Source organism: Chiloscyllium plagiosum, unplaced genomic scaffold, assembly GCF_037043375.1.
Source record: "Chiloscyllium plagiosum isolate Xiang-an unplaced genomic scaffold, Cpla_swu_hap1 HiC_scaffold_28, whole genome shotgun sequence".
In the NCBI taxonomy this organism is placed as follows: domain Eukaryota; kingdom Metazoa; phylum Chordata; class Chondrichthyes; order Orectolobiformes; family Hemiscylliidae; genus Chiloscyllium; species Chiloscyllium plagiosum.
This window is the reverse complement of record NW_028270166.1, coordinates 9,887,612-10,031,790: the sequence shown is the minus strand read 5'-3', so window position 1 is coordinate 10,031,790 and position 144,179 is coordinate 9,887,612. Positions and strand designations below refer to the sequence as shown.

General features: G+C 40.6%; 3 protein-coding genes across 6 annotated transcripts in view; 2 read left to right on the top strand and 1 right to left on the bottom strand.

Moving 5' to 3' along the window:
* Positions 1–23,531, bottom strand: part of thop1 (thimet oligopeptidase 1) — a 25,438-nt gene extending 1,907 nt beyond the window's left edge. Inside the window, exons 1-12 of the mRNA XM_087975991.1 lie at positions 23,206–23,531; positions 16,354–16,502; positions 13,402–13,503; positions 12,603–12,705; positions 10,987–11,147; positions 9,367–9,502; positions 8,217–8,583; positions 5,282–5,483; positions 4,426–4,612; positions 4,090–4,218; positions 3,617–3,753; positions 1–1,579 (exon numbers count right to left, since the gene is read on the bottom strand). The exon at positions 1–1,579 is cut by the window's left edge and continues 1,907 nt beyond it. Coding sequence (XP_087832117.1) covers positions 1,415–1,579; positions 3,617–3,753; positions 4,090–4,218; positions 4,426–4,612; positions 5,282–5,483; positions 8,217–8,583; positions 9,367–9,502; positions 10,987–11,147; positions 12,603–12,705; positions 13,402–13,503; positions 16,354–16,502; positions 23,206–23,431 — 2,064 coding nt within the window. The 5' untranslated portion in view covers positions 23,432–23,531 and the 3' untranslated portion in view covers positions 1–1,414. The remainder of the gene's footprint in view (positions 1,580–3,616; positions 3,754–4,089; positions 4,219–4,425; positions 4,613–5,281; positions 5,484–8,216; positions 8,584–9,366; positions 9,503–10,986; positions 11,148–12,602; positions 12,706–13,401; positions 13,504–16,353; positions 16,503–23,205) is intronic.
* A 3,242-nt stretch (positions 23,532–26,773) lies between these two features.
* LOC122565057 (small glutamine-rich tetratricopeptide repeat-containing protein alpha-like) lies at positions 26,774–81,884 on the top strand. Of its 3 annotated transcripts, none has more exons than XM_087975988.1 (12): positions 26,775–26,911; positions 42,495–42,634; positions 43,259–43,362; positions 46,675–46,759; positions 48,086–48,185; positions 53,292–53,396; positions 65,504–65,642; positions 72,545–72,607; positions 73,414–73,451; positions 73,559–73,654; positions 75,337–75,459; positions 78,032–81,884. In XM_087975988.1, exons 2-11 carry the CDS (start codon positions 42,535–42,537, stop codon positions 75,446–75,448), a joined length of 942 nt encoding a protein of 313 aa, XP_087832114.1. In that variant the 5' UTR covers positions 26,775–26,911; positions 42,495–42,534; the 3' UTR covers positions 75,449–75,459; positions 78,032–81,884. The 3 variants fall into 3 exon arrangements, with proteins under 3 accessions (XP_087832116.1, XP_087832114.1, XP_087832115.1); XM_087975989.1 differs by lacking the exon at positions 26,775–26,911 and adding an exon at positions 27,410–27,428; XM_087975990.1 differs by lacking the exon at positions 72,545–72,607 and having other exon boundaries at positions 26,774–26,911.
* Positions 81,885–101,170: 19,286 nt separating this feature from the next.
* LOC122565421 (zinc transporter ZIP3-like) lies at positions 101,171–140,308 on the top strand. Of its 2 annotated transcripts, XM_087975987.1 has the most exons (4): positions 101,171–101,382; positions 111,342–111,723; positions 116,192–116,798; positions 139,823–140,308. In XM_087975987.1, the coding sequence occupies exons 2-4, from the start codon at positions 111,517–111,519 to the stop codon at positions 139,825–139,827; spliced, it is 819 nt and encodes a 272-aa protein (XP_087832113.1). In that variant the 5' UTR covers positions 101,171–101,382; positions 111,342–111,516; the 3' UTR covers positions 139,828–140,308. The 2 variants fall into 2 exon arrangements, with proteins under 2 accessions (XP_087832113.1, XP_043577309.1); XM_043721374.2 differs by lacking the exon at positions 139,823–140,308 and having other exon boundaries at positions 116,192–122,702.
* The last annotated feature ends 3,871 nt before the right edge of the window (positions 140,309–144,179 follow it).

The window sequence follows — 144,179 nt, the reverse complement described above, 5'->3', positions numbered from 1 at the left end:
ATGGGAAGACAGTTTACAGACCTTCACACCACATAATTAAATAGGAGCGGAGGAGCAAGTTGGAGGGGATGACCACCCACCACACTCCGGTCTGATTAAATGCCCCAACCGAAGTCACCCAGAGAAGGTCATTTACAGCCAGTACACTGGAAGACTTGCAAGTTATACTCCAAAAAACCATTACTTAGGACTGCAAACTTGGGCAAAAAGTGAGGGAATATTCTCCCAAATAAAATACCATTACCTCTGATTATGCAAATAAACTTTCCTATGCTCAAAGTATAAATATTGCAAACCACATCACATATAGTTAGCTAGTCCACACCCATTTTGCCAAAAACTGTTCTGGGACCAAAGTAATAAGAATATACTGCATTATTAAATTCAATTCCATTTCTTCACTATTTGTTGTCTTTATTTTTATGCTCAGATGCAATTCCACAGACAGCAGAAGCTTTCCTCCCATCACCAGGCATCAGATTTTCTAATAAGGTTATTGAATAACATTCAGGAGTTAGGATGCAAATAAATTTTCCTAAACTTCTCCAACTCCTTTTAAACCAGGTGTGAAAGCTAAACACAATGTTTCCAGTTGTGATCAACTATTTAGATAGAGACTGGGCATGTTCCTGGTTTTTGTGGCCATGTACTACATGGGACAAACCATTTGGAAACTTTATCCATAATTTCAAATTATCAGGGTCATATAATTAAATCACATTCCATGAACATTCACTGCATTTTTAAAAAAAATTATGGAGTAACGCTTAGAGAATAGTGTATTAAACAAAGAGGTTTGCCCTGTTTATTCTTAGTAATGACAATGTTTACATTCTAATATTAACCTAATAATTTGTTCAAATTACAATTAATGCTCCTATCTTTTGTTAAAAGTTTTGTAAAGGAAAATACTTATTACTAACAAAGTGTGGAAATTCTTTCAGTTATCTCTTTTAAATTTTGCAGTTTCTCATGAGAATGAATTTTGGTGCCTTTCGCTTAACAAGTGAAGCACAGCCATTTAGTTTAGATGTTACTATTCTGGAAGGCATCACAAGCCTAAGATTGTCCACATGCAATTCTCTCTCACACAGATGTCCAGCAGAAGGAAATACTTCCAACTCCAGTTGTTACAGTAAATGGTTGACTTGTGTGAAAAAGAGTTCGGTTCTCACACCTTTGTTCCTCTACAATTACCCAAAGATTACAATTTTAAAAAATCTGAATTTATCTTTTTTTTTATTTAAAGCAAGGTTTTTGCTACAGTATGGGAGCTCTAGTAACCCCTTTCAGTTATTGAACAAATTATGATTTGGAAATAATCCTTTTGGAAAGCAGGTGATGAAAGGAGAGATTCCTGTGCCACAGTGGAAAGACAGCAGCATTCAAATAGTGCACATTGAAATAAACTATCTCAACAGGCAGAAGGGGCGGAGTGTCTGTCCTGATCCACACTCAACCCTTTGCTCAGAAGGAAAGCCTCCTGCTTTGGTTCACGCCCCAAGAAACTTTTCAGCATATCTTCGGCATCTAAAGAACCACCTGGTTTAAGAATAAAGTTCCGGTAATCCAAGCCAACCTAGAGGAAAAGAAGCGCAAAATGAGCAGATTCTGTGGTTCTTTTCAAAGTGAACAGGATCTACTTTCATTTGAGTTACAGTAGATTATAATTATTAACAATGATTATATTATAGTTTTATTCCCAACGAGCAAGCTTATAACTGGAATGAACAAAGGATAATTTTATGTTGTATCAGGCTGTAAATTGTGAGGAACACTAGCAAATTCCTGTTATGCCACTGCCTCAGGCTGCCAGTAGATCTCTGAGCGCAAAGGGAGTAGTTGAGCAAAATAACATAGATGCACTTAGGGGGAAGGTAGAAAAATATTTGGGAAAAATTATTGGGAGAATATGCTGATAAGGTTAGATGAATTAAAATGAGAGAAGGTGGTATGGAGCATAACCACCAGTAAGAACCTACTGGGACGAATATATATTTCCTTTGCTAAGCATTCTTTGTTGTGTATTAATTTATACTGTTGGGAATACCTTTCTCGTAACATTAAAAATAATTATAGTGGTTTACAAGATCCGACAGGCTATAAGTACATAACAAGTAAGCACAGGCCAGTTAATAACCGATTTTCTCCCTCACTTACACTTTCTTGTACCATCCCCAAACATTTGTGCCTTTTTAACATGTCTTGATGATACAATTGTGTTGTATTTCATATGATGCAAACCACAATTGTGTAAAGCAACTTCCTGATAGGGGCAGGGTGGGGGAGGAAAGCCTTGCAACACTTTAGTTTCCTTGTGTTCAGATTGGAACCTGGCAGTGATACTGTACGTTGGCATGGAAATGGAAACCAAACTGTTTGGCTTTGATATGTAACCGTACTCATGAACTGCAATCAGTCCACAATGTAGGTCGCAACAGGACATAGGAACGAGAAAATTAGAATAACGTTCAAATTTCTGAGCAGAGAAGAGTATCAGCCTTTTTCTAAACTTAGAAGTGTGCGTAGGTAAACATTCAAACAGGGACTCAGTAATGAAAATAATTAATTTAAAATGGTCACCAGAAGTAAGAGAGATTGAGAAATATTTCTTCAGTTAGAGAACTGTTGAAACATGAACTGCTCCTTTATCACAGAAAGCAATTCCACTGGAATCCACTATATTTTTTCCAAGGGAAAGCTGTTAAAATATTTGAGGTAAAGAAAAATAGAGGGCTATGGGGAGAGATATGGTAGGGAGATTGTTTTGGATTGCTCCTGCAAGAGGCCAGTACAATTAGGAGAGCTGAGTAATTTTCTTCTATGCTGCAAGCCTGTACAGTCCTACACCCCCTTTCCCAAAGTAAGTCACTTCAGACTCTCAGAATTAAGGGGAGATCTAACAGAAACTTATAAGATAATACATGGCTTGGAGAGGGTGGACCCTAGGAAATTGTTTCCGTTAGGCAAGGAGACTAGGACCCGTGGACACAGCCTTAGAATTAGAAGGGGTAAATTCAGAACAGAAATGCGGAGACATTTCTTCAGCCAGAGTGTGGTGGGCCTGTGGAATTCATTGCCACAGAGTGCATGGAGGCTGGGACGCTAAATGTCTTCAAGGCAGAGATTGATAAATTCTTGATGTCACAAGGAATTAAGGGCTACGGGGAGAATGCGGGTAAGTGGAGTTGAAATGCCCATCAGCCATGATTGAATGGTGGAGTGGACTCGATGGGCCGAATGGCTTTACATCTGCTCCTATGTCTTATGGTCTTAATTCATACAGACCAGAAGAAGGACATTTGGGCTGTCGTGCCTCCACCAAGCTATCTGGAGAATCTAGAGTTAGCACCAAACTTCTGCATATTGAACAATTATTTACATAGAAACAAGATTCTCCTTCATGCTTCAAATGAACCCTGCCTCCACCACACTTCCAGACAGTGCATGGAATCAATCTAATCTGCCTCAAAAGAAACAACAAAAAGGGTCAGGTTTATTGTTTCTGATCAGCATTTAGTAACCAATTTTGTAAACCTGGAAGGAACAATTCAGTTACAGGTTTAGATACTGGTAAATTTACAACCTCGATTCAGAGTTAAAAATCCATCAGTACCTTTGAGCTCATGACCCCTTCTTGGCGAAATCGGGTGTAGAACATGTCCATTGAATAAACCTCACTCCAGAGATAACCATAATACTGGGCATCATAGCCCCCTGCCAGATGCCCAAATGTGGCTGGCATATTAGTTCCTGAAAAATATAAACAGTTACAATATTATTTCATATACCCAAATTCTTTTTAAAAAGTGAATTAACTGCCTTGTTTTTGTGTTATATTTCCATTAGATTTGGACAGATGTGCATTACGTTACAGAATGGGTACACCCAAGTATTGCTTCATGATGTTCTTTATTTCATTGTTAAATTGGGAGGCTCAATAATAAGAAATAGCAGCTCACTTGATAGATGGGTTAAAAATGCCAGCACCTACACAATACAGATAAGCAGGGTTCTGGTTTTGCCAAGGTCTATGCCAAGGTACCGCATTTCAAAGCAGCAGCAGCCAAAGTGAAAAGGTTTGGTTACCTGGTGATGCTGGAACTCCCATTATCTCTTTACATAACCTGGCATACTCTTCCTTAGCATCCACATTTGTGCTCATGTGCAGCGACTGGTCAACTTTTGCCAAAACTATCTGTCGCAAATTAAAGAGCCCTATTCAACAAGGATAGGGAGAAAAATTATTTGTTTTTTAACAACAGCATCATTACAAATATTGGTAAGTCTGTTAGCAATATCTGCAAAGATTAAAAGTAACTTAATATGGATAAAAAGAAACAAAGTCTGTGAGCTCTTAAATTTTCCTCACTAATTACTTTGCTGTAAGGTTATACAGATGTGAAAAACAGTGTCAATATTTACCGGTATTAGCCAGCCTTGATTTAAGGAGTTTGTCCAGCAGATCTTGTGGAATCATCTTCCCATCTTTGTAGTGTTTGGACATTCGGAGTAATGGTTCCTTCTCCCAAACCCAGTTCTCCAACATCTGAGATGGAGCCTCCACAAAATCTCGCTCAACATGTGTTCCACTGAACATGGCAAACTCAGCCTGTCAGACAATAATACGATTACTGCCTGAACTCACTTCAAGGAACACAGGATGTTGCTTAATTGTACAGAGAACAATTTATCATGCAATCTGCTAAATATAATCAAGGTGCTGAATTCAAACATAAGGCACAACCAAAGGCCGAACATCTCAACTAAGTCCTCCTCAGCTAAGATACAAAACGATGTAGAATATTAAAATAAATATGTTCAAGATCCACAAGAGCTAGTTATTACTTGATCTTGTCTACAGCGAAGTCTGGCAATTCAAGAAGCAAAATAAAAGGATACGTTATTTGCACATTCAAGCTTTAAGAAGAACAATGAAGGCAAGCTGGTAAAACTGTGTAAATGAAGAATATCAGTCAGCATTCCCAGTCCAAAATGGTCTACCACTGACCATTGCTAAAAAGTGAACTAATGGTCATTGTTTAGAAAATCAGATTCAAATATGGCTGCGTGTTCCAAAATTAAATAGCCTGGTGATATTGTCGAGCTCACATGAGGAATGACAACTTGTCCAATGGATTTGAGGACTGCAGCACACCAAGAAATGGAACTTTGAGAAGAGACGGCAGAGGTGGCAGGGAAAGAAAACCCTTAAGGTTTCACATCATTGATACCAACAATAGAAATGATAATGACAGAGTTAAAGGTAGTAATTTCTTACTTGAGAGCAGATCTGATGCATCACATGACCAAACTCATGGAAATAGGTTTCAACCTCATCATGTTGAAGTAATGATGGAGCACTGGGAGTTGGCTTGGTGAAGTTTGCAACCATAGCAGCCACCGTGATCTGCCTGGTGTTATCAGGTAGTAAACATCCTGGCTGAAGCCCAAAACAAGCAGCATGTCCATACTTCCCCTCCCTGTAAAACAAAATATTGTGCAATGATCATACTTTAATTTTGTTTTCAACAGTGGGTGTGAATCGAATTTTATTTTTGTATCACATTCACCTTTCTGATGAACTAAAGCTTGAAAGATTTACTGTCACATCTCAAACCTCTCCACTCTCTACTTTTTAAGAAAATGATAAAAGAGAGAGGAGTTGTACATCTTTCACAAACTCTTGCCTTTGAGCCCCATGAACATTTTCTCTCCCCCTGTCCCACCAATCTTCTACCTTGATACAATTATTTGGCCATGATAACACTTACTCCTTTTCAGCTCTCTTTCCACATTTTTCTTGTAATTCTTAATGTGTTCCAAGCTAAGCTTATGCACCATTTCCTATTCTGATTCATAATGATAAGTTCCTGGTTCTAAATAAAACTCTTCACTTTTCTTCATCTTGTAATTTTGCAACAGTTGATAACTTGTAAGCTTAATATCCTACACCTTCCAATCTTGTGATCTGCTCAGACATGTTTATCTCTAGATATCTTAATTCAAAAAACAAATTTACTTGTATTCTATGGTTTTAACAAACAAATTTTGTAAAGTGTCGATTTTCTACCTTTCTGAATAACAGTGTTGCAGGTTTTGAAAAAAAAAGCTCAGCTCAATTAGCACTGGAGTACAATATCCAGCTATTGAGGTTCAATTTACATTTGCAAAAATCCTTGACAGTGCATAAAAATTGGACAGGATACCCTGAGATAACCATTTTATAAATAATTACTAGACAATTTTATCAGTTACATAAAAAATACTTTCTCTTTCCTGTTACAACACAACTTAGCAAGCCACTGTATCACAGCCATATATATCCATATGTACCCATACAGATTTTCACACATTATAGTTGAGTTTTTACTTTAGGGCCTATTCCACCCAAAATATATTGTCGCTGAGTCTTGAGAAGATTTATAGCTCAGGTTGAGGTATGTAGGTTTGCTCACTGAGCTGGAAGGTTCGTTTTCAGATGTTTCATCACCATACTGGGTAACATCATCAGTGAGCCTTCAGATGAAGTACTGGTGGTATGGCCCGCTTTCTATTTATGTGTTTAGATTTCATTCCTGTGGTGATGTAATGTCCTGTTCTTTTTCTCAGGGGTGGTAAATGGGATCCAAGTCAATGTGTTTGTTGATACAGTTCCAGTTGGAATGCCATGCTTCTAGGAATTTTTGTGTTTGCCTCTGTTTGGCATGTCCTCGGATGGATGTGTTGTCCCAGTCGAAGTGGTGTCTACATGAACATCAGCTAGCCACAAAAAGACATGACCCACTCTCACAAGTATCCTTACATATAGATGAGGAAGGACACCACTTCGACTGAGACAACACAGCCAAACAGAGACACACACGTAATGCCATGTTTCTAGGAATTCACAACTGGAACTGTATCAACAAACACATTGATTTGGATCCCATTTACCATCCCCGGAGAAAAAGAACAGGAAATGGCATTCCAACCTAAGGAAACCTAAACACATAAATAGAAAGCCGACCACGCCACCAGTGCTTCATCCGGAGGTTCAGATGATGTTACCTAACATGGTGAGGAAATGTCTGAAAACGAATTTTCCAGCTCAGCGAGCAAACCTCCAAGTATTGTTGCTAAGTTTAAAAAAAAAAAATCATCTTAGAATCATAAACCTCAGAGAAAGCTATTCGGCCCAATATACTCTACTTTTTTTTTGAAAGAGATATCTAATTAGTTCTACCTCCTGTTCTTTCTCTACAGCCACGCAATTCTCTTATTTGTCACATGAAATCAGCAGCACACACACCCTGCCCCCTACTTTACTCAAGTGGCCATGTCTTTCATCCATAGAACTAGAGTGTGTTGCCTGCCCCTCTTCCACAGCTACATTCGAGCCCGTGTGTCTCTGGAAAATGAGCATGCGGTATCTACCAACTCCCTAGAGTTGTTCAGGGAGAGATGGACACTGCATGGAGTGGAGTGCTTTATTTCCTCCGCCAACTCTTTTAATTTAATCCCTGCCCTCCCCTTCTCTTTTTTGATCACACAGCATTGCTCTTTGAAAAGGGTATTGCTAGTCACTGGCCACTTGGTGTTTCCTTTGTTCCTGGTGGTGGAAATTGAATAAAGATCTGTACACCTGTTCACTGTCTCACACCTGCACACACACAACATGGGTGCTAAGAGAAAGAAAAAAAAGTGGAATATAAGCACTACCACTCTTAAGCGGTAGTGTGGGGGAAAATTAAAAAAGAAAAAAAGAACTCGAGTATGTACTGGCTGGTTATTTCACAGTTTGTTCACAGCACAATCTGATCTACAGCTCACCCAATCCAGGCTGATATTTTAGCACTACATTGCGAGAATGGTCTTTGTACAGACATGGCTTAAACATCCCTTCTGTTTCAGTGGTTCAGTTGAATGTTAGAGATCTCCAAGCACTACACAGAAGTTCTCCAGACTTCCACTGACATCTACACAAAAACATTCTAATAAAAATTACTGGATACTAGCCAGGAACCCAACTTATTTTTTTCTCTTCCCTAATCTAAGAGAGACACTAATTGTGCCATTTCACCTACTGACCTGGATGATATCAACCAGAACAGGAGCAGAGATCAAATTGTATTGATCAATTTCAAAATGGACAATGCCTTTCACCTGAGCAAGATATTTTAACATTGTAGAACTAGTTTTTGAACAATTCTATCCCTCGAAGATTAAGAAATCACCTTGGATATAAATCTAAATAAAATTGTCCCATCAACTCTCCAGTTGTAGTGTCTTTCACGGAATACAGTTTTACATCCTCATGCCACACAGGCATGTTCTCAATTAGTTGAAACGTTAATCCCAGTAGATCTTGGTAGATTCCCAGCAGGCCAGAAGTTACAACATCCATCGGAAAATATTCCTTCAGCAGATTCTGATCCACAGAGTACTTCAACTCCTCCACTTGGTTCATGTAGTAGCGCAGATCCCAAGCATTTATAATATTATCAAATTCCAGCCCTCGCTTCTCACACTCTTCCTTCTTCAGATCTAATATCACCTCCCTCTCCTCGTCACCAAGTGGTTTCAACTTCTGTGCTAATTCATCTGTAAAATTAATTTGAAAACGTTTACATGTAATGATATTGTTCTCAACTAGATGTAGATCTTCTCTGAATGAGGCTCCCTCATTCAGAGACTGTTACATTGGACACCAGTCAGGAATGTTGGTGTGGAGCAGATGGAGGTGATGCTTCAGAAGGTCCTGCTGGAAAAGAAATGAAAAAGAAAACCAAATAAACTGAAGTTGAAAAACCACATCCTTTCAGACGCAGCTTGCAGTGGCCCCACGAAGGACAGCTGGAAAGCCAGTTACCTCAGATTATGATGGACTAAACTCAACCAAAATGGCAGCAAATGCAAAGGGGAAGTAAATAAATCCCTATGATTTTTTGGGACTAACCTGTTTTTATCAGATAAATGGATACTTTTCTTTCCAAGTTCAAATTAGAATCTAAAACAGTACAGATTATATGCACATGATTTAATTTCGGGACAAAGCACAATCTAACTTAATTCGATCATTACCTCATATGTGCCTACACATAATCTCAATTTCTAAGAGCATCAATCTACATCCTTTTTTACACCATAGCAAGTTTGTTTTAAAAAATATCAAGGCTGCCAATTTGTGGGCAGTTTTATGGCACTGTTTTGGATTAATTAAAAATGGAACCAGACTGTGTATATTAATTTGATGAAGAGACCTAGCAGAATGCAAAAGGGTTCGATACATTTGACATCAGTCCTGTCTGATGTTAAATGTAAAGGATGGTGGTTTAACAAGCTTTACTGAAAATAAGCATATGTTCGTAAACTGAAATTCATTACCTAGAAAGATATTGACACTTTTGCTATTCTTAGCCATGTTCATTTCAAGTACAAAATCCGAATGGGTCTTAAAGTCCAGGATACCAGCCTTCTTTGTACGAAGTTCCACCAATTCTTTAAGGATTTTTGTATTCTCCTAGTCAAGCAAGAGAAAATTAGTTTAACTTTGTTTCCAACAATAAGAAATATTTCTAAACTGCCTAATAGTCTTCCATGGACTAACAGAGATATCTGCACAGTTGAAGTACTACCTCATATATTGAAACCACTTGCAGAATTTCCACAGTGAATAACTGCATCACATAATGTGAAGACAGTAAAATCCCACACTCCATCCCTCTCTCTCATTTGAAGCAATCAAGGTAACCTTAGTTGGAGCTACGAAGAGGACAAAACAAAATCAGCCCAGTTTTCTGCTTCTAATCACAGTCCAATGATTCATACTGGAAAAGTACACTATATGTTGAGGAGCAGGCTTAGCTGCAATGTTCAAACATGAGTTATAATGTTTATCTTATGAGGAGGTCAATAAATGATCTGAACTAGTTCATAACATCCAGGAAAGAAGTTTGTCTAAACATGGAACATATTATTGCAATACATCACTTACTTATCGTAGTTGTGGGTATGTTCACCGAGCTGCAAAGTTGAATTGCAGGCGTTTTGTCCCCTGTTAAGGTGACATCTTCAGTGCTTTGGAGCCTCCTGTGAAGCGTTGCTGTATTGTGTCTTCTGGAATTTATTTGGCTCCATTCCTGCTGCTCCCGGTTGCCAGTTCTGGTTGATCATTGTAGTGGCCGGTATATTGGATGTTGGTCTATATGCTTGTCGGTGGAGTCTGTATAGGAGTGCCATGCTTCTAGAAATTCTTCGGCTGTCCTCTGTTTGGCTTGTTCTATGATCATTTGTATTGTCCCTGTTGAATTTGTGGTTCTTGTCATCTAGAAGCATGACACTCATCCACAGAGTCCATCAACAAGCACATAGACGTAGACCCAATATACCAGGCACTACAGTGAATATCTGGAAGCAGCAGGACTGGAACCAAATAAATCCCAGAAAACACAGTACAGGAGCACTTCACAGGAGGCTCCAAAGCATTGGAGATGTCATCTCGACAGGGGATGAAACATCTGCAAATCAACTTCCCAGATCAGCAAACATACCCACAAATACAACGACCGGCATCTGAGCTACAAATCTTTAAGCAAACCTTGACCACTTAATTATTTAAAAGAAAGAGAGATGTGTATTTACTTGGTAAACAATGGATATAAAGAATAATATGGAAATACAATGAATTTGAAGTAAAAAATAAAGCAAAAAAAGACAAAGTAAATCTGGTAAACATCTTTATTAAAAGAATAGTGACAGTGACAGAGTGGAACTTGCTACTGTGCAGATTGGTTGAGCAGACTAGCACAGATGCATTTAAAGGAGAGAGCTGGACAAGTTCAAAGTGGAGAAGGGATCAAAAAGATATACTGACAGAGTGAGATTATTTAAATAGAATGGTAGGAGCCTTGTGTGGGTCATAAACACCACCAGAGACAGTTGGATCAAACAGAATTTACAGTAATGTAAATGGCATGTAAAAGACAAATGACCAGCTTAACTCACCTCCATACAGCGGGAATTAAAGGCATGCTCCATCTTCTTCCTGGTTTCTGGGACATAACATTTCTTCATCAAGGGAAAATAGTGGGGATATTTTAGAGTCACCTTTAGCTTCCCAGTGTCTGTTTTCTCCAGGCTATTGATAAAGTCATCAGGGAGACCGCCTAGTGGTGCAATATATTAACATAATCAACAACAATTAACAGCAAACATTCAGATTACTCATATCACATTTACTTTCACCGAATACAAACTGAGGTGCATCCATTTGCTAGCAAATGCAGCTAGTAATTCACTAATTGAAGCTATAAATGTTTCTAGCTCAATTCCCTGCATGCTCTGAGTCATCTGAACTCAACCATGCCTGCAATTGGTCTCAATATCCCCATAGGAAAACAATGGGATTAAAAAAAACCATGAAAATAACCAAGATCCATACAATTCTGCTTCGAAGAATGCGGTTAGCCGAATGAGGACAGAAAGGTTAGATTAGATTAGATTAGATTAGATTACAGTGTGGAAACAGGCCACACAAGTCCACACCGACCCACCGAAGCGAAACCCACCCATACCCCTTACCTAACACTACGGGCAATTTAGTATGGCCAATTCACCTGACCCTGCATATCTTTGGACTGTGGGAGGAAACCGGAGCACCCGGAGGAAACCCACGCAGACACGGGGAGAACGTGCAAACTCCACACAGTCAGTCGCCTGAGGCGGGAATTGAACCCGGGTCTCTGGCGCTGTGAGGCAGCAGTGCTAACCACTGTGCCACCGTCCTGCTGTTATTCCCATATTAAGACAGTCTGCCAAAACGCTTCCTTTCTCTCACCCACGCAGAGGTGGCTAAAACCTTCAAGAATCCAAAGTACCATCATATCATTAAAGCACAATTCCTTCAAGCTTGAAGGGGAAAAAAAATCAGAATAAAGAAATGGAATAACAAACAGTTTGGAAGTACAAATTGACATGCAGACCCAAGGATACTTTGGGTTTTTAAGGAAGATACAAACACACACATTTTTGATGCCTTTCTAGGTAACGATAAGATTTAAGTGTTTGAGAAAACCTTTGTTGTGAAATCTTTTCCAATGGTTAGAATCACCAGGGAGTGTAATTCTACAATGTCATTGTGTTCAAATTGTATCTGCAGAGTACATTGAACTATATGGTACCAGCATGTAATAAGCAATAAAAGAAAAGCTTGCATTTAGATAGCACCTTATACATCCACAAAGTCCCAAACCACATCAATCAACTTAATACTTTTTATGGCTGAGGGATAAATGTTTAAATGAACACCTCAAAAACCTCAGTTCTTTGAATAATTCCATGCTTTTTTTTTTAAAATATCTGCCATCTGGTCTTCAGATTAAAAGTTTATCCAAAAATGAGTAAAATGGGACCTTGGAGTCACTACCAGGTTGGACTCCAAGCTAAGTCTGCCTAAGGGACAATGAAACCTTTATGGTGATAGGTTGTACTTCACAGCAAATAAACAAACTAAAGGGCAATAATCCATACTTAAAAGTATTTGATGGCACAAATGAACAGTTTCATTTCAATATGTGGGGCTCAAATCGTACTTTTCATTGATAAAGTAACTTATTTCTTACCCAATTCATCCTGTGTGAACTCCAGAAAGGTTGTATTCTCATTCAGGTTCTTGCTGAAGTCGATACATAAAGTGCTGATTCTCTTCTTAATGGCTTTGATCTCCTAAAGCATAGAATAAATGAGTAGTGAGCCCTTCAATAACTCCCAATGTACTGAATGGAGAAAGGGGATAATTATGTATTTCCAGTATAATGAGTTTCTTTGGATAGATTGTTAGATACCATAGAAATATCAATAGCAACCTAACTAATCATTTATACATTAGGATAAAAAATTGAAAAGTGTGGATTTTTATAAAAGATATAGTGGATAAATCCATTTGGTGATACTTGGGACACATGATCCAGAAGGTCCCAAATCCCATATTTTCCATGTTTTGTACTCAGTCAAATTGTCTTGGCTGGTACTGGACATTATATTACTGTAATAAGGAGGATTGATTGATTGAGAGATACTCACCTGATCCTCCTTGCCCACAAGACATCCTCCAAAAAGCACTCAGCCATCATAGCCACCTGCTCCCATACCCATTTCACTGTCATTTTCCCAAGCCCTGAGAAACTCAGACAGCAGGTGCCCAGTTTAAATCAGGCTCTGAACTCCATTCATTTAATATTAAAATGAGGGATCCAGTCATTTCAAGGCATGAGACATGCACACTATTGTGGATTGTGATGTTTTAAGTTTTAACATCCCACATGGTAGACATGAGGAGCTTAATATCAAATCCATTGTGTATTGTAAGCATTCTGCTTTGGTTGGGTTTCACCTACAAATGTGATTTTTATCATTACTTACATCTTGCTTTTCTCTCAGCAGGTGGAGTCCATTTCTTTTCCCTAGTTTCAGTAATCTTTCCATGTAGCGTATGGCCTCTGGATGTAGACCTTCAACTTGACCCTGAAAGTACAAGCCCTCAGATTGAAGTAGAAGCAAGACTTCTCTCAAATAGATTTCCTTTCCTTCTAATTAAAATATAGAAGAGACGTTCTTGTGTAAAAAAAATTCTTATGCCATGCAAAACATTTTTAGTTCCTACTTTTGATTTGTCAACAAGAAAAGTTGTTAAAAAGTTTAAATATTCAATTCAATGTGCAGACAGGATCTCCATTTACTGTCTCATCTAAAGAATGCCATCTCCAATATTCAGCATTCCTTCTGTGCCACAGAGAAATACCAGTTTAAGACTTAATGTTGCAGCAAATCCCAGAACCTGCTAATGTAAAAGCAAATTGTGTTTATAATTCTTTAAAGAAAATAAGAACTAGGAGCAGGAGCAGGCAATTGAGCCCCTCAAGCCTGTTCTGCCAATTAGTATGATCATGGCTCAGCCTCAATTCCATTTTCTTGACAGCTCTCCATAAACCTTCCACTTATCACTAATTCATAAGATTTTAATTTTGTGAAACAACCTCCTGGTTGGGGGGGGGTGGTCCTTATCAAAAGCCTTCTGAAAATCCAAGTTAACTACATTCATTAGCTCCCCTTTATCAATTAAATTGAATTGAATTGAATTGAATTGATTGTCATGTGTACCGAGGCACAATGAAAAGCTTTGTCTTGCGAGCAATACAGGCAGATCACATAGTTAAGTAGCAAAGATAAGTAAATAATAGGTAAACAGCAGCAAAAACAAAAACACCAGGTATGGCGAATGTTAAGAGTTTGAGTCCATTCAGTATTCTAACAACAGTAGGGTAGGAACTGTTTTGAAATTGGCTAGTGTGTTTTTTCAGGCTTCTGTAAAGATGGTAGAAAAACCATTAGCAGGGTGGGATGGATCTTTGAGAATGCTGGCGACCTTTCCTTGACAGCAGGCCTGGTAGATGGATTCTATAGATGGGAGATTGGCCTTTGTGATTGTCCAGGCTGTTCACCATTCTCTGTAACCACCTCCGATCTTGAATGGTACAGTTGCCATACCAGGTAGTGATACACCCAGACAGAATGCTCTCGATGGTGCACGTATAAAAGTTGGCAAGAGTATTCGCCGTCATGCCAAATTTCCTCAGCTGCCTGAGGAAGAAACGTTGCTGGGCCTTTGTAACCAGTGTGTCCACACAAAGACTCCAAGAAAGCTTATTGTAGATGACCACTTCTAGGAGCTTGACATTCTCCAGTCGTTCCACCTCTATACTGTTGATGTGTAAGGGGGGGCATGAGTAACATCCCGTCAAAAATCAATAATGAGTTCCTTGGTTTTGCCGGCATTGAGAGTTAGGTTGTCCTCAGTGCACCATTTTTCCAGATCATCCACCTCCCGTCTGCAGTCTGTTTTATCGCCATCTGAGATTAGCCCAACTATCATAGCGTCATCAGTGAACTTGAAAATGGCATTAATCTGATATTTGGTGACTCAGTAATGAGTACAGTAGGGGGCTGAGTACACATCCCTGTGGGGCTCCAGCATTGAGTGTTAATGAAATATTGTCCCCATTCTTCACTGATTGTGGCCTGTGGGTCAGGAAACTGAGAATCCAGTTGCAGAGAATGGGGCTTAGACCAAGATCACTAAGTTTAGTAATCGGTCTCAAAGGGAGTGTATGTTCATAAGTATGTACGTTTATAAGTATGTGTGTAAAGTGTGTTCATAACTAACTCAAAAATAAACTCTAACAGTTTTGTCAAACATTCACAGACTCATGCAAGACTGACTAGTCTAAGCTTCCCTGTTTTCTCTTCCTAAACCACTGCAACCATGGTAACCACCCTAAAGCTGTTAGGAAGAGAGTTCCAGGATTTTGACCCAGTAACACTGAAGGAACAGTGGTATACAGTGGAACCTTAATTATCCGAATACCAATTAGCCGAAAATTGGATTATCCAAAGGAGATCTCGAGGTTCCAACAGAAAGATTACATCAAAGATGTGTGTCTAACACTGATCGCGTCTTTTGTTTACAGTGATTAAACTTGCTGCCAGGAACAGTCCTGGACTGATGGGAGCGCAGGCACTGTCTCTAAATGACTGACCTCCCAACCTCTCTTCCCACACTTTCCCTGGAGTTCTACAAGGAAGTGTACTCTAAACCACCCTCTTCCCCAGATAATTTCTCTAACAATGTCCTGTACAGGGCAAAGGTGGAACCTGTCAAAACACGCGCGTGCGCGCTATTTGGAGACTCACCCCCAAAAGGCAGTAGCAGCAGCAGTCTTGTTGTTGGTGTCCAGTCTGGCTGCCCCAGCGAGGAGGCGGGGGTAGAAGCGGGTGGGAGTGGGCAGCGTTGGACAGGCGGTGGGCAGTGTTGAGGGCTAGCGATGGCCCTCTCGCGCTATGTTGCTGCTAATCTCCTGAACGAGGAGCACACTTAATAGAAAACTCTGAGCCCCAGAGGAAAGGCATTGAATCGATTAACCAAATAATCAATTATCCGAACGAAATAGTGCCCGTCCATCTCGTTCGGATAATCGAGGTTCCCCTGTAGTTCCAAGTTAGGGTGGTCTGTTGCTTGGTGTGTAACAAAAGTGGTGCTTATCCCATATACCCCATGCCCTTTCCTTCGAAGGCAGAGATTCTGCATTTGGTAGGTGCTTTTGAAGACGCATCAGATATCAGGATTGTCTTTTTTCTCTTTAGCCAGAGAAGCTGAGATTAAATCAAAGCAATGCCATTGCAAGTGGTGTTTTGCCCTAAACTTTAAAACTAATACTCAAGACTGCATCAGAAGGAATCCTGAAAGATAAAAATGATGTAAAGAATGTTACTGCTTCCCACAGCAGCTGTTTCCTCTTTGTTCAATTGAATTCTCACCTGAAGAGCAACAATCCTCTTGTAAACATCTTCTCTCATACTCATCTCTACATCAAATTCTGATAGCTGTTTGTCTGCCTCTGTGCTTGCAGCCCGAACTTCTTTGCAAGGAGAGACATGCTGAGGGAAATCTAGAATATTCCGTTGCACTGAAATATCAAAACAAGAAGTCTCAGTATCTAAAGTAACATGTTTAGCATATCAACGTCATGATTTGACAAGGGTGATAGGTTATTGGTAGTAGTTATATATGAAAATGTGCTTTACTTATGAGAATCAAGAATGCTTAGTTGTGTACAAGAACAATTCTGATTATTAAAACAAAAAAGGGGTAATATAAGAATGATACTGCACAGCATGAAGGACACTTTGACTTTGCTTGCTCTTGTATTTCAGGTTTCTGCTCTGATTTGAAGTAGCCAATTAATATTGTGGTGAAAGCTTATCAATTTGTAACAATGCCCAACTTTGTTTGCTCAGGTTATCTGCTGAAAACCTCTCCTTTGCTTTGCTGCCTTTAGAGGACGCCTCTCAGATTACTTCAATTCACTTCAGAAAGGTTTTCCACATTTAACCTCTGCAAGGTTGAGGTCAATTCAAAGCTCTCTGTCCATCTCCTAAAGATCACCAAGTCCTGCTCCAACATCATTCCATGACTTTAGCTCCTTCCGGTCTCTGTAATCTCCTTTATCGTCTATAATCCTCAGATTCTGGTCTCTTAAGCATTCCCGATTTAAAACATTCCACCATCGGCAGATGTGCAATTCCTTCTCTCTACCTCTATTTCTTCCTTTACGACAATCCTTATAACATACCTCTTTAACCAACCATTGCACACCTGACTTAATATCCTGTTATGCAGCTCTAAATGAAATTTAGTTGCTTTACACCCCTGCAAAAACCTTATTTTTTTTAATGATAAAGACACAATATAAATAATAGTTGTTGTTATATGTTCCATGGCTTATCTTGTTTTTATATGTTCTTCAACACTGTGAAAGGCATCATAATGTAATATAACATTAAAGTCAAACATCTTTGATGAATCTAATGGTTCCTACATCTTATGGTCTAATTCATATACACACCTTCCAGCAGGCCTTACTGAATGCCAACTGGAAATCTTTCTTACAAACGTAGTTCATCACATAATTTTATAAAAGAGGATAAACATGGAAAGGAATTTATGGTAAAAAAGAAATAGTATGTCAATTTACAACACACATTGCTAATACGTGAAATATTATTTCCTAAATAACTGTGCATGTTCACAAAATGTTCACAATGTATTTAGTTGACTAGTTCATAATTTTTCTATGACCTCTAAGTTCCACTGTGCCATTGTGAAAATTAACATAGCCTCAGAATTATTAGTTGAACAAAGCCATGGAGAAAGCAAGGTAAAGCCTACTGTCAGCAGCTATCCCCACAGAATACTGCTGAATGTTTGGACTATTGTTCACAAATGCTTTTCCACAATATGTAACTCTCCAGCCAGTGCTTTCTGGATACTATGTTAGTCAATTTGAAGGGACCACCACAGAAACTCCTTTATGTTTCATTGTCACGTGATATTAAAGAGTTAATTTGCTCTGCTGACTTGCAAGAAATTGAATAGGGTGGTGTTGCCTTTTTCCTATAGGTGGAGTGTGGAAGGTTTATATTCCCATTCCTTGTCATTCAGAGATTACTTACATTTGATTTCTGAATAGGGGATGAAAAACAAAGGAACATTACAGCTGGAATTTGACTATTCCCCTATAGTTAGAAAAAAAATGATTTGCAATGGATTTGACCATTAGGGGATGATTCACATTACATTGTTTCTGGAGATGAGGTGGTCACTGCATTGTATCCTGAGTGGCATGTGACTATGAGTGAGTGACTGGGGGTTGTCTTGTTGGCATTACTAAATGTGATGTAAAGATTTTGTATAAAGGAAGGACTGTTTCCTTTGTCCAGACAGAGCTTTTAGCACAACCCCGTAAGCCCTGCAAGGTGTGTTAAAGGTTCTTCCAGAGAGACAGAGAAAGAGAGAGAGAAACCTGGACATGACTCACAACCATGGCAAAGAGTGTTCAGGGTTGTTCCAATGCTTGCATTGTACCATGTTTAATAAAATTTGGTTGTTGCTCACAGACGTTGGTGTTTGCAGTTGCATCAAGTGTGTAAAAACCTCAGGGAAAAAAAAACTTAACAGTCAGTTCAGAAAAAAATGTGACAATTTCATCATTCCTCCATTCAATGTTTTTGAATTTTATTCAGGCCTTCAGAAAAGTAAAGATTTCCATTCACAATGTTCATGGATCAGTCTCTACAATTAGAACAAAATGACAGGTTGAAAATAAAGAGGGATTAACTGTGGTCAATTAACATTGGACAGATTGAACACCAATACCATTGCCCAAATGGTGTCACAGTGGTTGAATTCGTTTAACTGCCAACAAGTGTGAGAAAACTATGAAACATTAGGAACAATTGCAGATAGGGCTAATCCTATCAGAACAAAAGTCCTTAATACAGGGGCACTGATTTCAACTGCTGTTTCAATTCGACTCATGCCTTTGTTCCTATTGACAACTATTCTAATAAATTCAAATACTGCCTCTTTTAATTTAGCCTCTATAAACTTGAGGTCATCCAAAGTTCTGTTGGCCATGTCTTGATGACTTTATGCTTTTAATTAGCAGTGGCTCTTAAATAAGCATTGCCTCAATTTTAAAATTCCCATCCTTGATTTAAAATCCCTCTATGGTGTTGCCATTCCCAATTTCAGTGAGTTCCTCAAGCTGCACAATCCTCCGAGATCCTCTAATTCCAGCCTCTTACACATCTTGGAGAAAGCAAGGACTGCAGATGGTGGAGATCAGAGTTGAAGAGTGTGGTGCTGGAAAAGCACAGCCGGTAAGGCAGCATCCGAACAGCAGGAGAGTCGATGTTCCTTCATTAGGAGTTCTGACAAAGGGTTTATGCTCAAAATGGTGATTCTCCTGCTGCTTGAATGCTGCCTGACCAGCTATGCTTTTCCAGCAACACACTCATCGACTCTTACACATCTCCAAATTTAATAGCTGCATCATTAGTAGCCATATTTTCAGTTGCCTTGGCTCTAAGATCTGGAATACCCGCCTCAATTCCTCCACCTCTTACCCATTTTAAAGTGCTCCTTAAAAACTACCTTTGTGACGAAGTGTTTGGTCACCTGCCCTAATCTCTCCTTATCTGGTTCAGTGTCAAATATTGGTTTATGACTTGCATTTTGGGTAGATTTTGTAAGTTAGAAATGCTGTATAGATAGAAATAGTTGCCACTGGTTGTAATCAGAAGCTAGCAATTTATCCATTCAAGAAGATTCCAGAGGAGAGAGACTAACCTTTCAAAACAAGGGAGATGGGTATAAAGTATGGCCTAGTTGACCTAAAGTGGGTGGTAGGATAACCAGGAAAAATATAATTGTCACTTGGAAGAGGAGGTTTTAAATATATTACGGTCACTGGGGATCAGAGTCAAGTGTGGCACTGGGAAAGCACAGCCAGTCAGGCAGCATCCAAGGAGCAGGAGAGTTGACATTTCAAGCATAAGCTCTTCATCAGGAGTGTATGTATGCGTGCGTGTGGGGAAGGTAACTAGGAATATGATTGGTAGATGAAGGTCGGGGGTGATGGTGATAGTTTGGAGTGAAGGGTGGAGCAGATGGGGGGGGGTGGGGAAGGAAGATGGATAGGTAAGACAATTCAAGAGGGTGGTGCCGAATTGAAGGGTTGGGTCTGGGATAAGGCAGGGAGATGAAGAAACTGTGAAATTGACATTGATTCCTTGTGGTTGAATGGTCCATACAGTACAATTTGTGCCTTACATATAGGATTGATTTATCAATGAAGACAGTTGATGAGGGACTGAAGTTGACACAATGGAGATTTTTTTTTTAAAAATCAACCTGGTTAGACATGTTATGACACACCTCTGGAGCAGGGGAACCAGAACCCAGGTGTTCTGCCTCCGGCATAGGGACTCCAACCCCGAGCCACAAGAGTACTCAATGATATTGAGTACTGCATATGGACTTACCAAATGCATTTTAAATGTTTCACATAATAGACTTAAGTTTTGCTAGCCAGGCTATCCAATTTGAAGGGGCACTTACAGATTGAATGCAAAAATTACCTAAAAAGCAGAAAATAATGAACAACTGTTTTTTCTGATTTAATGGAATTATACTGTGGTAAATCCCAACTATCTTAAATGCACCAGTTCTTTGTAAGATAATAATGGTCTTTTTTGGGTATAAGCTGCACAATTTCAAAATGTGCAGGTGGTAAACAGTGAGGAACAGTAACAGACTTCAGGAGGACAAGCAGACTCGTGAAATGGGATAAAGGCTTACAAATCACTTGCTTAGACGTCAGGTGGAGTATAGATCAATTCTGGACACAACGCAAATAGTAATGTGAAGAACTTGTAGTTGCAGCAGCAAGGACTTACTCAAGCAGCAAAAAGGATGAGACGCTTCAAGATTGGGAAACAGGATTTGTTCTCAAAGTAGCAATTCGGGGGAAATGTATAAGAAATGTTCAAAATGATAAAGGATTTTGACACAGTAGATATGGAGTAGTCTTTCTAGCGGCAGTTAAGGTTCCATATAACCAGGATTTAAAATAATTAGCATTACAATCAGGGGACAAAAGGAGAATTATTTTCAACCGTATGATGTTCTGTTTTAATGAATTCTGGAAGGGTGGTGGAAGCATATTCAACAGTAGTTTTTAAAAGAGAACTTGTAAAAGAAAAATATTACAGTTCAGTTGGAGAAGAGCAGAAGGTTATACCCTTTTCCATGCAGTGAAATTCTATTAATTCAAACATTCAAATCGCTGTCCCAGCTGAATTTGTTAACTCAATAGGAAAGGTTTATTTTTATTGACAATGGAATTTGATATCACTTTATGAGATGTATCAGTCATGGTTGACATCAATACAAACTTAGGAGTCTTTTGAGAATTTTTTTTCCCAAGCATTATCTGAAAAGAAAACTTCATTATCTGAGAAAAATATTCAAGATCACAGGGAAAAGGCAGGAGTGACACTAGGTAGAACCGTACCTTTAGAGCGAGTACAAATATGACAATGTGAATGGATATCGCACAGAAGGAGGCCATTCTATATTTCAAGAGTATGAACTGAGATAAATTTAAAAATAACATTTGCAATATATATTTAACTTTGATTTTTATCAAGAGAAACCAGTTCAATCTATTTTGAACTTTAACTTTGTAAAGTCCTTAGATGCTTTTCACAAAAGGGCAGACTTAGATGACCTTGTGAACCAAAGTACAATGCAGTAAGCTGGAAATGTGGGTAAACGTAATGAAGGCATAGCCATCAGATTCTTAAAACTAGAGATATTTAAAGCACAGATCTAAGTCTGTACTGGTCTTCAACAAAACAATCTAAAGCTAATCAAATTACTGGACTCATTATCTTGAAAGCTGTGCATCTTTCTCAGCTTCAAATACTTAAGAGTCAGAGATGTACAGCACAGGAACTGACCCTTCAGTCCAACCCGTCCATGCAGACCAGGTATCCTAAATGAATCTAGTCCCGTTTGCCAGCACTTGGCCTATATCCCCCTAAACCCTTCTTATTCATGTACCCACACATATGCCGTTTAAATGTTGTAAATGTACCAGCCTCCACCATTTCTTCTGGTAGCTCATTCCATTAATGCACCACCCTTTGCATGAAAATGTTGCCCCTGAGGTCCCTTTTAAATCTTTTTCCTCACACCCTAAACCTATGATGTCTATTTCTGGAAGAAGAAAGTGAGGACTGCAGATGCTGGAGATCAGAGCTTAAAAATGTGTTGCTGGAAAAGCGCAGCAGGTCAGGCAGCATCAAAGGAACAGGAGAATCGACATTTCGGGCATAAGCCCTTCTTCAGCTTATGTTTATTTCTGAACTCCACCAACCCAGGGAAAAGACCTGGTCCATTTACCCTATCCATGCCCTTCATGATTTAAAAAACCTCTATAAGTTCATCCCTTAGCACTTGGGAAGAATTATCTACTCAGTTCCAATCCGCTGCAATCTCCCATTTGTTTTGGCTTGTTTCATTTTGAAAATTTATCACATTTCCAACAGGGAAATGCCACTCCATTCACCTACACAGTTCTCAAGGAGTTTAGACAGCATCCTCCCCAACCACGTTCTCCCTCTTCGTGCAACAAATTCCAGACAACACCTCACAGATCAGGGGAGGGATGGCTTATCCCTGGCCTCTTTCTGCCCACGGAGGCGGGATGGGTTCTAAATAATGCCATGCAGCATCCAATGAGAAAAAGCAAGCTAACGTTTCCAATTTAGATTTCTCTTCAGCTTTGATGAAAGAGTCACCTGGACTCGACAAGTTAGCCATGGATACTGCCTAATCTCCAGCAACTTCTGTTTTCAGTACAGATTCCCGCATCTGCAGTAATTTACTTCTAACTAATGCCTAACTTTGGGAACGCCCTGCTGACAGCGATCTCCAATAATAGACTCTGCCCATGGAGCAGGAGTCTCCCTGGACCTACTATGGTAATGGAAGGAGCATTTCCCTTAACCCACGCTGCCCGGTGGAGAACTGAACTGAATTGAATTGAATTGATTATCACATGTACCGAGAGGAGCCTCTGCTACTTTTATTCTGCCCATCGGAAGCGGTGTCCCCCCATCCTTATAGGGATTGTTTGTCACTGTCCCCAGGGACGGGGTGGGGGTGGGGGAAGGTGAGGAGGTGAGGGTGTTGCACACATGGCCATGTTCCACAAACACCAGGCTGCGCCCACAAGGTTCCCCGCCGGCCCCCATCATTACCCGTATATTCGACCTCGATGTCCGCCAGCTCCTTCAGCGTGTTCTCGTAGTTCACCTCGGCCAGATCCAGCGAGCCGACTCGGTCATACACTTGCTTGGTTCGTCGGATCAGGGCCTGGACCTCCTGCTCGATTTGCTCCTTGCTCAGGTTCCAGCGGAGGTGATTGGGGGCCGTGGGCTCCCCTTTGCCGGTGCCGCCGATCAGAGACGTGCCCGTAGGAGACATGACGCGTTACTTTCCGCGTATTTGTGTGCCCGGGGATGTGGACCCGCTCGATGAGTTCCCCGGAGGGTCGCCTTCTCCTCTCACGCTCGACACTGACACGCCACCGGCCTCCGCGATTCAAACTAACGTAAACTGTGACGTTTCGACTTCCCTGCGGTTTCATTGGGCCCCGCGCCGCGCGCCCTCCATATTATCCATTCCGATTGGCTGCAGCGGCGATCCATCAGCCAAAAGGGCGGGATCGATGCTGCCAGAGGTCCCGCCACTTTTCACTGCCTTTAAACTTACATAGAGACCAAAAAAAACAGCAGATGCTGGAATCCAAAATAGACAGACAGGAGGCTGGAAGAACACAGTAGGCCAGGCAGCATCAGGAGGTGGAGAAGTCGACGTTTCGGTGTAACCCTTCTTCAGGAACCTTTTGATTGACATAGCCTACTTTTCACCCATTGGCTACCTCGGCTGTTCGTCACACATGATTGACATGTAGTGACAGGCGCCGAAGAGGCCTTTTGGCCCATCAAGTCTGTACCAGCAAGTTTGTACTAAATCTACACTCGTCCCACTTTCCAGCACTAGGTGTGACCTGACCCAAGATTGAATGTTTTTTCTATATCGAGGAGTGATTTTACACACAGCTGAATTTTTTTTTCACATCGCCAAATCATCAGTGGGTTTTTTTACTTATTAAGCACCACCAGTAAACCATTCCCTGGGGTGGGGTAGTCCTGAACTAGAAGGCATAGGCTTAGGGGAAGAGGGGAAATATTTAAAACGGATCTAAGGGGAAACTTTTTCAAACAAAGGGTCGTGCGTGTATAGAATGAGCTGCCAGAGGAAACCTTTTCATGCAAAGGGTAGTGCATGTATGGAATGAGCTACCAGAGGAAGTGGTGGGGGCTGGTACAATTACAGCATTTAAAAGGCATATGGATGGGTACATGAAGAGGAAGGGTTGAGAGGGATATTGGCCAAATTCTGGCAAATTAGAGTAGATTAATTTAGGATATCTAGTTGGCATGGAAGAGTTGGTCTGAAAGACCTGTTTCTGTGCTGTACATCTCTATGATTTTATGACTCTATGTTTCAGGATTCAAATCTCTAAATAAAAACAAGTGGCCTTCTCCTGCTCCTATTTCTTATCTGGAAATAACTTGCACTTATTCAGCTCCTTTGTTACTCCCAGAAAATTCCTCAGATGGCAGAACTTACTAATGAAGAGAGACTGGATCAGTCACGATGACAAACTCTGGCATTCAGAAGATCAAAAGAGGAATCTCATAGAAACCTGTGAAATTCTAAATTCTAAGTAGCCAGGCAGGAGACTGGAAGAACACAGCAAGCCAGGAAGCATCAAGAGCTGTAGAAGTTGACGTTTCAGGACAGGATTCCAGCATCTGCAGTTTTTTTGTCTCTATTCAAATTCTAAATTTTAGACAGAGTAAATGCAGGAAGAGTGTCCCCAATGGATAGGGAGTTCAGAACCAAGGTTCAGAGTATAAGGATACTGGATATTCCATTTAGATCTGAGGTGAGGAGAAATTTCTTCACCCAAGAGAGTGCTAAGCCTGTGCAATTCTTTGTCATAGAAAGTGGTTGAGGCCAAAATATTGAATGTTTTCAAGAACATATAGAAGATATAGTTCTTGAGGCTAAAGGGTTCAATTGTTATGGGGAGAATGTGGGAACAGGGTTAATGAGTTGGATAATTAGCCATGATCATATTAAATGTCAGAACAGAAGGGCTAAATGGCCTGCTCCTAGTTTCTATGTTTTTAATGCAGTAAAATGTTCCAAGGCAATCCAGGCAAAGAAAAAGTAGGACCTAGCCACATATTGGGTATAGACTAAAGGTTTGGGCAGAGAGGTATATTTTAACAAGCATAGTCAACATTAAATCCAGGAGAAACTTCTTCACACAGAATATGTTTTGAGGATGGAACCCAGAAGAGGGAGGCAACACATAAAGAACAAAACAAATAAAATATTATGTTGATGGGGTTAGATAGAGGTGAAAAGACTAAAATAGTTTATTGATAAAGTTAGATGAAGGACACAAGGAGGCTCCTGTGGTTCATAAACATTGCATCAGTCTATTATACTGAATGAGTTGAGAGTGTGGTGTTGGAAAAACACAGCCGGTCAAGCAGCATCCGAGGAGCAGGATAATCAACATTTCAAGCATCAGCCCTTCATCAGGAATGAGGCTTGTGGGCTGAGAGATAAATGAGGGGTTGTGGAGCGGGGGGTGGGGAGGCGTAGATAGCTGGGAATGTGATAGGTAGATGAGGTTTGGCTGGAAGTGATAGGTTGGAGGGGAGGGTCAAGTGGATGTGTGGGAGGGAAGGAAGATGGACAAGTAGGACCAGTCAAAGAGGCGGTGTCGAGTTGGAGGCTGAGGACTGGGAAAAGGTGGGGGGAGGGGAAACGAGAAAACTGGTGAAATCCATATTCATACCATGTGGTTGCAAGGTCCCAAGGCGGAAGATGACTGGCTTGTTTCTGTGGGGAGAAAGTGAGGACTGCAGATGCTGGAGATCAGAGCTGAAAATATGTTGCTGGAAAAGCGCAGCAGGTCAGGCAGCATCCAAGGAATCGGAGAATTGACGTTTCAGGCATAAGCCCTTCTTCAGGAATGAGGAAAGTGTGTCCAGCAGGCTAAGATAAAAGGTAGGGAGGAGGGACTTGGGGGAGGGGCGTTGGAAATGCGATAGGTGGAAGGAGGTCCTTGTAGAGGGAGGAAGAGAGCTTCTTCAAGGAAGGCATCCTTGTAAGAGGATTCGCAGTAGGTTAAAATCTTCGAGGAGAAAGTGAGGACCTATCCACCTATCGTCTTTCCAACGCCCCTCCCCCAAGTCCCTCCTCCCTACCTTTTATCTTAGCCTGCTGGATACACTTTCCTCATTCCTGAAGAAGGGCTTATGCCCGAAACGTCGATTCTCCTATTCCTTGGATGCTGCCTGACCTGCTGTGCTTTTCCAGCAACACATTTTCAGCTCTGGCTTGTTTCTGTGCCTTAGTTCTGATTTCACAATTTGACTCCTATACAGAATTACAAAACCTAACAATGTTTATTTATCCTTAAAAATACATCTTTGTGCCATAGTAAATTTTACTGTTTAATATATTTACTATTTAATATAAACAAGAAAATATCAAATATACCAATATCTATATTATTATCAACAGCATATCAAACATCAGCCCTGCAGCCACCACGTGGAGCAATAGCAAAATAAGTCTCATCCCCAACACAGGAGCATGCGCAAAATGATCGTCATTTGACAGCTGAAGTCAACATGAGGTGGTAGCACATGCCCATTCGTCTCCGACTGCCAATTGGGGATGACGCATGCGTTCTGCGAGTTGACCGTCAACCCGAATTGCATATGCGCTCTAGGATCTGACCGTCGTATTGGACGGAGCATGTGCAGAGAGTGCTGTGTTGGTGCTGGTGTCTGTATTTAGTATCAGAAAACGGTGAGTTTGAAGGAAATATTTCTCAGTGGCTTTTGTGTTAGTGATGTTTAAATGTTAGCGTGCAATTCCAGGTTTTTTATTTGATTGCAGGGAGTTGGTACAATAAGTTGGGTTGTTTTTCTGAAGGCAATGTAAGTTAAGTGTGAGTGGGGAGGCCTCTGGGATATTAGGCCCAAGCTGGAATGTTCTGTCCTTGTGTCACTCTGACTTGGGACCATTTCGTGTCGTGATCTTTGGCATATTGCTTGCACAGGTCAATGTACACGTCTTCTTCAGCATTGATGTTCCTCCCAGGATTTGGGGGAAAATTTTGGTTCAGTAGGTACTAATATAGTAAAAGAACACTTAATTTTCAATTATATATTAAGTGCTTGTTTGCTGTTTTGCTATTCTCAAATTACATTTGCTGTCTAGAATAGACCATCAGCGCTTCAGCATGTAATGTTCCCTTCATGTACAATCCAACAGAAAAAGGACTGAGCTGGGCTGTTAAGCCTTTCTAATTCAAGTGGATAAGGTATGAGTATTTTGCAAGCTCACTTACAAACAGCACTGCATCTTGTGTATTCTCCCATGTTTTGGTATAATAATTTGGTATAATTTTATAGATTCAATTGTAATGGATAAAGTCTCTTTCCTTTTTAACTAACTTGTTTGTATTCTGCACTGTAGGTGTTTCTATGATAACAAAATTTATTCCTGCTTTGGTGCAGGATTTTAATGTATTGGATACAAATCCATTGTACATGCATATTTGCTGTTTTGTTTTGTGATTTTTTTTTTCCCATGTTGGCTTTCCCAAGCCCCCTTGCAGCATTCCACAGACTGGTTTTCCATTCTCTACTTTGTCACATTTATTTTCCACTTTATTATTTAAATGATTACTGGTTTTCCATTCAAGTTATGCCATTAGCCTTACTGAATAGCAGCTGATTTATGTCTTTCTCACTTTACTGTTTTCTCCCCAATGCTCCGGTTTCCTCCCACAGTCCAAAGATGTGCAGGTCAGGTGAATTGGCTGTGGAGAATTACCCATAGTGTTAGGTGCATTAGTCAGAGGGAAATGGGTCCGGGTGGTTCCTGTTCGGAGGGTCGGTGTGGACTGGTTGGGCTGAAGGGCCTGTTTCCACACTGTAGGGTATCTAAGTTAATATATCCTGGGACACAGTTATAAAGAATTTCATAGAGAATCCTTTCAGTGTGGAAACAGGTCCTTCAGCCCAACAAGTCCACATCAGCCTTCTGAAGAGTATCTCACACAGACCCATTCCTCCAATTTACTCTATATTTACCCCTGACTAATGCACCTAACCTACACATCCCTGAACACTATGGGCAATTTAACACGGCCAGTTCATCTAACCTACACATGTTTGGACTGTAGGAAGAAACTGGAGCACCCGGAGGAAGCCCACGCAGACACGGAGAATGTGCAAACTCCACACACAGTCGCCTGACGCTGGAATCTAACCTGGGTCCCAGGCACTGTGAGGCAACAGTGCTAACCATTGAGCCACTGTGCTTCCCCATGGCTCATTTGAATTAGCCTTTGTTAGTTGCACTCTAATAAATCCAGTGAAATGTTTGTAATGTCGCTGTTTTGGTGCAGGATACCTAGGTACAGAATACTTAGGTGATTGTTACAGGCTTGAAAGACATAAATAAAAGTTCAGCATAAGAATAAAGACACTTTCTTTTTAAAAAGTACTCTAATTTTAGTCTTTTCACCAAGTCCACGATAGCACTGAGTCCTCAAACTGTCTGGGCAAAGTCTCTAGGTCTTGCTTCTGGCACTCAAAGGTCTTGCTGCCCCCACGCCAGGCTGGCCTGGGACTTGCCCTGGCACTCTCCCTGGGAGTCACCACTGGGACTTGCTGCCCTCATGCTAGTCTGGCCTGGGACTTGCCTCCAGGACTCAACTGAGTTATTATCATGGAATGGAGAAAGGGTTAACCCGATCTCCCAGAATGGTGTCCTGTTTCTTCAGTTCAGGAAGAAGAAGAAAAAATAATAGGTGATCATTGCTACTTCATGCAGTTGTATGGTCTCAGTGCAAGCTATGATTTTTTTCATTTTAGAACTCAACAGATACACAGCTTTTAGTAGCTGTGTTTGCATCTGCACTTGAAAGGCAGGTGTAGCTGCTATAATTATTCAAGCTTTATTTTTGTTTTTCTGTTTGTGTAACAACTTATTCAGAATTGGAAGTGTATTCTGGTGCAGAAGGAGGCCATTCAGCTTATCGTGACTGCACCAGCTAGTCACTGAGCTTTATGACTTAGTGCCGTTCTTCTGCTTTTCTCTTGTACGTTTGCACAGTTTTATTTTCAAATAATCATCTAATTTAATCTTAAATGCCTCAATGAATCTGCTTCAACCACATTTCCAGGGAGCCCAAAATACTGTGTAAAAGATTTGCTTCTTCTCCTCACATTTGCCATATTTGCAAGTTACTTTTAAATCTCTGCATTCTTGTTTTGGATTATTTTGAGTAGGGACAGCTTCCTGTATATTCTATCCAGATCTCCTTGTGATTTTTGGATCTACTCTTGGCTGCCTTCAGTCCCAATATTTTTGAAATCGATGCTCTTAATTGAAGTTTCTTGTCTTTGGAAGCATTTTTGCAAATCTCTTCTACACTCCCTCCAATGCATTCACACACTTCCAATAGTGTGATGCCCAGAACTGTATACAATAGTCCAGCTGAGGTCTAACAGGTGTGTTGAATAAGTTCAGCTTTCCCTCCTTGCTCTTGTATTCTATGTCCCTATTAAAAAATGCACAAGAAACTGTTTAACTGCTCCCATCATTTATTTCTATTGCCTTCAGTGATCTAGTCACCTACACTTCCCAGATTCCTCTGCTCCTACACTGTTTATTTTATGTCGGTCCATGTTCTTCCTGCACAAATGCATAAGCTCTCACCTCTCTGTATTGTACCACATCTACCATCTATCTCCTCACTCTCCAAATTGCCTTTGGCCTTTTGGAATTCTGCACTGTACTCTTACAAAATTTAAAAGCTGTAAACTGTATCGTCTGTAAACTTTGGATTAACCCCTGCATGCCAAGCTATAGACCACTAGTGCATATCAGGAAAAGCAAGAATCCCCATACCAACCCATTCCACTCAAGACCTGCCTGTAGCCAAAAAGTATCTATTGTCTAAACTGCTTCCAACTTTCAGCCAATTTTGTATATACATTGTCCCTTTTATTCTATGACACTTAACTTTCTTTGCAACTGAGTAGAACTGTATTAAATATTATTTGAATGTCATGTACATCACAACCCAGCATTACCCTAATCAGCCTTTTCTGTTTCATCTTTCAAACAACTCCATATTAGTTAAATATAATTTTTCTCTTAAGAAATCAATGTTGTCATTTCCTATTCAACCTACCATATTTCATGTGACTTAATTCTATCCCAAATAATTTTCTCAAAGCTTCCTTGCCACCGAAGTTAAACTGACTGGTAATTACTTGGAGAAAGCGAGGACTGCAGATGCTGAAGAGTCAGAGACAAAAAGTGTGGCGCTGGAAAAGTGTAACAGGTCAGGCAGCTTCCAAGGAGGAGAGTCGACATTACAGGCACGTCCCTGATGAAGGGCTTATGCCCGAAACATCAACTCTCCTGCTCCTCAGACACTGCCTGACCTGCTGTGCTTTTCCAGCACCATGCTTTTCGACTCTGGTAATTGTTTGGCCTTTTATCAGGCCATTGTTCAAGAAAAGTTGTAATGTCTGCAATTTGCCAGTTCTCTGAATTTCCCCTGAGTCTCGGGAAGGCTGAAAGGTTATGGCCAGTACCCTTTTATTCTCATTTCCGTTTTCATTTCCTTCAATATCTGTGGATGTTTTATCTGGTTCTCGTGCCTTGTCAACTTAATATCAATAATCTAATTGACATTTTTCTCTTTTTTTTTCATCAATTATGATTTCTGCTAGTGACAGCTTACTCTTGCCACCATAGCTTAAATAATGCTGACCTCTTTGGTATGAAAACTCATCGCAATATTTATGCCTCTTTGATTAACTAAATTCCACCTGCTATTGTTTCTAATGAGGCATTTTTGGATTTGACATTGGCAATTTGACTCCAAGTACAGTTAGCATTATTGATAAACCTAGAATAGTAAACAAGTGATCATATGTTTTTGCTGTATGATTTCCAACTTAATATAAATTAAGTACACTTGTCAAACAGAAAAAAAGCTGGAAACGTTTTAGAGATAAACTAGCAAATACATTGCAGCTTGTCAAGTTCCCTAATTAGACAGTAATGATATTTGCCTCTGGTTTTGTTGACTTGTAGAAATTAGACTTCATGATATGTAAAAAGCCATACTGGCCTAGCCATGGCTCCAGCTAAGAAGTAGTAGTGCACCATGTATTGCATGGCATGCTGCTGTAATTATGAAATCAGACTTTTCAGCTGGGGTGTCTGTATATGGAGATGCAGAAGCCATTTCCGCTAATGAAATAAGCAATGCCAAAAATAAGTTTGATTGCCATTGTGTTAACTAGTCTTTGTTCGATTAGGAGTGTTCCAGATTACCTGAGTGAAACATGAGGGAAATCAGTTAAGGCCTCTTGATACCTATTGACCTACTGAACAAAGTGAATGGGTCAGGATTGGATTTGTTAATAGAACTGTACAGCACATTTTGAGTTTAAATGTCAGATAAACTGCCAGTATTCAGTTCCTAAGTGTGAATGTGATGAATGAAGAAGAGTGTGCAGGATGTGCACAAGATCATAAGAAATCGCAGGAGTTAGGCCATTCAACCCATCGAGCTGTGCCATTCAATAAGAATTCTTCATGATCTGGTTGAGGCCTTCACTCCACTTTACAGCATACGTCCACTTGTCCCCCATAATAATCCCCAAGTCCATTCTTGACTTTTAAAAACCCATCTAACCTGTTCTTTGAATGTGTTTGACAATTCTGCGGTGGATCAAGAAAGTACTTCACCACGACCCCTTTCAGGGTGGTTAAAGGTAGGTAAAAAGTGCTGGTTCAAACAGCGCAGCCCACATCCCTGAATGAATTTTTTTTTCGTTTTGCTCACTGGGGAAAATAATTCCAAAAACCTATGGTCCTCAGCAAGTAAATTATTTATTTCCATCTTAAATGGGCTACTCATTCATGTTTAAAATTGTCCCTTCACATCCCTCACTAGTTCTGCCCACAAGGAAGGTCAAGCCTCATCAGATTCTTATGTTTCAATATGATCATCCTTCTTTCTTCTAAACTCCACTGAGTAAAAGCCCGACCTGCTCATCCACCACTTCCTCTGCATTAAGTGATGAGAAACTTACTTTTTGTTTATGGCCATTAACTAATACATTTTCTGAGCACAACCTTCCATCGCAGGTATTGACCATGGCTTAATGGGTGACAGACTTGCCTTTTGAATCAAAAGCCTATCTGGTCTAGCACCCCACTCTCAACTATCGCACACTCAGCTACCTTCCCTGCCCCTCCCCGCCACCCCACCATTTATCTCACCACACCCTTGGCTCACAAGCCTCATTTCTGATGAAGGACTCTTACCCGAAACATCAATTCTCCTGCTCCTCAGATGCTGCCTGACGACCTGTGCTTTTCCAGCACCCCACTCTCGATTCATCTTCCCCTGCCACCACAGGAATTGCAAAACATGTGCCAACACCTCACCCCTCACCTCTGTCCAAGGCCTCAAAAGGAGCCTTCCACATCCATCAGAGTTTTACATGCACTTCCATACAGATCATTTACTGTATCTGTTGTTCCCTCTACATTGGGGAGACAGGGCACCTACTTGCGGAGTGCTTCAGAGAACATCTCCGGGACACCCAGAACAACCACCCCACAGCCCTGTGGCTGAACACTTCAACTCCCCCTCCCACTCTGCCAAGGACATGCAGGTCCTGGGCTGCCTCCATTGCCACACCCTCACTACCCAACACCTGGAGGAAGAGCGCCTCCTCTTCTGCCTTGGGACCCTCCAACCACACTGCATCAATATGGATTTCACCAGTTTTCTCATTTCCCTCCCTCCACTTTATCCTAATTCCAATCTTACAACTCAGCACCACCCTAATGAACTGCCCTAACTGTCCATCTTCCTTCCCATCAATCTGTTCCATCCTCCTGTCTGACTATCACCATTACCTCCATCTCCTTCTACCTGTCACACTGTCAGCCACTTTCTCCTCCCCCCCCCCCCCCCCCCCCCCCCCCAAATTTATCTCACCACCCCCTCGGCTTACACGCCTCGTTCCTGATGAAGGGCTTTTGCTTGAAACGTCGATTCTCCTGCTCCTTGGATGCTGCCTGACCTATTTCCAGCACCCCACTCTCGACGCCTGTCTGGTCCAGTCCAGAACAAAAATCAAAGCAGACATTTCTAGTATCATGCTAGGTCCTGCATTTTTGGAAGTTCCAACTTTTGTTTGAGAGCTGAACTGAGCCCCTGTCTGCCTCAGGTAAGTAAATGTAAAATATTCCATGTCCCTATTTGAAAGGGAATTGGCATTATCTGTGGGGGCCATCAACATCACAAACAATCATCTGGTCATTATCACAGTTGTGGAGTCCTGCTGTATGCAGATTGGCTGCTGCATTTCCTACAATACAAAATTATGATACTTCCAATTATTTGATAGGAACTTGGGAATCTGGTTAGGCTATTCAGCCCTTAGTCTGCTCTGTCATTCAGTGAGATCATGGCTGATTTGTGACCTGACACCACATATCTACCATTGGCCCATATCTCTTAATACCTTTGCTTAACAAAAAGATATCTATCTCAGATTTAAAATTAACAGTGATCCAACATCTGCGTCCCCTATTATTTGTGGAAAAGAGTTCTACTGTCCAACGTTTGGAGAAATGCTTCCTACCATCTCTATTAAATGGTCTCGTCCTAATTTTTAGACTTTGCTCCTATAGTTCTAAAATCCCCAACCAGTGCAAATTGCTTATCTTTACCCGGTGTTTTCCTGTTAACTTCTTGAAGACTCCCAACCAGATCACCCCAACCCTGTAAATTCTAGAGAAAAGGTCTCATTTGTATAATTTCGCTCATAACTAGCTCCTGAAGCCCAGGTATCATACTTGTAAACCAATGTTGTACTCCTTCCAAAGCTAATATATTCTTCATAAGGTGTTGTAAGTACTTTTGAGCAGTGTTGTGGTTGTGAACAGCGTGATATAAATGCAAATTTTTCCGTTCCTTTTCAATAATATAGAAAACTATTCTTACCCAAAGTTTGTAGTCTGCCCCCAGAGGCTTTCAGCAGTTAACCATTGTTAATTGCATCATGTTCTTTCCTGATAAGAATTTGGATTGTTTTGTGTTTCTTTCAGAAAAGTATGTTCTTGGGGTATGTTTGATTAAAATAGCAGGAAAGCTTGAGTATCTTGACATGAAATTGCACTTGTGGGTCATTAAGAATTAATTGTAAGTGTAACATACTTACAAATCTACAGATCTTGTTACCTAGATATCAATAATTGTGGCAATTGCTACAGAACTGTACTGTGCTTCAAAAGATCTTTTGTTTGGCTTGATAAAAAGGATAAACTAGGAGAAAGTGAGGACTGCAGATGCTTGAGATCAGAGCTTAAAAATGCGTTGCTGGAAAAGCGCAGCAGGTCAGGCAGCATCAAAGGAACAGGAGATTCAACGTTATAAGGGCTTATGCACGTAGCGTCGATTCTCCTGTTCCTTTGATAAAAAAGATTCCAGATTATTATTCATATTTTGTTATCACCTACTGTCTTTTTGTTTCTTTATCCCAATATGTTTTGTTAATTTATCCCAGTATTTATTACATTCCCTCTTTATTTGGCTTTCTAGCTCAGTAGAAATGTAGGACAAGGTATGATGCAATGAGAATTGGAGCACTTGGCATTCCTTATATTGGGTTTGGTTGCAAAATGTCTGCTTTAATGTTATTTTTTTCCCGTTTTGACAGGGCAACCTTTCAAACCGAAGACTGGGCAATTAGTCTCTTCCCAGACATTTGCCCATGTTATAATAACTAATTGCTAGGAAGTTGCAAAATCTAGTTGATGATCTGTGTGTTCTTTTTCTTGCCTGAGCTTTCGTAGAGTAAAAGCATTATTGCGCACTCTTCCTGGCCTTTGCTCCATGCCCCATTGAGATTGTGTTTCAATGCTTTGACTGATCTTTCTCCTCAAATGATTTTTTAACATTGCATTTGTTCAGTGATTTAAGACAATCATTGTCACAATGAATAGTGATTGCAAATTAAAAAAAAAAGATTTTCATAACTCACTCATATTGTTGGATTGTTGTCCCATTTCCACCTCAGCTGAAGCAAAACACTCAGACACAGGCACAATATAGTTTTACCTCCTTCAACTTTATTCCAGGCCCTACAGGGAGAGAGAAAGATTGCCTATGTGCACAGAGACATGAGTTCTCTGTCTTTTCTTGAACAGCAGTTTCTTAATGAATTATAGAGTCACTTACAGGGAGGAGCATCCAGGTAAGGCAGCATGCATATTGATTGGGTGTCAGTTACACTCAGCAAGTGCCAATAGTAGAGATTAAATCATTTGGCATTATACAACAAATAACTAGCTTCACATAATGAATGCTTTTCACATTTCAATAAAACTTTTCCCTAAAAATATAGGTATTGTCATATTGACAATTAAAGCTTGAATCACAGGTTGGCCCTGTAATAACACTAATGCTGTATATTGTAAACATCCATCCCATATGACCCAAGGAAGAATAAGCTGTGAGATCTGCAACCTTGCTGTGGCTTAAGGGCATATATCCTAATCTTAAAACTTTCTACCCCCTTCCCACCAAAAGAAAAGTTGTCAGATTTGTGATTTAGATAAACTGTCATATTTTCTGTTTTTAATTAGTTTCCTTCACGCTGTATTAAATGCTCATGTGAAAGGAGTGAAGGAAACTAATGGATGTTTACAATATACAGCATTAGTGTTATTACAGGGCCAACCTGTGATTCAAGCTTTAATTGTCAATATGACAATACCTATATTTTTAGGGAAAAGTTTTATTGAAATGAGAGTGCTTCAGTCTCTTAATGTAGCTGATTCAGAACAGGCATTTAAGTATTTTGAATTCTGATAAAGAAGTGATTCTGGTTTATCTAGACATTTGTATGTCAGCCAAGTTTCATGCCTACTGTTCAACTAAGGGGGAATGCTGAAATTGTTATCAATCAGAGGAGTTGAGGCAAATAACAATGCATTCAAGTGGAAGGTATAGAACATGTGAAGGTGAAAAATATGAGGAAAGGCTTAAATGAAGAAAGACGTGAAAAAACTTAGGCAGCATAAGCACCAGCTTAATTTGGATTGGCAATATGCCCTGTTTCTCTGTGTCCTCTGTATAACCATCTGAACCTCTTGATTTTAAATTACAATTTAAAGTCATTTTTTGATGGTTGAGAGTTTTTGGCATTCCCTTCCTCAAAAGGATTTTGAACTCTATTTTTAAGACCAAGTTCGGTAGATTATTGACTACTGTGACAATGAAAGATTATCTGAGATATTGCAGGAATGTAGAGTTGAGGTTAAAGTTACATCAGCTATGATTTTGTTGAATGGAAGAGAAGGCTCGAAGGACTGAGCAACCTACTCTTTTATTTTAAACAATAATGTAAATGGGAATGTTGAGACCCCTTGACACCTTCTCCATCAGGCACTCCTGGATAGGGACAACACTGGATTAAATACAGAATAAAGCCTCCTCTGCTCTTTTTAAACAAAAGTAAAGTTTCCTCAACTGTTTGGAACTGGAAGGTCCCTCGACTCTGTTGAATTCAATAAACTTCCTTCAACTCTTTTTTTTAAAAGTGATGTTCCCTCAACTCCATCTCCATCAAACATTCCTGGGATAGAGACAACAATGAGTCAAAATACAGAATGAAGTCTTCGCTACCAGTTTGAATTGAAAATAAAATTCCTTTGACACGTCCCCATCAAACATTCTTTGAATAGAAACAGCAAAGTTAAAATAGAGGAAGCTTTACTCATTTGAACTTAAAGTCCCCTCGCTCCATCCATATTAAACACTCCTGTGACAGGGATAACATAAGGTTTGAAATGCATTTTTGACATACATTTTAAGGTATATAATGGTGGCGGAATAGGATGCTCCAGCCAGAGTTTGGCCACTCGGCCAATTCTTTCTCTTCTCTTCCTTTTCTTTTGTCTATTCTTGACTCCTGACGATGACATCTGGCCTCCAACTGGTGATCTCATGGCCTGGCACAAAGGCCTCCTGGTGCAGTGGGGTGACCTCCTGACATGGCATGGCGAAGTCCTGGCATGGCGACCTACTGACCTAATGTGGCAGCCTCCTGGCGTAGTGTCCTCAGCCCAGCTTGGCAGTCTGAAGCAATCTCCCAGCTTCATGATCCTCAAGATGAAGCCTGGCATGGTCAAGAGTCAGGGCCTGGTATGGACTGGAGGCTAGGTACCACCATGGTATGGTTTGAAAGATTGTGGTTCTGAACGTTTTATTTCTGCAACACTGGACATTTTATTTTTCTCTTTTTCGAAGATCTTGTAACTAAAGAAGCTGTACCTAAGATGGCGCTATAAGTAGCAACATATAAACTCTCCACTATATCCATTGAGTATATGAGGCAATAAAGGCTAATTCACATTCAGAGGAAAATTTCTTCTATTCATTTGAACTGAAAATAAAATTCCCCTCACGCCAATCTCTCCAAATGCTTTTGGCACAGGAATAACAGAGCATTAACAGAAAAGCTTCCTTGGTTGTTTGGAGTCCAAAATGTGATGATAGGGAAGAAAACAACCCCTGCTGGTGCACCATACTGAAATCAAACATAAATTTTAAAAAATCAAATGGAAACCTATACAACAGAATAGAAATTTACTAAATATCATTTTCTACGCTGTTCCTTGTTCACATATTCGTAAGTATTTGCTAATCTCACTTTATAGTATTCTTACCTAAAATATTGATGGTGTTACAGAAGCAGAAAATGCTGGAATTGCTCTGCAGGTTAGGTAGTATATATGTGGAGAGAGAAATGGTTAACATTGCACCAACCTAAAACATTAACTCCCTCTCCACAGATGCAATCCACCCTGCTGAGTGTTTACAGCACTTTATATTTAAATTTCTAGCATATGCGTCACTTTGCTTTTATTCTTGTTGAACTCTGATGAAAATTTGGATGTGATCTTCATTACATTGGTAAATGGATACTTTGGTAGCTTGAAACGAAATGCAGTGGATTTCAAGAGTACATCTTTAATCTGAGGTGTGAGCAGGGAAAATAAAGTATTATTTAGGATAAATCTGTAATGACAGATGGAGTTATTGGCATGTTTTGGATTCTGGCCCCTGTTTCTGACGTAGAGAGGCACAAGTGCCCAACTGGACTCTTAAGTTGGTTTTTAAATTAGTCTTTTCTCAGTGTCAGCTGTATTTTTATTCGTTTTATAAATTTAAAGCATACAAATTGAAGTCTGTTGGTAATTTTGCAAGTTAAAAATGTATTCCTGTACAAACATGATTGGTAACTGGAAGATGCAGCAGTTTCATTTCCAAGGAGAGACCTGATCAGGTACAAGTAGTATTTTTCATCCTTCTGAATCCCCCCACCAAACCACCACCACCCCCCCACCACCAACTGCCAAGGCTCCTGGGTTACAGCCCTTGGCTGATAATTTGATAATTCCGCAAGATGTTATTCTCATGGCATATGTTCATGAAAATCATTGCACAAAAATGTGTTGATGCTGGTGGTACAATGCCATTTGTTAAGTATAAGGATGAAAATCTGTGAGCTTTCTGTAGTTATTTGACTAATTGGTAATTTTCAGCCCTTTTTTTTAATAATAAATTTTTATATAGAATCACAAAATGTTACTGTGTGAAAGGCTGCTGTCTGGCCCATCAGATTTCTTGAAAATGCCGGGGGTTTTTTTCCATGCTGCCCTGCATCATTCTCTTTTTGCACATATGTTTGAATGTTATTACTCGACCTTTTTCCATAATCTTTTTAGTTAGTGCATACCAGATCCAAACGAACTCATGTCTACTTGAAGTCTGAGACTGAAATAGTAAATTGAAAGATCTACTTTTCCACAGTTGCTGACAAATCTTTGTATTTCCAACTTTAACTTTGTAGTTGTATGATAGCTCAATTTCTGGTTTTAATGCATTTTGTGTAATGGACTTTAGGGTAGGTTCTCAGAGATTTATTTGTCTTTGGTTAAGCTTGAGAAAGGGAATAAAAGGATTTATGTCCCTTTGTATTCCTTTTAAATGTGTCAAAATGTTTCATATATAAAGTATTTTCAAATGGAGTTATTTTTAAATTATAAATGCCTTGTGTAACAGTATGCCTTTTTTCCATCATTTGAGCTGACTTGGAACTTGCAACATATGAACTTGAAGTAAACTATTTGACATGATTGTAACTGATTTTGATTAAGACTTTTATTTTCCTGCAAACCCACTATACCATAAGAAATAGAATCAGAAGTAGGCCATTTGGCCCCTTGAGTCTCTTCTGCCATTCAGTCGGATCATGGCTGATTCAACAGTCCTCTCTTGCCTGCCCTTTCCACATAACTCTTTGGTTTCTCCTACTGATCAAGAATCTATCTATCTCAGCCTTAACTGTACACAAATACTCTCTACCTCACAACTTTCTATTTCAACGAGTTCCAAAGATGCTCAACCCTCTGAAAAAGAAAATTCTACTTATCTCCGTGTTAAATTGGTTCCTTAATTCTGAGCCAATGCCCTTGTGTCCTAGACTTACCCATGAGTGGAAACATTCTCACTTTACCCTTTCAAGTCCCTTAAGAATTTTTTTGTTTCAATTTTTTTTTGTTTCATTCACTTATGGGATGTGGGCATCTCTGGACAAGTCTGCACTTATTGTCCATCCCTAAATGCCTAGAGCAGTTAAGTCAACCGTACTGCTGTGGGTCTAGAGTCACATGTAGGCTAGACCAGGTAAGCAGTTTCCTTCCTTAAAGGACACTAGTAAACCAGATAGATAGGTTTTTCTGACAATCGGCAATAGTTTCACAGTCAACATTAGACCCTTAATTTCAGATTCTTTTTATTGAATTCAAATTCCATCATCTGCCATGGTGGGATTTGAATTTGGGTCCCCAGCATATGAGCTGAGTTTCTGGCTTAATTGTCTAGCAATAATTCACTAAGCCATTGCCGCCTCCAATCACATCATTCTTCAATCTTTACACATCCTGTCAACTACATAGCATCTTTTCCCTTAGCCTTCAGGGCTTAGTAACTTTATCTGTAATCACTGTACCATCCACAGCTGCAGATGTGGCATGAATACATTTGTGTCTGTGGGGTGATAGTTGATTTTTGTGAATCCTTCATATGGGAGCAAGTCTGACAGAGGATCCTGCTTCTGATTGACATCTAACTCTCATCCTTGACATACTACTCCTCTGTTTTGTTGAACTACTTGTCTGACATCTAGATGAACCATCTTGAGAAAACTAAAGAGACGTCTTCAGCATCCACTGTAAATCTTTGCCTGTTTTAAAATCTACTTTCCTCCCTTATACTTTAAGCCCTATTTGCCCTTCACTTGAGCTGAATGTACCTCAATTACACAGGCAGCCACGTCCAATTCTGTAAGATCTACCATCTCTGCCTGTGTGCAGTTATTAAACCCACTCACATGTCTATGTTGCCCTGAAATTCAAATATTTTGGTATTCTCTTGTACTTTCTGTCATCTTCTACACACTAGCTGACAAAGAAAGCATAACAAAATTATTACAGCACAGGAGGAAGTCATTCAACCCACTATCTGCATTGGCTAGCTGAGCATTTGGAGAATGGGCTTGCTTCCATTCTCTTGCCTTTTCCACCTCACCCTGTATATTGTCATTTCAGATAATTGTCAAATTCCCTTTCAAATACCTGCACTGAAATGGACCCCAACACACGCTTAGATAATATATTCCAGATTTTAACCACTTACTATGTCAAAATGTATTTTTCATATCCATTTTGCCAGTTACTTTAAATCTATCCCTCTTTGTTCTCAATCCTTTTTATAAGTGGGGGTTGAGGAGACTGTGTCTTCTGAGTAGGTTGACTCGATACGCACTGGATGTTAGAATGAGAGATGGTTTTATTGACACATAAAAGATTCTTACGAGACTTTACAGGGTAGATACAGAAAAGTAATTCTCTTTATGGGAGAGTCTTAGGACTTCAAAGCGGTCACAAAAATTTGCCCATTTAAGACAGATGAGGATGAAATTCTTTAGGTGTGATGAATGTTGAAGCTGGATCATTTAAGGGTGAGAGAGTTTTCAAACAGTAAAGGAATCCACGATTATGGGGAAAAGGTGGGAAAGTGGTGTTGAGGGTTATCAAATCAGCCATTGTTTCATTGAATAGCAGAACAGATTTAATGGACTGAATGACCTATTTCTGTTCCTACATCTTATGGTCTTATCATTCACATTTTAAGTTTCTCATCCCAGGAACCATTACTGTAACTTTTTTTGTTGCAGCACACACTCCACTGTTTTCACATCTTTCCTAAAGTAAAGTCTATAAATTATTCAGCATGTCCTGATGTTGTAAGTTATTCAATTTAGTTACAATACTTTTATTTGTGTTCTTGAATTCCATCCCTCAACCTTCCCTAACCAATTTCTTTAAGCCCAATTATTCTTTCTAGCTTTTGGTTGCTCCTCCTAACTAATCACTTTTGCATAGCTGCTACTTTCGAGCTTACATCTGTATTGGATCATTTTAGGACATTTTTCTACATGAGTTAGAGAAGTGTAGGTTGTCAGACCTTTTTTGAATTGATTGGCCTTGTCATGTATTTCTAGTGCTGTGTTATCATTTCAGATATCATGCCTTTCTTGTGCTTTTCATAATAATGACTGCTATTTGTGTCGTTTTATTTTTTTATTAGCACGTAATATGGGCACTGCTGGCTGGCACAACATTTATTGCCCATGCCTAGTTGTCCTTTAAGGTGATGGTGAGCTGCCTTCTTCAACTATCATAGTCTGTTTGCTGTAGATAGATCCACAATATCATGAGAGGGGAAGTTCTCAGACCTTGACCCAGTGACTTTGAGTCAGATGGCAAGTGACTTGGGAGGGTACTTGTCCTTGTTAATTTCATCTTTGCCATGCTGCAACGTTTTAAATGATTTGGCCAACTTACAGGTCATTCAGTCCATTAACCTCTTGGTACTTATTTGAAATGCGCAAGATATTCCAGTTAATTTCTGCTTTTTTAATTTCAAGTTTCTATCATTTGATTTTTTTTTAAAATCTTTTTCGAGTTTGGTTCAGAATCCTTGAATCAAGTACTTCACGCAATAAAGTGAGATGCAAATTAGAGATTGCTTTTTACTTAATCAAGACTGACTGTGGATCGTGTTCCAGAAAGGTGTTTGTTTCCCTTCCTTTTGAGGATGTTTCCAGTAACAATTATGCAAATTAATTCAGCAACTTAAAGTATGGTTTTGAAACTCTTGGGAGTTACTTGAGTAATTGTTGCTTTTGTGTTTTTATTTCAGTGCTCTGCCCTGACCTTAAATTTAGCCTATACGTCCAATTATGACAGACAATAAACGCCTTGCATACTCCATCATTCAGTTTTTACGTGATCAGCTCCAGTCTGGAGATTTGACTTCAGATGCTCAGGAAAGCTTAGAGGGTAAGTGACAAATATTTTATGATGAAAGGATAGTGAAAATGATAAACTGTAGAGTTAAAGTTGAACACTAACTCGACACCAGAGAAGTGGTTTATGTATTCTTAAAGTTCTTTGTGAGATTGAATGAGATCAGTGAAAGCCCACTCCATTTTGGATTCCTTGATGGTGAAAAATGCATTGTGGGTATCTAGTGCTTCCATACAATGTCTCTCACCAAGAGCAGCAGCAAATACTGGGAGTCTTTCCTCATAGGGAGTTAGCAAGAAAATAAGCTGATGTGTGCAAGTTTCTCTCCAAGACATGCATCATCTTGATTTGGAACTGTAACCCAGTTACAATTCCTTCAGTGTCAAAAGGACAGTCCGGGAACTCCCTTCCTAACAGCACTGTGAATGACCCTACACTAAAATGGAATGTAGCATGCAAGAGAGAGGCGCATCACTACCTTCTTGAGATTAATTCTGGTTGAGTAGTAAGAGCTGATCTAGCCAGTAACACACACATTCTGTGAATTTTTAAAAAATTAATAACTTTTAAAAAGTTCAAGAATTAAAAAATGAAGGCTAAGCTATTCAATTAATCTGTGATCATATTTTAAATAGTGGTCTGTGATCTTGTTCCCAGTTGCCATCCAGTGTTTGGAGACAGCATTTGGCATCTCCACGGACAACGAGGATCTTGCTGTGTCTCGGACACTCCCAGAGATTTTTGCAGATGCTGTTAAAGAGGTAGGACAGAAAATATACCCACAAGTACACAGCTTTTCCAAATTGATATTTTAATTATATTATTATTGAGTTTTCATTTTTTTAAAAAAAGTTGTTCCCATTCTTTCTGTCAAAGCACGCCTTTAAGAAAGGTGTCTTCTGTCAGGACTCTTTATCACTCACTACATAACGAGGTATCGAAAGACATGGAGCGACTGTTTAAAACATGGAAACAGGAATTGGGGTTAGAAATCCCTTCAGAAATGTGGGAGGACATCTGGGAAAATACCAGAAAGACCTCTATTTGTAATAGAACTCAAGCTGTTCAACTAAAGATACTCCATTGGGCTCATATAGCACCAGAAAGATTGGCAAAATGTAGGGTAGGAACATCCCTAATGTGTCCTAAATGTAAAATAGAAGTGGGCCCTCTCACGCACTGTCTATGGACATGTCACAAGATCTGCAAATACTGGGACAGAGTAGTGAATGCTCTGACAGAAATCTTAGGAACAGAGATTGGATTGGATCCAGTGTCTCTTCTGGGCGTTTCAAATTTGCCCTTCCTGGATGTGCACGGGAGGAAAGTATTCTCCATTCTCTTTCTGTGCAAGAAAAAATATCTTAGTCAATTGGGTAGCTGAGGGCCCTCCAGGACTTTTGAATTGGCACAGGTTAATCATGGAATATATCCCCCTTGACTTCCTCACAAATATAAACTGAATTATTCTATAAAATATGGTAGCCCTTTCTGAACGATATAGACACAGATATTTTGGCCATAAGGTCAAGGGCTTTGTCTAGCTGTGGTAGTGGTTCTGGTTGGTCCAGGGGCCCCAGGGGGAGGAATCCCGTATAAATACGGATTTTATTATGACTTGATGTTAATCCACTTTGAGTATGTACTTAATTATTTAATTATTACATTATTTCTTACTAGTAATGTAAGATATCTTATTTTATGTTTTGGTTGTTTGTAGGATAGATTAGTAGTTAACTGACTTTTTTTTGTGTTTTTTTTTAATATATAAATTTAATTGTATATTAGTGTTTATACTTGTTTGTATTACTTTGTAATTTTGTACAAAATGTTAAATTCCCTACTTTAAAAAAAAGAAAGGTGCCTATCCATGTCTGTGCTCTGCACACCTTGGCAGGGGACCTGACCGCTGCTTCCAGATGTATAAGTTGATTCCTCTCTGCACTATAGCATCATCTAAAATGAAAAACTGCGTATTCAACTCTGTGCTCCCTAATGCACTGGCTGAGGAATAAACATGCTGTATGACCAGAAGACTGAGGAGGAGCGGTAGACCACTTAGCTCATTGAATAGTAGAACAGATTCAATGAGACCATGACTGATCTGATAATCTACAACACCTTTTTACTGTCTTTAGCTCATAACCTTTTGAATCCTTCACTGATTGAATATTCCACTTGCCTTTCTCATTATCCACTGAACTGGGATGCTAGCTTTTTGTGATTCGTGCATGACTTCCAAACCCCTGTGGTCTGTCGCTTTCTGCAGGATATTTAACCCCTCTAATCTTCCTGCCAAAGTTCATAACCTCATTTACCTACGTTATGTTTCATCTGCCAAGGCTTTGACCACTTACTTAATCTATCTATACTCAAGGCTGACATCATCACTCCCAAGTCAGTAATATATATGGCAAACAATTGTGGTCCAGCACTGAGCCCGATGGCGCATCATTAGTTACAAGTTGCATTCCTTAAATTTCTGACATTATTTGAACTATGGCTAACTGACAGAAGACAATCTTCTATCCATGCTACTGTCCTATCTTCCATGCTATGGGTTTTCATTGACAATAATTATTTGACACTGGCGGAATCTGACTGAGACTAGTAGATGGGAAAGCACCGAGTTATACTCTTGGGAGGCCAGGAGTACGTTAACTATAAGCACGTCATCAGTGTGCTGCTAACTTGGAGATAGTTAGACATAAATAGTTAATGTTTTCCTCTTCTTGACACATCCAGGGAGCTTGGATTGTTCAGTGACTTTGTTTTCATTCACTCACAGGATGAGAACATCACTGGCTAAGCCAGTATTTATTGCCCATTCTGATTGCCCAGAGACCAGTCAAGAGTCAACCATATTTCTGTGGTTCTGGAGTCACATGTAGGTTAGACCAGTTAAGGATGGCAGATTTCCTTTCCTTCAGGATATTAGTGAACCAGATGGGTTTTTCCCAACAATTGACAATGGTTTCATAATCATCATTAGACTCTTAATTGAAGGTTATTTTTTCCTTTGATTGAATGTAAATTCTACCATCTGCCATGGTGGGATTTGAACCTTGGTCTCCAGACATGAGCTGAATTTCTCGATTAATAGTCTAGCAACATTACTAGTGGCTGTTACCCCCACTTTTATGTCCACAATAATGTCCAGTTATTAAACTATTTGAGTGATGCAAAGCCTTTGCATCTAGGGACCTTTGCTGCCATGAAATAATCGCCAAGCCAAAATTAGAGAGAGAGGCAAAAACTGGAAAATAAAATGTTCTTTCAAAGATATCCTTAGTCACTGAACAAATCTATTTCATTGGTGATCTTGACCTTTTTAGAATTAGTAGCTGTGTATCATACTATGAGTGTTAGTCATTTAATTAACATGCTCTCTCTTAAACACTAATTATTGCAATTGGATGACCTTTTTAGTAATAAACAAAATTCTAATTTTGTACATCTCCCTCCTTTTCACCTCTCCTACATGCCCAAGCATTAGCCTTTCTTTGTTTTATTCATACTACTACTTTGGCTGTTGTGACTTCCAAGTGGTTGCATAGCTGGTGTGATCCATGAGGCATCAGTGAAGTAGAAGTTACTCAGAACTAAATAAGACATTTCTGATTATTTCCTAACTGGATGCCCTTCTGCTTAACTGCATTACATTGAAAGTGCAATGATGCTTCAATAAAACTGTATTTTCTCCAGCATTTTAGCCATTCCAACATCAAAGTACAGAGGAACCTTGATTATCTGAATGTCGATTTATCTGAATTTCGGATTATCTGAACAAGATTGTGAGGTCCTGATGCTCGGCTAACTGTGTTATCTGGGCAATTATATGAATAAAATAATCCCCACCCATGTCATTTGGATAATTGAGGTTCCTATGTACATTATGCTAGACTAAAATTTGACTAAATTTTTTTCATTTACCATTTGTGAAATCCTATCTAAATCCCTTTGCTCGAGAAGAACTTGGTTAAAATTTGTTTGATGTCTCATATTGAGGTTGAAACTGAGATATAAACACTCCTTTTCTTCCCACCCCCCACCTCTCCACATTTTGTTTATAGGAGATACCTAATGTGATTGTGGACTCTGTGCCTAATTCTCCAACTGTTGAAGATATCGCAAAAGCTGAGCAGTTGAAAACTGAAGGTAAAAATCATTGCTTGCAGTGAATATTTGTCATAATGTGTGTTCACTTCATGACGCCATATCTAATTTATTTACTGGATTAAACATGGCTTCTGGCCATGAACTTCTGCCACCTTTTTGCTGAGTCAGTGTTTGGGCGAGTGAATTATCTTGGTCCACAACTTAAAACGTCTACTCTATGTTCACAAGAGTCAGAATAGTTCACCTACCACTGTTTGCAATCTTTCTTGTAAATCTCTTTTTGGTTAACAAAAGTTACTGCAAATGTTGCATTCTGAAAAATTGATCAAAAAAAGACTAGAGTATTGGGATCAATTGAATATGCCAAAAACTGGCATAGACAGAACAGGTCAAATAGAGTCCGAGAGATATACAACACTGACTCTTTGGTCCAACTCATCCATGCCGACAGATATGCTAAATTAATCTAGTCCCATTTGCCAGCATTTGGGCCATAACACAGTCAACCCTTCCTATGCATATACTCATCCAGATGCCTTTTAAATGTTGTAATTGTACAAGCCTCCACCACTTCCTCTGGCAGCTCATTCCACCCTCACACACACACACCACCCTCTGCATGCCCCTTATGTCCCTTTAAATTTTTCTGCTCTCACCTTAAACCTATCCATGACCCTCATGATTTTATAATAAGGTCACCCTCGGCCTCCAACACTCCAGGGAAAACAACCCCAGTCTATTCAGCCTCTCCCTTTGGCTCAACCTGACAACATCTTGTAAATATTTTTTGGATCCTTTCACGTTTCACAACATCCTTCCGATAGGAGGGATACCAGAATTGCATACAACATTCCAAAAGTGGCCTAAGCAGCATCCAGTACAGCCATAACATGACCACCCAACTCTGCCATTTGTATTATAGTGGTAGATGATTCTGTGATAAGTTGGATGTTTCCTAGACCTGGTATCAGTTGAATTGTGGAAATATTTAAAGCTATTTCATTTTGTCCTAAGGTTTATGACCATTTGATATTTAATTTTAATCATCCTTGCTCATCTGTTTTTCTTGTCCCCATTTTTAGCTTTTAAGTAACATCTATATACTGGCACCTTGCAAAATTTATGTTGAAGCCATTTTCAGTTACTCAATGTTTTGAAGCTTCGACTAACTAAAAATTGGGAATTACAAGCTATAAAAAGGAAAAAGGAAGAATGTTTAAACAGTTTGGAAAAGGAAGTGGACTCATTATTATAAATGTGCTCTAACCTTAAAAGTTGTTGTTTGATTACAAGTTGGGTTATAAATGATAGCCAAGCTTCCTTCAGAAACATGTAATCAATTCTAATTTTCGTTTTGTTGTTTAGGAAATGAGCAAATGAAAGTCGAAAATTACCAATGTGCTGTGGATTACTACACAAAAGCCATTGAATTGAATCCAAGCAATGCAGTTTATTATTGCAATAGGTATGATCGATGCAAGTTCTATTTTCTTCTATTGTGTCAATCGTTTTGACAAATTCAGGTTGTAGATGGAGCCTTTTGTACAAACTGATCTTTAGCTGAAAAGTGACTTTGGATAAGGTATTTATCAATGAGCACATTCATATTCAGTGATACTTTTTATTTTACCCCTCAACTTTTTATCTATAATTGCCAAGTCTCTCACTTCACTCGGGCAGTGTGAAAAACCTGGAATGAGGCAATTCACAAAAATCAAAACTTACCCTGTCAAAATGTTAAAAATCACACAACACCAGGTTATAGTCCAACAGGTTTAATTGGAAGCACACTAGCTTTCGGAGCGACGCTCCTTCATCAGGTGATTGTGGAGGGCTCGATCGTAACACAGAATTTATAGCAAAGATTTGCAGTGTGATGTAACTGAAATTATACATTGAGGAATTGATTGTCTGTTAAGCCTTTAATCTGTTAGAATACAGTGATAGTTTCACTTCTTTCATGTGGAAATCACAAAACCCTTTTTTTTAAAGTTGCATTCTTGGGTTAAACTAACTCTGCAGGGGCATGGGAACCTAGACTGTAGCTTTAGGGTGCAGGACCTGGAGTGTAGGGAGGTTAGGAACATGGCATCAATCTCAAAGGAGGGTGCCTGTAAACAGGAAAGTGGCTTGTATACTTCAATGTATACTTCAATGCAAGAAGTATACGAAATAAGGTAGGTGAACTTGCAGCGTGGGTTGGTACCTGGAACTTCGATGTTGTGGCTATTACGGAGACATGGGTAGAACAGGGACAGGATTGGCTGTTGCAGGTTCCAGGGTTTAAATGTTTTAGTAGGGTCAGAGGTGGGGGTAAAGGAGGGAGAGGTGTGGCATTGCTTGTTAAAGATCGTATTACAGCGGTGGAAAGGACGATGGATGAAGACTCACCATCTGAGGTAGTTTGGGCTGAGGTTAGGAATAGGAAAGGTGAGGTCACCCTGTTAGGAGTTTTTTACAGGCCTCCTAATAGTCCTAGAAACATAGAAGAAAGGATTGCGAGGATGATTCAGGAGAAGAGTGAAAGTAATAGGGTGGTTGTTATGGGGGACTTTAACTTTCCTGATATTGATTGGGAAAGCTATAGCTCTAGTTCGTTAGATGGGTCGGTGTTTGTCCAATGTGTGCAGGAGGGTTTCCTGACACAAAATGTAGATAGGCCAACAAGAGGTGAGGCCATACTGGATTTGGTTCTGGGTAACGAACCAGGCCAGGTGTTAGAATTAGAGGTAGGTGAGCACTTTGGGGACATTGACCACAATTCGGTGACTTTTACTCTTGTGACGGAGAGGGATAAGTGTGCACTGCAGGGCAAGAGTTATAGCTGGGGGCAGGGAAATTATGATGCGGTGAGGCATGACTTAGGATGAGTGGCTTGGAAAAGTAGGCTTCAAGGCATGGGCGTAATTGATATGTGGAGCTTGTTCAAGGAGCAATTATTGAGTGTCCTTGATAAGTATGTACCTGTCAGGCAGGGAGGAAAGGGTCGTGTGAGGGAGCCGTGGTTTAATAAGGAATTGGAATCCCTTGTTAAAGGGAAGAGGGCGGCCTATGTAAAGATGAGGCGTAAAGGTTCAATTGGGGCGATTGAGAGTTGTAAGGTAGCCAGGAAGGACCTGAAGAGAGAGCTAAGAGCAGCAAGGAGGGGACATGAAAGGTCCTTAGTTGGTAGGATTAGGGAAAACCCTAAGGATTTCTATAGGTATGTCAGGAATAAAAGAATGACTAGGGTAGGAATAGGTCCAGTCAAGGATAGTAATGGGAAGTTGCGTGTGGAGGCTGAAGAGATTGGGGAGACACTGAATAAATACTTTTCGTCAGTATTCACTCAGGAACAGGACATTGTTGCCGATGTGAATACTGAGTCACAATTAAGTAGAATGAATGGCTTTGAGATATGTAGGGAAGAGGTGTTGGAAATTCTGGAAAGGGTGAAAATAGATATGTCCCCTGGGCCTGATGGCATTTATCCTAGGAATCTCTGGGAAGCAAGGGAGGAGATTGCAGAGCCATTGGCCTTGATTTTTATGTCCTCGTTGTCTACAGGAGTAGTGCTAGAAGACTGGAGGCTAGCAAATGTGGTTCCCTTGTTCAAGAAGGGGAGTAGGGATAACCCTAGTAACTATAGGCCGGTGAGTCTCACTTATGTTGTGGGCAAAGTCTTAGAGAGAATTGTAAGGGATAGAATTTATGAACATCTGGATAGGAATAATGTGATTAAGGATAGTCAACATGGTTTTGTGAAGGGCAGGTCATGCCTCACAAACCTTATTGAATTCTTTGAGAAGGTGACTAAGGAGGTGGACGAGGGGAAAGCAGTAGATGTGGTGTATATGGATTTTAGTAAGGCGTTTGATAAGGTTCCCCGTGGTAGGCTACTTCAAAAAAATACGGAGGTATGGCATTGAGGGTGTGTTGGAGGTTTGGATTAGGAATTGGCTGGCTGGAAGAAGACAGGGTAGTAGTTGATGGTAAAGGTTCATCTTGGAGTGTCGTTACTAGCGGTGTTCCACAAGGACCTGTTTTGGGACCATTGCTGTTTGTCATTTTTATAAATGACCTGGAGGAGGGGCTAGAAGGTTGGGTGAGCAAGTTTGTGGATGATACGAAAGTCGGAGGAGTTGTTGACAGTGAGGAAGGATGTGGTAGGTTACAGCGGGATATAGATAAGCTGCAGAACTGGGCAGAAAGGTGGCAAATGGAGTTCAATGTAGCTAAGTGTGAGGTGATTCACTTTGGTAAGAGTAACCAAAAGATGGGGTACTGGGATAATGGTCGGATACTTGGTAGTGTGGATGAGCAGAGGGATCTTGGTTTCCATGTACACAGATCTTTGATATTTGCCACCCAGGTAAATAGTGCGGTGAAGAAGGCATATGGCGTACTGGCTTTTATTGGTAGAGGAATTGAGTTCCGGAGTCCTGAGATCATGTTGCAGTTGTATAAGACTCTGGTGCGGCCGCATCTGGAGTATTGTGTGCAGTTTTGGTCGCCATACTATAGGAAGGATGTGGAGGCACTGGAACGGGTGCAGAGGAGGTTTACCAGGATGTTGCCTGGTATGGTAGGAAGATCGTATGAGGAAAGGCTGAGGCACCTGGGGTTGTTTTCATTGGAGAAAAGAAGGTTTAGGGGTGACTTGATAGAGGTGTACAAGACGATTAGGGGTTTAGATAGGGTTGATTGTGAGAACCCTTTTCCACGTATGGAGTCAGCTATTACGAGGGGGCATGACTTTAAATTAAGGGGTAGGTAGGTATAGGACAGATGTTATGGGTAGATTCTTTACTCAGCGAGTCGTGAGTTCATGGAATGCCCTGCCAGTAGCAGTGGTGGACTCTCCCTCTTTGTAGGCATTTAAGCGGGCATTGGATAGGCATATGGAGGATAGTGGGCTAGTATAGGTTAGGTGGGCTTGGATCGGCGCAACATCGAGGGCCAAAGGGCCTGTATTGCGCTGTATTCTTCTATGTTCTATGTTAGCTGTTGCAACTTTTTTAAAAAAAAAAAAAGGGTTTTGTGATTTACACATGAAAGAAGTGAAACTATCACTGTATTCTAACAGCTTAAAGGCTTAACAGACAATCAATTTTTCAATGTATAATTTCAGTTACATCACACTGCAAATTTTTGCTATAAATTCTGTGTTACGATCGAGCCCTCCACAATCACCTGATGAAGGAGCGTCACTCCGAAAGCTAGTGTGCTTCCAATTAAACCTGTTGGACTATAACCTGGTGTTGTGATTTTTAACTTTGTACACCCCAGTCCAACACCGGCATCTCCAAATCATGTCAAAATGTTGGTATTGTAACAGACTGCTGAGACTTTCGACAACCTAATTATAAATGTGTGTTACTTCTATTTTGCACATTGTTAGTTATGGTATGTTCAATTTAATAGTAAGTAAAAAATGTATACATGTGTGCAGTCACTCCTCCGTAACCATGAGAGTTAAATTTCTCAGAACCTCTACGAATAGTGGAATTCCTGAATGCAGAGCCTGTTAAAAGTACATGTTAAATATCACGAATACATGAGTTTTTGCTTCAGATGCTGAATTTTGTCGCTACCTTTTGACGCGGATAGGTGAATTTGCAAGCCGTGAACTTGCGGACACTGAAGGATATGTGACTGTACCTGTCAGCTTTATGAATCGCTCCAATTCTGCCTGATACCCATAAGATAAAGGAGCAGAATTATGTCATTCGGTTCATTGAGTCTGCTCCACCATTCCATCAAGGCTGAAATGTTTCTCAAATCCATTCTTCTGCCTCCTTCCCATAACCTTTGATCCTCTTACTGATCAAGAACCTCTCTCCATGTTGATCTCTCTGTACCTTTTCAGCAGCTATAACATTGTGTTCTGCACTCTATTCTATTAACCTGATGTACTTGTACAGAATGGTCTACCTGTAAAGCATGTAAGATACTTTTCACTGTACTTCTGTCAGGACTGAATTATGAACCCATTTAATCTCATAACAAAGTCACTTAATAGGGTCTTTGAGGAGGTGCTGGTGGAAGATGAGTACCCGAAAGCTGTCTCAATGACTAGGCAGCTTCAACCCATTCATACTTCCCTTGTTTTTCGTGGTTTGTCCGCTTTAAATTTTGATTATGCTAAGGTTTAGAATTGATTCCCTATAAAAGCTGTGTTTCATTATTGGACAAAACATAAAACAAAAGCACTAAGTTCCTGTTAACACTTAACCGAATTTTAAAAAAAGTTTGCCAGCTGCTATTTTGGAAGCATTTAAAATTGGCAATTTGGCGCATAGTGCTCATTTTTTATGAATTACTTAATATATAGAATATTAAGACATTGCAACATTATTTTTAAGAATAAGTGTTTTGAGCATCTAGAACAGTTAATGCTGTGCAAGTGAGTAGCTCAGGCTGATTTTCTGTTTCTCTAACCTAGTTATTTTTTAACTTGATATGTATGGCATGGTTCATAGATGTCTAATTTCCTTTCTTGCCAACAAAATCCAATATTAAAATGTTCCCAGTTTTATTGGATAGAATGTTAACCTAATTTTGCTGGTCACCATTTTGTTTTCTCTTGTAGGGCAGCAGCGTTGAGTAAATTGGGAAACTACACTGGAGCAGTACAAGACTGTGAAAAGGCAATAGCTTTTGACCCGAGCTACAGCAAAGCTTATGGCAGAATGGGGTAAGTAGAACTTTTCCTTAAGACATATTTATCTTTGATCCAATTCCAAAAGTATTGATTCAATAGAGAAAGGTTCATGGCACTCTCTACTCAAGTTGACACTCTTCATTTACAGATATAGGCTATTCAAACATGGGAGGATGTCATCAATACTGGATGTATACATCTTTGCTAGAGTTTACTAGCAAGGATATAACAATGGAAATCCTGTTTCTTTTTCCTCCCACTAACCCAGAAAGCTGAGAGCAGTTGTGCATCTTCAAAGTAATTTGGTGTATGCTGATTTGTCATAAACCATGGATGAAGCATTGTCTGTATATTCATTATTCGCTGTCTGAACCAGTTGACCCTTCTGTTTAGAATACAGTGTGTGGCATCTGTGGCTATCAAGCTAACACATGTTTAATCTGTGCTGACATTTCGACAAAAATATATTGTTGAGTAGTCCTAAATTTTTTGACCTAAGCTACAAGGCTAAATAAAGAATTCTTTTTGATATTTTGGATGGTGATTGTTTGTGAGCAGATATTTCCCATAGGACAGTAGTTATGATACCAAGCGCTGGCAGCAGCAATAAAATAGTAATGCCACCAGAGGATCCAGAGTTTCCCCTTCTGCTTAAATTGACAGTGATGGCCAGTTGGCTTTATCTGTTCCTTTTTGTTTCTCACTTTCTGACCCATTTATGTCATTCCATATTTGGGATTTGTGTCCAACCGAGTGAAAGACTGAGTACAATCTAATTTAGGCTGTGGCTCTCAGCAAAGATAGTGTCTAAATTTAATCTTTTTAACTAGATAAATTGTGGGGCTATGGGAGAGGCAGGCAGGTAGATAATAAAATATTTAATGTATGCTAATTCTCCCACCCACCAGTTCACCACACGTATGTCAAACAACTGACCTTTTTCAACTTTAATAATCAGAATTGAAGTTATTGGGTTGCTGATTGTCGTTGATATTTTACAGCTGCAGCACAGTTATTATGCAACTGACCTGGCTAGGTATCCAGCTACTATTGGTATGACACTTGTATTTCCAGAGAGATGTCAATAGCAAATTTTTGATCCTTGCCTTTGATCTTTGATTTACAGATGAAATTAATTTCTTCCAAACTGAGTATTGGAAGATAAAAGCTGTCATTCTCTAACCTTGTACTAACTTTAGCCCCCTTAGTTATTTTCTTGGATTGAAGCAGACTTTTTTTTGTAATCTGAGCATCCTACTGCACTCAAATTTGAGTTTCTGATTTCAGTTCCTCTCTGTTTCGTTGACCGGGGATTTCCACCCCTATTATCACTTTTTCATTTAAACTAATTAGTGAGAGGAAGGTTGTGGTTCTGTTCGCCGAGCTGGGAATTTGTCTTGCAAACGTTTCGTCCCCTGTCTAGGTGACATCCTCAGTGCTTGGGAGCCTCCTGTGAAGCGCTTCTGTGATGTTTCCTCCGGCATATATAGTGGCCTGTCTCTGCCGCTTCCGGTTGTCAGTTCAAGCTGTCCGCTGTAGTGGTCGGTATATTGGGTCCAGGTCGAAGTGTTTGTTGATAGACTCTGTGGATGAGTGCCATGCCTCTAGGAATTCCCTGGCTGTTCTCTGTTTGGCTTGCCCTGTAATGGTAGTGTTGTCCCAGTCGAATTCATGTTGCTTGTCATCTGCGTGTGTTGCTACTAAGGATAGCTGGTCGTGTCGTTTCGTGGCTAGTTGGTGTTCATGGATACGGATCGTTAGCTGTCTTCCTGTTTGTCCTGTGTAGGACTGTTTTGTGCAGTCCTTGCATGGGATTTTGTACACTACATTGGTTTTGCTCATGCTGGGTATCAGGTCCTTCGTTCTGGTGAGTTGTTGTCCGAGAGTGGCTGTTGGTTTGTGTGCTGTTATGAGTCCTAGTGGTCGCAGTAGTCTGGCTGTCAGTTCGGAAATGCTCCTGATGTATGGTAGTGTGGCTAGTCCTTTGGGTTGCGGCATGTCCTCATTCTGTTGTCTTTCCCTTAGGCATCTGTTGATGAAATTGCGAGGGTATCCGTTTTTGGCGAATACCTTGTATAGGTGTTGCTCTTCCTCTTTTTGCAGTTCTGGTGTGCTGCAGTGTGTTGTGGCCCTTTTGAATAGTGTCTTGATGCAACTTCGTTTGTGTGTGTTGGGGTGGTTGCTTTCATAGTTTAGGACTTGGTCGTGTGTGTGTGGCTTTCCTGTAAACCTTTGTGGTGAATTCTCCGTTCGGCGTTCTCTGTACCATCACGTCTAGGAATGGGAGTTGGTTGTCCTTTTCTTCCTCTCTCGTGAATCGGATTCCTGTGATGTGGCGTTGATGGTCCGGTGTGTGTTCTCTATTTCTGTGTTTTTAATGATTACAGAGGTGTCATCCACATATCTGACCCAGAGCTTGGGTTGAATTTGCGGTAAGACTGTTTTTTCTAACTTTTGCATTACTGCTTCTGCTATGAGTCCAGAGATCGGTGAGCCCATGGGTGTTCCGTCGATTTGTTCGTATATCTGGTTGTTGAATGTGAAGTGTGTTGTGAGGCACAAGTCCAGTAGTTTAAGTATGCCGTCTTTGTTGATAGGTTCAACGTCCTGTTGTCTGTTATGTCTGCCCAGCAGGTTAGCTATTGTTTCTCTGGCTAGGGTTTTGTCGATAGAGGTGAACAGTGCCGTTACATCGAATGAGAGCATAGTTTCTTTCTTGTCTATGTGTATATTTCTGATGATGTCCAAGAATTCCTGTGTTGATTGTATAGATTGTCTGGAACCGCTGATCAGGTGTTTCAGTTTCTGCTGTAGTTCTTTAGCCAGTTTGTGTGATGGTGTCCCTCATCTGAGTGGGATGTCTGGTTTGTGCACTGTCGGTAGTCCATAGAATCTGGGGATGTTGTTGCTTTCAGGTTTCATTCTTTGTAGGTCAGACCTGGTTATCTATCTGTCTTTTTTTGTAGATTCCTCAGTGTGTTGTTTATCCTATTGGTGAGCTGTGGGGTGGGGTCAAACTCCCTCTTTCGGTAGGTGTTGGTATCTGCATGCAGTTGTTGTGCTTTTTGGATGTACTCTGCTTTGTCCAGGATGACTGTCATGCTGCCTTTGTCTGCTGGTAGTATGATTATGTTCTTATCGTTTCTTAGTGCTTTTAGTGCTTCCCTCTCCTTGGTGTTGAGGTTATGTGTTTGTCTTTTTCTTGTTATCAGAGGTACAATACTTTGTCTCACTGTTTGCTGTGTCTCTTCCGTCAGTCCATTGTTCCTGAGTGTGCATTCTAGTGCTGCTAGGAAGTCTGCTGTCTTGGCGTCCCTGTGATTGTAGTTGAGTCCCTTGGCCAGTGTTGTTCTTTCCGTGTCTGTGAGCTGTCTGTGGGAGAGGTTTTTAACCCAGGTGTGTGTTGTGGTGTCCTCTTCGTTGTGTGTTAGTTTGGCCATTTTTTCTTTTAGTGCCGTTTTTTTGCGGTGTGTTGTCCTGTTCTGTCCTATGGTGATGGCCTGTTCTATGGTCCGGGTCCATTCCTGATTGGTGGTTTTTGAAATTAACGATTTTTTGGCACGCAATTTCTTGTCTGTATTTGTGAAGTCTGTTGTGAGCGTCTGTAATCATTACATGGATCATCCTGAATCCGTTCTGTCTGGCTGTGTCCCTGGCCTGTGGGTTGTTGACTGGTGGTCTATATCTGACACCTGGTGGAAGGATTCGATTCTTTCGGCATTCATGTAGGAACCGGAGTTGTTCGTATGTGGCGCTGAGGTGGTTGGCACAGGATTCCCATTTCCTGGCTTGTCTTAGCGTCTCTCGCCCGTAGACGTGATGGTACAGAGAACACCGAACGGAGAATTCACCACAAAGGTTTACAGGAAAGCCACACACACAGACCAAGTCCTAAACTATGAAAGCAACCACCTCAACACACAAACGAAGTTGCATCAAGACACTATTCAAAAGGGCCACAACACACTGCAGCACACCAGAACTGCAAAAAGAGGAAGAGCAACACCTATACAAGGTATTCGCCAAAAACGGATACCCTCGCAATTTCATCAACAGATGCCTAAGGGAAAGACAACGGAACGAGGACATGCCGCAACCCAAAGGACTAACCACACTACCATACATCAGGAGCATTTCCGAACTGACAGCCAGACTACTGCGACCACTAGGACTCATAACAGCACACAAACCAACAGCCACTCTCAGACAACAACTCACCAGAACGAAGGACCCGATACCCAGCATGAGCAAAACCAATGTAGTGTACAAAATCCCATGCAAGGACTGCACAAAACAGTCCTACACAGGACAAACAGGAAGACAGCTAACGATCCGTATCCATGAACACCAACTAGCCACGAAACGACACGACCAGCTATCCTTAGTAGCAACACACGCAGATGACAAGCAACATGAATTCGACTGGGACAACACTACCATTATAGGGCAAGCCAAACAGAGAACAGCCAGGGAATTCCTAGAGGCATGGCACTCATCCACAGAGTCTATCAACAAACACTTCGACCTGGACCCAATATACCGGCCACTACAGCGGACAGCTTGAACTGACAACCGGAAGCGGCAGAGACAGGCCACTATATATGCCGGAGGAAACATCACAGAAGCGCTTCACAGGAGGCTCCCAAGCACTGAGGATGTCACCTAGACAGGGGACGAAACGTTTGCAAGACAAATTCCCAGCTCGGCGAACAGAACCACAACAACGAGCACCCGAGCTACAAATCTTCTCCCAAACTTTGAACAGTGAGAGGAAGGTTTGGGAGGGGAAAGTGAAAGGATATGGTGGCATTGCAGGGCAGCTATTTAGATAAGGGTACCCAGACTGGCACACGAAGGAACAGAGAGTACAAGCATTTTATTTTTTTAAAAGCTGCAATAGGGTTAAGGGGAGAAAAATGGTAAAAGCAAGATTAATGGTACTTAAATGTGCATAGTATTTGGAACAAAGAAAATGAAGTAACAGCACAAATAGAAATTAATGGGCTTTATGTAATACCCATTAGTGGGTTTTGAGAAGATTTGTAGCTCAGGTTGAGGTTTTGGATGTAGGTTGGTTCGCTGAGCTGCAAGGTTCATTTCCAGACGTTTCATTACCCTATTGAGTAACATCTTCAGTGGGCCTCAGGCGAAGCAATGCTGAGAATTCCTGCTTTCTATTTATATGTTTTGGGTTTCTTTGGGTTGATGATGTCATTTCCTATGGTGAAGTAACTTCCTTTTCTTTCAAAAAGAATGGGTACCCAATGAACACAGCCAGCTGATTTTCTCAGCAACAAACCCAAACAAGCAGACAAAACAGGTCCATAAACCCTAGCCTCTCTTCCCTACATCAAACACATCTCTGAAATGGCTGCCAGACTACTCAGACCCCTTGGCATCATGGTAACCCACAAACCCACCAACACACTAAAACAGCAGCTAATGAACTTGGAAGACCTTATACAGACAATGAGCAAAACTAACGTCATTTACAAAATACCTGCAAGGACTGTAACAAACACTACATTGGACAAACAGGCAGAAGACTAGCCACCAGGATACATGAACACAACTAGCCACAAAAAGACATGACCCTGTCTCACTAGTAACCTCGCATACAGATGAGGAAGGACACCACTTTGACTGGGACAACACATCCATCCTAGGACAAGCCAAACAAAGACACGCGCAAGAATTCCTAGAAGCATGGCATTCCAACCGGAACTCTATCAACAAATGCATCAAGTTAGACCCTATCTACCACCCCCTGAGAAAAGGAACAGGAAGTGACTTCACCAGAAATGACATCACCAACCCAAAGAAACCCAAACCTATAAACAGAAAGCAGGAATTTTCAACATTGCTTCGCCTGAGGCCCACTGAAGATGTTACCTAGTAGGGTAACAAAATGTCTGGAAATGAACCCTGCAGCTCATGGTTTCAAGGACATAAAAGCTGAATATTCAAGCAGGGAGGAAAAAGTGGTAGGGTAGCTTTGTTAGTACATAGTAGAATAAGTACAACAGCAAGAAATGATCTTGAATCAGATGTAGAATTAATTTTGGTTGAGGTAGGAAATAACAATGGGAAAAGACACAGGTGGGAGTAGCATATAAGCTCCCTAACAGTATCATAGGACAGAAAATAATTCAGGAAGTAATGAGGGCATATAAAAAGAGTACATTAATCATGGGTGACTTTAATCATCATGTAGACCGGGGAAAATCAAATTGGTAGAGGTAGCAATGAGGTAAAAAAATAGTGTATTTGGGGTAGTCTCTTGGAAAAATATATTTGTGGATACTACTGGGGATTCGGCTGTTTTGGACATTATAATAGGTAATGAGACAGGCTTAATGAATGATCGCTAGGAAACATGATCTTAAAGTAGAATTTAGCATTTGGGTTGAGAGTGAGAAACTTGGGTCAGAAGCAAATGTGCTAAACTTAAATGAAATTACCTGAGGATGAGAACACAGAGTTACCTAGAGTGGACTAGGAAAGTTTAGCAGAAAATAGATTGAGGACTAATGGCAGATGTTTAGGAAAATAGTTCATCATACTCAGTGAAAGTATATTCCAGGAAGAAGGATTCTAAGAAGGGCATGAACCAACCACAGTTGGTTATTGAGAAATTGAGAACAGTATTAAATGGAAAAAGATAACATACAATGTGGCAAAGATTAGTGGTAAACGAGAGGATTGGGAGAGATGCCCAACCAGCAAAAGATAATCAAAGAAATAATAAACAAAGAATATAAACTGAGAGTAAAGTAACAGATAATCTGAAAATGGACAAGAGCTGCTGCTTTCAATATATTTTAAAAAAAAAGTGAAAAGAGGCTAAAGTAACATCAGCCCCGAAGAGAATGAGGCTGGAGAAATAATAGGGAAACCAGAAAATGACAGCAGAAATGAATAAGCTTTTTTTTTTTTAAATGAGTTTCTAGTCGAGGGCATTCCAAAAAATACTAAATCAAGTGGAAAAATGGGGCAAGATATAAATACAATAATTATCATTTTAGAGTACTAATGAAACTAATAAAGCTCTGGGATCAAATGAAATTTATGAAGCTCAGCTTTCCTGGACTTGATGAAATGCTTCCTACAATAATAAAGGAAGTAGCTACTCAGATAATGGGATGCTAGTAGTAATCTTCTAAGAATCCTTAAATTCTGGAAAAGTCCCAGAGGATTGGAAAACTACTAGTTTAAGTTATGCAAAAGGAGAAGGAGCCAAATTAACAAGTAACCACAGACCAGTTGGCTTAATTAGGAAAATGTTAAAAGTCTAATATAAAAGATGTAATAGCAGAACATTTCAAGATGCATAATATAATCAAGCAGAGCCATGAGGAGGAAGCCATGACTGACAATATTTATTAGAATTCTGAGGAGATAACACAAATGATAGATTGAGAGTCCATTTAAGACCATGATGACGATTTTTTTCTAAGGGTATTAAATCTATAGAATACCACTTCAGACTCAATTATTTTTGATGCCTTTCTCCGCTGCCTTTTTTCTCGAACCTCTATATACTTCAACTGCCTATGTACTCACCCATGACCTATATGACCCTATGTTCTATAATCTCAAGATTTTTTTTGTTTATGTTTTTGAGACTTCCCTATCCCCATAAATCGCCACCTCAAACTACAGCCTCTTAAGTCTTTGTTATTCCTGGTGACTTTCTGCAGTACCAAGAGATATTTTTCCACATACAATAGTGTACAAAGGATGGTGCAGCTTCTTTTCCATTCTCATTCTACTGAATAAAGGAAAATAAAAATTCCATGATATTTAATAGGCATCTACACAATTCTTCCCAAATTTCAACAATGAGCAAAGTTTGTGAGAAGATTTGTAGCTCGGGTACTCGTCGTTGTGGTTCTGTTCGCCGAGCTGGGAATTTGTGTTGCAGACGTTTTGTCCCCTGTCTAGGTGACATCCTCAGTGCTTGAGAGCCTCCTGTGAAGCGTTTCTGTGATCTTTCCTCTGGCATTTGTAGTGGTTTAACTCTGCCGCTTCCGGTTGTCAGTTCAAGCTGTCTGTTGCAGTGGTCGGTATATTGGGTCCAGGTCGATGTGCTTATTGATTGAATCTGTGGATGAGTGCCATGCCTCTAGGAATTCCCTGGCTGTTCTCTATTTGACTTGTCCTATAATAGTAGTCTTGTCCCAGTCGAATTCATGTTGCTTGTCATCTGCGTGTGTTGCTACTAAGGATAGCTGGTCGTGTCGTTTCGTGGCTAGTTGTGTTCATGGATGTGGATCGTTAGCTGTCTTCCTGTTTGTCCTATGTAGTGTTTTGTGCAGTCCTTGCATGGGATTTTGTACACTACATTGGTTTTGCTCATGCTGGGTATCGGGTCCTTCGTTCTGGTGAGTTGTTGTCTGAGAGTGGCTGTTGGTTTGTGTGCTGTTATGAGTCCTAGTGGTCGCAGTAGTCTGGCTGTCAGTTCAGAAATGCTCTTGATGTATGGTAGTGTGGCTAGTCCTTTGGGTTGTGGCATGTCCTCATTCCGTTGTCTTTCCCTTAGGCATCTGTTGATGAAATTGCGAGGGTATCCGTTTTTGACGAATACATTGTCTAGGTGTTCTTCTTCCTCTTTTTGCATTTCTGATGTACTGCAGTGTGTTGTGGCCCTTTTGAACAGTGTCTTGATGCAACTTCTTTTGTGTGTGTTGGGATGGTTGCTTACGTAGTTTAGGACTTGGTCTGTGTGTGTGTGACTTTCCTGTATACCTTTGTGGTGTTCTCTGTACCATCACGTCTAGGAATGGGAGTTGGGGTTGTCCTTTTCTTCCTCTCTAGTGAATCGGATTCCTGTGAGTGTGGCATTGATGATCCGGTGTGTGTTCTCTATTTCTGTGTTTTTAATGATTACAAAGGTGTCATCCACATATCTGACCCAGAGTTTGGGTTGAATTTGCGGTAAGACTGTTTGCTCTAACCTTTGCATTACCGCTTCTGTTATGAGCCCAGAGATGGGTGAGCCCATGGGTGTGCTGTTGATTTGGTTCATATATTTGGTTGTTGAATGTGAAGTGTGTTGTGAGGCACAGGTCCAGTAGTTTGAGTATGCAGTCTTTGTTGATAGGTTCACCGTCCTGTTGTCTGTTCTGTATGTCCAGCAGGTTAGCTATTGTTTCTCTGGCTAGGGTTTTGTCGATAGAGGTGAACAGTGCCGTTACATCGAATGAGACCATGGTTTCTTCCTTGTCTGTGTGTATATTTCTGATGATGTCCAAGAATTCCTGTGTTGATTGTATAGAGTGTCTGATCAGGTGTTTCAGTTTCTGCTGTAGTTCTTTAGCCAGTTTGTGTGAGGGTGTCCCTGGTAGTGATACTATGGGTCTGAGTGGGATATCTGGTTTGTGCACTGTAGATAGTCCATAGAATCTGGGGGTTTTGGTGCTTTCAGGTTTCATTCTTTGTAGGTCAAACCTGGTTATCTGTCCGTTTTTTTTTGTAGGTTCCTCAGTGTGTTGTTTATCCTATTGGTGAGCTGTGGGGTGGGGTCAAACTCCCTCTTTTGGTAGGTGTTGGTATCTGCAAGTAGTTGTTGCGCTTTTTGGATGTAGTCTGCTTTGTCCAGGATGACCGTCATTCTGCCTTTGTCTGCCATTCCTGTTTGTCCTATGTAGTGTTTTGTGCAGGTCTTGCATGGGATTTTGTACACTAGTACACCAGGCCTGCACAAAACACTACATAGGACAAACAGGCAGACAGCTAACGATCTGTATCCATGAACACCAACCAGCCACGAAATGACACGACCAGCAATCCTTAGTAGCCACACACGCAGATGACAAGCAATACGAGTTCGACTGTGACAACACTACTATTATAGGGCAAGCCAAACCGAGAACAGTCAGGGAATTTCTAGAGGCATGGCACTCATCCACAGATTCTATCAACAAATGCATCGACCTGGACCCAATATACCGGTCACTGCAGCAGACAGCTGGAACTGACAACCGGAAGAGGCAGAGACAAACCGGAAATAGAAAAAACACACCGGATCATCAACGCCACACTCACAGGAATCCGATTCACGAGAGAAGAAGAAAAGGATAGCCTACTCCCATTCCTAGACGTGATGGTAAAGAGAACACCAGACGGAGAATTCACTACAAGAGTATACAGGAAAGCCACACACACAGACCAAGTCCTAAACTATGAAAGTAACCACCCCAACACACACAAACGAAGCTGCATCAGGACACTATTCAAAAGGGCCACAACACACTGCAGTACACCAGGACTGCAAAAAGAAGAAGAGGAACACCTATACAAGGTATTCACCAAAAACGGATACCCACGCAACTTCATCAGCAGATGCCTAAGAGAAAGACCACAGAACGAGGACATACCACAACCAAAAGGACTAGCCACACTACCATACATCAGGAGCATCGCGGAACTGACTGCCAGACTACTGCGACCCCTAGGACTCATAACAGCACACAGACCAACAGCCACGCTCAGACAACAACTCACCAGAACGAAGGACCCGATACCCAACATGAGCAAGACGAATATAGTGTACAAAATACCATGCAAGGACTGCACAAAACACTATATAGGACAAACAGGAAGACAGCTAACAATCCGCATACATGAACATCAACTAGCCACGAAACGACACGACCAGCTATCCTTGGTAGCAACACACGCAGACAACAAGCAACATGAATTCGACTGGGACAACACTACTATCATAGGGCAAGCCAGACAGAGAACAGCCAGGGAATTCCTAGAGGCATGGCATTCATCCACAAACTCCATCAACAAACACATCGACCTGGACCCAATATATCAACCACTACAGCGGACAGCTGAAACTGACAACCGGAAGCGGCAGGGACAGACCACTATAAACACCGGAGGAAACATCAAAGAAGCGCTTCGCAGGAGGCTCCCAAGCACTGATGATGTCGCCTAGCCAGGGGACGAAACGTTTGCAACAAAAACTTCCAGCTCGGCGAACAGAACCACAACAACGAGCACCCGAGCTACAAATCTTCGCACAAACTTTGAAGACAAACCACTGTAAATGCCGGAGGAAACAACACAGAAGCGCTTCACAGGAGGCTCCCAAGCACTGAGGATGTCACCTAGACAGGGGACGAAACATCTGCAACACACATTCCCAGCTTGGCGAACAGAATCACAACAACAAGCACCCGAGCTACAAATCTTCTCACAAACTTTGAATTGTTTGTCATTGATATGTCATACTGCCCCAACGTGAGGTGTATACATCTCTTGACATATTCAGTAAATTGTTCATCTCCTTGAGACATAAGGACTTGTGCTTGACTTGAACATGTTACATTGGCTGGTAATTTATTGTTGAGCTAAGAGCATCTGAACTCTGCCATCATTGGTACCTTAAACTTAGACCTTGCTGCTTGCTCAGATGGTAACAAAAGATTCCATAGTATGATTCAAAACTGTTGCAAGGTGTTCTTCAAAATCTTGTCAAAAGTTCTTCCCTCAACTTGTATCACTTTTTAAAAACAAAATAGTTTTTTATTGTTGCTACTCTTTGTAATGATTGGCCTTCAAAAATAATTAGCTAGCTATGAAGGGTTTTGGGTGTGATGAAGGGAAATGGCATTATCGAAGTAATGTCATTGAACGATTAATGATAATGCCCATATTGATTTTCTGGGAATCTGGGCTTGAATCACACCATGGCAACGGGGAGGAGTTTAAATTCTGTTAAGTCTGGAATTGGAAGCTAGTCTCAGTATTGTTGATTGTGACAATTATCATTTATTGTCATGAAAACTTATCTGGTTCACTAACATCAATGAGGGAAGGAAATCTGTCCTTACTCCGTCTGGCATGCATGCAATGTGATTAGCTCTTAGATGCCATCTAAAATAATCTAACAAGCCACTCAGTACAAGAACAGTTAGGAACTGGCAACAAATGCTGACCTCACTAACAATGCCCACATCCAATGGAAGATTTAAAGAAGAAATTATTTAAATTGCTGTTTGTGAAATCCTGGCATACTTAGCATGAAATTTTAGCATTTCATATTTACACTATTTGTGTGGAAATCTAAAATATGTGTTTTTACCTAGACAAAGACTGTTAATTGACTTTTGATTTCATTTCAGCTTGGCCCTGGCTAGTCTAAATAAATACAGTGATGCAGTAAATTACTATAAAAAGGCTCTGGAGCTGGATCCTGAAAATGAATCATACAAAGCAAACCTCAGTGTAGCAGAACAGAAGGTCAAGGATGCACCGAGTCCAGTAAGTGCTGAAATGAAATAAGGCTCTGCACATCCCGTGAGGACACAAGATTCTAAGTTTACATAAAAGCAAAATATTGTTTGAAATCAATTTGTTTTCTCGTAACATGAATGCAGGGAAACTAGGTCCAGAATTTTATTCCAGCAATTCTGTGAAATGAGGGAAGTAAATAGTGTATTTTCAAATCCAAGTATTCCTCCTTATTCTCAACGTTTTGACTGTTATTAAACCATTGACCTTTTTAAAAAATGTTTCAAATCTTTTTACCAAATGGGTACTGGCGTTCAGGGGTGGGGAGGGGGGCTTGAATGATCATGTTACAGGATTTTGAATCTGTAAAGGAATTTTATAAGATTGACTACTTTAGTTGTCATGCTTTCATTGTAGAAGAATGTGAGGAAAAAAAGTAGAGCTGGTCTTCATGACCATGTTTAAATAAAGGTAATCCAGAGTGCCTCAGCAGAAAATACCTTCAGTTAGTTGTTGAGTAATCAGCACATTACCAGGATTGATTCCTAATCTGTGCTAAGTGGCCAATTTTAGCAAGGGCATTTTAAGGGACACGATAATTCATTGTTTGAAGAGAGAAAGTCAGTACTTGTATTGTATTCCATTATATGTGAACTTATTTATCCTGCAAGCAGGTTCATTTTGATCACAAGCGTAAAAAACTCTTGCCACTAAAAGAAACTAAATGAGATCGAGGAAAGAAATATGTAAATATTGCAACATGGAGATAAAAACAGCAATGAAAAACAAAACACTAACAAGTGCATATAATTTACTTGGATTAATTTGTAGAAGAATAGACAAAAAAGCCAACAGGTTAGAAATGTATTTAAAATCCTAGTTAAATCGTATTAGAAATGTAGTGTCCATACCAGCAAAAATAATTTTGAAGGGCCAGAGAGAACACAGAAGATGTATAGGGGCGTTTCTAGAAAGAAAATACAAACAAAAGGAAAGATTATACAGATCACTCTCTCCTGGATAAAGAGGTCTGGTGATGATTTCCAAACATGAAGATGATTGATGAGGTGGATTTGAGAACTTGTTTCTACTCTAGCGTGAGTTCATCACAAGGCAGCATAAATGTAATATAGTCATTAGCAGATTGAATAAAGTATTTAGAAAGAATTTTTTTTCACCACTGGTAAAAATGAACTTGGTACAATATGGAGTAATTGAAACAGAGAACATGGGAGGATTGATGTTTACACAAGGAAGAAAGAAATATTGGATATGTGCACAGAGTAAGAAGTAATTAGAGTGGGAGGCAGTTCCTCTGGAGTATAAACACTGGCACAGACTAATTGAGCTAAATGGCCTACGTCCTGTGTTGTGAATTCCAACGTTTTAAATTACAAATCTTCAAATGATTTCACTTTGTTCGTCATTTGGGATCATACCAACCTTGACGAACCTGCATCATGTTGAAGATAGACTATTTTAAAATTGATCACTATTACCTGCCCTTTCTGGGTTATGGCATGGTTGAATTTAAAGTACAGCTGGATAGTGTGAAGATAAAATCCAATACCAGGGTCTTGTGCTTGAATAAGAGGGACAAAATTCACTGGATTCTGGGGCATCCCAGCAGATTGGAAAATAGCAAATGTGATGTCACCGTTTAAAAAGGGTAGTAGATAAAAGATAGGTAATTATAGACCAGTGAGATTAACGTCTGTAGTGGGGAAGATACTTGAGTCTATTATCAAGGAAGGTATAGCAGGGCATCTCGAAACAAATTGACCCATTGTACAGATGCAGCATGGGTTCATGAAGGGCAGGTTATGCTTCACAAATCTTTTGGAATTCTCTGAAGACATTTCAAACCAGGTGGACAACTGGGACCTAGTAGATATGGTGTACCTAGATTTCCAAAAGACCTTTGACAAGATGCCACACGTAAGGCTGCCGCATAAGATAAGGATGCGTGGTGTTAAGGGTAGAGTATTAGCGTGTATAGAGTCATAGAGATGTATATCTCGGAAACAGATCCTTTGGTCCAACTTGTCCACACCAACCAGATATCCCAACCCAATCTAGTCCCACCTGCTGGCATCTGGCCCATATCCCTCCAAACCCTTCCTATTCATATACCCGTCCAGATGCCTTTTAAATGTTACAGTTGTACTAGCCTCTACCACTTCCTCTGGCAGCTCATTCTATACATGTACCACCTCTGTGTGAAAAGTTGCCTCTTAGGTCTCTTTTTTTTTTTTGCATCTTTCCCCTCTCGCCCTAAACCTATGGCTTCTAGTTCTGTTCTCTCTCACCACAGGGAAAAGACTTTGTGGAGGGATACAGGATAGCAAGAAGGGAGCTGAAGAAAGGGATTAGGAGAGCTAAGAGAGAGCATGAAAAATCTTTGGCGGATAGGATCAAGGATAACCCAAAAGCATTTTATGCGTATGTGAGAAACATGAGAATGACGAGAACGAGGATAGGTCCGATCAAGGACAGTAGTGGGAGACTGTGTATTGAGTTGGAAGAGATAGGAGAGGTCTTGAATGAGTACTTCAGTATTTACGAACGAGAGGGACCGTATTGTTGAAGAGGGTGTGAAACGGACTGATAAGCTAGAGGAGATACTTGTTAGGAAGGAAGATGTGTTGGACATTTTGAACAACTTGAGGATAGACAAGTCCCCCGGGCCTGACGGGATATATCCTAGGATTATGTAGGAAGCAAGAGAGGAAATTGCAATACCGTTGGCAATGATCTTTTCGTCTTCACTGTCAACGGGGTTGGTACCAGGGGACTGGAAAGTGGCGAATGTTGTGCCCCTGTTCAAAAAAGGGAATAGGGATAACCCCGGGAATTACAGGCCAGTTAGTCTTACTTCGGTGGTAGGCAAAGTAATGGAAAGGGTACTGAGGGATAGGATTTATGAGTATCTGGAAAGACACTGCTTGATTAGGGACAGCCAGCACGGATTTGTGAAGGGTAGATCTTGCCTTACAAGTCTTATTGAATTCTTTGAGGAGGTGACCAAGCATGTGGATGAGGGTAGAGCAGTGGATGTAGTATACATGGATTTTAGTAAGGCATTTGATAAGGTTCCCCATGGTAGGCTTATGCGGAAAGTCAGGAGGCATGGGATAGAGGGAAATTTGGCCAATTGGATAGAAAACTGGTCTAACCAGTCGAAGTCAGAGAGTGGTGGTAGATGGCAAATATTCAGCCTGGAGCCCAGTTACCAGTGGAGTTCCGCAGGGATCAGTTCTGGGTCCTCTGCTGTTTGTAATTTTTATTAATGACTTGGATGAGGGAGTCGAAGGGTGGGTCAGTAAATTTGCAGATGATACGAAGATTGGTGGAGTTGTGGATAGTGAGGAGGGCTGTTGTCGGCTGTAAAGAGACTTAGATATGATGCAGAGCTGGGCTGAGGAGTGGCAGATGGAGTTCAACCCTGCCAAGTGTGAGGTTGTCCATTTTGGAAAGACAAATAAGAATGCGGAATACAGGGTTAACGGTAGGGTTCTTAGTGAGGTGGAGGAACAGAGGGATCTTTGAAAGTTGCCACTCAGGTGGATAGAGCTTGTAAGAAGGCCTATGGTGTATTAGCATTCATTAGCAGAGGGATTGAATTCAAGTCGTGAAGTGATGTTGCAACTGTACAGGACTTTGGTTAGGCCACATTTGGAGTACTGTGTGCAGTTCTGGTCACCTCACTTTAGGAAAGATGTGGAAGCTTTGGAGAGGGTGCAGAGAAGATTTACCAGGATGTTGTCTGGAATCGAGAATAGGTCGTACGAGGATAGGTTGAGGGTGCTAGGCCTTTTCTCGTTGGAACGGCGAAGGATGAGGGGTGACTTGATAGAGATTTATAAGATGATCAAAGGAATAGATAGAGTAGACAGTCAGAAACTTTTTCCCCGGGTACAACAGAGTGTTACAAGGGAACATAAATTTAAGGTGAAGGGTGGAAGGTATAGGGGAGATGTCAGGGGTGGGTTCTTTACCCAGAGAGTGGTGGGGGCATGGAATGCACTGCCTGTGGGAGTGGTAGAGTCAGAATCTTTGGTGTCCTTTAAGCAGCAATTGGATAGGTACATGGATGGGTGCTTAAGCTAGGACAAATGTCCGGCACAACGTCGTGGGCCGAAGGGCCTGTTCTGTGCTGTATTGTTCTATGTTCTATCCTATCCATGCCCCTCATAATTTTATAAACCTCTATAAGGTCACCCCTCAGCCTCCGACGCTCCAGGGAAAACAGCCCCAGCCTTTTTAACCTTTCCCTATTGCTCAAATCCTCTAACCCGAGCAACATCCTTACAAATCTTTTCTGAACCCATTCAAGTTTCACAACATCTTTCCGATAGGAAGGAGACCAGAATTGCACACAATATTCCAACAGTGGCCTAACCAATGTCCTGTGCAGCCACAACATGACCTCCCAACTCCTGTACTCGATACTCTGACCAATAAAGGAAAACATGCCAAACGCTGCCTTCACTATCCTATCTATCTGCAACTCCACTTTCAAGGTGCTATAAACCTGCACTCCAAGGTCTCTTTGGGGATTAGTTGACTGACAGGAAGGAAAGAGTGGGGATAAATGAGTGGTATTCTGGCTGGCGATCAGTGGTGGGACCACAATTCTTTACAATTTATATAGATGATTTGGAGTTGGGGACCATAGGTATGGTGTCAATGTGCCAATGACATTAAGAGCAAAGTGTGCAGAGAACTGTGAAACTTTGCAGAGGAACATAGACGCATTGAGTGAATGGGCAAAGGTCTGGCAGTTGGAATACAATGTTAGTAAATGTGAAGTCATACATTTTGGTAGGAATGACAGCAAAATAGATTATTACTTGAATGGTTAAAAAGTTGTAGCATGATGATTTGCAGAGGGACCTGGGTGTCCTTGTGCACGAATTGCAGAATGTTGGTCTGCAGGTACAACAAGTAATTAGGAAGGCAAATGAAATTTGGTCCTTCATTACTAAAGGGATTGAGTTTAAAAGCAGAGAGGTGATGTTGCAGCTGTACAAGGTTCTGTTGAGACCACCCCTGGATTATTGTGTGCAGATTTGGTCTCCTTAATTAAGAACAGATGTACTGGCACTGGAGGAGGTGCAGAGGAGGTTCACTGGGTTGATTCTGGAGTTGAGGGGGATTGGCTTATGAGGAGAGGCTGCGTAGATTGAGATTATATTTATTGGAATTCAAAGGAATAAGGGGGGATCTTATAGAAACATATAAAATTAGGATGGGAATCAATAAACTAGAAATAGCTAGGCTGTTTCCACTGGTAGGTGAGACTCGGTCAAGAGGGCATGGCTTCAAGATTAGAGGAAACAGGTTTCGAACTGAACTGAAGGGAACATTTTACCCAGGAGGGTTGTTAACCTATGGAATTACTTGCCCAGGGAAGTAGTTGACACTACTTCAGTGATCATTTTTAAAGCTAAGGTAGATTTTTTTGACAAATAAAGGAATTAAGGGATGTGATAAAAAACATGGGTAAGTGGAGCTGAGTCCACAAAAAGATCAGCCATGATCTTATTGAGTAGCGGAGCAGGCGTGAAGGGCTGGACAGCCGCCTCCTGCTCCTAGTTCTTATGTTCTTACGTACACTCTTATGCTACTCTCTGCAACATTCTGCATGAATGGTATCCACTTGTCTTTGAGTCAAAAATAATTTTGTCATTGAAGTGTTTAATCAAAGACCATGATCGTTTATCACATTTTAAGTATTTTGTTGTCCTTTTCCCTCATGTTCCCAAATGTAGTGTTCTAGCAATTCAACCCGTCGTTCCATGTTGGAATAAATCCTGAAATCTGTACAAGTGTAGTGGAAGAGCTGTTTCCAGCCATCCCAACATGCACATAACCACAGTCTCATTTTGTATCTGCTACTTTGCAACCAGCATGTCCTCTTAATTTCCTTTTGTCATCTGCAGCCTATTTATTTAAGCATGGTGGGCCATCAAATTATTTTCTGTAAGTCAGTGTAAAAACTTAATGGGGTCAACTTGTATTTCATTGTTGTGTAGTGGTGAAAATTTGAGGGCTGCAAACAATGTTTTTTTTGATGAAAGGGCAAATTCTGCATGTGACATTCTTTTAACTGGGAGTTATGACAAATTAGCAGAAAGGATGGAAATTTATGCTTGGGCAGGTACAATTCAAAAATCTTGTGACCCTTTGAACAAGAATTGGGAAATTTTCTTTTTGTTATTCAGCATGAGATGATTTTATTTGTGAGCGGAGACTAGTTGAATTATTTTCTTCAAATTTAGCAGCTGACCAAGTCCTGAACTGGAAGAAGTTTCATCAGACAGTTCAATGGACTTGTTCTCCAGATGTGTGCCCTCGATTATTAAGCTGGAGCGGGTTCAGAAAAGATTTTCCGGGATGTTGCCAGGAATGAAGGGTTTGCGTTATAAGGAGAGGCTGAATTGGCTGGGAAAATTTTCACTGAAGTGTAGAAGGTTGAGAAGTGACCTTATGTTTATAAACTCATGAGGGGTATAGATAAGGTGTTCGGCAAGTATCTTTTCCTTAGGGTGAGAGATTTCATGACAAGAAGGCATATTTTTAAGGTCAGAGGAGAAAGATGTTTATATAAAAAAAAAGGAGGGACAATTTTTTTTTTTTACGGAATGGTTCGTGTGGAATGAACAGAGTAGGAGGTGTATGCGGATCCTTTTTATAGAGTTTGAGACATTTGAATAAGTATATGAATAAGAAGTGTTTGGAGAGATGTGGGGCAAGCACAGGCAGGTGGGACTAGTTTAGTTTGGGATTACGGTCGGCATGGACTGGTTGAACCAAGGGGCTTGTTTCCGTGCTCTATGACTCTGATTGATATTGGCCCTTCTTCCCATTTCACGCAACAAGAATCCTCTGGATTTTAGCTTACAGAGAATTTGTTCTTTTTCACCCAGACAGGAGGCAGCGGTGGGTTCGATCTGGCAAGTTTATTGAATAACCCAGGCTTCATGAATATGGTAATTCTGCTTGGTGTCTCTTTTTACTTGCTCCTTTTTTATGTTTTTGTTTTTATTTTCCTAATTGGCTGTCCCTTCAAGATCACTTACCCCCAATAACCTCCATTGGGTGAAAGCATTCCATGTCCTGAATATATTCCATGATGACTCTGCAGCCACATTTTGGTTGTTTTCCCTTCAGCTAAGATTACCTGTCAGTCTCTCAGACTGATTATTCCATTAATGATACTCCTGCAAGATGCCTCAGTGGGAGCCATTTGAAAATGTTGCCTTCAGGACTTCTGTCCAGTACAAACACACAAATGTTCTACTGCATCCATATGTACTTGTGATGTCACAGTTTGATTCAATTTCTTCCCTTCCGAACTTGAGTTTTGTCTGGGTTGGAGTATTTGTCATTCTACAATAACGTGATGTGATGTACCACAAGTTGTTGGTGATGGAAGCAAAATATGGTGATGAATTAAACACATTCCCAGCATTGTTTGACTTATACACTTAACACAGTAACAATAGATCATTTCTCCATTGTAACAGCAAGGTAGATTCAACATTCTAAACTTCTCCAAATTTAGTTGGAAGCCCACGCTATAACTAGGAAAGCTTCAAATGTAGTGGTATTTTACTTGAATGTCATTTGCATCTTGTAATGTGCAATGCTATTTCTTTGTGCTTGAATGCTTAAAGGAAACTTGAAGATAAAAGTACCTTGCAAATGTGGTTGTTTAATTGTGTAAAAACAAAACGTAAAAATGATTTCAGTTGACCAAACTCTGATTTTTTTTCAATTTTTTTTTGATTTTTAGGCATCAAGTCTAATGCAGAATTCACAAGTACAACAATTGTAAGTCCCTTTCCTACAAAAGTTTTTTTTCTTTTACCTCTTGTTAATTCTGATGTGTCTATTAATTGTGATTTTTTTTTTTATTTCTTTCCAATTCTGTTGGACAGAATGTCTGGAATGATGTCTGGGTCTTATGGTCCAGTAAGTGGTGGTGGAGCAGGACCTGGGGCAGGAGCCAATGATATTGCAGGCCTCATCCAAGCGTGAGTTTACTTTTCATTCTTTCCCTGTCTATTTCAGTTAGAAGTCAAAATCTTTTATAATAAGCTTAGAAGCAAAGGTCAACTGTCCATGTCTCTGCTAGTCAGTTAATCCATTTGCTTCCTGTATTTCAGTTCTTGAAAGATTTCCAGTAGTTTTCTGATCACCTTTCATTTCCTTCCATTACAGCCTTGTTCTTTGAAAAAATGATACATACTGCCCCATTCTCCCTGTTTCTGATTTTAAGCGCACGGCTGCACCTAGCATCTGATACCCAATGTGAAAGCAAAACCTGAGCAGTGAATGCTTAGCGCCAGTAGAACAGCAAGTGTTTTAATACTAATGGCAATGAGAACAAATGTTAGTTATTTGTTCAACTTGAAAAGTATTTCTGTGGAACCAAAGATGAGCAATCTATCTTTGATTACTGCTTATCTTGTAGATATTTCTAATCAACCTCTTCAGACATATTAATACACACCTGCAGCAGGTGAGTCTTGAACGCATGCCTTCTGTCTCAGCAATTACACTACCAATGCATCACAAGAGCCCTTCAAATAACCCTATGTACTAAGGATCAAGAGTAGGTTAATCAACTCATCAAACTTGTTTCATCTTCAATCAGATCATGGATTATCTGAATCTTAACTGATTCAAAATATCCATCTCTCTTTTTTCATTTGGTTAAAATCATTAAAAATTATCTCCCAATCCAGGTTTCATAATCCATAATAAAGATAGCATTTTACTCCAGTCTGTTAGAAACATTCTATTTGGAAGCAGAAGTAGGCCATTTAGCCCATCAAGCCTGCCTAGCCATTGAATAAGATCCTAACTGATCTATTCCAAATTCCACATTTTTATCTGCCTATGGTAGATTTTTGTTAGGTCAGAGGAAAAATGATATCTGCTTCCACCTTCAAATATTCAATGATTTATAGTTTGGATGGTTTGTCTTTAGCCACAGTGATTGTATCAGCCTCCACTCAGTGAATGCATGCTTGTCTCTGAGTCAGTATTGAACCAAAACTACATCTGCTTAACTGTATGTTAATGATGCCTTGACGTTCTTTGAAAAGCAATAAAAGATGGTGTCCTACCTGGCAAATCTCCAATGTCACTGCAGTTTTATTTGTATCACTGATGTTTATGGGATGTTGTTGCACCACACCAATGTCTGTATTGTTCTACTTTTACAGCAATACCAATACTAAATGTGTGTCACTAAATGTGAAGTATTGTGGACCTGACTGAGGGCAGGAAAGATCCAGTATAAATGAGAACGGTTTCTTTGCTTGAAGGCTCCCCAGTGTCATTAATTTAGAAATTCCTTGAATTGTAAAATTGAGTAGATGGCCATCACTACTCAATTATACAATTCAAGAGTCTCATGGGCTGCCTTGAAAGATTATTGGCTTACAGATTTTATTACAACAGATGTTGTACAAGTTCATAACCTGGAATTTTCACTGCCTCTGTGACTTGTCCACAAAATTGTAGTACAATACTGTGACAGATTTTGATGAGATCTTGACCTGCATCTAATTTGTGGCCCCCATTGCTGCAAGCATTGCTCTTAGATGTCTGGGAAGTGTTTTGATGACAAGAGATTGTCACAAGCATGGAATCTGTACAAATAATGTCTAATTTCTAATGGTGCCTTTACTTTTTCTTTTAAACACAGAGGTCAACAATTTGCACAGCAGATGCAGCAGCAAAATCCAGAGCTAATTGAACAGTTACGGAGCCAAATCCGGAGCCGAACCCCCAGTGCCAGCAATGAGGAACAGTCCTAACTACATACAAAGCAAGTACTATTTTTATAGCGAGTTGGAGATGTACACAAATGCAGAAGCTAACTTCAGATATGAGAAAACGTCATCAGTCAGAAAGCCTAATTTAAAGTTTCATTGTATTTTACGCTTAATTAAATTGATTACTTGTTCAAGAGTTTTGCCTTGCAGTTAGCAACAAAATTTCCATGAATATAAAGTCACCTGCTGCTTTATGGACAGTAGCGAGACAAATGTACAGAAGAGTTACAGGGCTTTATCAATAGGACTATCCTTAAGATGATATGAAAACATCAAAATAAGGCAGAAGCTTCTTAATTCTAAAACTCTCTATAACCCTGTAGCTCCTCTATTTCACTCTGAGACTGCCAGTACACCCTTCAAAAACCAATGTCCAAGTACTCCGTTGCCTCTTAACTCCTCCATGCTCCTATATGTTTCTCTACAAAGCAGCTGAGAATTTTTTAACCTATTAAGAATGTTGCATAAATATAAGTTGTTGACAAATAAATTTGCACAAAACATTTATTTAACTGAGAGATAGAGAAATGCCTCATCGGTTTGGGGAATCTGCTGTCATCTTTAACTTCATCCCACGTACTAAATTAAAGTTTAATCACTAAACAGTACAAGACCAGCAGATCTTGGTCTGCTGGACAATGGATGAGCAGAAGAGAAAGGGGAACAACTCCTGAATTTCAGGGGCAATTAAATTAAGAATCCTGAGAATTCACAGAGTATTCAGCATCTGAAAATTGAAACTTGAGATTTTCAGATTTTGCTGACTTGTTCATTTCAACATTTTCTGACTATACTGACCAGACACTTTTGGATTTCCACTTTTGGACTGCTGGTCACAGTCAGGATAATGAGAAATATTCTACTTTTCCCATATTACATAAGAGGAGGTGCTGGATGCCTTAAATCAAATAAAGTTGAATAAATCCCCAGGACCTGATCAGGTGTACCCTAGAACTCTGTGGGAAGCTAGGTGACTGTAGGAAGCTGGGAACTATATAGACTGGTGAGCCTGACATCAGTGGTGGGCAAGTTGTTGGAGGAATCCTGGGGGACAGGATTTACATGTATTTGAAAGGTAAGGATTGATTAGGGATAATCAACATGGCTTTCTGCATGAGAAATCATGTCTCACTAACTTGATTGAGTATTTTCAAAAAGTAGCAAAGAGAATTGATGAAGGCAGAGCAGTAGACATGATCTTTATGGACTTTAGTAAGGTGTTTGACAATGTTCCTCATGGTAGACTGGTTATCAAGCTTAGATCACATGGAATAGAGGGAGAACTAGCTATTTGGATACAGAACTGGCTGGAAGCCTGTGACCAGCAGTGTGCTACAAGGATCACTGCTGGGTCCATTGCTTTTCATCATTTATATAAATGATTTGGATGTGAACATGGGAGGTGTGGTTAGTAAGTTTACTGATGACGACAAAATTGGAGGTGTAGTGGACACCAAAGAAGGTTAGCTCCGTGTACAACAGGATCTTGATCAGATGGGTCGAGGAGTGGCAGATGGAGTTTAATTTAGAAAAATGCATTTTGGAAAGGTAAATCAGGGCAGGACTTATGCACTTAATGGTAAGGTCCTGGGGAGTGCTGATGAACAAAGAGACCTTGGAATGTAGGTTCGTAGTTCCTTGCAAATAGAGTCACAGGAAGTTAAGATAGTGAAGAAAGCGTTGGGTATACTAGCCTTTTTTGGTCAGTGCATTAGATATAGGAGTCGGGCGGTCATGTGACTGTATAGGACATTGGTTAGGCCACTGTTGGAATATTGTGTGCAATTCTAGTCTCCCTGCTATAGGAAGGATGTTGCAAAACTTGAAAGGATTCACAAATATTTACAAGGATGTTGCCAGGTTTGGAGAGTTTGAGCTATATGGAGAGGCTAAATAAACTGGGGCTATTTTCCCTGGAGCATCAGAGACTGAGGGGTGACCTTGGAGGTTTATAAAATGACGAGGGCATGGATAGGGTAAATAGACAAGGTCTTTTCCCGGGGTGGGGAAGTGCAATAGAGGGCATAATTTTTGGGTGGTGGGGGGGTTCAAGATTTAAAAGGGACCTAAGGGTCAACTTTTTCATGCTGCAGAGGGTGGTGTGTGTATGGAACGAGCTGCCAGAGAAAGTAGTGGGGGCTGGTACAATTGCAACATTTAAAAGGCATCTGGATGGATAGGAAGGGCTGAGAGGGATATGGACCAAGTGCTAGCAAATGGGGTGAAATTAATAGGATATTTGTTCAGCACGGATGAGTTGGACCAAAGAGTGTGTTTCTGTGCTATATATTTCTATGATTCTTGTCCAAGTTTTCTGCTTCTGTTGGAATGAACATTGGTTGGCTTGTTTGTGATGCCCTTTGGAGGTGTATGGCCTAAACTCTGCTAATGAAGGACAGTTCTTTATATGGGACAGAAGAGAGTGATTTGTTAGTTGGACCCCACCCTTGTATTTTCAGTATTACAAGAGGGGGAAGGAAATGTTTATTTTAATTATTAATATTGTTTTTGAATGAAACTTGAAATTCTTCTGTTTCATGTGAATTAATTTTGTTAATTTTACAGATATACAGCAACAGATGGAGATTGTTCGTTCTTCGCTTTGACATCAGGAACTTGACATAATGATTTGTACTGTCACTTGCATGTTCAGGAGGATCCTTAAAGTGGAGAGCTGACCACTTGTAAATATGGAATTTAAAAAAGGAACTGGGTTTAAAGCTTGCAAAAACCACTAATTGACCTTTTTGTGGAAGTTATGTATTGAGCTTTCTGTGATTCTCTAAGTTTTTTTTTAAAATCAGAATATTCACAGGAACATCTAGCTGCTTTTTATTGCTTCTCCAGAATGTCTGTCATCATGTGTGAGAATCCACTGTCTGTTCTTAGAAACAACAGAGGCTAACAGCAATGGCTCCCCGCCTCACCACCTCAATACTGACATTTCCATAAAAATTTGTTTTGCCTGTAACAGTTTTTATTTCCCAGCACTTCATCTGTTCACGGGAATGGAACAGCAGAAGCCATATGTATAAATTCAAACAAATTCAGCTCACAGAGTGAATAACATCTTTTATTTTTCATTCACGTAGGCTTTTTTAATGTTGCAGAACATTTTATAAAAATAACAGCAGAAAAATTTATTTATAACCTTTTTCAAGTTAACGGTTTGAAACAGAGGCAAATATGAATATTAATTAGCCTTGGCATTGAAATGGTGAAATTCTGCTTGGTGGCAATTGTTTCAGAAATTGCTAACATTACCAGCGATCAACTTTGTTTATACTTGATGTATTTTAGGGAATGCATTTGCAGAATTGACTCCAGAAGCTGCATTCAGGAAGAAGAAAAGGCATCCATATGTTATAATCTAATTGACCACTTGAGATTGATGAAGCATCCTAGTATGGCAGTCACCCTGTCTGCAATAGCAACAACTACTCCTGACTTTACCAAAGCCCCACATTTTGAGGATTGAGCATGTAGTATGCCTTGTTCTAGCTGTAGGAATAAAATGTCTTCATTAGCAGCCAGTGTTTCTAGCCAATATTTGCTCGTAAAGGAAAGACAAATAGATTGTGAGAAACTCCACTTTAATTACTTGATGTTGAGCTGGAATCTATGTATAACTATGGTATCAGTTTTTAAATATGCATAAAATATTCATAGAAGTATTTTGGTGTCCTTTTTGTGCACATAGGCTGAACATGTGCCATGTGGCCAAGACTGCTGATTTGCAGTTTTTGTAGGAAAGCAAGCCAATGCAACTCAAAATGTTGCTGATCGTCCCTGTCATAAATTTGATTTATCCAGTCAACAGTAAATTAGTGACTGTACTTAATTCATTCTAAACTTACTGGATCACAGCAATGAGAAGTACACTGCTTTCAAACCAAAAATCAAAATTTCATTTCATAAAAATTGAACTTGATTCATTTGACTGCTGTAAAATACTGATTCTGCAAGCAGACTCTGTTCTGGGGAAGGGTATCCTAACTATTTGTTTTCATGTTTTGTTACACAGTCTCATGGAATAAAGTGCAAGGTCCTGTTCATTTATGCCTCCATAAGTTTCTCATATTAATGGATCCTGATGTTCTGTCCCAGGATTTATCTAATAACCATGATAAGAACAGTCCTTTTACAAATTGCCTGGTTCTTAAAATACAAACAGGTCAAACCAGTACAGTAGGAATATGAGAAATATAATTAAGATTGAGTCACCTGGGAGTTTTGAGTGCCAGGCCAGCCCTGTTCTTGATTCACTATGTTTCAGTGTCCTAAGAATGAATTCACTGTAAACATTTTGTTATTTCTTTGAACAAAAACACAATTATTTCTTGGAATCATATCCACATAAGGTTCGACTTCTCAAGTTCCTTGATCCCATTTAACATAATTAGCAGTTAAGCAAAGCGTAAACAAAGTGGCTATTTTAAACAGCGTTTCAGCCCACCAGATGCTAGGTACTCTTTCCATTTGTAATTATGAAAGTTAATACTTTGTAAACATACTGCTACCCCAGAGTTATCTGTCTTTGTACATTTATATTGTTTTTAAAGAAAAAAACGTTGGGTGGAGAGGTGCAATGTTTGTTTAAACCACATACAAAGTCCAAAACGTTATCAGAATTTTGTCATCAATCAGAATCTCATTATGGAAAACAGTAAATGTTCTGTACCACAGTTCCAATTTGTTGTGCCGTTTGTTTAGATTTCTGTTCAGTTTTTTTGTTGCGGGTGTGACCTTTGAATTCTAGTTGCCATCTCCCTCTGGTTTTCCCTTCTGATCATCTTGCACTTTCTAAAGTCATAATGCAATAAAATGCAGTTAACTGATCGATAAATATGGGGCTGTCCTCCAGAGTGCAAATCATTCTTCAAACCACACTCCTGTCTTATTTGGAATCTTCATGCAGACGTTTCAGTATAGCACATTAGATCCTGAACAAGAATTTTTGGATGCTGTTTCATCCTTACTTTTATAATATTATCAAGAAGACTGTCATTCAAATATTGGTAGATGTTACAGTGGTAATGTCACTGGACTAATCATGCAGAATCTCCAAACTAATGACCTTCGATTGTGGGTGCAAATTCCACCATGGCTGATGTTGAAATTTGAATTATCAACCAGCGTAACAACAATCATGTGGCCATTATCAGTTGGTGTAAATATCCATCTGGTTCACTAATGTTCCTTTTGAGGAAGGAAATCTGCTGTCCTTATCTGATATGGCCTACATATGATTAACTTTTAACTGGTCTTGAGACAGCTTAGCAAACCACTTGGTTCAAGGACAGTTACTAATGGATATAAATGCTCGACCAGTCAGTAATACCCTTGCCCACTGAAATTTTGAGAAAGAATGTCAGAACCTTGATCAGGCCTCCATTTAGTGTATTCTTCAGCTTTGGTCACTTAATCCCAAATTTAGACATCTCCCATGAAAGAACGAGAGTGCTCATTCTTATTAATTGTAAAGTGCTATATAGACCATGTAAAAGGTATAGAAATAGATTAGCTGGTCCAACTTAATTGACACCGTGTGGCACAACTTATCTTGTAAATCCCTCTTCATCACTGGCAGAAATAATCAGGCATTTAAAATTACTTCATAGTTCAGAAACAAATAATTTCCTCCAGTTGAGTCGTCCAGAGCAAAGGGACATTAATGTAAAATTAGAACTAAGCTAAATTGATGTAAAGTCAGGAAGCACTCCACCCTTCCACGCAAATATGTGGGCCTCAACCTTGCAAAGCTTGTGAATTCTGGATCAATTAATATTCTTAACCTTGAGTTTATATTTCTATTAAATATTTAGATCTGGAACAGAGATGAGTAAATGAGGATAAGGCATTGGTTGACCAACACCTAATTGAAACCAGTTTGAGGGTCTAAATGGCTTATTCCTGTTCTCTGCCTAACAATTTTTATATCTCGGCTGCAGTCCACACCTGGGAACAGCTAAATAAGCAGAGTTGACAGTAAGTACTTCACTGCTCTGTGTAGCTTAGTATCATTTTTGGAGAGTGCATCTATTCAATGACCAGGGGACAGGGCTATTCTAATGGCTTTTAGCCATTACTCCATGAATTAATCAATTGACAGAAATCCCACAACATTGAAATGTAATGCAGCTTACATTCATTCTGCACTATTGTAACATTGAGCGGTTTCAATTTTTGAGTGATTTATTAAATGAGTCACTTGAGAAAATCAACAATTTTAACAGTGGATCTTTCATCTGATACTCCACCTACCACAACTGCAATATACATATTTGCAGAGCAATTAGCAAAAGACTACTTTTACCATGGTTGAATATATTTGAAAGTAAAACACTGAAATGTTTTCTCTGAGCCTTGAAGTTTGTGTTAAATCAGTCTGTTTTTAATTAAAGGAGAAATAGCTGTATCGGTGTGTTAAATTTAGAATTTTAATGCCTGCATTAAAATGCAAACTTGTGAAAAAACATCTTGTATTTTAAAAGTGTGCACGTAGGAATTCAAACGCTGGAAAAGGTAATTATCAACTGACTTGAATCTGATTACTGGGTCCACTGCTCTTAATTATACCTTTGCAGTGTGCATATATCTGAAGATTTGAGCATTGTGACCTTTTGATAGCTGAAAATTCCCTTTCCTCTGCAAAATTAAAAGATATTGGAAATGATCAACAAGTCAAGTAACATTTGTAAAGCGAGAAACAAGATAAATGTTCCAGACTGTTGTCTTTCAGAATTGGAAATTTTGGGCATTTACAGTGGAAGAGGAGGAAGGAACAAAAGGGAAGTTGAATGATAAGGCAGACAACAGGAGAGATTTAAAAATATGTTATCAACTAGTGTGTCCACACTCCTTTGGTGATCAAATACTGAAGTGAGACTTGAACCAAAACCACCTGCCCAGGGGTGGGGACACTGACTGCACCGCAAGACCTGTAAACTACTTCTATTAATTGTGCAATTATATTTTACACATCAGGGCAACTGGGACTTATCTCTGCACCAGATGGTCTAGATTTGGGGGTACTACCATTGTACAAGAAGGCCTGAAATGTAACATCATGTACCATTGGGAAATGGAATCCAATTTTCTTTATACGACAGACAAGGATATAACCTGCTTTGGATAAATAGCTAGTGAAAGACATAACCTGTCCAAATAAATGGTTGATAGTTTATTACATTCCTCAGCAACCATCACATCCTGAGGCAGGAATTCAACATTCCTATTCTGTTCAAATGAAGTGTACCATGTGGGAGACAGAGGTCGGGTATTGGAATGGAATAGAGAATTAAAATGCATAACAACCCTAAACTCAATACTGTGCATAAATCCTCAAAACAGTATTCAGTAAATCACTCACCCAGTCTGGTTTGTTTCTCCAAAGGAAGGAAAATAGTTTTAGCAATTTTCATTTGTGATATCCATTCGCCATTTCTTGTAATGGGGGATGGATTGATTTTTATATGGGATTAGTAACTTGGGGTCATCCTGTTGATTATTCCAGGCTCTGACTTTTGAAATGGTGCAAAGAAAACCCTCCTAGTCTCTTAAGGCTGTTTATGTTGGCCACTGATAACAAAACACTCTTTCACGACCTCCTTACTCCATACTGTACCTGTAATTAAGAAAGCTAAACCATGCTTCATTCTGTCTGAATATGTTACCTCCTACCCAGGAACCAAGTTCTCTGGGTCACAGTAAGCTAAGAGGGGAAGTTGATAGGTGACTGGGAGCTATCGTTAACTGCTGAATAATTTCTTACATTAAGTACCATTAACGAAAGAGTTCAGGCATAGTTTTGACGTATTCCTGAACCACCTTCGTGAGACTAACCTCCATTTGGTATTTCTGGTTTCTTACTTAGCTGCTTCCGCTGTCATTGGAGTCACCACTGAGCCTGTCCTAAGTTCAGAAATGTACTATAGAACAGATTGATCCATGACGTCAAGCGGCATCTGCTGGGAAATGTGGAATACATCAACTTGGGCACCTGATCACAAGCAGAAATTATAATTGAGGATCTGAGACAAAGTATGGACTGGATCAATACACCACAGCAATCAGTTGCATACAGATGCTGGTCAAGATAGTCATTTGCACGTAGCTTTGCACCAAACTGACTTAAGGGCAAAATGAATGAAATCTCATTTTAACTTTAACTCTTTCTAAATACAGTTGCTATATTATCAGGGCAGTGGTAACATAACAGTCATATTACTAATTAATTACCAGAAACATGAGTTCAGATCCCACCACAGCAGTTAAGGGAATCAAAAGAGGTTAGTATCAGTAATGCACAGTGTAAAAATAAGGGATCTCCCAGTTAAGATTGCTGTTTTCTCTGAGGGTCATGAATCTTTGGAAATGCCTTCCCTATGGAGTGCTGAAGGTAGGAGTCTTTAACCAATGTTAAGGCAGACATAGATTCTTCACTAATAAGGACATTGATTATTTTTGGAGTGTAGGCAAGAGTGTGGTGTTAAGGTCAGATCAGCCATGCTCTTATTGAATGATAGAGCTGACTAGCGACTAGCTCTGAAGGTTGAGGACAGTTAGGAGTCAATCAAATTGCTGTGGATCTGGAAGTCACATGTAAGCCAAACCAGGTAAGAATGGAAGATTTCCTTCCCTAAAAGGCAAACGTGAATTAGATGGATTTTAGAATTAGAATTCTGACTGTGGAAACAGGCCCATTAGCCCAACAAGTCCACACCATCCCTCTGAGGAGTATCCCACCCAGACCCATTTCCCTACATTTCCCCTGACTAATGCACCTAACCTCCACATCCCTGAACACAATGGGCAATTTAGCTTGGCCAATTCACCTAACCTACACATCTTTGGATTGTGGGAAGAAACCAGAGCAAACCCATACAGACATAGGGAGAGTGTGCAAATTCCACACATACAGTCACCCAAGGCTGGAATTGAACCCAGGTCTCTGGCACCGTGAGGCAGTAGTGCTAACCACTGAGCCACCATGCCACCCTAAATGGTGACCCTATAACTGCTGTTGAATTTCTTCCTAAAATTAACAGCAGTTATAGGGTCACCATTAAGATAGCTTCTTTAGAGTCATAGAGATGTATAGCATGGAAACAGACCCTTCAGTCCAACTTGTCCATGCTGACCAGATATCCTAAATTAATCTAGTTCTGCTTGCCAGCACTTGGTCCAAACCTCTCTAAACCCTTCTGATTCACATACCCATCCAGCTGCCTTTTAAATGTTGTAACTATACCAGACTCCTCCACTTCCTCTGGCAGCTCATTCCATACATGCATCACCCTCTGCGTGAAAACGTTGCCCCTTAGGTCCCTTTTATATCTTTTCCATCTCACCCTAAGAAGATGGCATTTCTTTCTCAATGGGATTTAAGATTTAAATACTGGCTTTAAACTGGGAAGAGGTGTGTTGGACTTGTGTGTTGCCATATACAAGTTTATCAAAAAATACTCCATATGAACAATATATTTATTTAAATTGTAAAATAGTTGACAGGTGCTATTTAAGAATACATTTTTTATACAACTTTAAAGCAGCCAAATAAGCCAGGGTAATTATTAAACATAATTTAACAACTAGTCAAAAAGATATTAGGACAACATGGACGACATTTCTCAAAATTGTTTATGTAACATTAGAAAAGGAGGTTGCGGGTTTTGGGAAAAACGAGTTGAGAACTTAGATTGGGCACTCTCTAGCTCTTACTGCAAAGTAGTAAATATTGGAGATGGACAGTGATCCCAGAGTGTAATACGTTTGAGGGGCTATAGAGTTAGGTGAGGTAATGGAAGGATTCAAAAATGAGAATTTTAAAATTACTTTTTAAAGTTAGTCCTTCTGAGAAGATTTGTAGCTTGGGTGCTCGTTGTTGTGGTTCTGTTCGCCAAGCTGGGAATTTGTGTTGCAGACGTTTCGTCCCCTGTGTAGGTGACATCCTCAGTGCTTGGGAGCCTCCTGTGAAGCACTTCTGTGATGTTTCCTCCGGCATTTATAGTGGTTTGTCTCTGCCGCTTCTGGTCGTCAGTTCCAGCTGTCCGTTGCAGTGGTCGGTATATTGGGTCCAGGTCGATGTGCTTATTGATTGAATCTGTGGATGAGTGCCATGCCTCTAGGAATTCCCTGGCTGTTCTCTGTTTGGCTTGTCCTATAATAGTAGTGTTGTCCCAGTCGAACTCATGTTGCTTGTCATCTGTGTGTGTGGCTATTAAGGATAGTTGGTCGTGTCGTTTCATAGTTAGTTGGTATTCATGGATGCGGATCATTAGCTCTCTTCCTGTTTGTCCTATGTAGTGCTTTGTGCAGTCCTTGCATGGGATTTTGTACACTACATTGGTTTTGTTTATGCTGGGTATCGGGTCCTTCATTCTGGTGAGTTGTTGTCTGAGAGTGGCTGTTGGTTTGTGTGCTGTTATGAGTCCTAGTGGTCGCAGTAGTCTGGCTGTCAGTTCGGAAATGCTCTTGATGTATGGTAGTGTGGCTAGTCCTTTGGGTTGTGGCATGTCCTCATTCCGTTGTCTTTCCCTTAGGCATCTGTTGATGAAATTGCGCAGGTATCCGTTTTTGGCGAAGATATTGTATAGGTGTTCTTCTTTCTCTTTATGCAGTGTGTTGTGGCCCTTTTGAACAGTGTCTTGATGCAACTTCTTTTGTGTGTGTTGAGGTGGTTGCTTTCATAGTTCAGGACTTGGTCTGTGTGTGTGTGGCTTTCCTGTATACCTTTGTGGTGAATTCTCCGTTAGGTGTTCTCTGTACCATCACGTCTAGGAATGGGAGTTGGTTGTCCTTTTCTTCCTCTCTAGTGAATCGGATTCCTGTGATGTGGCGTTGATGATCTGGTGTGTGTTCTCTATTTCTGTGTTTTTAATGATTACAAAGGTGTCATCCACATATCTGACCCAGAGTTTGGGTTGAATTTGCGGTCAGACTGTTTGTTCCAATCTTTGCATTACCGCTTCTGCTATGAGCCCAGAGATGGGTGAGCCCATGGGTGTGCTGTTGATTTGTTCATATATTTGGTTGTTGAATGTGTGCTGTGAGGCACAGGTCCAGTAGTTTGAGTATGCCGTCTTTGTTGATAGGTTCACCATCGTGTTGTCTGTTCTGTATGTCCAGCAGGTTGGCTATTGTTTCTCTGGCTAGGGTTTTGTTGATAGAGGTGAACAGTGCCGTCACGTCGAATGAGACCATAGTTTCTTCCTTGTCTATGTGTATATTTCTGATGATGTCCAAGAATTCCTGTGTTGATTGTATAGAGTGTCTGGATCTGCTGATCAGGTGTTTCAGTTTCTGCTGTAGTTCTTTAGCCAGTTTGTGTGATGGTGTCCCTGGTAGTGATGCTATTGGTCTGAGTGGGATGTCTAAGGGAAAGACAACGGAACGAGGACTTGCCACAACCCAAAGGACTGGCACACATAACAGCACATAAACCAACAGCCACTCTCAGACAACAACTCACCAGAACGAAGGACCCGATACCCAGCATGAGTAAACTCAATGTAGTGTACAAAATCCCATGCAAGGACTGCACAAAACACTACATAGGACAAACAGGAAGACAGCTAACGATCCACATCCATGAACACAACTAGCCATGAAACGACACGACCAGCTATCCTTAGTAGCCACACATGCAGATGACAAGCAATATGAGTTTGATTGGGACAACACTACTATTATAGGACAAGCCAAACAGAGAACAGCCAGGGAATTCCTAGAGGCATGGCACTCATCCACAGATTCAATCAATAAGCACATCGACCTGGACCCAATATACCAACCACTGCAACGGACAGCTGGAACTGACAACTGGAAGCGGCAGAGACAAACCACTATAAATGCCGGAGGAAACATCACAGAAGCGCTTCACAGGAGGCTCCCAAGCACTGAGGATGTCACCCAGACAGGGGACGAAACGTCTGCAACACAAATTCCCAGCTTGGCGAACAGAACCACAACAGTTAGTACTTCTGTGTGAGGACAAGACATTGATTTTTCCAAGCAGCAGCAGCAGTGTTCACATGGACCGCTAACTCTATATCTAACCACAGGATGGAGCAATTGCTTGACTTCACATTAGAGAGGTATATTTTCAAATGATTAAGCAGGTTATAAATCATCTTTTAGTTGTGCACCTCCTGATACATTGCAATTTAATTTTCAATGCCATGGTGTGGCTTTACCTAAGACTGAGTGTCAACTCTGCACCCTAAGGGAATCAGAAAACAGAAACCATAGTAAAACCACAAAGTGCCCTGCTTTGACGAGTATTACTTTATAACTTTGGTGATGTTTTAATGGTTAATGTCTCAAACAAATAAACATGGGATTTAAGTTTAAATTGTAACTTAAAATTTACATGGCTAATGAGTAGCAACTGATATTTATGCCCCTCAAGTGACAAGCAATTAGTTGTTCCAATAAGAGAGAATCTAACCATTTCCCCTTGACATTCAGCATGAAAAATCCAGGAGATTATCATTGAACAGAAGCTGAAGTGGATCATTGATGTAAATACTGACTACAAGAGCAGTGCAGAGACAGGAAATTCTAGGATGACTAACTCATTCCTGACTCCCCAAATCTTGTCCACCTACAAGGCACAAGGTGATGGTATACTCCCCACTTGCCTGATGAATGCAGCTCCAACAACTATCAAGAAGGTTAACACCAGAAAATAAAAGCCAGTTTTTTTTTATAATATATTTTTATTAAGAAAAAATAGATATTTAAATATTACAACAAATACAAAACAATGCAATTCAAAACAGTATAAAAATAGGACAAAACTAAACCCAAATAATAAAAACAAATTCCCCAACCCACCCTCCTATACGAATGTATAAACATATATAGAGAAGTATAAAATTAAAACAAAACCTAAACTAGCTGTTTAACTAACTAAATAAATATCTAACAACAAACAAATAAATAGTAATAACTCAGCCCAGCCAAACAAAACACTCATACATTCACAGTTCCTCCTCCCTAGATATTGGACTCATGAAACAGAATCATTACGGCTATATAAAAGCCCTTATTAGTGTGGCAGATAAATCTGTGTCCAGGTATTTCAAAAAGGGTTGCCATGCCTTGTAAAAATTCTCAGTGGTTGTGGTGTACCATATTTGTGAGAAAATCCAGGGGAATATGCTCCATAACAATCTTCCGCCAACCCAACAGGCCTGGGGGGTTTTCTGACATCCAACCGAGCAAGATATTCTTCCATGCACAGAATGTAAGAATATTGAAAAGTTTTTCCTTATGCGAGTCTGCAGGAAATACAATGGGTAGGCCCAAAAGGAGCGAAATAGGGTCCTTCTCCACCCCTACACCTAAAATCCTCTCCATTGCACCCACCACAGCGCTCCAATATGTTTGAAGCCTGTCACAAGACCAAAGACAATGGGTAAGAGTACCCGTACAGACCTTGCACTTGGGACATGCTGAAGATACCCCTGGTTTAAATTTTGACAAACGGTCTGGGGCTAAGTGGATTTTGTGGAGAATCTTCAACTGTAAAGCATGGGTCCTATTGCAAATTGATATCTTCCTTGCATTCTCCCAAATATCCTCCCATGCCTCTGAAGAAACTTCAACACCCAGCTCTCTTTCCCACATCTGGCAGAGTCGATCACACTCATCTGAGGTGGCACTCCCCAGTTGGTGATATAGAGTACTGACAGAGAGTGTACTCTTAGCCCTTATTACCTCACTTTCTATGTCAGATTTAAAGGGATCAGTCAAAAGTGTGGTCTTTTTTTGAATAAAATCCCTAACTTGATAAAAACGAAAGAGGTCTCTATTAGGTAACTCATATTTCCGTACTAACTGATCGAAGGACATCATTATATCTCCCTCAAATAAATCACCCATGCAAGATATACCCCTAGCTGGCCAATGTTTAAATCCTGAATCTATCATACCTGGTTGAAAACCCGGCATACCCACTAAAGGTGTAAACAAAGATGTTTTGCCAATATTACCTTTCCTCTGCCGGATTGCCCTCCATGCTTTAACAGTATTGAAGACTATTGGTTATGGCAATATTCCCTAACTGTCCTCACCTTGTCCAAAAGCAGCAAACTGGTAAGGGGGCACCTTGCCTGGGAGACTTCGATATCTAGCCATATTTAAAGAGGGTCCCCACAAACCCAATCACTTACATAGGTCAAAAGCGAGCTTAATTGGTAATTTTTAATGTCCGGAAGGTCTACTCCCCCCAATCTGTGAGGCAACTGCAGTTTGGCTAATTTAATGAGGGGCAGTTTACGGTGCCAGATAAAGGAGCTGAACCAACTGTTCAGTCTCCTGAGTGTTTGTTTATTGAAAATCAGGGGGAGCATCTGTATAGGGTATAGCAAACGAGGGAGAATATTCATCTTAATAAGCGCTATCCGACCCAACCATGAGACTGGAAGTGCCTCCCATCTTTGGTGATCTTGTTTACTTTTTTCAAATAATTGAGTAAAATTGGCTTTGAACAGCCAATCCAGAACTGGAGTAATGAATATGCCCAAATACACAAAACCTCCCTGTGACCACCTAAATGGGAATCTATAGTCACTCTCAAGAGCCAACTCTTTTGTAAGACCACCCATAGGCATAGCCTCTGATTTAGCAAAATTAATCTTATACCCTGAAAAAGCGCCAAACGTGTGAATACATTGTATCAGGCAAGGCACTGAGACTGCTGGATTTGTCAAGAAAATTAGAACATCATCTGCATACAGTGAGATCTTGTGTAATTTGGACTCCACTTCTGGAGCTGATATATTGAGATACCCATGAATGGCCTCTGCCAGCGGTTCAATCACCAACGTAAAAAGTAATGGTGAAAGGGGACAGCCCTGCCGGCTGCCCCTAGAAATATTAAAATTGCTTGATTGTACCCCGTTGGTAATGACCGCAGCGAGAGGTACACTGTAGAGAACCTTTACCCATCTTATGAAAACTTCGCCCAGACCAAACCAGCCTAGAGTATAGAAAAGGTACAGCCACTCAACTCGGTCAAATGCCTTCTCTGCATCCAAAGAAATCACCAATCCCTGTATTGACTGCTGTTGGCATGCTTGAATTACGTTAAGCAGCCTCCTAATGTTATTGGAGGATCTGCGACCCTTTATGAAGCCCGTCTGATCCTCTTTAATAATAGAGGGTAACACAGTCTCCAGCCTTAACACAAGAGCCTTAGAGAGGATCTTAAAGTCCACATTTAAGAGTGAGATGGGCCTGTATGAAGCACAGTCTTCCGGGTCCTTCCCTTTTTTAAGGATAAGTGAAATATTGTCCTCTCTCAGAGATGGTGGGAGACAAACATGACTGTATGAATCATTAAACATATTCAGCATCGGGCCTGACAGTATACTTATAAATTCCTTATAGAATTCACTGGGAAGTCCATCAGGACCGGACGCCTTTCCACTCTGAAGCTGCCTCACAACTTCCTGCACTTCTTGCTCTGATAACAGGGCATTGAGAAAGGACTGTTGTTCGGGAGTCACCCCCGGGAGCTTCAGATCTCTAAAAAAGGATTCCATTTTGGCCTGCCCCTCCTCACAATTCTCAGACTGATATAATTTAGAGTAGAATCTCTGGAACGCCACATTAATCTTTTTAGGATCACATGTTAGGTTCCCAGACCCTTCCCTAATCACTGTAATGGTTTCTGGGGCACTTCTCTTTCTGCAAGGTATTTGCCTGGCTTGTCACCATGCTCCTATAACCTTTGCTTTGCAAAAGCCAGCTCCTTCTTTGCCGTCTGTGTGAGCACGGAATTTAGTGTAGACCGCAGTGCCGTAATCCTCTGTAGTTTGACCAACGAGGGTCTGTCAAAATAGGCCTTCTCGGCTGCCTTTAACCGTGCTTCAAAGAGACGTTGCTGCTCACCCTTCTGCCACTTCCTACTTGTTGAATATGAAATAAGTAACCCTTTGGCATAAGCTTTGGCAGTTTCCCAGAGAACAGATGAGCTAACAACCGAGCCTATGTTGATGTCTAGGAATGCCTGAAATTCCCTAGAGAAATACCCCACAAACTTGCTGTCCATGAGAATAAAGGGGTCCATTCGCCAGTACCTTGAATCCACTGTAACATCCTTAATTTTAACCATGAGGTACACTGGAGCATGATCAGAGATGGCAATATTACCAATCGTATAGGATGCCACCAGATCCAGAGTTACCGCAGGGGTCAGAAAAAAATCAATCCTCATGTGACATCTATGCGGATTGGAGAAAAACGTGAAATCGCTACCCGTAGGGTGGAGACACCTCCAGACGTCCACCAATCCTAATTCCCCACACAAACCCAATAACTGTTTAGTTTGTGCAGAGGGTATCGAGGGACCTTTAGGCAACCTGTCTACTGTGGGGTCCATGAGGCAGTTAAAATCTCCCCCTATAATGATGTGCTGAGATTTGAGACTTATCAGTTTAGAAAAAACATCTACCAAGAATTTAAGAGGATGAGCTGGAGGACAATAAACATTTAAACTGCCATATTCTTCCCCATTTATCAAGGCTTTAAGAATTACAAACCTCTCGTATGTGTCTTTAACACATTCCAACAACTTAAATGAGAGATTTTTCCTTACCAATATAGCCACTCCCCTACTTCTGGTATTAAATGAAGTAAAATAAACTCGGTCAAAGTCATTCTGCTGTAATTTCAGATGCTCCTTGTCATCCAAATGTGTCTCCTGTAACAAAGCAATATCCACCTTCTCCTTTCTAAGAGCTGAAAATGTGTTGCTGGAAAAGCACAGCAGGTCAGGCAGCATCCAAGGAACAGGAGAATCGACGTTTCGGGCATAAGCCCTTCTTCAGGAAGCCCTTCTCCTTTCCAAGACTCAAGAGTACTTTCTTCCTCTTAATTGGTGAGTGACTTCCCTTGATATTCCAGGTAAACCATTTAATCAAATCATTAGCCATAATCTTCTGCAATACATTTAAATTCCAGAGAGGAGGAACCCGAACCACAACTTGCTGAGCCTTAGTGTCGCATGGTCCATCAAATATAAAAACTACATAAACTAAAACCACTACATTTAACAAACATACGAAATTATTAAAAATAAAAAACAACAAAAACCAGAAAACAAACCAACATATAAAGCGCCAATAACGCTGAAGAGGGGAACTCACTCCCTGCCTGGAGGGGGCAACTACCCGTCCTGAACTGCCCATAAATAGGCATCTAACCATCTCAACCACCTTCACTTCTCCCAGCTAGAGCCGCATCACAAGCACAAGCTAAAAAGAATAAACACCCCATAGAATATCAATACGAATAAAAAAACATTCTTTTATTTAAAAAAAAGGGAATAAATAACACACCCATCCTTTGGTATGTACTAACTTAGAAATTTAAAATATACATCTTAACCACCGCCAGATATAGATTGAACCAAATTATTATCAATAGAGGAAAGAAAAAGGGGAGAAACAAAGCTCCAACCAGATTTCCTCCATTTCTTTTACAGAATGATAAACACATATCCAAGCAACAATATTTATATATACTACAATTGTTTAAATTAGGTTAGTTTATCCACAAAGTCTCTTGCCTTCTCCAATGTGTCAAAGAGATGCATGGATCCATCTAAGGTGATATGAAGCACTGCCGGATATCTCAGGGAGTACTGAATCCCAAGCTCCTTCAATCTTCTCTTGACACCATCATACGATTTTCGTTTCTGGATCACCGCCGCTGAAAAGTCCTAAAAAAACATGATCTTAGACCCCTCGTAAATTAGGGCCTTTGGATCCTTCCCTTGGAGTCTGGAAGCCTCCATGATTCTCTCCTTATCCCGGTAATGATGGAACCGCACCGGAAAGGACGAGGGCGTTGACCCAGATCCGACATCCGTGCTGCGATCTAGTAAGCCCTCTCTATCTTCAATCCTCTCATGCCAGTCTCCAAGTCAAGGAATTTCAGAAGCCAATCTTCAACAAATTCCATAGGCCGCTCACCTTTCTTGCCCTCAGGCAGACCGATGACCCGAATGTTTTTTCTCCTGCCCCTGTTTTCAAGATCATCCACTTGGTCACGCAAGTTACGAACCTGCGTCTGCAGGGCTTGGATCTCTTCCTTTAATGAACTGGCATCAGCTTCCACCACTGTGACTCTGTGCTCCACCTCACCTGTCCTCTTCTCCAGGTCTCCCAGCTGCTGCTCATGCTTCTGCAGCATGAGAGAGACTGGAGCCAGCTTCTCTTCAATCTGTTTCCCCAATATCTCGTGAGATTTCGAGAGCTGGTTCACCAGGTCCTGGAGAGTAATCGGCTCCGAGGCTGCTGCAGGCTGAGCAGCAGGCCCGGCCTCAGATGCTCCTCCTCCCTTTTTAGGCTTTTCTGGACAGCTGAAAATACAGGTAAGTCAATTTTTAAATGTTTCTTGGGGCTCCACAATCTTTCCATCACCGCAACAAATCCTGAAGACCTGGGTTGGGTGGGTTAAAGGGCTGTCCTGCTCCTGCTGTGATGCAAAGCTCTGCAGTGTGATCTTCTCAGATTGCCGCCATCTTAGATCCCCGTCCAAAAGCCAGTTTGATGGGCACCCAATCCACCATTTTAAATTTTTACCCCCTCACCACCATCATACAGTAGCAGCAATAACTTACATAGTAACACTGCTGCAACTGATGAAAACTGCTTTGACAGGACTTGCCAAATCCACAACCACTACTGTCTAGAAGAACAAGGACAACAGATACATGAAAACACCACCACCTGCAAGATAGCCTTCAAGCTAAACATCAGCTTCGATTGAAATATATCACTGTTCCTTCATTGTCACTGGGTCAAGATGCCTCCCTAACAGCGTGATGGGTATATATACACAAGACACACTGCAGTGGTTCAAGAAGGTAGATCAACATCATTCTTCTCAAAGGCAATTAGAAATGGTTATTACTAGGGAGCAATGGCCACACCCTATCAAGAATTTAAAAAACTGGTTGTAAAAGATATTTGGTAGATTTTGAAGAAAGATAGGAAGCTCTGGTATCCTGAACAACATTTGTTCTTTGATTAATATAACTAAATATGGATTACCTGATGATGTTTCGTTGTTGTTTATGAAACCTTACTCTCTATTAATTTTGCCTCTTATTTTATTATTGCTGTTGAGTAAAGATACAGGTGTTAATAATGTTTAACAATTATTCAGAATTATAGTAAATGGAAAGGTATTAGATTGGCTCATTTGATTTCACTTTGCCTCTGAATCAGAATGATTTTGGAGTTCCAATCCATGTACAAATCTTCAAAATATGTCAACTGGTAGTTCAGTTCAGTACTGAGGTAGTGCTTAATTGACTGGAGACACTGCTTCGGATGAGATGTTAAATTTCTGCCTGTCCACATGTAACTTTTTGAAGAAAAGCACAGAGTTTTCCCATAATTCTGGCCAATATTCATCTCTCATCTATAGCCCTGGAAAGTTAATTAGTCACTTGTCTCATTATCTGTTGGCAGAGCCTTGCTGTGTGCAAATTGGTTTGTTTTTTAAAATAAAAATGCTCTTCAGGTTGTCACTGGCAGGATCGGTTTTTATCACGCAGTCATGACTGCCCTTGAGATGTTAGTGGTGTGTCAACATTTTGAACCATGTGGACCCTAGGTTGTCAGAGTGACAGCTTCAGGATATTTACTCAGTGAATGAATGGTACACATATACGAGACAGGATAGTGTGTGATTACCCATGCACCTTGCTGCATTTACCTAAGTACTGATAGTGGGAACACCTTGAAGGAAATTATGAAGCAAATTGAAATGGCTGAAGGCTGTGTAAGGCAGTTCAATAAAAACTTGTCTATTTTCTGGTCAAATATATATCATCTCAAATCCTAAACCTGAGTGGAGGTCAAAATAATCTAGGAAATGGATTGGTGTGACTCAGGCAATAAAGAGGTATGTGATTTACCATTTTTCAAATTTCACTCACATTACTTATCAAAGTAGTGTAGATCATTATGTAAATGGAGCAATAGATTTGGCTGAGAACTGCTTCATTGTGCATGCTTTTCTTTGCTCTCTCTCATGCTCCCCACCAAATAGGCACACAAAATATAAAATCTATTCTCTGGAGAGCAGAGAAACACTAAAAATACAGATTGCAATGAAAATAAGCAAGCAATGCAATTATGTAAGGAATCAGAAGTGTCAGGGATACTGGGAAGAATTAAAATTAAATTATTGGAGATGCAATTACTAACGAAATGTTGCAGTCAGCTCAATTGAGTAAACAGCTTTCTGCAATTTAATAGCAGATATAGAAGATTGTCTAATTTTGAAAACATGAAGTGCAATCATATCTTGTTTTGAATTGCTTAATATTTAGATGTTCTTATATCCTCTTATAATTCACTATGGCACAGAAGGGGACATTATTCAGCCCTTTGAGGCCCTGCCATACTCAGTACAGATAATATCTTATATATCCCTCTGAACACCACTTGGATGTTTTGTGTCTATTTTTTGTGGGGAATATGAGATAGAAAAGACATGCATGCTCAATTAAGCAGTTCTCAGCCAAATCTATTGTTCTATTTACATACTGATCTATACTACTTTAATGAGTTATGTGAATGGAATTTGACAAATAGTAAACAACATACCTCTTTGTTACTTGAGTAATGCTACCCATTTCATGGATTATTTTAACCCGCACTCAGGTTTTGGAGTTGATTCAAAACAACAAATGTTTATTTTATCTTTCTTCTTTGAAGTAGAAGAAAGCTAAAATAAACGTTTTTTTTTCTGAATTGCTTCTACAATGTGTTCCAAATCTACAAGAAGATATTCATTTAAAAAATTGTAAAAACAAAACACTGCATTTAAAAACAAAACTCTAATGCCCAAATAGAGATTCCAATTTAGTCAGTATTGGAAGTGTTGTCTGAATTTGGTTGATTAAGCTCACTGGTGCAGCAGGTAATCAGGGAGGCTAATAGAATGCCGGCCCTTATTCCAAGGGGGTTGGAGTATTAGAGTAGGGATATCTCACTATAATGTTCCATATAGTAGGCTATTGCACACAAGATAAGGAGTTTCAGGATTGAATGTGATTTAGTGGTTTGGATCAGAAATTGACTAGCTGTAGGAAAACAGAGGGTGGTGGTTGATGACAAATGTTCATCCTGGAGCTCAGTTGCCAGTGGTGTGCCACAAGGATCTGTTTTCAGGCCACTGCTGTTTATCATTTTTATAAACGATCTGGAAGTGGGCGTAGAAGGATGGGTTAGTAAATTTGCTGATGACACTGAGGTAGGCAGAGTTGTGGATAGTGCTGAAGGATGTTGTGGGTTACAGAGGGATGCAGATAAGATGCAGAGTTGGGCTGAGAAGTGGCAAATGGAGTTTTATGCGGAAAAGTGTGAGGTAGTTCACTTTGGAAAAAGTAACATGAATGCAGAGTCCTGGGCTAATGGTAAAATTCTTGGCAGTATAGATAAACAGAGAGCTCTCGGTGTCCAGGTGCACAAATCCCTGAAAGTTGCCACCCAGGTTGATAGGGTTGTTAAGAAGGCATATGTTGTGTTGTCGTTTATTCATAGGGGGATTGAGTTTCGGAGCCACGAGGTCATGCTTCAACTGTACCAAGACACTGGTAAGGTTGCACCTAGATTATTGCGTGCAGTTCTGGTCAATGCATTATAGGAAGGATGTGGAAGCTTTGGAAAGGGTTCAGAGGAGATTTACTAGATGTTGCCTGGTGTGGAAGGAAGGTCTTATGAGGAAGGGCTGAAGGAACTGAGGCTGTTTTCATGGGAGACAAGAAGGTTGAGAGGTGACTTAATCAAGATGTTTAAGATAAACAGAGGGTTAGATAACGTGGACAGTGAGACTCTTTTTCCTCAGGTGATGAAGGCTAACACGACAGGACATAGCTTTAAATTGAGGGGTGATAGATTTAGGTCAGATATTAGGAGTATCTTCTTTACTCAGAGAGTAGTAGGGGCATGGAACGGCCTGCCTGCAACAGTAGTAGACTCGCCGATGTTAATGGCATTTAAATGGTCATTAAGCATACATATGGATAATAATGGAATGGTGTTGGTTAGATGGGCGTCAGATTAATTTCGCAGGTCGGCACAACATCGAGGGCTGTACTGCGCTGTAAAGTTCTATGTTCTAACTGTATAAGGTGCTGATGAGACCACATCTAGAGGACTGTGAGCAGTTTTGGCCCCCTTATTGAAGAAAAGGTATCATTTCATTGGAGGCAGTTCAGAGAAGGTTTGCTAGGATGATCCCCATTCTGGAGGGATTGTCTTATGAGCAAAGGCTAAACAAGTTGGGACTCTACTCACTGGAGTTCAGAAGAATGAGAGGTAATCTCACTGAAACTATCAGCTCTTAAAGGGGTTGATAGGCCAAATATTAAGAGAATGTTTCCTGTCATCGTAGATTCTGGGACCAGAGGGCATAGTCAGAGAATAAAGGGGTGAAAATGTGTTGCTGGAAAAGCGCAGCAGGTCAGGCAGCATCCAGGGAACAGGAGAATCGACGTTTTGGGCATAAGCCCTTCTTCAGGAACGTTTCGGGCATAAGCCCTTCTTATGCCCGAAACGTCGATTCTCCTGTTCCCTGGATGCTGCCTGACCTGCTGCGCTTTTCCAGCAACACATTTTCAGCTCTGATCTCCAGCATCTGCAGACCTCACTTTCTCCTCCCAGAATAAAGGGGCCCAATTTAAGACTGAGATGAGGAAGAATTTATTTTCTTAGAGGGGTGAGTGTCTTTGGAACTCTTTGCCACAGAGTATTGCGAGGGCAGAGTCCTTGTGTATATTTAAGGCTGAGACAGATTGATTTTTGATCAGCCGGGGAATCCAGGGTTACACAGGAAAGCAATTGTGAGGAACGTCGTCCAGACATAGAGTCATAGAGATGTACAGTATGGAAACAGATCCTTTCGTCCAGCTCGTCCATGCCGACCAGATATCCTAACCTAATCTAGTCCCATTTGCCAGCAATTGGCCCATATCCCTCTAAACCCTTCCTATTCATATACCCATCCAGAGGATTTTAAATACTGCAATTGTACCAGCCTCCACCACTTAAGTCCCTTTTATATCTTTCCCCTCTCATCCTAAACCTTTGCCCTCTAGTTCTGGACTCTCCCACCCCAGGGAAAAGACTTTGTCTATTTATTCTATCTAAACCTCTCATGATTTTATAAACCTCTATAAGGTCACCCCTCACCCTCCGACGCTCCAGGGAAAAGAGCCCCAGCCTATTCAGCCTCTTCCCTATAGCTCAAACCCTCCAACCACCACCCCCCCACCAACCCCAACCCGGCAACATGATCCAACTGAAGGTGGAACAAGCTTGAGGGGCCTCTTCTTGTTCCTATTTCTTATGGCTAAGGGTGAGATAGTGCTTCAGTATTCAGTAGTTGATCTAAATATTTTAAAATGTGGGCAACAAATTGCATTTTACTTTATCTGAATTGATAAAGCATCTGTAATTAAAATCTTTGTTCTGAGAAGTGCAGGACTCTACCACAATACTGTAATTGATAAGTGTTACATTTTATATTTGTATATGTTTCCAAACTGAATGGCTTCTTGTTTAGACACGGGAAGGCAGTGTACTGCAATTATGAATATTTTGGGCAACCAGTCAGAGGAACATTGGAATAAAAGCAAAATACTGCCGTTGCCTGGAATGGAACATTTCAGCGATGAAGACAGACTGAATAAACTTAGGTTAATAAAACAAAAAAACTGCCCATGCTGGAAATCTGAAACAAACACAGGAAATGTGGAGAAACTCTGCAGCTCTGGCAGCAGAGAGAAACACAGTTAATGTTTTACATCCAGTATGAATCTTCTTCAATTGTTGGAATTTTAAAAATGTTTTTGACAGAAGCAGCGGAACAGATGATGTGTGGGGCCAGTACAGAAGACACGTGGTTGTGAAAGAGAAAGAGAAATGTATATGATTTAAGATGTAAAGAGGAGAAAATGGGTCCTCACCAGAATCATAGAAGCATACAGTACACAAGAGGCCCTTTAGTTCATTGAGTCTGTACTGCCAAAAATATACTGTTACCGACACAAGTCCCACTATTCCACACTAGGTCAATAGCCTAGTGACACTTCAAGTGTTCATCCAAGTACTTTTTAAAAGTTTTGAAATTATCTGCCTCAACAACCCTCCAAAGGAACTGCATTCCAGATCCCTATACAATCCTCTGGGTGAAAAAGCTTTTCCCAAATCCCCTCTAAACGCCCTGCCTTTCAGTCTTGTTACTGACCCTTCAACAAAGGGGAATAACTGCTTTCTGTCCACCCATTCTGTGTCCCTCATAACCGTATACACTCAAAAAGGTACCCCCTCAACCTTCTCTGCTCCAAAGAAAAGATACTGAGCGTTCTTAACTTTGCTTTCACTCCTTAGATGCTGCCAGACCTGCTGAGTTTCTTTTTAGTTCATTTTTAGTTTCAGATTTCCATCATGGGCAGTTTTTTTATTTTATTAACCTAAGCTTGTTCAGTATCTCTTCATTGCTGAAATGTTCCATTCCAGTGTCCAGTTTTGGTTACCCTGTTATAGAAGGATATTATTAAGCTGTAGAGGGTTTGGAAAAGATTTACCAGGATGCTGATAGGAATGGAGGGTTTGAGTTAAGGAGAGGCGAGATAGTTTGGGACTTTTTTTACTGGAACATAGCAGGTTGAAGGGTGATCTTACAGAGGTTTATAAAATAAAAAAGGATCTGGATAAAGTTAATGGCAGGTGTCTTTTTCCTAGGGTGGGGGGATTTCATGATTGGGGCTATATTTTTAAGGTGAGAAGAGAAAGATTTAAAAAAGACATGAGGACAACTTTTTCACGCAGAGAGTGGTTAATGTGTGGAATGACCTTCCAGAGGAAGTGATGGATGTGGATACAGTTACAATGTTTAAAAGTCATTTGGAAAAGTACATGAATAAGAATTGTTTGGAGGGATATGAGCCAAGCACAGGCAGATGGGACTAGTTTAGTTTGGGATTACAGTAGGCATGGCCTGGTTGGACCAAAGAGTCGGTTTCTATGTTGTATGACTCTATCTTATAATTTTCACAGAGGTGTAAAAGGAGTGAGGTGCAGATCGTGTAGAGACTCAGTGCAAAAGACAAAGAGGCATTGGTATAGCTTCCATTAATGTGCCAGTATTATTTCAATGACTCTTACAGAATACAGCTGCTCCCCTGGGTATTCATGCAGAACTGAACCATCTTCAATCAAAGTCTGAGTGGCATCATCAGGTTGGGTGGAGTGCAGTCTAACAGGAGCACTAACTCCTTCAGAAACATTACCTTATACAGTGGGTGGGTGGTATGGAGAATGTGGGAGAGGCATGAAGAAGGATGTCAAGTGATGCCACATCTGGCTTGATTTGACAAACAATAAAACAGTAGAAGTAGGCCATTCAGCCCACTGAGTCTCCTCTGCCATTCACAATGAGGTTATTGGCGAGTTTTGCAGAAATTTGGCCAGTGTTTGTTTTGTGCCAAAAAGAAAAATCCCAACCATAACCAGCACTTTAGTGAGATTCCAAGTGGATACCTAATGGGAGATTCCAGGAAACCTCCTTAGGCCAATGGGACACAGTATCCAGAGCGGAACCATTCTTTACTCCCTGTGCCCTTCGGTCGGAAACATTTGACTGTGACACGGCGCTGGGGAAGGCAAGTGGATGCCGCGGGGCGGGCAACGTTGTTGTTGATTATGTCGCAGCTGAAACCTTAAATTCGAGTTTAAATCGGAACAAAACCGATTTTGCCAACCAGTTTATAAAAGGAGGGAGCGAGTCCATTATTGCCGGCGGCTGTTTGACTGTGGAAGGCATCACCTGGGGGTTACAGTGAGAGAGAGCGCGCGCTTCCTGAATAAAAGGTTTTGAAGGTGGGTGGCTGAGTCACACATTTAGTTATCATCAGTTTTGTCGGGAGTTGGTGGTGTAGTGTTTCATTTCTTCTCTGGGATGTTTAGGGTGGAAGCTCTGACATTTGTTGTCTGTCCCCAATTTCTGTTGAACTGAATAATGGACATTTATTTCTAGGTCACTTCAGAGCATCAACTCCATTGCTGTGTCTTTGGAGTCACATGCAGAGCTAGACCACGCAAGGATGGCAGATTTCCTTCTCTAAAGGAAGGCGTGCCATTACCTTCTGTTAAATAGTGGTAATGTCACTGGAGTAAAACTGATGAAGATGAGGCTAATGTTTTGAAGACATGGGATTTAATCTCCACCATTACAGTTGGTGGAATTTAAATTCCAATCAGTAAATCTGAAATAATTTAGCCAAGCCTAGTAATGTCCTTGACAACCATAATTGGTTGTAGTAAAAGCTCATCTGGTTCACTCATCTTCGGAGAAGGAAATCTGCCATTCTTACCTGCTCTATCCTACATAAAAGCAAATTATTGCGGATGCTGGAATCTGAAACCAAAAGAGAAAATGCTGGAAAATCTCAGCAGGCCTGGCAGCATCGGTAAGGAGAGAAAAGAGCTGACGTTTCAAGTCAAACTGACCCTTTGTCAGAGCTTTGACAAAGGGTCAGTTAGACTCGAAACGTCAGCTCTTTTCTCTCCTTACAGACACTGCCAGATCTGCTGAGATTTTCCAGCATTTTCTGTTTTGGTGCTCTATCTTACATGTGACTCCAGGTCACACAGCAATGTGATTGAATCTTAACTGTCCACTGAAATAGCGAGGCTTGACACTCAGTTAGATTGTGTTAATGGATGGGAAACAAAGTGCTGGCCTTGCCAGTTGTGCCCACATTGCATGAGAGGGTGAAGAAGGAAAAATGTAAGATTGAACAGGCAGGTACAACAAGCAGTTAGGAAAGACCTTGGTATGTTTGCATTCATTAAATCATTGGAATGTGAGTGAGGAAGCCTTGTTGCAGTTAAATAGGCCCTGGGTGATACCAAAATTGGAGTTGTTTTAAAAATCAGTTCCGTTAAAGACAGACGGTCGAAGGTTATTACTCTGTGGAATTTCTTTCCCACTACAGGTTGCATTATTGTAGATGTCTAAGGCTGAGTTGCACAGAGTTTTGATCGACAAGGGAGTCAAGGGTTATGGGATGGGGTTTGGCTGGGAGGACATGAAAGTGAATTTGAGGCCACAATCAGATCAATAGACAATAGACAATAGGTGCAGGAGTAGGCCATTCAGCCCTTCGAGCCTGCACCGCCATACAATATAATCATGGCTGATCATTCCTAATCAGTATCCTGTTCCTGCCTTATCTCCAGAACCCTTGATTCCACTATCTTTGAGAGCTCTATCCAACTCCTTCTTAAATGAATCCAGAGAGTGGGCCTCCACTGTCCTCTGGGGCAGAGCATTCCATACAGCCACCACTCTCTGGGTGAAGAAGTTTCTCCTGAGCTCTGTCCTAAATGGTCTACCCCGTATTTTTAAGCTGTGTCCTCTGGTTCGGCACTCACCCATCTGTGGAAATATGTTTCCTACTGCCAGAGTGTCCAATCCTTTCATAATCTTATACATCTCAATCAGATCCCCTCTCAATCTTCGAAACTCAAGGGTATACAAGCCCAGTCGCTTCAGTCTTTCAGTGTAAGGTAATCCTGCCATTCCAGGAATTGACCTCGTGAACTTACGCTGCACTCCCTCAATAGCCAGAATGTCTTTTCTCAAATTTGGAGACCAGAACTGCACACAGTACTCCAGGTGTGGTCTCACCAGGGCCCTGTACAGCTGCAGAAGCACCTCTTTGCTTCTATACTCAATTCCTCTTGTTATGAAGGCCAGCATGCTATTAGCCTTCTTCACTACCTGCTGTACCTGCATGCTTGCCTTCATTGACTGGTGTACAAGAACACCCAGATCTCTCTGTACTGCCCCTTTACATAAATTGATTCCATTGAGGTAGTAGTCTGCCTTCCTGTTCTTGCTACCAAAGTGGATAACCATACATTTATCCACATTAAACTGCAAGTGCCATGCATCTGCCCACTCACCTAACTTGTCCAGGTCACCCTGTAATCTCCTAACATCCTCATCACTTTTCACCCTGCCACTCAGCTTTGTATCATCAGCAAATTTGCTAATGTTATTGCTGATACCATCTTCTATATCATTAACATATATTATAAAAAGCTGTGGTCCCAGCACGGATCCCTGCGGTACCCCACTGGTCACTGCCTGCCATTCCGAAATGGAGCCGTTTATCACTACCCTTTGTTTCCTATTAGCCAACCAATTTTCAATCCAATCTAGTACTTTGCCCCCAATACTGTGCACCCTAATTTTACTCACTAACCTCCTGTGTGGGACTTTATCAAAAGCTTTCTGAAAGTCCAGGCACACTACATCTACTGGATTTCCCTCGTCCAACTTCAGAGTTACATCCTCAAAAAATTCCAGAAGATTAGTCAAGCATGATTTCCCCTTCATAAATCCATGCTGACTCTGTCCTACCCTGTTACTACTATCCAGATGTGCAGTAATTTCATCCTTTATAATAGACTCCAGCATCTTTCCCACCACTGAAGTCAGACTAACTGGTCTATAATTACCTGCTTTCTCTTACCCACCTTTCTTAAAAAGTGGTATAACATTAGCCATCCTCCAATCCTCAGGAACCGACCACGAATCTCTTGAACTCTGGAAAGTAATCACCAACACATCCACGATTTCCCGAGCCACCTCCTTCAGTACCCTGGGATGCAGACCATCAGGCCCCGGAGACTTATCAACCTTCAGACCTAACAGCCTCTCCAACACCAAATCCTGGCAAATATAAATTCCCTTAAGTTCAGGTCCTTCAGCCACTGTTACCTCAGGGAGATTGCTTGTGTCTTCCCAAGTGAACACAGATCTGAAGTACCCATTTAATTCCTCTGCCATTTCTTTGTTCCCCGTAATATATTCCCCTGTTTCTGTCTTCAAGGGCCAAATTTTTGTCCTAACCATTTTTTTGCCTTGCACATACCTAAAAAAGCTTTTACTATCCTCCTTAATATTCTTGGCCAGTTTACCTTCGTACCTCATTTTTCCTCTGCGTATTTCCTTCTTAGTAATCCTCTGTTGCTCTTTAAAAGCTTCCCAGTCCTCAGTTTTCCCACTTATCTTAGCTATGTTATACTTTTTCTCTTTTAACTTTATATGTTTCTTTACTTCCCTCGTCAGCCACGGCCGCCTATGCCTCCTCCTGGGATCTTTCTTCCTTTTAGGAATGAACTGATCCTGCAACTTCTGCATTATACACAGAAATATCCGCCATTGTTCCTCCACGGTCATCCCTGCTAAGGTATTGCACCATTGAACTTTGGCCAGCTCCTCCCTGTTAGCTCCATAATTCCCTTTATTCAACAGAAGTACTGTCACTTCCGACTGTACCCTCTCCCTCTCAAATTGCAGATTGAAGCTTTTTGTATTATGGTCACTACTTCCCAATGGCTCCTTCACTTCGAGGTCTCTGACCAATTCTGGTTCGTTACACAATACCAGATCCAGAATTGCCTTCTCCCTGGTCGGCTCCAGCACCAGCTGCTCTAAGAATCCATCTCTGAGGCACTCCACAAAGTCTGTCTCTTGAGGCCCAATACCATCCTGATTCTCCCAGTCTACCTGCATGTTAAAATCCCCCATAACAACTGTAGTGACATCTTTGCGACAGGCCAATTTCAGCTCCTGATTTAACTTACATCCGACATCCAGACTACTGTTTGGGGGCCTGTAGATGACTCCCAAGAGGGTCTTTTTACCCTTAGTATTTCGAAGCTCTATCCACACTGACTCTACATCTCCTGACTCTAGGTCCCCCCGCGCAAGGGACTGAATATCGTCCCTTACCAACAAGGCCACCCCACCCCCTCTGCCCGTCAGTCTGTCCTTACGATAACATGTGTATCCTTGAATATTCATTTCCCAGGCCCTGTCCACTTGAAGCCACGTCTCAGTTATCCCCACAATATCGTATCTGCGAATTTCCAAAAGAGCCTCAAGCTCATCCATCTTATGTCTAATGCTTCGTGCATCCATGTATAGTATTTTTAATTTGTTACTGCTCTCACCCTTCCCATCAACCCTTATTTCACTCAACCTTACAGCATGATGCCTTTCCGAGTTTTCTGCCTCATTAATACAGTTGTCTTTCTTGACTTCTCTTGTTCTAACTTTCCCTTCAATTTCCTTTTTAAACATCCAGCTTGTCCTCTCCCCCCCGCTACTTAGTTTAAATGTAGCGGTGTTGCAGTAGAAAACCTGCCTGCCAGAATACTGGTCCCTAACCTATTAAGGTGCAAGCCGTCTCTCTTGTAGAATTTATGTTTACCACAAAATATACCCCAGTGATCCAAGAACTTAAATCCTTGCTTCCTGCACCAGTTCCCCAACCACACGTTCAAGTCCATTATCTCCCTGTTTCTGGCCACACTAGCCCGAGGAACTGGAAGCAAACCGGAGATAACCACCTTGGACGTCCTGCTTTTCAGCCTTCTTCCTAGTTCTCTGAAGTCTCGCTGTAGTATGTTCCTCCTCTTCTTCCCGACATCATTTGTGCCGACATGTACCACCACCTCTGGCTCTTCACCCTCATCCTTGAGGATTTCCTGCACTCTGTCCGCGATGTCTTTCACTCTAGCACCAGGAAAGCAACACACCATCCTTAAATCCCGTCTGCTGCCACAAAAGCCCCGGTCAGTTCCTCTCACGATGGAGTCCCCTATTACCACGGCTCTGTGTGATGTCCGACTCTTCTGCTTTGCCTCTGCGGCAACTTTTGATTGACAAACTTGGCCGCCTTGCGAACTGGCAGTGTCATCAGTCTCTGCTTCCAAAAGCTTCAACTTGTTCCTGACAGGTACTTCTCCCGGGGTCTCTTGCACCTGTCTCCTCTCTGACTTCCTCATCATTTGCTCTCTTCTGCTCTCTTCTGGCATGATTGGTGTAATAACATCGCTGAAGGTCTTGTCCAGAAAGATCTCGTTTTCTCGGATGAGCCTAAGGTCTTCGAGTTCTTTCGTCAGCGCTGCAATATGCTCAGTCAATTGCTGAATGTGCTGAATTAGCCATGATCTTTCAGAAAGTAGTGAATCTGTGGAATTCTTCACTGCAGAGGGCCATTGAGGCTGGTTTATTGAATATTTCTAAGACTGACATAAATATTTTTATTCAGTAAAGGAATTGGAGAAAAGACAGAAAAGTGGAACTGTATTCTCATGAATGGCAGAACAGACTCTATAATGCTAAATGCTCCTGTGCCTTATAGTGTAAGGGGTGTTGACATATTAATAAGCAGGGGAAAGAGGGCTTCCTGAAGTTATGAAAGTGCATTTTAGGGAAATGGCAGTTGTTTCCGATGTGTTATAGATTTTTTTTAAAAGCAAAAGAACTGCGGATGCTGTAAATCAGAAATAAAAATAGAAATTGCTGGAAAAGCTCAGCAGATCTGGCAGTATCTGTGGAGAAAAATCAGTTAACATTTCTGGTTGAGTTATCCTTCCTTGAACCCCATGAAGTGTTATAACAATCTGTTTTCATTGCCATTGCTATTTTTAAAAATATTCCCCACCCTGCCCCCTTGCCTCACTTACATTTGTGGTGACACGTAATGTGATTTCAACCCATGCCTATTGTTTAACCTTCAGTGGTTGTGTTTAGTATGTGAATGTAGACAGCAAATATTGTGTAACTGTGAGCGGACCATAATAGAATCGTAGAGATGTACAGCATGGATACAGACCCTTTGGTCCAAAAAGTCCATGCTGACCAGATATCCCAACTCAATCTAGTTCCACCTGCCAGCACCTGGCCCATATCCCTCCAAACCCTTCCTATTCATATACCCATCCACATGCCTTTTAAATGTTGCAATCATACCAGGCCTCACCACTTCCTCTGGCAGCTCATTCCATACACGTACTACCCTCTGCAGGAAAAAGTTGCCCCTTGGGTCTCTTTTATATCTTTCCCCTCTCACCCTAAACCTATGCTCTCTAATTCTGGAATCCCCCACCCCAGGGAAAAGACTTTGTCTATTTATCCTATCCGTGTCCCTCATCATTTTACAAACCTCTATGAGATCACCCTCAGCCTTCGACACTCCAGGAAAACAGCCCCAGCCTATTCAGCCTCTCCCTATAGCTCAAATCCTCCAACCATGGCAACATCTTTGTAAATCTTTTCTGAACCCTTTCAAGTTTCACAACATCCTTCTGATAGGATGGAGATCAGATTTGCATGCAATATTCCAAAAATGGCCGAACCAATGTCTTGCACAGCCGCAACATGACCTCCCAACTCCTGTATTCAGTACTCTGACCAATAAAGGAAAGCATACCAAATGTCATCTTCACTTTCAAGGAGCTATGAACCTGCACTCCAAGGTCTCTTTGTTCAGCAACAGTACCCAGGACCTTACCATTAATGTGCTTTTAATAATTTTTAATCAACCTGTGGCACACTTCCACAGAAAGTAGGAGCTAAAGCTTGACCTTCTGGCCCAGAGATTGGGACACTGTCAATGCACCGCGAGCCCTCATATAATATACATATATACTCAATATCTAAAAAAGGTCCATGACACCAATTAGCAACTCAACCCCGGCAGTTTGTTCCTTGGCTCTTAGTGTTAAGTCCAGGCATCAAAATTAGGATCTTTCTAAATTCTGCACTGAGCAATGCACTGGGCTAACCTAACTATCGTAGAGATCCCTGCAATTGCTTTATTTGCAAAAAAAAAGATTTTCCTCATTAAAGGAATACTTAAGGTGTGAATAAATCACATTGTAATGTTGATGGAAGGTTTGCATCGACTGTGTGAACATTACAAGCAGTTATTGTACCATAGTTTCAAAGAAGAGTTATGTTGAATTTGAATCATTAACTCTGTATTGCTTGCCACAGATGCTACCAGATCTGTTAAGTTTTTGTTTCCTTCACTTTGTTTTTATTATACTCATCTCGAGACCTGGAAAAACAATCTAATGTCACAGGTTCAACTTATTCTGTAGCAGCTGAGGAATTTAATTTTAATTAATTTTTTAAAAAGTGCATATTAGTGAGCATGAAACTATTATTATTGTGTTTTAAAAAAATATTTATCAGTGTTCATCGAGGGAAGGAAATTTGTCCTCCTTACCCAACCTGGCCAAAATGTGTGTCCAGATCAGCGTTATTTAATGCCCTCACCAGCTACTCAGTTGTCAATGGGTCAGCTCACCAGTTTCTTCTCAAGTCCGTTATAAGATGGAAAATAATGTTGATCTTTCTTTTTGTCTTGCCTGTAAGTGTAGTAATGGCCACACTAGCAACTAGCTTACAATAATCAGCTAAGCTTTTAATGCAGCTCGTTTACACATTCTTGATTTTTGGATCCAGTTTGCCAAAATTAGCTCAGTGACCGGAGACAAAAGGTGGTTATAGGAGGCTGTTTGTGTGATTGGAGCATTGTGTGCAGTGGCATACCACAGGGATCCCTTATTGTTTGTGATATTCATAACTAATGTAGATGAGAATGTGAGGGGGAGATGATAGATTTGTGGATGACACAAAGGTGACAGAGTAATTAACAGTGAGGCGGAAGGTGTTAGGTTATGGGGGGTGTAGGTGAATTGGTCAGATGTACAGAGCAGTAGCAGGTGGAATTTAACCCTGATAAGTATGAGATGATGCCCTTTAGAAGAAGGAACTAGACAAGAGAGTGCTCAGTGATTTTAATTTATTTATTGTTATCGGTACCGAAGTACAGTGGAAAGTTTTGTTTTGCACACGATACATAACATACAAAGACATACAGATCATAGAGTGATTGAACAGAGTGAGGCATGCAAGGTTATGGGTCCACAGGAGATGTACAAAATCAAGATCAACATTGGTTTACAATTTGAGAGGCCGATTCAGCAGTCTAATAACAGTGGGGAAGAAGCTGTTCTTAAACCTGTTGGTAAGACTGTTTCAGCTTTTGTATCGTCTGCCTGACAGGCGAGGTTGGAAGAGATTATAACTGGAGTGGGAGGGATCTTTGATATTGTTGGCTGCTTTTCTGTGGCAGCGAGAAGTATAGATGGGAGATTGGCTTGAATGATATCAGGGCTGTGTACACAACTTCCTGTTGTTTCTTATGGTCCTGGGGACAGCAGTCTCCATACGAAGCCATGATGCATCCAGAGAGAATGCTTTCTATGCTGCATCTGTAAACGTTGGTGAGGGTCCTTATGGACTGACTGTCCTTAGCCTCCTAAGGAAGAAGAGGCGTACTTTCTTGACGGATGCATCTACATGGGTGGTCCAGGGCAGGTTGTTCGTTATCATCACTTCCAGGAACTTGACACACTCAAACCTCTCCACCTCCACTGCATTGGTGCAGATGGGGCATGTCATACTACTTTCTTCCTGAAGTTGATGATCAGCTCTTTAGTTTTGCTGAATGGAAAGACAGTAGAATGCTCAGAGGAACAGAGGGATCTTGGGATGCTTGTCCACCAGTAGGTTGGACAGGTTAATAGGATAGCTAAGAAGGCATATGTGATACTTGCCTCTTTCTGTCATGGCTTAAATTATAAGAGTAGGGACGTCATGTTGGAGCTGTACAGAGTTTATTTTAGGCCACAGCTGGAATACTGTGTGCAATTATAGTCACCACACTACAGGAAGGATGTGATTGCACTGGAGGGGATGCACAGCAGGATGACCCAGGATGTTGCCTGGGAAGGAGAATTTCAGCTATGACGAGAGGGTGGATAAACTTGGGTTGTTTTCTTTGGAGCAGAGAAGGTTGAGGGGGTCTTGATAGAGGTGCATAACATTGAGATGCATGGACTGGGTGAATAGAAGAAAGCAGCTGTTCCCCTTAGTCGAAGGGGCAATAACTTGGCATAATTTTAAAGTGAAAGGCAAGAAGTTTTGGGGGTTTTAGGGCAAAGGCTTTTTTACCCAGAAGGTGATGAGGTCTGGATTGCATTACCTGGAAGGGTAGTTGAGATGCGAAACCTCACAACCTTCTAAAAAGTATTTGAATGACCAGTGCCTCATTGGTTAGCACTGCTGCCTCACGCATTAGGGACCCAGGTTTGATTCCAACCTTGGGCGACTGTGTGGAGTTTGCACATTCTCCCCGTGTCTGCGTGGGTTTCCTCCAGGTCCTCTGGTTTCCTCCCACATTCCAAGAGAAGGTGAATTTGCTATGCTAAAACTGCCCATAATGTTCAAGGATGTGTAGGTCAGGTGCATTAGTCAGGAGTAAATATAGTGTAATAGGGTAGGGGAATGGATCTGGATGGGTTATTGTTTGGAGGGTTGGTGTGGATTTGTTGGGCCAAATAGCCTGTTTTCACGCTGTCGGGATTCTGTGATTCATTTAAAGTATCATAACATTCAAGGCTACCAGCCTAGTGTGAAAATGGGACTAGTTTGCTAATAGCATATTTTTGGCAAAAGAAGAACCTCTTCTATATGATACTATGCTTGAAGCAACACACATTTGGACACTCAATCCTGTTTTGATCAAGCATGTGCCTTTTTATTTTGAATTACCTGTGAACTTGGGTAGCCTACAGTTCTCTGCTTACTCCAAGGCAATACTTCAGCCAGTGAGTGTCAATTTGCCAACCAATCTGGATGCTTTCCTTTGTTCTATAAATTGTCATTATTGTTTGAAATTTTGGCATTCTTGTGTTTGTCTTGAGTTTTGCAAGATAAAAAGATTTGGCAACATGCGGTATTATTCAAAATCAGTTGTGTCATCCCATTGTGCCACACTCTTCCTCGTTCCCACCATAAGTCATTAACTGATGTGTTAAAACAAAAATTTTTGTTACTTTTGCAGCATAAGTTTAAAAATTGAAGTGAAAAAACAATTAATTTTGTTTTTCTTCCTCTTCAGTTACAATGAATTTGGAGTCATTCACAAATCATTCGAAAGTTGGTTAAGTGAGACCTCTCTTTGGAATGGAAAGATGAGCAAGAACAGAAGTCAACTGTAAATTGAATTCAAGCACCTTCATCTGTGTCTTCAATCCATCTCCTGAACGCAGATACAACGTAACTTGGATTTGAAGATGAATATTCTGGTGATAAAGGTCTTCTGCATGGCTGGGGTTTTCATCCTAATGATGTTGGGCTCACTATTGCCTGTTCGAATGATCCAAATTGACTATGAAAAGTCACACAAGTCCAAGAAAGTGCTGTCACTTTGCAGTTCGTTTGGTGGTGGAGTGTTTCTGGCAACCTGCTTCAATGCTCTGTTGCCAGTTGTAAGGGAAAAGGTGAGGACTGTCTGCCTGTTAATTGTCTTTGATGGCAAGAGTAATCTGGAGGGGTAGGAGATAGATGGGGGTTGATCAGTGAAACAGAACTCTTTTTGTTGTCAAATGTTTGGTGTTTTTCTTTGAATAAGTTTGGTGATGTGAAATTCCCTTTTGAATATAGATAAGGAATAGGTGGATTGCTTTGTTTAGAATCGTTGCATGGTTATGGTACAGAAGCAGACCATTCAGCCCTTCGTGTCTGTGCTCACTCGATGAAAGAGCAGCCTGACTAGTCCCACTCTCCTGCAATTGTACCACTGCATATCTTTTTTTCTTCAGCTAGTTATCCAGTTCTCTACCTCACTGCAGTTTACAAGCACTTGCTATGTTTCAAAAAAAATCCTGTTGTTGCCATTGTATTTTGGTTTTGTTGTTCACTTCAATTTCTTCACCTTTCTTCAAGTGGGAATGGTTTCTCCCTGTTTATCCTGTCCATACCCCCAAATGATTTTTGAACACCTCTTTCAAATCTACTCAACCTCTTGTCTCTAATGAGAACAGCCATAACTTCTCCAATCTATCCCGCATCTATGGAATGCTTATTTTGAACTTGTAGTATACTGCCTTTAAAGCTTTCATAACCTGCCTATAGAATGGTTTCCTGAATTGGCACAACACTCCATTGGAGTCAACCTAGTGTTTTGGAAAGTTTTTGGGCTCGAGAATTCCTTAATTTATAAAGTTCAGGATCCTTAATGCCTTCCTAATCATTTTCTTAATGTGCCCTGCTGCTGGATGTAAGTTTACACGCTGAGCTGGAAGGTTCATTTTCAGACGTTTCATCAGTGAGCCTCTGGTGAAGCACTGGTGTTCATGATCCGCTTTCTATTAGTGTTTAGGTTTCCTTGGGTAGATGATGTCATTTCCTGTGGTGATGTCAGTTCCTGTGGTGATGCCATTTATCACCTGCTGCCTTCAACAATTTGTGCATATACACTGACAGGTTCCTTTGTTCCTGCACTCTCTTTAGAGTTGCATTCTTTTTATTTTATATTTTCAGCTTTGATCTTCCATCCAAACCTTGCCCTTTTCTGCATTAAATTTAATTTGCCATGTCTACACTTAATTCTAAGAAGAAAGAGAGTAGACATTTCAAATGTATAACCCTGCATCAGAGCCCAGCATCTGCAGTCCTCACTGTCTCCTATACTTGAAAATTCTAAGTCATTTGAAAGGCAGTGGACCTAGTACCTACCTCGCGGGAACTCCACCACATACCACTCTCCAGGTCAAAAAAACAACCATTCGCCACCTGTCTGCTTCCTATCACTCAGCAAACTTTGCATCTAAGCATCCACTGTCTCTTTTATCCCATGGTCTTCAACTTTGCTGGCAAACCTATTATGTGACATTTTATCAGATGCCTTGTTGAAATCCATACGCTGCCCATCAACATTCACATCCACCTCTCACATTATCCTCATCAAACCTGCCCGTTATTTCACTTAAAAATTCACAAATTAATTAAACATGTTTTTAATTTTAATGAATCTGTACTTGCCATTCTTAATCTATGCTTTTGCAAATGACTTTTAATTTTGTCTTGATTGCCATTTCTAAAAGATTTCCTACCCCAGAGCTGAAACTGAGTGGCCTGCAGTTGTTGGATGAATCCTTGTTTTTGCATTTGGTGCAAAGATTGCTGTTTTTGAGTTCTGGAACACCATCATTTCTTTTAAGGAAGTTTGGAAGATTATAGCCAGTACCTTTACAGGCTCCTCCTCCCAACATCCCTCAACATCTTCACAAATATCCCATCCAGTGCTGTTCTCACTCTGACCTCTTATTTGAACTTGCAGAAGCTTTTGATAAAGTCTCACAAAAGAGACTGATAACTAAGGTAGACACTCACTGAATTGAGGGCAAATTACTGACGTGGCTAGGAAATTTGTTGACTAACAGGCAACAGACAGTTGGGACATTGGTTAGGTACTAAAACTCACAGGATGTGACCACTGGTGGCCCGCAAGGATGTGTAAGGGCCTCAGTTGTTCACATTATTTTCTAACCATTTGGATAATGGCAGAGAAAGACATGTATCCAGATTTGCTGAGGACAAATTAGGTGGCATTGTAGACAGTGTAGATGACAGCATAAAATTACAAGGGGATGAAAGGGCAAATCTGTGGCAAATGGAGTTCAATGTAAGCTCGTGTAGGTTATGCATACTTTTACTGAGAAAGAAGAGATCAAGATATTTTCTAGATGGCATGAAGTTATATACAGTGGTCCACTTTTTATCTTTCAATCAACATCACAGATATTAATGATCTGACCCTACATTATAATAGTGACAGCTCCTCAAACAAAGCACTTCATTGGCTGTAAAGCATTCAAAATTGTCCTGTAGTTGTGCATGATTGTATTTAAATGAAAATATTATTTTTTCTACTTTATTATCATATGGCTATTTGTGAGAGTTTGCTGTACAGAAATATATTCCTTCTTGTCTCACATTATAATAATAGCGTATCATTGTTTCCTCGAAGTTTTTCTTCCTGATGCGTAAGTAGGTGGTCCATTCAATTTCTTCTGCATGTCCATACATGTGGTAATTTAATGGTACAGTTTTGTCCATGGATGACATTGGATCGTTCATATGAACACACAGCACTGAGAGAAAGTTGCTACTCATCAAAGAGCACTTCATTAGCTATGAAATGCTTTAGGGATTTCAGTAATCATGAAAGAGGTTGCAGAAATTCATGTGTTTAGTTATTTCCTTTGGAATAAAATAGACAATGCAACTCTGAGGGAGTGCAGACCTTGTATTGACTTCATCTTCTATAAATGTACATTGCATCACTTTAGGCAGTTGCCACAAAGCTCCAGCTCCAGAAAGCTGGAGGAAAACACCAGCATCATTGATACCACACTATTATGCAAAGGGGCATGAAGTGACTTGCCTTGAAAAACTAACAAAACCTTTGAGATCTGTTGTTGAATGCCCTCACTTAGTCATCCTTCCTTTCACAGGATACGAAAAGAATTGACACTAAGCACAGAAATCAGTGCAGTCCAAATTATTCAGTATTCCCCACATCTATTTTTTCCTTTTCAAAAATATTTTCTGTTCATAAAGTTTGTTTAAAAAGTTACAAAACATTTGACTGTCCAGAACTTGCAAGAAAACTGAACATGACCCATTACAGCAAGTTCCATTTCAGCAATTGTTTACAAAATTATTCTGTATCAAATATACGATTTGAGGGCAATTTGAAGATTACAGAAAGAGTGATAAAAGTAACATTTTCCTTAACGTATCATGTTCCACTTTGATGTGCCTCAATACATTTTCAATATTCTTGGTTAACAGCATGCATTCCTTGTAAGGCACACAGCCTGAGGTGTACTACAGAGTCCAGCCTCTTGGTGGCTGAGAGATCCTAGGAATGACCATTCCCCATTGTGCCTTAGCTGTCCCAAGTTTTAGTATGTGTCACAGCATGTAATCCTACACCATGACAGATGCCAGCCTTTAACACTTGGTTAAAGAAAGTTCCATGCAATGGACGATGAAGTTTTAGGCAGACCAAATTCTATCTTTTGGTGAGTTAATGGTGCTCCAGGTGAAGTTAATGTTTGGCTCTGTTTGCATCCCTGAGCACAGCCTGTAGAGCACAGAGTTCTCCGTAACAGAGCGTCAATTAAAACTCACTATCCTGACCTCCTTTGCAAAGGCAGATGCCAACAGGTGGGGTAACAGTCTCTTCACCACTTCCAGAGCAAAGTGTGGAGTGGGTGAGACTCCAGTTGCGTAGAAAGGATCTGACTGGGAGGTTATCTAACATAGAACCATAGGTGGGCTCACAAACTGTCTGACAGAATTCCTCAACCTGACCTACTTTAGGCCTGAATGAGCTGATTCTTGTTGAGTTATAGTTAACTTGTCCTAGCTGCTGTCCAATATCATATGTACAGTGGCTGTTGTTGCTGTGTTTGCCCAGAGAGTGATAGCTGTCGCCAGATACTCTGACAGTGTCCCCCTACTTCCTCCCTCCCACCTTCCCCTGTGTATTGTAATTGTCAACTGGGGAACTCAAATTACTATACAGAACCATGAACACTGATTAACTTTTAATTCCCTTCTTCCATGTCAAGGGACACAGACAGTAAGCATATCAACTTTATTGTCACTAGCTGGCCCCAAAGATTGGTGTCAAACCTGAAACTGTCTGGTTAAACTATGATCTGAATTTACCAACAAGCTCACTAGGGGAATCTTGATTCCCTGTTTTTGAACAGAAATTAATGCATTCCAGCTGGATATTTTTCCTAAAAAACTTATTGTAAGCATTAATGTCAGGTGTGAAATTAACTAGCAGACATTTCAGGATTTCTTAAGGAACAAATGTCACCAATCTTGTTAATCATTCTTTGCTCAGTTTCAAACATTGTTCTATAGATTGTTAAATTCCTGTTGCAGGTTCAAGAGGTTCTTAAAAGTGGAAACATATCAAGTGACTACCCACTGGGTGAGACAACGATGATGGTGGGGTTTTTTCTGACGCTATTTGTTGAGCAATTGATTCTGACATTTCGAAAGGAGCGAACATCCTTCATCGACTTGGAAACATTCAATGCTGGGTCAGAAGGGGGCAGCGATTCTGAGTATGAGAGCCCCTTCATTTCACCAGGACGAGGTCAAAGCAACCTGTACAGCCACAGCTATCACTCTCATAGCCATTCTCTCAACTTGTCTGACCTGCCACGTTCCAGCCCATTGCGCTTGTTCAGCCTCGTGTTTGCCCTGTCTGCCCACTCTGTGTTCGAGGGTTTGGCCCTGGGCTTGCAGGAGAAAGGAGGAAAGATTATCAATTTGTTCATTGGAGTAGCAGTCCACGAGACACTGGCTGCTGTGGCACTGGGAGTGAGCATGGCGAAAGGAGGCATGCTGATGAAAGATGCACTGAAGTTAGCACTAATGGTCAGCGTGATGATACCAGCTGGGATAGGCATCGGGATGGGTATTCAGAGTGCTGACAGTCTCAGCAGTCACATCGCATCAGTCGTGCTGCAGGGTTTTGCGGCTGGTACGTTTCTGTTTGTCACTTTCTTTGAAATTCTGGTGAAAGAATTTGAAGACAAACATGATCGCCTTCTGAAAGTACTTTCTCTGATCCTGGGTTACACACTACTGGCTGGGTTTGTCTTTCTAAAGTGGTAACATTTTGCCTTGGTTCAGCTTGCACTACAACTAAGGCACGTGACCATCTCAGATAGTTTGATTAGCATCTCTGATCACAGTTTTGTTATTTTCTAATCTATCATTACATCTGTGGGTACTATATCCAGTGTTGTCATAAACCTCTAATTGGTTTTATGATTGCTGCAAGTATATTTGTACAGGGTTGGTACTGGATTACTTAGTTTATTAAGTGACAGTAAGCAAAAAGGTTTTTTTTTAAAAAATACTAACTTAAAGCTTTCACTATAATAATATGCCGGTGTATCTCTGTGGCATGCTTAATTCATCTGAAATTATTTTCATCAGACCGTCAACTTCATGTAATACAAGGGAGTATCTGCCTGTTACAATAATTCAGTTCACAAGTCCATAAAGTTTTATTGAGATCCTAGTGTCAACATTGCTGAATATGTTTACATGTGTATATGTCTGCTGTATGATGTTTAAATTATTGTCAGGGATTTTAATGTTTGTGCGCTGAATTCTTTCCAGACTGCATAAAATTTATTTGTAAGCATTTAACAAATTTCTTCAAGTTTGTGTTTTTGATAGAATATGGTTTTACAGTCGAATGTGTTAATGTATATTTCCTTAATACCAAAGGGGGTGCCAGTCTCAAAAGTGAAAATGGACAGGGATTATTTATTTTCCTTATTGTGATCTATTCCACAGCAAGAGGGTTGCATCATTTAGTTCAAACTTGTGTTAAGCTCACAGATGTCAGTCAGGCTGATGGTAAAGAACTAACAAGGGGCCTGAACTAAGGAGTGGAGAATTCGTCTCCTTTCCAACTACTGATCCCCACGCCTATTGGAAAGCATGTCTTTTTTTGGAAGTCATGCAAGGACAGAATTTGATTGGAATGTGAATTTCCTGCAATTTGTAGCCTGCTGATACACGATAAGCTTTGAGCATAAAAAAGATGAGGTACCGATTTGGTGACTGCAAAATTGTGCCTTGGTATTAGGTTGGTAAAAGGTTAGGTTGGATTGAGTGCATGCAATGAGAGCAGAACCTCCTACTTTTATCCTAATTGAACACTTGCTCATTTAAGCAGCCAGTGTTAATTACTTCACTAAGAAAAGCTGAATGAAAGGATGTACTGAATTTAAATGAAATAATGCACTCCAGCCCTGGATTAATACACTGCTGTTAAATGTGATGTAGTGAACAAACCTTGCTTAACATCAAATTCAGTTCTGCTTGATAATGGTACAGTTGAACTATTTATCTACATTGCATTAATTAATCTCCCCTAGTTAAGGGACTGTAATCAAATTTGTTGCCACAGCACTGGAGACGGAGAACAGTCCGCTTAAATCTGATAAGAAAATCTTGCTGGTGACGTTAAAGAAACCACTGTCCCCTTGAGGTCAGAATCAAATTCTGTTGAACTGTGATGTCTCCAGCACCAGCAAAGGATAGTCTGATGAACCGTGTCAGAACATATGCAAAGCAGTCTTTTCGGGGTGAAGTACTAGAGATTCCCAGTGTCTTTGCAAAGCATGTATCAACAGCCAGCAAAATAAATTGTTGCTTGTGACTCTTTTCTTACTTGATAATTCCTGATGACTTTTCTTTCTATAAACAAAAGGAGTTGAGCAGGAAATAGTCATGTCACGGCTGCCAGGAATTCAAAAAGCTCAGGAAGAACAGTTTCCTGTAGATGGGATTGGTAGAAGGTATGTGAAGGATAATTGTCCTCTTGGGCTAAAAGCTATTGTCTAAATAACTCGTCATTTGGTGAGTTTTGTTGTCTGCGAATTCCTTAGACATCTTGGTTAATGATTTAGCAATGGCTCCATTTCCTACATAGTGAGCCCAAGAAACTCTCACCTTGCTGAATTTCACTTCCTCCTCTATCTCGCCTGAAGGCGTTGCGACTGGACCCCAGCCAGAGTCACTAGCCATGCCAACTTGTACCTCACTTGAGAACTTCCTTCTGAGAGTGTAGACAGTATGTGATGGTGGGCTAATCTTCATGAGCGATAGAAAGGAAGATAAATGTATATCACTTCCAAGCTTCTGAGTATTGCATAAAGTAAATACAATGCTGTTTGATACAGATGGTGTGAGGAATTATATTACTGTAAATATATAATGTATTTTGCTCAAGTGTTTTTTTTGTAGAACATCTTTTAAAATGATGGGAACCCCAGTCTCCTTTTAAGTGGAATGTGGTAGGAAGAGGTAAAAGTGTGGAGCAGCAAGTTGCTTCATTAATAATGCTTTGCATCAAATAAATTTTAAGCTGCTGGAGAAATGTTAACCTTTCATTCAAACAATATTCAAATATACTTACAAGACTGACTTTAAATTGCAAGACTATCAAACATATGAAGCACTTCAGGATTTTGAGACCTAATAATGTGTGTCAATGCAAGATTTCTTTGTGTTATCATCTGGGAAACTTATTTGTTTTTGATAGATTTCATATATGTATCTTTTTCTTTTAATATTGGTTTAACAGCATTTTCATGCCTAAAGTTGAATTATGATTATTTGTCTATGGTAACTCTTAATAGAGCTGTTTTTTTTAAAAAAGTGGTATTTATCTAATAGGCTATGCTGTTGTTCAGGCCTGTGTTGCTATAAATTATCCTTGAACTGAGATGTGCTTTCTTTGTAGGTGTTCATGATTTGGAGACGCCAGTGTTGGACTGGGGTGTACAAAGTTAAAAATCACACAACACCTAGTTATAATCTAAGAGGTGTATTTGGAAGCACTAGCTTTCGGAGTGCTGCTCCTTCATCAGGTGATTGTCACCTGATGAAGGAGCAGCGCTCCGAAAGCTAGTGCTTCTAAGTACACCTGTTGGACTATAACCTGGTGTTGATTTTTTTTTAACTTTATAGGTGTTGACACCTGTTTAGTATCAACTCTGCCTTTGTGCAACCATCAGTCTGCTTTGTTTTGAAGTTTGTATCCCAATGTGGGTTGAAGATTCTATCTGGGCATCAAGGTCCAGCGATGTTTAAATGCAGCGTTGTAGCAATAATAAAGGAATGGCTGTGCCACCAGTGCACTGGGTATAGAGTAATTTTGCCTTTTTTACTGGATCATTTAACCTCCAAAAACTGGCAGCTAAGGTTGGATGGAATGCTAACATGTAAAATATTTGAAGCACTAGCACCCCATACCCCCAACTTCCTATTGAGGGGTATGGGAAGGAAACGGGCAACTAGCCAACTTCAGGTGACCGGTTGACAACTTAAATATGATACTGAAATTATGTACCTCATATTTGGCTACACCTCCACCAATCAGAGTCCTCTTGCCAACCAATTGGCACCTATTTCTCAAGGATAAATTATTGTTCCCTTTAATATGTTGCATTCTTGCAATTCTGTCCTATTGAATGCAAGATAAAGAGTTTCAACAGCATATTTCTTTTTGCAGCTGTACGCCATTTTAAAGTTAACTTGGGCCATGCATCAAGAAAACCAGCAACTCCAGGCTCTTCTGATTTCAGATCATCCCATTCCTTATTGCAGCTGGGAATAGAAACAAAAACTGCTAGTCTGGTTCTGCCATTAAGTTCAGCAGACCTAATCAAGCTATGTTCTTCCAAGTTTTTTTGGTCTTAAAACTGCATCTCTGCCCCCATTGATTAAAGAAAGGCATTAAGAAAGTTCTATCTATGGCCAATATTTCCCATATTAAAGGTGAGGTTGGTGGGGATAGTGGTTTAAGTGCAATGTTACTGGCTTGGTAAATTAGAGACTTAGGCTGATGCTGTGGAGGGATATGTTCATACCTTACCAGCTGATGGAATTTAAAAATTCAATTAATAAAGCTTGAATTGAAAACTATTCTTACAAGGTTATCATCAATTGTTATTTTAAAAATGCAGTTAGCTTGCTAATGCCCTTAAGGAAAGGTGTCCTTACTTGATTTGGCTGTGACTCAAAACCCACAATACTTTGTTTGACTTTTAAATGCTCCATGAAATCGCCAAGTAAGGCATTCAGTTCAATGGCAATTAGGGGTGAACATTAAATCCTGGCTGTTCCAACCATACCCATATCTCATGAAAGTAAAACATTAAAAATTCAAACCCTTGATCTCTTCAAACTGAACTTATAATTTTAAACAGTATTTTGATCTTTCTCTCCATGTTAACTTTTTGCCGATTGTCCTGCTCTTGTTCCAGAATGTTTCTGATGCCAGCACTGCACCTGACGATCCTCTGTTGGGAGTTACATGTGAAGTCTGATATTCATACTGTTGTCAGTTTTGTCAGGTTGCAGCTAGACTTTCAGACTGTAATATAAAAAGATATAAAACTGCTTGAAATAATAATTAGCAGTCCTGTGATCTTTCATTTGAACTGGTTTTGACTGGTGACATTACCTCTTTTTCTCCATGAATAGTGCTGTGTATTTCCAGTATTTCCTTCATTCTTATTTCAGTTTCCAGCATCCACAGCATTTGTTTTCAATGCAGATGGCCGTGTCACAGTCCTTCCCAAGTGTCATTCACTGGGTTTAATTTGATGCCAATAATCTGAAGGAAAAATCACAGTATTTTTAAATTACACACCAATATACTTCTCAAGGGATATTCTTAATCAATGTCTTTACCTTGTTCCAGCATCATCAGTTACTGACATGCTACCATCAACCCCATTGCCTGTTTAACATCCTGTATCACTGAATTGCACAGTTTAGAAGGACCGTATCTATAATTTCACAGTTTAGGTGGACAGGATTTGAAACTTTTATGCATTCAATTTTACACTTTACTGAAATTCTAGTCACTGTAAAGCCTGTTACTTTTCAACTTCATGCAACCTGAATTGCTTATTTACAGCTAACAAAATGCAACATCAGTGGGTCAAACCAACAAAACAGAAATTGCTGGAGAATGAGAATTTCAGGTTTTCAGATTCCCTGTTCTTCATTGTATATCAGTCTAACATTAATCACTCCCAGTTTTTGGATGTAGGCAGCTGAGTGCGGGTATTTTGTATGAAGCCAAATTAAGGGAACAAGATTATAAATTGAAAATAATACAAACTAAACATTAACTTAAAAATAAGCAGCTTCACTTCTTTTTCAATTGACTTAAGCCACTGACTAATACAGTGAATAAATTGCAAAAGTTACGTAGGTGTAATTTGGAATGTGGAACAATGTAGATTTGAGATAGGAGTGAGTTAGACAAGTGGGCATCCAGGTCCCAAAAGAAGATCATATTACAATGTGAGGATGACAGGTGACCCTTCATGGATGCCTTCTCAGTGGGCCTCATATTGAGCACCATTTCCTGGGGATTGATTGAGCCGAGAAACAAGTGTAGCATAGAGGTATAAACCTTTAAGAAAAAGGAAGAATCTAGTTTCATGATGAAATTACTAATAGTCTTTGTGAAAATTACTGCTTAGGAATGGGAGTTTTGGATAACCAGACAAGACCTTATCTCAGAAATGGGGTAAACTCTGATTGTAAGTTTTTTTTAAAAATTGTCTTGGGAACTGGACTAGGGAAGTACGAAGAAGTCTGCCTCCTACTTGGATCCGATTGCCAAACCAGGAATTTTTCCTGAAATATGTTCAAAAGCACTTGAAAATGGAGCTAAACAGATCTGTCAATGCAACACGTTTTGTGTGTGAGGAAGTATGCACTTTGTGTTTTGTACTGTCAATATATTGGCTAACAGTGTATTCCTTTGTAGAAATACTAACATTTTTTTATTAAAAATTGTGGAATATGTTACAATTAAATAAACTTCCACCTAACATTCTGTTCGAGATTTCAAGTTTGTTTTACTCCTGTGTGTTTAAACCCAACCATCTTCAGCCACTTTATCAATGACCTTCCCTCCATCATAAGGTCAGAAAGTTCACTGATGATTGCACAATGCTTAGTACCATTCATGATGACTCATACTGAAGTAGTCCATTTTCAAATGCAACAAGATCTGGATAATAACCAGGTTTGGGCTGTCAAGTGGCAAGTAACATTTGTGCCACACAAATACCAGGCTTTGACCATCACTAATAACACAATGGTGTTAGCATTATTGAATCCCCCAATATCAACATCCTGGGGGGTTATCAATGACCAGAAACTGAACTGAACTCGCCACATAAACACTGGCTACAAGAGCAGGTCAGAGGATAGGAATACAGTGGTGTGAAACTCACCTTCTGACTCCCCAAAGCCTGTCCACCATCTACAATGTCTGAGTCAGGAATGTGATGGAATGCTGCCCACTTCCTTGGATGAGTGCAGCTCCAACACTACTCAAGAAGTTTGACACTATCCAGAACAAAGCTGCCCATTTGATTGATACTAAGTCAATGAACATCCACTTCCTCCACCACTGATGGTCAGTAGCAACAGTGTGCACTATCTACAAAGTGTACTGCAGAAATTCACTAAAGATCCACAGAAAGCACTTTCCACCTCACGACCACGTCCACCTAGAAGGACTGGGGCAATAGTGAAATGGGAACACCAACACCTTCCAAGTTTTTCAAGCCACTCATCAGCCGTACTTGAAAATGTATTGCTGTTCCTTCACTGTTGCTGGGTCAAAATCCTAGATTTTTTTCCCTAAGTGCATTGTGGGCCAACCCATTGCAGGTGAACTGCAGAAGCTCTAAAAAGCAGCTCACCACCACTTTCTCAAGGGCAACTGGGGACAGGCAATAAATGCTGGCCCAACCAGTGATGCCCACTTCCACAAATGACATTTTTAAAAAAAAAATTAGCTTCCAATTAGCTTCAAACACATTTGGTATTTATGTCTATCACATAAAATTAATGCAAGAATGATGTGTCTCTATCCTATACGTTCAATTCTATTTTGTCCTTTTTTGTAATTCTTCTGTGAAATTGGATGTTACTGGGAAAGCCAGCACTTTTGCCAGTTGCCTTTGAGAAGTTCAAAGTGTGCCACATTCCTGATCCACTGAACTCCATGTGGTTTAGGTATGTCCACTGTCTTCCTGAAGAAGGGCCTGTGCCCGAAACGTCGAATCTCCTGTTCCCTGGATGCTGCCTGACCTGCTGTGCTGTTCCAGCAATAAAGTTTCAACACTGTCTTGTCATAAATGGGAGATCCAGAATTTTGATCCAGCAGCAGTGAACGAACAGCCATATATTTAGATGTCAGGATGGTCTATGACGTGCAGGTATGATGTTCTCATGCATCCCCTGCCTTTGTTTTTCTATGTGGTAGAGGTCAAGGGTTTGGAAGGTACTTTTGACGAAATGTTGGTGAGTTGTACATCAATGTTGGAAGGAGTAGATGTTAGGATAGTGAATGGGGTGCTGTTATAACCCTCCTGCTTAATTTAAACCAGCAACAGAGAAAAGATTTAGCCTGTGCAGTAATCTGAAAATTTGAGAGGCCAAAAATTAATTAAAGTAAAAACTAACCACTTTATTTCTTAAGGTTTAACAGAGAATAATTAACGAACAACTATTTACAACTCCTTCCTCTAACCTATCTTTTACTTTCCTTTCTATAATATTAGTCCAATAAAACTCCTCAATTAGGATTTGCCAAAAATTCAAGTTTTCAAAACCAGCCAGGTATCGAATCTTCTATTTAGATCTTTCTGCATCTTCTTCTTCTTAGGGATTATGCTTCATAATCAGGTCATGGATTGATAAAGATACATTTAAGAGAGCTATTCTCCGAGGAGTTTGCAGATATCGTTGGCCTGGCAGTTCTCCACCCAACTATTCAATTTCCCTGGTCTTATACCCCCAAAGCATCAGATTGTGTCATTGGCTGTTAAGATTGTCAATATACATAATTCAAACCTGGTTGAAGTTTGGTTTGTTTCAAATATAATTTAAACTGATTGGCCTAATTCAAATCTGTTTTGTTGTTTCCAGGCAACCTAGCTAATCTAGTTTTGACCAAGTGTTACATTGTTACCTTATTCAGAACACTTGGTGCTGTCAGGTCGTTCTGCTAGCTTTTAACTTTCTTAAAAGTACAGTACACCACATCTTCATAACAGTGCCAATGGGCTGCATTGTCCTGGATAGCGATGAGGAGTTATTCATCACAGGTGTCCCAACTTCTGACCTGAGCCTCATCACCTGATTCAGCTGACTTGTAGCTGGCTTCAGTTCTGTGGATGCTAGTCCATCCTCTGATTCCCATGTGGTTCTCTTGTCTTAGCTTGAAGTAGTACGTGTTGACAAACAATTCAGCCATGCCATCAATTCCAGCTGTATTCATTGCTACCCTTAGCTGATTACAGGCTGGGTATAGAGGGAAGACTAATAGATTATACTGTCCACTGATGGCATATCTGTTGTAAAAACAACCATATTTCCTAGTGTGAATCACGAATAGTAAGCTGAAGTTGGAATTCTGCCTTGCTCTCTCATTGCATTTTGTGAGGTAGGGGAGCCACCTGTAATGCAGTTCTTGCTGAGGTCAGGTAACTCAGCTCCAAACCAATGGATCAAATGAATTTTTTTGATTAGAGGACTAAGGTACTCTACAAGGTACTGTACAATATTTGGGCAAAAAAGCTGTTTTCTAACTGATGAATCTTTGAAGGACACTATCTGAATTGATATTTCTAAGCTGATAGTCAAAGCCCAAATTATGCCATATCCTCTTCAATAGAATCTTCACTCCCTCTAAGATTATTAAATACGACATGATAGTCAAAGAGGAAAGGTGGAGATAGTTGTCTCTTAAAACTTTGCTCATATAATTGTCTGAAAGATGCTGCAAAGTGAGTACTCCATGATCTCATTTGCTGATTGTTTCCCTTTCATTGCTTTGAAGACCCAAGTTTTAAATATCTGGATGACAGACAATGGATAGAATGTACTGCAAAGCAGCCAGTGGAAAGAAATGAAAACAGTTATTTCTGAGTGCCCGACTATTATCGGAACTGCATAGCAGGTTGCTTGCAATCTCGCCCTAGATTAACCAAATTATCCTCCAATTAAATACTAGAAAGAGTAACACCATTGGATTTTTGACCTAGCATAAAATTCTTAACTTAGTCCTCCTCCCTGCATACTGCCATGGGCTTTTATGACCAATTTGACCCTAAACAAATGAGATTTTAAAGCTGTGCACTTGGTAACATAAAAGAAATCCATTGGCACTTTTCAAGGAAGAGGAAAGGAACTATTGCTTGTGTTCTAGCTGATATTTACCCTTTAATTGGCATCACTAATGCAGATTTCAAAGTAGGTGTTGTGAATGTTGGCAATCTGTAATAAAATTAGAAATTACTAGTTACTCAGCAGGTCAGGAAGTATTTGTGTCAAGTGTAAAAGTGTTAACATTTCAGGTTAATGATCTTTCCTATTTCATGTCCACCTGAGTATGGCAGGTGAGGCTTCAGTATATCATCCAAGACACCTCTAACACTGCAGCTCCCCATCATACTGCACTAGATTTTCAACTTCGATTTTATACTCCAGTTTCTTGAGTGATTCTTGAACCCACAATCTGTTCATTTTGAGGTGAGAGAGTTACCCACTGAGTCAAGGCTGCCACACTGTTAAAACATTCAGTCAGTTTCTTAAAACTTTTTCCTAATGGTTGCCAGCAGAACACACCGCTAGTTATGAGAAAGAAGGTGGTGATCTGAGAATTTACAGCCACCAGGTTGCCAATGATGTCATTATCAAAGCCATGAGCCAAAATATGATGTATTAATTTAACGCAGTCCTTCAAAACTAAAAATAAATAATTACTGTTTTTTTTGTAACTGCTGAGCTTCTGCCTCCTGTTTGAATTGTTTTGAAATGATGTACAGTCTTTGATTAAATCATGGGGATTCATGAGTTTTTAGCTTTAATAAGCGATTGCAGATGTTAATTGCTGTGTTTAAGTAAGAATGAGTCAGTGATTCTGCTCCTGGTGACCTGCAGGAATCTCCAGGGAAGCTATTCTCTTCTTTCCTAAACTGCGCCATAGTATTTGATGATGCTGTTCATAATCGCAGATTGCTCATCATCGTACACAAGGTAATACCACAGGAATTGTAGGAAGTGAGCATACTCTCTCTCCTATCATGTTGAGTCCACAGGTTTCCTTCTGTCACAACAAGTAAATGTCAAACACACACCTGGGTCCTTGCTCATAGTGAGAATAATAACAATGAGAAGTGGTGATCACCTTGCTATAGAAGCCACTTTATGCAGTGAAACAGTAAGATATGCTAAGCACTGGACTGCACTAAGAATAATTGTCTTATCTGAAACTGCCATGGGGCACCAGTGAACAAGGATTTATAAATTCTGAATTTTTATCTTCTATTTTGACGGAATTGCCAAGTAGAGTTGCCAACATTCCAAAATTAACTTAAAGTCTTAAAATGAAACATGGGCAGTGCTGCAGGCAACTCAGAAAAAAATCATAGTGGCAGTTAGGAAGCTACTTATTCCTTCTTTTGGAAAAAAAATTGTTTAGGCTTGTCCTAAAAATACTGGAGATTTGTTAGTGGAAATAGCTGTTTGACTGGCATTCAACAATTGAGTATGGCAGAATCAGTTCACTTTGGTGTGGGAAGGCAGGCCTTTGTGAGAGGAAGCATTTGGTAACCACTGGCATGAGTTGGGGCAAAGCACTCGGAGCTGTAAATCATGATAGGAAACTTCCAACTTGAGTTGGCAACCCAAGTAGGAGGTGGCTTAATGTGAAAGGGTTGGAAAAACTACCATCTGGACATGTAATTTCAATATTTGAACGTACGTTGACCTCAAAATTAGTAGCAGTTCATTCATATTAGAGACTGATTGTTATCTGTAATTTTAAATGCTTGTTCATCTTCTAGCAAAAGCTATGAGCCTAGCTTAAGATTAGATTCCCAACCAGTCCACACCGACCCTCCGAAGAGTAACCCACCCAGACCCATTTCACTCTGACTAATGCACCTAGCACTATGGGCAATTTAGCATGTCCAATTCATCTGACCTACACATCTTTGGACTGTGGGAGAAAACCAGAGCACCTGGAGGAAACCTACGCAGACACAGGGAGAATGTGCAAACTCCACACAGACAGTCACCTGAGGCTGGAATCAAACCTGGGACCCTGGTGCTGTGAGGCAGCAGTGCTAACCACTGTGCCACCCCAAACTTAAAAAGAAAAACTAACAGCTCTGTCTGTTATCTCTTCCTCATCTTAGGAAGTGTGAGAGAATGCATTGTCTAATATTTCGTGCTGTGTGCCGATACCTTACAACCTGATCAATCCTGTTGAATATTAAATCTGAACTAGAAGCCTAATATACTTGTAGTTCCAACAGAACTGTGGATGCTGTAAATCAGAAACAAAAACAGAAATAGTTGGAAAGGTTCAGCAGGTCTAGCAGCCTCTTGGGAGAGAAATCAGAGTTAACCTTTCAGGTCAAGTCAACCTGAAACATTAGCTCTGATTTCTCTCCACAGATGCTGTCAGACCTATTGAGCTTTTCCAATAATTTCTGTTTTTGATACTTCTAGTCCCTTAAGAAACCAAGACCTATAAACAGAGAGGCGGGACATACCACCAGCGCTTCACCAGACACTCTCACTAATGATGTTAACTAGTATGGTGGTGAAACATCTGGAAACAGACCTTCAAGCTCAGCGAGCGAGCAAACATACAGAAATTACACATTGAGCATGCTTATAATCCACACCAACCATCCCAAACTTTTATTATTCCTTAGGACTTCAAAACTGTAGAACTCATTCTTCCATTCCTCACTTTGTCCTTTAATTAAGCATTTAAAAAAAAATTAACCACTACTTCACAAACTGTAAGATTCAATTTACTGTAATATCCATTTGCTGTTTTTAAAAAGAATGCTAGATTCCAATTACCCATTCTCTGTTTCTCAATTATGTTGTTCACACCAACTCAACATTTGCCACCTTAGCTATCCAGGCCTCAAACTCACAAGTTCCCTCTCCAAACCTTTATTCCTCCCTTTCTCCCCTTTAATCTCTCTTAAAATCATACCTCCTAGTCCAGGTTTTAGGTCACCTATTTTTATATCTCTCTGTGAGGCTCAAATGTCCACATTTTCATTGGTGGCGCTCCTGTGAATCACTGCAGAGTTTTTTTTAAAATCATGTTAAAAGTACCACAACATTCTACAGAAATGTTATATAGTGTTTCCAGGAACCTTAGGGTGGATGGTGCTAAAGGTGAAGGGCCAAACTAGCATAGACAACAACTATGACTGTATTGTGTTAAGCGTGGAACAAGCTCTTAAACAGCACTTTTGTCATTTGTATAAATGGTTTGGATGTCAACATTGGAGGTATGGTAAGTAAGTTTGCAGATGACACCAAAAATGTAGAAGGTTACCTCAGCTTACAACGGGATCTTGATCAGATGAGCCAATGGGCTGAGGAGTGGCAGATGGAGTTTAATTTGGATAAATGTGAGGTGCTGCATTTTGGAAGGGCAAATCAGGGCAGAACTTGTACATTTAATGGTAAGGTCCTGGGGAGTGCTGCTAATCAAAGAGACCTCGGAGTGCAGGTTCATAATTCCTTGAAAGTGGAGTGGTAGGTAGATAGAATAGTGAAGAAGGCAATTGTTATGCTTTCTTTTATTGGTCAGAGTTGGAAGGTCATGTTGTGGCTGTACAGGTTAGGCCACTTTTGGAACATTGTGTGTAATTCTGGTCTCTCTCCTATTGGAAAGTTGTGAAACTTGAAAGGGTTCAGAAAAGATTTACAAGGATGTTGCCTGGCTTGGAGGTTTAGAGCTACAGAGAGAGGCTGAATAGGCTAGGGCTGTTTTCCCTGGAGCGTCAGAGGCTGAGGGGTGACCTTATAGAGGTTTATAAAATCATGAGGGGCATGGATAGGGTAAATAGAGAAGGTTTTATCCTGGGTTGGGGGATCCCAGCACTCAAGGGCATAGGTTCAGGTGAGAGGGGAAAATTTAAAAGGGTCCTAAGGGGGCAACTTTTTCATGTAGAGCGTGGTGCGTGTATGGAATAAACTGCCAGAGCAAATGGTGGAGGCTGTTAAAATTGCAACATTTAAAAGGCATCTGTGTGCACATATGAATAGGAAGGGTTTAGAGGGATATGGGCCAAGTGCTGACAAATGGGACTAGATTAGGTTAGGATATCTGGTCGGCATGGACGAGTTAGACCGAAGGGTCTGTTTCCATGCTGTACATCTCTATGACCTGCCAATCCCTCAACCTCTATCACCTCAAAGGACAAGGAGAGCTGACACATAGGAGAGACCCTGCAAATTCCCCTTCAGATGAAACACTATCCTGAGCTGGAACTCTTTCACCATTCCTTTACTGTCACTGGGTCAAAAACATGGAACTCTTTCCCTAACAGCACTGTGCCTCACTACATGGACTAAGTCATTCAAGATGTCAGCCCATCAGCACTTTCTTGAAGGGAATTAAAGAGAGCAACAAACTCTGACCTTGTGATTATAGAGTCATGGAGTCATAGAGATGTACAGCATGGAAACAGACTCTTCGATCCAATTCATCCATGCCGACCATGTAGACCTAATATAGTCCCATTTGCCCACACTTGGCCCATATTCCTCCAAACCATTCCTATTCTAATACCCATTCAGATGCCTTTTAAATGTTGTAATCATACCAACCTCCACAATTTCTGCTGGCGGCTCATTCCGTACATGCACCATCCTCTGCATGAAAAGATTATCCCTTATGTCTCTTTTAAATCTTTCCCCTCTCACCCTAAAACCTATGTCCCTCTAGTTCTGGACTCTCCCACCCCAGGGAAAAGACCTTTATTTACCCTATTCATGCCTCTCATATTTTTATAAACCTCTGTAAGGTCACCCCATAGCCTGCGAATCTCTGGGGAAAACAGCCCCAGCCTATTCAGCCTCTCCCTGCAGCTTAAATCTTTCAACCCTGGCAACATCTTTGTAAATCTTTTCTGAACCCTTTCAAGTTTCACAACATCCTTCTGATAGGAGAGAGACCAGAATTGCACACAATATTCCAAAAGTGGCCTAACCAATGTCCTGTACAGCCGCAACATGACCTCCCAACTCCTATACACAATGCTCTGACCAATAAAGGAAAACATACCCAACATTAATGAACAAAGAAAAAGTATCAAGCATCAAGCCTTTAAAAACGTCAGTTCTGGAAGAAAGGGAAGGCAATACATGTGTGGAATTCTACAATTTGGAGAATCTGGAAAAGTTTTGCAGAGGAATGTCAAAAATACTGGCACAGTCATGCTTACTTCTGATATATAGTTAGTTAATTAGAACTGCCACATTTTTTAAGTTCCTTGAACCGTTACAATCTTTTTGATGATAGTGCACTCATGACAGTGTTATGTAGTGAATGTTAGGATTTTGATCCAGTGACAATGGGGAAATATAGAACAGCATAACACATGAAGAAGTTCATTCAGCCCGTTAAGCTCGTTCTCTTGAACAAGACTCTTCATTTAGGCACACTTACCTTTTGATATCCAAGTCAGGATGCCAACTGTTCCCATAATATTCCTGCTCCTATTTTTGAAACCAGTCGGAGTTTGCAAATAGTCTGGAAGATTGTTTGAATAATCATTACAGCGGCCATGCACAGCACATTAGGTTTAGTGCCAGAACTACCAATCGAATGTATTGATTCTGGGTGTTAAGACTACTTGTGGTTCCAGTTAGTTGTATGCTGTGTGTTCCATCATGCTTCCAAATTTAGTTTTATCAAAGGTGTATAGGCTTGGGGAGTTGAGAGTATAAACAGGGATAGACTACAGGTACACAATCCTTTATCCGAAATCCTTAGGGCCAGTTGTTTTTTGGATATTTCAGATTTCAGAATAAATGACATTGTCACAGTCAAATGTAAAGTATCTTACTGAACAGCAGACCCATGTGTGAATAGTACGAGCACTGAGACACAATTGACACCTGCCAGTGCTTGGCCATGCCACCACGTCACATCTGAGTGACATGGGTCAAGTGGGTGTGGTGTTGGATCACATGGTAAACAACCTTGTTATACAGAAAAAACCTCACCAAAAAACTTTGGATTTCAGAATTTCAGATAAAGGATTGTATACCTGTATTGGTAGGGTATTCAACCTCATTATTGATCATTAGTGATGTACAGAATGTTGTGGTGACTGATACTGCAATAGTGATTTTTTTAAATTCACCCACTTGATGTTGATTGGGCCAGCATTTATTGCCCATCTCATTGCCCTCGACAAGGAGATGGGGTGAGCTGCCTTCTTGAGCTGCTGCAATCCTCTAGGTGTAGGTACAGCCGTAATGCCATTAGGGATGGAGTTCCATGATTTTGACATAGTGACACTGAAGGAATAACAGTATATTTCCAAGTCTGAATGGGAGTGACTTGGAGAGAAACTTGCAGGTGGTGGTGTTGTTCTGATATATCTTCTTCCTTGTCCTTCTAGATGATAGAGATCATGGTTTTGGAAGGTGCTGTCTAAGGATGTATAGTGAATTTCTTGTAGATGGTAGATACTGCTGCTACTCAGCTTTGGTGGTGGAGGGACTGAATGTTTGTGGATGTGCTGCCATTCAAGCAGGTTACTTTCTTCTGGATGATGTCAAGCTTCTTGAGTGTTGTTCGAGCTGCACACATAACAGACACTCCAATACACTCTTAACTTGTGTGTTGTGGATGGTAGGCAGCTTTGGGCAATTAGGAGCTAAATTATTTACTGCAGGATTCTTAGTCTCTGACCAAAAGTAATCCCCAGGATGTTGATAGTGGGGGATTCGGTGTTGATGATACCATTGAATGTCTAGGAGTAATGGTTACATTTCCTTTCTTGGAAATGATTGTTGCTTGCATTTGTTGGCATAAATATTACTTGCCATTTTTCAGCCCAAGTCTGGATATTGTCCAGATTTTGCTGCATGGACTGCTTCAGTATCTGAAAAGTCGTAAACGGTACTGAACATTGTTCAGTCATCAGCGAATATCCCCACTTCTCATCTTACAATAGTACGGAGGTCAATGATGAACAAGCTGAAGATGGTTGGGCCAAAAACAATACCATGAGGTACTGTTGCAGTGATGCCCTGCAGCTGAAAAGACTAACCTCCAGCCACAACACAATCTTCCTTTGTGCTCGGTATGACTGGCCAGCGAAGAGCTTTCCCCGATTCTCATTAATTCCAATCATGCACTCAGTAAAATGCAGCTTTGGCATCAAGGAAAGTCACTCTCAACTCAGCTCTGGAATTCTGATTATTTTTGTCCACATTTGGACCAAGGCTGTAATAATGTCAGGATTTGAATGGTCCTGGTGAAATCTGAACTAAGCATTAGTGACCAGTTTATTACTAAGCAATTGCTGTTTGACAGCACCGTTGATTAAACCTGCTGACATGCAGCTCAATGTCAAGCTTTGATTTTTTTCTTCTTAAAAATGGCCATTGTTTGATACTTTGATGGCAGTAGTATTAACTATTACTTGTTTTCTCAAGCCTCGATTCTGTGCACCTTCTGCTCCAAACAGGCATGGTTTCTTCATTATACTAGGAATTTACAATGTATTTGAAAATGAGACAAATAAGCAAGTGGTTAAAAGATCATTTTTACTCATTCATAGGATGTGGGTATTGCAAGCAAGACTAGCATTTGCTGTCCATTCCTCTATAATCTACTGTCTATTTCGCAGTCAATAACATTGTTTTGGAGAGTTCATATAGATCAGACCAGCTACGGACAGCAGATTCCCTTTCCTAAAAGATGTTAGTGAGCCAGTCGGGTTTTTATGATAAAATGCTAACTTTTGTGATCAGTATTACTGTTGCTAGTTTTTGTTTTAATACCCTGGTCTTAACCATGATTGATTTTGGGGATGGTCATAGAGCCCTTTCTGCCATTAGTTATAGCCTTAAGTCCTGAAGTCAATTCTTTGAGGATATGCGGAGGAGTGCGTACGTTGGTTTACTGAGAATGTAGGAGGGAATGAAAGGCTACTCGTAAATTTACCTTATTGGCAAGTGCTTATTTGTAGAACTTGTTCCCTCTTTAGATAATTCACATGATAATAAATGATGTCCACGTTGTCTGTCCAGTGCTGATATTGTTCCTTTATTGGCCTTGTCAAATTGTGCTTTGAAAAAGTAGTTTAATTTCTAATGACATTGAGCACTAATCTGCTCTCCCTAATTAAACACAAAAAATAAACCGCAGTCGAAATTGAAACTAATCCTTATGCTGCGTGTGCCCTCTGCATAAAAAGGATAACACCAGAATTAACAGCTATTACCCTAAGCACGATCTAATTTATCAACCTCAACTCCATCTAGGTCAAAATATGCAGCTAATTTAATCGTCACATCAAAGGCTTTCATCTTATTTCTTCTGTAGTGCTCACTGAGATCCAGGGTCACCCTCTGTTCTCTCTCGAGGTTTCCCTCTGCTGTTTGAAGCAAGTTGGAATACATTAGCTTTCTTTGAAATTCAGTCCTCAAATGCCTGAGCTGAAAATTAAGTTGTTATGAATGTTATTTTCTTTCCTTTCTCAGTTTCCACTGAACATCACCCTCCTAGACTCATACAATGCTGTAAGGTTGCTAACATTTGTTTTTAAAATTAAAATTATGATCCCCTTTATAAATTTCAGTCCCACTGTTCTGGGCTCCAATAGCTGTGTGCTCCTTTGTCTTTGACCATGTTGATAATTATGGCAACCAAATCTACAAATTCATTGATGATTCCAAGATGGTGGGTGGCGAATCTTTTTGAGCTTTCCTCAGCAGATCATCCCCTCACATCTTTTATGATCATCTTACTCTTCCTCTCCTTACTACAATGTGAAATTCCCACTTGCTTCAGGAAGACCACTATCATTAAGTGTCAAAGCAAAATTGTGCACTGTGTCTTAATAACTATTGCCTGGTGGCTCTGATATCCATCATTATGAAGTGCTTCAAGAGGTTAGTAATGGCATACATCAACTCCAGCTACTCAGCTACAGTTTGCCTTCTGTCACAATAGGCCTATGGCAGACATCATCTCCTTAGCCCTACACTCATCCCCAGAACATCTGGATAACTAGAACACCTATGTCACACCCCTTTTTATTAACTTTAGCTCTACCTTCAACATCATAATTCCAATAAAACTCATCTCCAAACTCCAAGACTTAGGATTCTGCTCCCCCTTTGCAATTGACTTCCTGACCTGCAGATCACAATCAGTGAAGTTAGGCAACAACACCTCCTCCACAATAATCCTCAACACTGGTGCCCCACAAGGCTGCATACTCAGCTCCTTACTGTACTCTTTATACACTCGCAACTGTGTGGCCTAATTTAGCTCTAATGCCATTTACAAATTTGCTGATGATACCATCGTAGTGGGGCAAATCTCAAACAACAAAAAGACAAAGTACAGTAATGAGATAGATAGTTTAGTAGCATGGTTAAAAGACAACAATCTCTTGCTCAATGTCAGCAAAATGAAGGAGCTGGTCATCGACTTCAGGAAGCAGAGTGGAGGATATACCCCTCTCTGTACCAATGATGCTGAGGTGAATGTGATCAGGAGCATCAGGTTCCTATGAGTAAGTTTCACCAATGATCTATCCTGGTCCATCCATGTGAATGCTACAGTCAAGAAAGCACACCAACTTCTCTAATTCCTCAGGAGGCTAAGGAAATTCGGCATGTCCACAACGGCTCTTACCAATTTTTATAGATGCACCATAGAAAGTATACTGCCCGAATGCATCACAGCTTGGCATGGCAACTGATCTGTCCAAGACCACAAGAAATTACAAAGAGTTGTAAATGCACCCCAGTCCATCACAAAAACCAGCCTTCCTTCCTTTGACTCCATCTACACTTCCTGCTGCCTTGGGAAAGCAGCCAATATAATCAAAAACCCCTTCCACCCTGATTATACTCTCTTCCACCCTCTTCCATTGGGCAGAAGATGCAAAGGTTTGACCAACAGGTTTAAGAACAGCTTCTTCCCCATTTTAACCAGGCTTATGAATGGACCTCTCATATATTAGAGTTGATCTTTCTCTATACCTTTTCTGTAGCTGTAACACTATATTCTGCATTCTGTTCTATTATCCTGATGTACTTATGTAAGATATGGTTAGCATACAAACGAATACAATAGGGAGTTCTTCCTGGTGTCCTGAGCAATATTTATCTTGCAACAACACCTTAGAAACAGATTATTAGGTCACTATCACATTACTGTTTGTGGGATTGTGATGATGCTGTCCTTTATCAAGTTTATGCTATCCTTGGCCTTTTTTTTCAGAGAGGTCGTAAAAGCAACGATTCCAAAAAGTCTGACTTTCGATGGGTTTTAGGGCCAATTTGATTATAGCTAATAGAGTAACACGGTAGTTGATATGGGGGATTTTAAACTTCAAAACATTGATTGGAAATGCTATAGTTCGAGTCCTTTCAATGGATCAATTTTTGTCCAATGTGTGCAGGAGGGTTTCCTGACACAGATAGGCCAACAAGAGACGAGGCCACTTTGGATTTGGTACTGGGTAATGGACCAGGCCAGGTGTTAAATTTGGAGGTAGGTAAGCACTTTGGTGATAGTGACCACAATTCAGTTATGTTTACTTTAGTGATGGAAAGGGATAGGTATAAACCACAGGGCAAGAGTTATAGCTGGTGGAAAGGCAATTATGATGCAATTAGGCAAGATTTAGGATGCATAGAATGGTGAAGATAACTGTAGGGGATGGTCACAATTGAAATGTGGAGCTCATTCAAGGAACAGTATGTACCTGTCAGGCAGGGAGGAAGTGCTCGAGCGAGGGAACCGTGGATTACTAAAGAATGTCTTGTCAAGAGGAAGAAGGAGACTTATGTAAAGATGAGACATGAAGGCTCAGTTAGGGTGCTTGAGAGCTACACGTTAGCCAGGAAGGACCTAACGAGAAAGCTAAGAAGAGCCGGGGGGGTCATGAGAAGTCTTTGGCAGGTAGGATCAAGGAAAACCCAAAAGCTTTCTATAAGTATGTCAGGAATAAAAGAATGACTAGAGTAAGATTAGGTCCAGTCAAGGACAGATAGTGGGAAGTTGTGCATGGAGTCCAAGGAGATAGGAGAAGCGCTAAATGAATATGTTTTGTCAGTATTCACACAGGAAAAAGACAATGTTGTTGAGGAGAAAACTGAGGTACAGGCTACGAGACTAGACAGGATTGAGGTTCATAAGGAGGAGGTATTAGCAATTCTGGAAAGTGTGAAAATAGATAAGTCCTCCGGGCCAGATGGATTTATCCAGATGTAAGCTAGGGAGGAGATTGCAGAGCCTTTGGCTTTAATCTTAATGCCATCATTGTCTACAGGAATAATGCCAGAGACTGGAGGATAGCAAATGTTGTCTCCTTTTCAAGAAGGGGAGTAGAGACCACTCTGGTATTTATAAACCAGTGAACCTTACTTCGGTTGTGGGTAAAGTGTTGGAAAAGATTATAAGAGATACGATTTATAATCATCGAGAAAGGAATATTTTGATTAGGGATGGTCAACATGATTTTGTGAAGGGTATGTCATGCCTCACAAACTTTGAGAAGGTGACCAAATGATAAATGAGAGTAAAGCGGTTGATGTGATGTATATGGATTTCAGTAAAGCGTTCGATAAGGTTCCCCAGGGTCGGCTATTGTAGAAAATATTGAGGGTGATTTAGCGGTTTGGATCAGAAATTGGCTAGCTGTAAGAAGACAGAGGGTGGTTTTTGATGGGGTCCAGTTAGTAGTGAGGTACCACAAGGATCTATTTTGGGGCCCTTGTTGTTTGACATTTTTATAAATAACCTGGATGAGGGTGTAGAAGGATGGGTTAGTAAATTGGTGGATGACACTAAAGTCAGTGGAGTTGTGGACAGTACTGAAGGATGTTGCAGGTTACAGAGGAACATAGATAAAATGCAGAGCTGGGCTGAGAGGTGACAAATGGAGTTTAATGCAGAAAAGTTTGAGGTGATTTACTTTGGAAGGAGCAACAGGAATACAGAGTACTGGGCTAATGGTAAGTTCGTAGTAGTGTGGATGAGCAGAGGGATCTCGGTGTCCATGTGCATAGATCCCTGAAAGTTCCCACCCAGGTTGATAGGGTTGTTAAGAAAGCGTACAGTGTGTTAGCTTTTATTGGTGGAGGGATTGAGTTTCAGAACCATGTGGTCATGTTGCAGCTGTACAAAACTCTTGTGCGGTGCACTTGGAATATTGCATACAATTCTGGTTGCCCCATTACAGGAAGGATGTGGAAGCATTGGAAAAGGTGCAGAGGAGATTTACCAGGATGTTGCCTGGTCTGGAGGGAAGGTCTTACGAGGAAAGGCTGAGGGACTTCAGGCTGTTTTCATTAGAAAAAGGAAGTTTGAGAGCTGACTTAATAGAGACATATAAGATGATCAGAGGATTAGATAGGGGGGACAGTGAGAGCCTTTTTCCTCAGATGGTAATGGCTAGCAAGAGGGGACATAGCTTCAAATTGAGGATAGATATAGGACAGATATCAGAGGTAGTTTCTTTACTCAGAGTGTAGAACACCATGCCTGCATCAGTAGTACACTCACCAACTTTAAGGGCATTTAAATGGTCATTGGATAAACATATGAATGAGAATAGAATAGTGTAGGTTAGGTGGGCTTTAGATTGGTTTCACAGGTCAGCACAACATTGAGGCCGAAGGGCCTGTACTGCGCAGTAATGTTCCATGTTCTATGTTCTGGGTACTGCCTCAGGGAAAAGCTTTTTAAAAACTTGTACAATGAAAGGAGAGTGGCCATCTCTCCCAGCTCAGCTTTTCTCTGGTTTGATTTTTTTTTGGCAGTCTGGCTATTCACTGAAAGCAGTCAGGCAGTTGTAAAAGCTGCTGGACCCAAGAAGCAGGTCCATGCTGATCCTCCTCTCTCTCTCTGACTTCTCTCCTGTAAGCCCTTGCATTTGTTTTTACCTTTTGTGCCAAGGGGTGTTTGTAAGGATTGTTGGAATTATTTAGAACAGCATTATTAAGTTGGTATAATCTGTTGGGTTTTCAGATAAGTTATAGGTTACGTTATTCTGTATTCTGTTCTCTTTTGTTTGTGTTTCATTTGGTAATCTGTTTTGTTTAAAACTAAGTGGTTTGACCGGCTGCATCACTCCTGGAATATCCGCATTACACCTGCTTAAAATAAGTAGCGACGTTAGGGTCTGGGCTACTTTCTTCAAATGTTTTGAGGGGATCTGGCCTGGTCCATAACAGGCACCTGGTACACAACTTGACTGTTGCATTCCCTTCATTGTAGCAGTGCCTACACTTCAGAAGAACTCAATTGACTTTCAGGAGATGACAATGTAGTTGAATGTCATTGGAATAGTAATTCAGAAGCCCAGGCTAATACTCTTGGGACATTGGTTGAAATAGTACCAAGGCATCTGATGAGACCCACCTACTTTACCTGGTCTGGTCCATATGTTGGCTGCAGGTCCACAGCTATGGAATTAGCATCTTAACTTGATACCTTAGTCCAGCAAACTATTCAATTCAAAAGAGCTGGGCAATAAAAGCTCACATCCATGTCTTTTTTTAAATGTGCTTTGGAGAATCCTTAGGTTTGAAAGGTGCTATCTAATTTGTCTTGTGGAAACATATGATAATACAGATTAAATGTAACTTTTGTTTATGTATTAAAAGCCAAGGCAATATTTGATCCTGCAGACCAAATTATGTCTCAGATTGTCTAACTATTTGGTGAAATTTGTTAAATACTTGATCTTAGCAAAACATGAGTCATACTTCAAAAACCTGGAAACTGTAGAGACAGCAGCTACAAAGCTGATCTTCAGCCTTGAAGCACTGAGTTATGAGAAAGAATGTGCAAAACCTTTGAAAGAAGGGATCAATAGCTCAATAAGATAGTAAAAAATATTCTAAATGTTGTTTCAGATTAAATTGTGATGGCTTGATGGAGTTACAAGCCCAAACTCAGAAAATGCAAGATTTAAATCGATGTCTGAGAATTCTTCACACAAAAAGTGAACATCAGCTTTCCAATGCCAGCTTCATTCAGCCTGTCTGAGATCTTGAACAATGAGCTACACTGACATCTCCATGAAGTGCAAAGGAATTCTGCGAGACAAGAAGTACACCCGTCAGAATGAAATGTTAAATGAAGTTCCATCTGCCTCTTGTAAAATTTCAATTACTCTGTTGGAAGAGGAGAGGATTCAGAAGAGATTTACCATGATGTTGCTGGGTATAGAAGGTTTAAGTAGTAAAGAAGGCTGGATAGGCTGGGACTTTTTTCACTGGAGCATAGGAGGTTGAGTAACGACCTTATAGAAGTTTATAAAATAATGAGAGGTATAGATAGAGTTACTGGTAGTTGTCTTTTTCCTAGGATGGGGGAGTTTCTAGACTAGGGGGCACATTTTAAGGTGAGAGGAGAGAGATTTAAAAAGGACATGTGGGGCAAATCTTTATACAGCGAATGGTTCGTGTGTGAAATGAACTTCTAGAGAAAGTTGTGGATGCAGGTACAGTTACAACATTTAAAAGACATTTGGATAAGTGCATGAACAGCAAAGGTTTGGAGGGATATGGGCCAGGAGCAGGCAGGTCAGACTAATTTAGTTTGGGATTATGATCGGCATGGACTGGTTGGACCGAAGGGTCTGTTTCTGTGCTGTATGATTCTATGACTCTAAGAGCATGAAATTTTCCTAGTTTCCTGATGATCATAGAATTAAAGGAACTTATGTAGCTCAGAAGGTGGCTACTCGTTTATCATCCTATATTTTCTCTTTGAAAGAGTAAGCGAATTCCTCTCACTCTTTCCCCTTGGCTCAACAGTTTTCCCTTTTATTTGTTCAATTCCCTTTTGATGATTATTATTGAATTTGATTCAGCACCTCATTCTGACTATTACAACTTACTGGATTCAAAATCAATCTTTTTCACGACTGTTTTGGTGCCCTGTTGTTTTAAATTTGTGGCCTCTAGTAACTGACCATTCATAGGAACACATTTTCTTTGCTCTGACAAAAAGGTTTGGAATACATCATTAATGTGGAACTTGCTCTGCACAAATTTGATACAATGTAACAGGAGGCTGATCATCATATAAGCCCATCACTTTGAGGTATCTTAAGGATGTGAAGAATTCTTATTAAACAAAACTTCTTTCTTTTACCTTGTGCTCTTGGGAAATTGCTGCAATTTGCAATCTGAGATGGCTAGGGAAGGGTGGACTCCTCTTCCAACTCTACACTTTATTTCACTTTGTTCATGTTATCTGCCAGTTTGCAGCTTTCACTATTCATTACTCTGCCTTTTGTTTATACCTCTTTACTTTTCATTTTGCCTGGAGACGTCAGCTCTATATACAACAATCTTCTTTAAGCTTGGGGATTTAGGTTAAAATCCGATGCAGACTGCTGGACTGAAAGTCTCCTATCACTAATATGCTAAATTAAATGAATATGACCATCTTAATTAAGTCTCAGATGGGTACAGCTTCATTGTATAATAATAACTGCATACATTTTAGCTCTAATTGCTACTAAATTGTCGATCTCACTTAAAGAAGGCTTAATGGAAAGAACAGTGTCTTCTTTCTAATTTCCTTTTAGTTACTTATCTGTTCCAATATTGAATTTGGACCAGTTCCCAAGTATGCACCATTAGCCCAAATAGCCAGTTAATGGGGTCCCATCAGTTTCCCTCACCAGCAGGGGTACCAGGAATATCTGCACATAAATTGCCACATTATCACAGGAAAGCTGTAGTGGATGCTTACTGTAAAGTGTAAGAAGAGTCACAGAGCAGCCACTCAGAGTTAACATCCCTTCATCAGTGAACAAACTATGGGGATCCAGTTAAATTAGGTCCAGCTTCAAATTCTCTTCATCTCACATTAAACTATATTCTATCCTCCCACAGTCAAGCCTTTTTGACCCTGCCTTAAACCACAGTAATGCGTACACTCGGAATGTGTCCTTTAAAAATTCCTTCCTTTGCTCCTTAAGTATTAACATGTATAAGCTCCAACCTCCTCTCCAAGGCATTCACCATCGTGACTTGGAACTATATCCTGTTTCTTCACTGTCACTGGATCATAATCCTGGAATTCCTTCTCTAAGGGCATTATAGGTCAACCTACAGCATGTGGACTGCAGTGATTCAAGAAGGCAGATCACTCCCAGATTCTCAAGGGCAAATAGGGTCAGGCAATAAATGCTGGTCTAACCAGTGATGCCAATACCCCAAAAATGATTTTTCTTAAATATCTGATTTGATATTTGTTTTTCTTTAGCCTGTATACTGGATTTTAGAATAAGATTTGGGAATGTGTAGCTATTTTAAATTTTATTAGCTCCCATGTGTTTACCTAACTACCCCTCAAACACATCTATGCCATTTGCCTGAAATTATGGTCAAGAAATCCTATTCTTTTCTAATCTCATAGCAGCTCAATTAATTCTCTAATATCTTTCATATTAAATCCATAAGGAAATATTGAAGCTAATGAAATGAAGGGAGAGAGAATAAATCTATTTATATGAAAGTTTTGAGATCCTCTCTCACACACCAGATGTCACACATTCTGCAAAACACATCTGAACAAAGATAAATAGCTACTTCTTGCTGTTTTTCCTTCGTTCTTGAGATAACCTGAAAATGGTGAGATAACAAAGTGAGGAACTACACAGCTGTCAGTCTAGACAGCCTGGCAACAACCCTGAATAACCAAAATAACAACAGCAACCTTCTCCTTGAAGACAGACCATCCCCTAAACTGTCTTGGTTTCATATTTTGCTTTCAGCCAGAGCTGACTTTATTCTACCATTAACACTTACTCTAGACCAATGTTTTAACTATTTTCTATTCACTTGCTTTGCTTTTATTTCATGACACATGTGATATGTAATTTCTCTTGCTTTGTAACTATTCTCTGACCTTTCTTTCTGTTCCACTTGCTCCTCCCCCTTTTTCAACAGCAGTAAACCTATCACATTTCCATTACACTTCTGTTTCGAAGATGTTAATTGTTGGATTCAAAAGTTAGGTCTTTTTCTCTCCACAGATGCTGCCAGATCTGCTAAGTTTCTCCAGCATTTTCGTATTTTACTAAGATGTCCAGGTGAGGCAGATGGGTGAATCCTTCCCTCTCTGTTGCAGGTAAAAAGACCTGATCATCAGGTGTGAAACACTCGGTTTTGTTGCATGCGACACAGGTCTAGCCTATTCACCAAGCCTGAGCCACTGCAGTTACCCAAACCATCTTCCGTTGCCGCAGGGATGCCAGGTACAAAGCTCTGGATAACGGGAGGCAAGAGTGTACCCAATCCTGCCCTCATCTTGATGTCCCCCTTTTGTGTTTGGCTGCATCAAGCTGTGCATAGACCCTTGGTACACACATACCAAATGTCACTACGTACTGACATTCTAACTGTCCCTGGTGTTAAAAATGTGTTGCTGGAAAAGCACAGCAGGTCAGGCAGCATTCAAGGAGAAGGAGAATCGACGTTTCGGGCATAAGCCCTTCTTCAGGAATGAGGAGGGTGTGCCAAGCAGTCTAAGATAAAAGGTAGGGAGGAGGGACTTGGGGGAGGGGTGTTGGTGGAAGGAGGTTAAGGTGAGGGTGATAGGCCAGAGAGGGGGTGGGGGCGGAGAGGTCGGGAAGAAGATTGCAGGTCAAGAAGGTGGTGCTGAGTCTGAGGGCTGGGACTGAGAAAAGGTGGGGGGAGGGGAAATGAGGAAGCTGAAGAAATCCGCATTCATCCCCTGTGGCTGGAGGGTTCCTAGGCGGAAGATGAGTCGCTCTTCCTCCAGGTGTCGTGTTGCCATGGTCTGGCGATGGAGGAGGCCAAGGACCTGCATGTCCTTGGCGGAGTGGGAGGGGGAGTTAAAGTGTTCAGCCACGGGGCGGTTGGGTTGGTTGGTGCAGGTGTCCCAGAGGTGTTCTCTGAAACGTTCCGCAAGTAGGTGGCTTGTCTCCCCAATGTATAGGGGGCCACATCGGGTGCAGCGGATGCAGTAAATGATGTGTGTGGAGGTGCAGGTGAATTTCTGATGGATATTGAAGGATCCCTTGGGGCCTTGGAGGGAAGTGACGGGGGAGGTGTGGGCGCAAGTTTTGCATTTTTTGTGGTTGCAGGGGAAGGTGCCGGGAGTGGAGGTTGGGTTGGTGGGAGGTGTGGATCTGACAAGGGAGTCGCAGAGGGAGTGGTCTTTCCAGAACGCTGATAGGGGTGGGGAGGTCCCTGGTGTTAGGAAGGATGGGCCTGGTTTTGTTACCAC

What these genes read in the sequence shown, in the direction of transcription:
- LOC122565057 (XM_087975988.1), top strand. Translation starts at nt 42,535, where the DNA reads ATGACAGACAATAAACGCCTTGCATACTCCATCATTCAGTTTTTACGT. An exon ending in TTGCAGATGCTGTTAAAGAG is followed by an intron (nt 43,363 to 46,674) that starts GTAGGACAGAAA and finishes TTTTGTTTATAG; the next exon opens with GAGATACCTAATGTGATTGT. An exon ending in TGAGCAGTTGAAAACTGAAG is followed by an intron (nt 46,760 to 48,085) that starts GTAAAAATCATT and finishes TTTGTTGTTTAG; the next exon opens with GAAATGAGCAAATGAAAGTC.
- LOC122565421 (XM_043721374.2), top strand. Translation starts at nt 111,517, where the DNA reads ATGAATATTCTGGTGATAAAGGTCTTCTGCATGGCTGGGGTTTTCATC. An exon ending in TGCCAGTTGTAAGGGAAAAG is followed by an intron (nt 111,724 to 116,191) that starts GTGAGGACTGTC and finishes TTCCTGTTGCAG; the next exon opens with GTTCAAGAGGTTCTTAAAAG.